At 46.6% G+C, this 144179-nt stretch overlaps 3 protein-coding genes, 1 long non-coding RNA gene and 2 pseudogenes across 5 annotated transcripts in view; 5 read left to right on the top strand and 1 right to left on the bottom strand.

The window, feature by feature from the left end:
- The first annotated feature begins 5867 nt into the window (after nucleotides 1–5867).
- Nucleotides 5868–20990, top strand: LOC138998341 (uncharacterized). The gene is made up of 5 exons (XR_011469140.1): nucleotides 5868–6124; nucleotides 7364–7524; nucleotides 12919–13042; nucleotides 14758–14828; nucleotides 19491–20990. It is a non-coding gene; the product is annotated as an uncharacterized lncRNA (long non-coding RNA).
- On the top strand, nucleotides 10337–11304 carry LOC138998272 (coiled-coil domain-containing protein 25 pseudogene; annotated as a pseudogene).
- Nucleotides 14843–17302, top strand: LOC138998340 (zinc finger protein 211-like). The gene has a single exon (XM_070400412.1). The coding sequence runs from the start codon at nucleotides 15048–15050 to the stop codon at nucleotides 16161–16163; it is 1116 nt and encodes a 371-aa protein (XP_070256513.1). The 5' UTR covers nucleotides 14843–15047; the 3' UTR covers nucleotides 16164–17302.
- A 5171-nt stretch (nucleotides 20991–26161) lies between the features above and the next one.
- Nucleotides 26162–27492, bottom strand: LOC138998339 (pleckstrin homology domain-containing family A member 2 pseudogene; annotated as a pseudogene).
- A 28804-nt stretch (nucleotides 27493–56296) lies between these two features.
- Nucleotides 56297–121399, top strand: LOC138998495 (zinc finger protein 665-like). Of its 2 annotated transcripts, XM_070400627.1 has the most exons (4): nucleotides 56297–56550; nucleotides 84003–84071; nucleotides 117704–117827; nucleotides 118783–121399. In XM_070400627.1, the coding sequence occupies exons 1-4, from the start codon at nucleotides 56548–56550 to the stop codon at nucleotides 120852–120854; spliced, it is 2268 nt and encodes a 755-aa protein (XP_070256728.1). In that variant the 5' UTR covers nucleotides 56297–56547; the 3' UTR covers nucleotides 120855–121399. The 2 variants fall into 2 exon arrangements, with proteins under 2 accessions (XP_070256728.1, XP_070256729.1); XM_070400628.1 differs by lacking the exons at nucleotides 56297–56550; nucleotides 84003–84071 and adding an exon at nucleotides 106195–106416.
- Nucleotides 121400–130200: 8801 nt separating this feature from the next.
- LOC138998496 (zinc finger protein 551-like) overlaps nucleotides 130201–144179 on the top strand; it is a 17888-nt gene continuing 3909 nt past the window's right edge. The window contains exons 1-3 of the mRNA XM_070400629.1: nucleotides 130201–130457; nucleotides 142638–142761; nucleotides 143715–144179. The exon at nucleotides 143715–144179 is cut by the window's right edge and continues 3909 nt beyond it. Coding sequence (XP_070256730.1) covers nucleotides 130449–130457; nucleotides 142638–142761; nucleotides 143715–144179 — 598 coding nt within the window. The 5' untranslated portion in view covers nucleotides 130201–130448. The remainder of the gene's footprint in view (nucleotides 130458–142637; nucleotides 142762–143714) is intronic.

Here is a 144179-nt window from a genome sequence, read left to right on the forward strand (position 1 = left end):
TTCACTTTCCACCTTCGTGGGCAGCAGGAGAATCAACGTTTTCTCTAATTTGGAAAAGCACGTCCTGTCACCTGCTGCCCGGCAGGAGTGCGCTAGGCCCCAGGCAAGCGAGGCTCAGTCAGGGCAGCCTTCACTCATGGGTGCTGGCACCCAAAGTGCACATTCCTCCTCTACAGTCGCCCCGACTATTCCACTGTTTCACTGAGAGGACGGAATTCCTCTCCGCCTCTGGGTTCTTGATCTTGAACGCTGACCAAAGGCACCTCAGCGAGGGCTGCCTGCGCCCAGCAGGTGTGTCTCTGTACCTGCTCCTGCCTCAGCACCTGCATTAACCCCCCAGAGGTGATCTCGTAGCTGCACTGGCCTCCGTGGGAAGAGGGCATCACCACTCTGCCCTCTCAATGTCATCTCACAGGTGCCCACCCTCAGCACCCAAAACACCCAGACACTCCCCAAAGGACGTGAGCACATCAGAGGGGATGTGTGCACATCCTGTGGGGGTGTTAGGCATGCTGGGTTGATGGAAGTGTGGTGGAGAGGCGGGGGGAACTTGTGCATGCCTTGGTTTGCAACTGTTGCAGGCATGTGAGGATGACAGTGTGTTGGGGGATGTTCGCACGCCAGTGGGGGATGTGCACACTGGAGGCCTCTGGCTTTGCAGATCCGCAAACACCCATGGTGCGGCCAGGAGGACGTCAGTCTGGCCCGCCACGGTGGCTGTCCCTGAGATCCTGCACCTTCTGGGCCATGAGGTGGATCTTGCGCAGCCACTGCTGGGTGCTGATGGCCTGCAGGCACTACTTCAGCGCTTGGTGCGCTCACAGCTGTCACCACCGCCATGTGGGGAGAACAGGTCGCCCTCTGCCGGCCTGCCTCCCCTGTCCAGAGGCTCTCTGCGCTGCTCACCTGCCCAGAGTTACTGGGGCTGGGCAAAAGCCAGACGTCCTGCCCTGCCCAACCCCGGCTGATCCGCCCCTGTGTGAGCTGCCGCCCCGCTGGGACGGGTCACGGATCTGGGTCCCGGGACCGAGGACAGCCTCATGCGCTGGCCCCGGCCTGGCAGTGTCACAGATTCGGGTCCCGGACAGTGCACAGACTCAAGCGCTGCCCCCCCACCCTGCAGGGTCATAGATCCGGGTCCCAGACTGCCGACAGCCTCAAGCGCTGCTCCCCGCCCACCAGGTTACGAATCCGGGTCCCAGACTGCCGACAGCCTCAAGCACTGCCCCTCCCCCCCCACCCCTGTCTGGCAGGGTCACAGATGCGGGTCCTGGACCGCAGATAGCCTTGCCCGCTGCCTCCTACTGTCAGTATGCAAATTAGCCGCCATCTTGTTGCTTCATGGTGGGGGTCCCCAATGGGGTGCCTGGCCAGCCTGGATGAGGGGATGATGACTGTTTGCAGCTGGTCTCAACCCCTTCAGGGTGGGGGTTCCCACTGGGGTGCCTGGCCAGCCTGGATGAGGGGCAGAGGGCCATTTTCAGGCTGGTGGGTGACTGAAGCTCCCAACCTCTCCTTTTTTCCTTTTCATTCTTTTTTTTAATTCTGGGATTTATTTATCTTCTATGGCTGTCACTGGAGCTGAGAGCGGGCTTTAGCTCTGAGGCTCAGCTCCATCTCTGAAACCTCGGCTTCTGAAAGCAGGGATCTGGGCATGTTTGGGTTCTATAATTGTAACACTGTTGCGATCCTGCTGGCTGAAGCCCGGTTGGCTGAAAGCAGGTTTCTGGAGCTTGTTTAGCTTCTATATTTGCAACATAGTTGCTTAGAGTGCAAGCTCAGCGGCCGGCAGCGGCAGGCGGGGAACCTTGGCTTCCTCCATCACTGGAGCAAGCAAGCCTCCTGTTCGCTTCAGCTGCCTGGCTGCCGGCCGCCATCTTGGTTGGCAGTTAATTTGCATATCTCCCTAATTAGCCCATGGGAAGTGTGTTGGAGGTATGGTTAATTACCATGCTTGTCTATTATTAGATAGGATATCAGAGTTGAAGGGAGAGAGAGAGATAGAAACATCAATGAGAAAGAATCATGAATTCGCTGCCTCCCACAGGCCACCGTTGGGGATGGAGCCCACAACCTAGGCATCAGCACTGGCTGGGCAGGCCCTGTCTGTTTTGAGGGCTTTAAGTGGTGCCCACTCAAGCCGCTGAGCTAAGCAAGTGACTCTTTGTCATCAGCAGGTCACTGTGTTGGCAGAAGCACCAACCCAGGAGCAGAAAATTAGAGAAGAACACAACATAAACCAAAAACTTCCCCAATCTTGTACACGTGGTGTGACAGTGTCTGATAATATAGTCTCACCTGGTGGGAGGAGTGCACCTTCTGACAGGTATGGGACTTGGATGGAAGGGGGGCGGCTAAGAGTCTGTACTGGGTTTGAGAGCTGAGCCTAGGCCTCTCAGTTCCACAGTTGCTCCACTGATATGGGTCCTGGAAATAAATGGCTATTTGGATGAGCTTTTGTTCAACACACAGTTCTTAGATGATTATAAATGAAAATTAACAACTTAGCCCTGGCCAGTTTTGCTCAGTGGATAAAGCATTGGCCTGCAGACTCAATGGTCCCAGGTTCGATTCCTCTCAAGGGCATGTACCTTGGTTGCGGGCACATCCCCAGTAGGGGATGTGCAGGAGGCAGCTGATTGATGTTTCTGGCTCTGTATCCCTCTTCCTTCCTCTCTGTAAAAAAAACAATAAAATATATTTTTAAAAAATTGCCGAAACCGGTTTGGCTCAGTGGATAGAGCGTCGGCCTGCGGACTGAAAGGTCCCAGGTTTGATTCCAGTCAAGGGCATGTACCTGGGTTGTGGGCACATCCCCAATGGGAGATGTGCAGGAGGCGGCTGATCGATGTTTCTCTCTCACCGATGTTTCTGGCTCTCTATCTCTCTCCCTTCCTTTCTGTAAAAATTCAATAAAATATATTTTAAAAAAAAATTAACCACTTAATTCCACTATTGTCTATCCACATTTCTAATTTTTTTCCCCATCAGCCTAATTACAGAAATTTGATTTATTCCTTCTAGGTAACAACACATTCATTTTATTTTGTGAAGACTCACCTAGAGAGCTCATATCAGGAATTCTTCTCCCCAACATCTGTAAATAGTTCATACATTAGAACACCTGAACTCCACCAGTCAACTGCCTAAAAAAAAAAACAAAAAATTTGATAGAACATTAACTAGTGTGCAATCTATAAGAAAAATGAACAAAGTAAAGCTGTATATTTGGAAAATACTTTATTTTATTTTTTAAAAATATATTTTTATTGACTTCAGAGGGGAAAGGAGAGGAAGAGATAGAAACATTGATGATGAGAGAGAATCACTGATTAACTGCATCTTCCATGTCCCCCTACCCCACTGGGAATTGAATGTGCAAACTAGGCATGTGCCCTGAAAGGGAATTGAACCATGACCTCCTGGTTCATAGGTCAGTGCTCAACCACTGAGCCACGCCAGCTGGGTCACCAAAACTTTTAAGGGTCCCCACCTGACCTGCAACCAGAGCAGCAATGAGCAGCAGCAGCTCATCCCAGGCTGAGCCCATGAACCTGCACTCAAGGCCACCTTTTCTCTGATTGTCCAGTGAGCTAACCGCAGCCCCGCTATGGCTCCCTTATTTCCCACAATGTTCCTAGAGCCATAGGAGCCCTGCTCTGCTGTTGCTTGTTCTATCCTGATACCTACCTGTTTTCACTATCCCCAGCTTCAATAAATGTATTGTATTCTCAAAATCTTCTGAACTCATGCTGTGAAATCTTTTCTGCATGAAGTAAAAAAATCAAACACTACAGGGCAACCTGAGGCCTACCGCCTCCAGGTTGTTTCCTGTTCTCACGGTTATGCCTGGGACACCCTCTATAGAGACAGACCAAGGCATGGTTTTGCTTACATGGTTTGGGAGAAAACGTGATGGCCCACACTCACTTTGGTATTGTTGAGTCAATTCAAACTTGTTTTTCTTTTTCTTTTTTAAAACATCCATGAGCCTTAACTGGGTTGGCTCAGAGGATAGAGCATTGGCCTGCAGACTGAAGGGTCCCGGGTTCAATTCCTGTGGAGGGTACATGCCCTGGTTGTGGGCTCTATTCCCAGTAGGGGGTGTGAGGGAGGGATCCGATTTAATGATTTTCTCTCATCAAGGATGTTTCTATCTCCCTCACCCTTCCTCTCTGAAATCAATAAAAAATATACTTTTAAAAAATCCATGTGAGAGAGACATATTAACTGATTGACTCCCACAGTCACGCTAACGAGGGCCTGGGATCTAGTCTGCAACACACATATGTGCCCTTGACCAGAATCAAACTCAGGACCTTTGGGTCCACAGGCTGGTGCTCTATCCACTGAGCCAAACTAGCTAGGGTGAGTCAATTCAATCTTAACACTATTCCTTTTAAAATGAAATGTTTTTAATGGTTTCTTAGAGAGGGAGAGGGAGAAACATCAAAGATGAGAATCATTGATCAGCTGCCTCCTACATGCCCCCCTACTGGGATCAAGCCCCCAAACTGGGCATGTGCCCTATAAGGAATGGAACCAGTGATCTCTTGCTTCATGGGTCCAAACCCATTCATTGAGCCACACCTGCTGGGTGCACTATTGTTTTTAATTTTTGAATCAATTACAGATGTCCCCCATGTTCCCTCTGCCCATTCCCCCTTTGCCTTCCTCTATCCTGCCCCCATTGCTTGTAGGACCTCACCACATTATTGTCTGTGCCCATGGGCTATGCATATATGTATATACCTTTTTAAAAATATATTTTTATTGATTTCAGAGAGTAAGGGAGAGGGAGAGAGATAGAAACATCAGTGATGACAGAGAATCACGGATTGGCTCCCCCTGCATGCCTCCTACTGGGTATCAAGCCTGCAATCCAGGCATGTGCCCCCAGTCAGAATTGAAAGCAGGACCCTTCAGTCCACAGGCTGATGCTCTATCCACTGATCCAAACCAGCCAGGACTTAAATGTGTGTGTGTGTGTGTGTGTGTGTGTGTGTGTGTGTGTGTAAATTAGAGGCCTGGTGCATGAATTCGTGCATGGTTGGGATCCTTCGGCCTGGCCAACAATCAGGGCCAAAGAGTGCCATCTCACCTAGTCCAGGGGGAGGGACCATGAAAGGTTGGCTGGCCACAGGAGGTTGGGTGTGGGAGCGTAGTGAAACCCAGGGGCAGCTCCTATGTTTAGCTTTTGTCTCCTGTGGTGTGTGTCATAGCAACTGGTTGACCAGTCATTTGGTCCACTGGTAATTATGGTCATTTAGGCATATATGTGTGTGTGTGTGTGTGTGTGTGTGTATTGATTTTAGACAGAGGAATGAAGAGATAGAGATAGAAACATTAATAATGAGAGAGAATCACTGATTAGCTGCCTCCTGCAAGTCCCCGCCCACACTGGGAATTAAACCACAACGCACGTATGTGCCATGACCAGGAATACAACTGTGACCTGCTCGTACATAAGTTGATGCTCAACCACTCAGACACACCATCTGGGCTATCTTCTTTGGAAATATTTTTCAAATATGTATTTTTATTGTTGATGGTATTACAGATGTCTCCCATTTCCCCTGTGTATATGTTTTTGGGGGGATCTTTTCCAGTTCTCCCCACCCCTCCTCTGGGAGATCTGTCAGTCTGTCCCAGTTAACCGGGCCTCTCGTCCCATCTTCTCCTTCCCCGGAACCACTGGCAGGACTACAACACCTTGTTGCTCATGTTCCCAGGCTGGAAAGCTAGCCCTCTCCTGGGCGGTTTAGAAAACTACACTACCCAGAAAGCAATGCGTCCACGCAGGGCATTTTGGTGCCAGCGCATCCGGTTGGGGCGGGACTTCCGGAGTCCTCTTCCTGGCCGACATTTTGACTTCTTCATGCTGTCCAGTGGCTCAAGGGCTTCAGCGCGCCTATGTCGTGAAAGAGGAGAGGTGGGAGGCCGTATCCGGCGGTGCAGGGTGTGTCTGAGCCTGTTGAGCCGCAGCCTGCGGGATTGGGGCATCCGTGCCTCCCCGACTCCTCTCCGCTCACACAGTTTGACTCCGCGTCACCCCATTGGACCCTCCAGCCTCTGTTCCCGCTGCCGCTCGGGTCCCGCAGCCCAGGTCGCAGCGTCCAGCACAGTGAGTCCTTCGTGGGGGACCCGGGGTGAGATGGGGAGGAGGGCGACGGGCTGCGGGGCCGCCGGGTGAGGCCGTTGGGGGACTGAGCCGGGAGGTGGGGACACCCAGGCCTGGTTTGTGTCTAAAGGCGACAAAGAGGGTGAGAGCCGGTTCCCGGGAGGAGTTTTACTTTCATGCTCAGGGCGACGGGGCTGCGGGTGGTTGTGAACAGCAGAGGGATGAGGCTGAGATGCGGGTCTAAACGTTCCCCAAACGCCCAGAGGAGGAGCCGCCTCCAGGAGAGAGGGCGGCAGTGAGGGCGGGAGGAGGGGCTGTGAACACAGCGACCCGGCAGGAGGCGCCCTGAGGACCAGCCCTGAGGGAAGCGGCATCTCCGCGGCGCTGGACCTCGGGCCTGAGCCCCTGGGTCCTGGGGTGGCTGCCAGGCCCTCCGCAGCCCTTTAGATCCCACAGGTTCCTGCAGGTGAGAGCCGCTGAGGGGACTGGGCTGTGGGGCTATGTCAGGGCCTCACACTATGGTGGCCTCTGAGACAGTGGGGTCCTGGGGCTGTCCAGCCCCTCTTCTCGGGGGACCTTGGACCAGGGGACCTTGAAGGGACACCAAGCCCAGAACCCTAAGTCAAGGGTCAGATGAGTGGCACCTGATTTTTGCAGCCAGTGGAATTGTGTGTGACAGGTCCTTCCACGCATGGGTTCCAGAATGTGCAAAGGCTTGGAGTGAAGACTCAGCTGAATCAGGGACCAGCAGGTGTCCATTTTTAAAAAGTAGGAACTGGAAACAGGGACAGGAATCAAGTGCAGAGGAGCTTTGTGACCACTTGGGTTTCTGTTCTGCTGGTGATGGGGTCATTGGGGTAATTGGTCAGTAGAGCAGATGATCTGTCCCAGGTCTCATTAGACTCCCTGTGACTGCAGCATGATGCACAGTATGGGTGAGAGGACGGTGGTAGAAAGGCTAGAACGGAAGCTGCTGTGATAGTGTTGGTGAGTGTGATGCTAACTGGAGCACAGTGGTGGTTGTGGGTGTGGAAGAAGCAGTTACATTATGGATCAGGGTTTTAGGTGTGGCCACCTGGATTTTCTAATTTTGAGAATTGGAGAGAGGGGTAAGAATCACAGAGGATGTAAAGATTTTATTTTAGCACCTGATGGTAAGAAAGCACCATCAACTGATAGATTTCCATAGGGGGAAAAGTAGTGTTCATGAGGAATATAAAATCTTTTATTTTTTCCTATTAGGGTATGAAATATTTCAGAGATCGGTTCGTGACCATCTGGAACTCTGAGGAGTAGTTCAAGATGACGACTACTTAAAAAAATAGTAAAGACTATGGAGCAGAGAGGAGTTGTAGATCACCTTTTCTTTTATTAATTGGAGGTAGAAGAGTAATTCAAAAAAGGTGAGATTGTGGATGGTGCATATTTCTTTCTTTTAAACTAGTAATTCTTTTTTAAAAATAGTTTATTGATTTTTTTACAGAGAGGAAGGGAGAGGGATAGAGAGTTAGAAACATCAATGAGAAACATTGATCAGCTGCCTCCTGCACACCCTCTACTGGGGATATGCCCACAACCAATGTACATGCCCTTGACCAGAATCGAACCTGGGACCCTTCAGTCCATAGGCTGACGCCCGATCCACTGAGCCAAACCGGTTAGGGCCATATTTCTTTCTTTTCTTTTCCTTTCTTTTTTGAGCAACAGAGAAATTACAGTGAGGAACTGGGCCAAGTGGGATTTGGGCACCGGACTATACAATGCACTCATTGATCCACAATAAAAACCATAACCAGGTGGGTGCTCCGCAAACCAGTTGACTTGACACGGTGGGGCAGCCGCTTTCACAGGCATTCATGCAACCACTAACCATAGGTGACGACCCTGCTACCCCTGGAAATGCTACCCCACCCTTGAAACGGTAAAGGTATGCAGGGAGGCCTACTTGCTACTTCTGTGGAATCAGGGGCAGGGAGAACACTCTATGGACCAAACTAGGTGCGGGAGGGGGGCACCTAGTGGGACACAGGAAAGGAGGCTGTGCATGCCATATGTGCCAACGGCTTCCAACAAAGCATGCCGCCACCATGAGATCATCCATGGGTGACTCCACATAGGCTTCCCCTCCCCTCGGTTCTTCACTTCCAAAAAACATGCGAGGGGTGCGACACAACAAACCAACAATTAAAGAGATGTGGCCCACCCTCACACAGGGTTATGGGTATATGCTTCGGAAATCAAACGCACATTCGACCTAATGCAGCTGAGGCACAGCTTCAATGAGGTGCATGAACTAGGACTGAAAACTGGCTGATGATGACACAACATGGAGTAGCTCAGGGGAGATGGGGTGCACGAGGAAGTGCGCTGTTTACTATTCAAGTGCTCACAAACAGCAACACACAATAGGATCCAACCAACCCAACCCCTCCATTTGGACTCAGGACCCACACTTCGAAAGAAATGCTATCAGCACAAAAATCCATGGGCCCCAAACAATACTCTCCCCGTCTGTGTCTTCTATGTCTCTCTTCTATCCTTGAAATAAAACAATGATATTGAGAGCGCACCCAACCAATACAGTGCGTGTCTGTGTGTGTGTGTCTGCATGTGTGTGTACATGTGTGTGTATGCTCATAGGCACACTAACATGGGAAAGGACACTATTCACTCACAAACAACACTGTGCTCACAGCTCCTATAGGAAACATGTCAGCTCCCCACAAGCACACACTACACAGATACATAGGGGTGAGCACGCATATTCACAGCTTCCCTTCTCTAGAAAGCTGCACCATGAGGGAACCCTGGGGCATGACAAGCACAAGACATGTCATTCCATGCTAGCCAGGTGACTGCAGGAGCACAGGCCCCTCCAAAATAATGCACAGGTCCCTCCATCACAACAGCAACCTCGGTCGTTCGGACATGGCCACCAGGAAAGGCACACAGACCTTTCACTCTTTCAGATGCTCACTTGGTAAAATCCTGCCCCACATACTGTGCTGGGTGGGCTGCATATCTGGCGTTTCGGCCAGACGGGTCATGCTGTGCTGGATGTTCCTCTTCACAGCAAAAACACATCCGCCCAAGGACGCGCTGGGGCACCGCACAGGGAACCTCCAAACAACAACGACCTCCCATGGATAGACAAACGGGAACTTCCACCTTCCATCCATGACTTGCCTACCACTTCCACTGGTCTGCCACGGCCCCTCCAAGAGCTGCCCACACGAGTCCTCAGTGGACAGCGGGTGGGTAGCTTCCCCACGAAGAACACACCACGACACACTGCTCAGGCATTAAACATTGATCCCATCAGCTGCACAACCGGTGGCTCAGCCGGAATACCTACCCATATTTATTTCTTAAACACTCACCAGGATTTCTTGTGACCCTTTGTGTGGTGTGGTGTGTTGCAACCAGTTTGGTTGATTTGCTTATGGGCATGAGTTGGCATCTGTGGGCACGGGGTAGAGGACCATAGGCAGTGGTACTTGAGTACTGAAGGGTGGGAGTGGAGAAGAGACGTCAATGCAGCAGCAGTAGTGGTGGGCTCTGGATAACTGAGGTCTGATGTGGTTTTCAATAGGCGAGGTTGAAGAAAAAAACAAGTTGGGAGGGAGGCCTTCATAGCAGAACTGAAGGCTGTGTTTGGACAATCAGAGTCCGGTTAGTACGTGATACTGTTTGAACTTGGTGTGCATTCTCTGGAAAACACACGCTGAGTAATGACTAAGACCAAGGACATGTCTATGGGAGCTGGGGCTATGGGAGTGCAGGTGTGAGAGGTGTGGGAGTAGGAGTGATGTGGTCTTGGAGAGGGAGTGTGAATTCATGGCCACAGATCCATGATATTGACATAGAGGGAATTAAGGTTGAGTCCATTTCTGGTGATAACTGGATGACACAATATGGGGACTTTTAGGGTAATTCCTGAATAGACGGGTGTTTTGGCACTAGATGCCAGGTCCAGAATTTAGGTGTCATATAGGTGCACACCTGCCTATTGTTGTTGGGCTGATACAGTGATCAATAGGAATGGGATAGCACACATCAGTGTCACCTGGGCTGGAAAATCTCTGCTGGCTTGGGGAAGGGAGAAGGGTAAGAGAGAAATACATACAGAGGAGGTGAGTTAGAATGTTGAAAAGATGGTGATTAGAAAACATCCTCTCCTGATCCGGAGCTTCGAGAACTGGGTGGTGCTGCTCCACGCTGGAGTCACCGCGCCGCCGCGACCATGGTATTCTACTTCACCAGCAGCGTTAACTCATCAGCTTACACTATTTACATGGGAAAGGATAAATATGAAAATGAGGATCTAATAAAGTATGGCTGGCCTGAAGATATTTGGGGGAGAACATAGAAGACATTCCAAAGGACGTATTGATGGACTGTGCCCAACTTGTGAAGGCCAATAGCATTCAAGGCTGCAAGATGAACAACGTTAATGTGGTATATACACCGTGGTCTAACCTGAAGAAAACAGCTGACATGGACGTGGGACAGATAGGCTTTCACAGGCAGAAGGATGTGAAAATTGTGACAGTGGGGAAGAAAGTAAATGAGATCTTGAACTGATTAGAAAAGACCAAAACGGAGCGGTTCCCAGACCTTGCAGCAGAGAAGGAATGCAGAGACCGGGAGGAAAGGAATGAGAAAAAAGCCCAAATTCAGGAAATGAAAAGGAGAGAAAAGGAAGAGATGAAGAAGAAGAGGGAAATGGACGAACTTAGGAGCTATTCATCACTAATGAAAGCTGAGAATATGTCTTCAAATCAGGACGGCAATGATTCAGATGAATTCATGTGAATGGAGAGCTGGACCTTTTAAAGATGTGAATTTAGGGACAGTTGCAGGCATTTTGATGTCATCCATGTTCTGAGTTATGAAAAACAAACCACCTCAGTCTATACAAATATCAACTTGGGAATTTTTTTTAAAAGGTGTTCCTTTTTTTGCTGACAGAAAAGGATCAGATATGTACATATATATATCAGATATAGTTGGACTTGAAAATTAGGAAAGTGAAAATATTTGTGCCTGAACATGTCTTGGTAGCTCACGAAAGTTGGCTGCTCTTTTTCTTGGGATAGACTTTAGAACGAACCAACTCTGAAAAGTATTTCTGGTACTGTGGTTAATCCCTGAAAACAGATGTCTTGAAAAGCTTTTTATATTCTTAAAATAGCTTCATTTCTATTAAGGAGAGTGTATTGGTGAGCAATATATAGGAATGTTCCTCTCACCGTCAAATTCCTGATTAGAAAAAGATGACAGTGAGTTTTAAAGATGATAGTGATATTTTCATTCATGTTCCATTGTGTTGTCTGAGTCAAGTAGCAGAGTTGTCCTCAGCAATCAGCTTGCCCTAGCTTCCACTTTCTGCATCCTCATTGTCTGAGTGAGGGCCTCCTTCTAGGTACCTTCAGACTTAAAGAAATATTTGGTGTTAATCCAGGTTGGCCTTGTGTGGCAGTTTTTACCTGAGCACCAAGTAACCCAGGCCTCAGAGGGTTACAACTTCCAGGCCCTGGAGTCATGTCTCAGCACTGAGGGGAGAAATCGAAGGGTGGCTCTAGGAATCGATGTAGGTTACCTGATTTTTGTCTTGGAATACAGCATAAAGCAAAAGTCCATGTTGTAATTATTTTTTTAAAAAAGAATTAAGCATTTCACTAGCCAGCCAAGTAATTTGTTTATTTAACCTGAAATAATATTTATTTTGAGTTGTAACCCCAGAGTTCAGATTTCTCCATTGTAGACTCAGTAAATTATTATGTAACAGGACTGCTCATTCAAACCACCTGCTTTCCAGTGTGATTCTGAATAGAAGATATATTTTTATTGAAGTGTGTAAGAGAACCCCAGCAGAAAGAAACAAAAGAACAAAGCCTGCAGGCCAGGAGGCATACAGATTCACATTTTAACCACACCCAGAACTGTATGTGTAGCATTCTTATTCTTGTTCTAACCCAGCAGCAGTGACCTCCAACAGATCTATCTGTAATAGCACCTTGGGACTGTGGCTAAAACCAGAAGACTCCAGTGTTTCTATTTATCTCAAGTGGGGTATGGCGATGAACTGGAAAACTCCCGGAGGCATAGTTGGCCAATTTGAGACAGAGTATGGGAGACAATTCCAGAAATTAATTATGTGTGTGTTTGTCTAATGATATTCAGCTTGGAGTTCTGTGATTTAAATATATAATAATAAAGAATATTTTTTTAATTTGGAAAAAAAAAAAAAGAAAACATCCTCTCCTTTTCATGGCACATATGTGTTATCTTTGAAGATGTGACTCTCGGAATGAAGCTGCATGAGAGAAGTGGGATACAAAAAATTATGTGGAAAATGTGGTGGAAGTGTTGGCCTCAGCACCCTAGTATTGGAATCAAAAGGGTGACGAGTGATGCCATGTTTTTCGGGGTCTTGAAGGGAGAAGATGTTGGACAACAAGGATATTGCCCCACAAGACCAGTGTCAAATCACTCACATCTGTGTTTTTGATAAACATTTCTATGTACCCTATGTTGGTGACACCCATTGCATTGACCCTAAATGTGAGGCCCTGAGGTCAGGTATAATTAATCTGGGCATCGGCTCTATTGTTGTGGGAAGACACTGTATCAGTAGGAATATAAGGAGAGAGTGACTCTGATGGGTTCAAGGCCAGCTCTTTTCTGTGATGTGGGAGTGGAGGGAGCAGATGGATATGGAGAGTGGAAAGTATGATGAAATTAAAGCCTAGGAGACAAGCTGATCATGGATTGAACTGTCTCCATTACGACAGGATATGAACTTTGAGGACGTGGCCATTGCCTTCTCTCAGGAGGAGTGGGGGCTCCTTGATGAGGCTAAGAGACTTCTGTGCTACGATGTGATGCTGGAAGTGTTTGCAGTGGTATCATCTGTAGGTAAGACCTTCACATCTCTCCTAGTGTCCTGAAATGATGTCCTCTCTCAATTTGTTTTCCAAATGTAGCTTTCTCTCTCCCACAGCCAGACAATAGGCTAGTTTTCCCAACTTTCCTGAAAATGTTCTGTGCCTTCCAGTGCTGACTTGTGGTGTGTAGCGATCCCTGAGCAAAGGACCCCATAAATAACCCTCAAAGGCATTGCATCAAATAGTGCAGGAAGTGTCCGGGAATCAGGATTGTTGCAGAAAGCTTAATGGGTCCCACCTCAAACTTCCTTTTCCTGTGAAGAGGACTATGTCCACATGCATGGCTTTCACTTCTGACCCCTTTCTCAGCTAAAGACTGTTTGTGACTATGCCAGGTTATGGTCTTTACTTACATGAACTATGGGCAGTTCTTTTTTTTTAAAAAAAGATATTATTAATTTTTTATAGAGAAGAAGGGAGAGGGACAGAGAATTAGAAACATCGATGAGAGAGATCAGTCAGCTGCCTCCTGCACGCCCCCTACTGGTACATGCCCTTGATTGGAATTGAACCCGGGACCCTTCAGTCCGCAGGCCGACACTTTATCCACTGTGCCAAACCGGTTCGGCACCGGCAGTTCTTGTAAGACATTCCTTCCATTGTTTGTGATGTTGTGTTACTTGGATACTATTACATGTTGTGTTGATCAGGGCCAATGCTGGCTGCTCACCTTTGTTGCCTTTCAGTAAAACTCAGAAGATTTGTGTTTTATGTACTTGTGCAGCAGAAGGTGCAGAGAGAATCCTAGTTTTTTTTTCACAGGGTGAACTTACAGGAAGATCTAAGACTCTGGTTCTCAACCTTATGGCTGTTTAAAAACAGTTCCTCATGTTGTGACCCAACCATAAAATTATTTTCATTATATATTCTTAAGTATACTATTGCTGCTGTTATGAATCATAATGTAAATATCTGATATGCATGATGGTCTTAGGTTACCCCTGGGAAAGTGTCATTCGACCGCCAAAGGGATCCAGACCCACAGATTGAGAACTGATGATCTAAGTGGTAGTTGAGCCCGATTGAGGTGCACCTGGAAGAGCTTTGTCCTAAGGGCTCTGTTTAGAGAATAGTAGGAACCTGCTCATGTCCAACAGAGTTTAGGTTGAAATGCCACAGGCAGCAGCTCATTTCTACCTTTTCATTCCCATACTTGACACTTTGCTGACTTCTCTTTTGATCTGTAACGTCCTGGATTTTAGCTACCTTTACCTCTGTGGCCTTTTTGCATCCCCTGTGTACTTGTAAGGCTCTCTGCAGTATTCTGAATTGTTAACCTGCACACGTGTTATGAGATGCACACACGTGCTTACGTAGTCAACACAACCTCCTCATTACTTGAATTTTACTTGGAATAAGATGTAATCAACCTTCTGCACAGCTTGCCCATGTCACCAGCAGACAAGACCAGCTGAACACTTTTAGCAGAAGAATGAGCAGACGATCCAGCTTCTAATCCATGCGGTACTTGCCATGTTTGTTTATATTTTGTTTGGGATATTCCCCGTTTCATGATCTTCAGTAGCACAGAACTTCACAGGAGCATCTTATATATTCTTCCTACAGATATGTTACTCTCAGACAATTGCATGGAATCAACATCTTAAGTACAACACACTTTTGTAAAGGCACTTCTCCCTGTCCACACAGTCGACATTCATTTTGGCACTATTTTTTTGTTTTCAGGTTGTTGGCATAAAACAGATGATGTGGAGGCCTGTTCTGAGCAGAATGCATCCATAGAAGGAGAGTCACAGGTCAGTGCTTCTAAGACAGCACCAACAACCCAGGAGAGCCATCTTTGTGGGAGGTGTTTCTCTGTGTTAAAAGATATTCTGTACCTGACTGAGTCACAAGCAGCAGACTTTGAGCAGAAAGCCTTCTTCAGTGATGCATGTGTGAGAGACTTGTGTTTCAGTGCAAACTCTCACCAGCAACAGAGGGAAGTCAGTGGAGAGAAGCCCTGGAAAGAAGCTATGGACAGGGCCTCATTTGTGAACTGGTGCAGCTTCTACTTACCAGGTCTGCCTTCAACCAGTAGGGAGGTTGGGGAAGACTTCACAGCCATCTCAGAGCTTCTCCAGAATCAGGCCACTCTCAGAACTGAGGAGCCATACAGAGGCAGTGAGATTTCACAGGAATTACTCAATAGAAACAGGCATCAGCAATGGAATAAATATGAAAAAGCTGCCAGCCACACCCAGAACCTTGTTCAAGATCAGGGTGTCTGCTCTGGAGAAGTGAAATATGAGTGCAATATATGTGGGAAAGTTTTCAGATGTATCTTTAAGCTCAATCGACATAGGAGAGTTCACACTGGAGAAAAGTCTTATCAGTGTACTGACCATGGAATGTCCTTCCATCAGTCTTCCCTCACTGAACATTACAGAGTTCATACTGGAGAAAAACCCTACAAATGTATTGAATGTGGACAGTCATTTATACGCAGTTACCACCTTTGTATACATGAGAGAGTTCACACTGGAGAAAAGCCCCATCAATGTAGTGATTGTGGGAAATGCTTCAGTTATAGCTCTTACCTTATTAAACACCACAGAGTTCACACTGGAGAAAAACCTTATGAGTGTATTGAATGTGGGAAGTCATTCAGGCAAATCTCTACTCTCAATAACCATCAGAGAGTTCACACTGGAGAAAAACCATATGAGTGTAGTGAATGTGGGAAGTCATTCAGGCAAATCTCTACTCTCAATAATCATCAGCGAGTTCACACTGGAGAAAAGCCATATGAGTGTAGTGAATGTGGGAAGTCATTCAGGGGTGTCGCTAGTCTCAATAAACATCAGAGAGTTCACACTACAGAAAAGCCCCATCAATGTAGTGATTGTGGAAAATGCTTTATTTATAGCTCTTACCTTATTAAACACCACAGAATTCACACTGGAGAAAAACCTTATGAGTGTATTGAATGTGGGAAGTCATTCAGGCAAATCTCCACTCTCAATAACCATCAGAGAGTTCACACTGGAGAAAAACCATATGAGTGTAGTGAATGTGGGAAGTCATTCAGGCAAATCTCCACTCTCAATAAACATCAGCGAGTTCACACTGGAGAAAAGCCATATGAGTAGTGAATGTGAGAAGTCATTCAAGGATGTCTCTAATCTCAATAAACATCAGGGAGTTCACACTGGAGAAAAGCCATATGAGTGTAGTGAATGTGGGAAGTCATTCAGTCAAACCTCGGCTCTCAAACATCAGAGAGTTCACACTGGAGAAAAACCGTATGAGTGTAGTGAATGTGGGAAGTCATTCAGGCAAATCTCTACTCTTAATGAACATCAGAGAGTTCACAGTGGAGAAAAGCCATAAGAGTATAGTGATTGTAGAAAGTCCTTCAGGCAAAACTGTACTCTCAATAAACATCAGAGAGTTCACACTGAAGAAAAAGCGTATGAGTGAGGTGAATGTGGGAAGTCATTCAGGGAAACCTCTGCTCTCAATAAACATCAGACAGTTCACACTGGAGAAAAGCCATATGAGTGTAGTGATTGTGGAAAGTCCTTTAGCAGAAGCTCTGCTCTCATTAGACACAACCGAATACACACCAGAAAGGCACCTCATGAGTTTATTGAATGTGGGAAATCTTTTTTCTACAAATCTTTCCTCGTTCAACACTTGAAAGTACACACTGTAGAAAAGCTTTAAATGTGCAGGGAATATTTTATCTTTCTCACTCCGAATACCAATACCAATGGAGAAACTTTTACACTCATTTACCTGAACAGGAATCCCTTTTTTCAGAACATACACTCTGCTAGATAAATTCCTTATAAGTTTAACATACAATAGAGGTTTTCAGAAACTGCATTGCACCTGCTAACCCACTCAGTCCTACTACCTGATTGATGTCACTGCAAGTATTTGTGGGGAAACCATTTCACTCCTACCACCTAGCTCACCTTTAGAGTGTGCATCACTCACAACCTCTGCAGACTCTGGGGTTGTGCTTGAGAATATCATGAATATTCCAAGCTTCTGGTGGATCTTCACTTCTTTCTGTCTGACTAGAGAATTTATCTGACCCAGGTTTTGTCAAAAGCCCCCTACCTCAGCTAAGAAGTGCTACCTCTTCAGGGACATTGTGGTTCTCACTTTATGCTGTGGGGAATTGTTTCAGGTTCCAATTCACCATCCTGCAAACCTCTTGCTGTCCTTTGCTCTGGTTTATGATCTTTATGTAAAGGTGTTTTTTCTTTGGTACCTTTAATTTTTTTGGTTGTATTCTTTCCCTGGGATGATTGACAGGAAAGTAGTGATCTGTCAGCATGGAGAGTTGAAGAGAGATGGTGGGTCCCAAATTTTCTGTGCTTTTGAAGGCACTGCTTGATGGCAGAAAATCACTCTTTGTTCAGTTTTGGCTGATTTTGTATTGCCGACCAAGGCCTTGAGAGAAAGTGTGCTTGACTTTGTGGTTCTAATTAGCTGTCTGGTGTCTCTTTTATCGTAGAGGCCATTGGTCACCCTGAATAGGCAGTGTATATCGTGCTCTGTGAACAATCTAATAAAAGAGAAACATGGTAATTAGCATACGACCGCTACCCTTCCCATTGGTTAATTAGCAAGATATGCAAATTAATCACCAGCCAAGATGGCGGTTAACTGCCAATAAAGATGGCGGTTAATTTGCATATGTAGGCACAATGCAGGGAGGCAAAAGGGAAAGCACGGAAGAAGCCCCCTGTCACTGACAGTGATCGGAAACCCAAGGGGGAGCTAAGAGCCAGGGGGCAGGGCAAAGGCGGCCCCAGGGCCGCCTTTGCCCTGCCCCCCAGCCATGATCGGAGAATCCTGCGCCTTTGCCACACTGGCCAGTGATAGCGGGAAGTAGGGGTGGAGTCAGCGATGGGAGCTGGGCAGGGGCGGAGCCCGCGATCCCAGGGTGGCTGTAGCTCCGGGTCCTGCTGCCCGGAGCCCACGATCGGGGGGGGGGGGGGGGGGGGGGGCGGCTGCAGCTGGGGGGGGTCCCCTGCCCGGGCCTAACGCCTCGGCCAGAGGCGTAAGGCCCGGTTAGGGGCGGAGCCCACAATCGGGGGGCGGCTGCGGCTGCGGGTCCCCTGCCCAGGCCTAACGCCTCGGCCAGAGGCATTAGGCCTGGGCAGGAGGGGTGCCAGCGATCACGGGGAGCAGGGGCTGAGTCTCTGATGGTGGGAGCTTGGGGTCCCCTGCCCAGGCCTAATGCCTTGGCCACAAACGTTAGGTCTGGGAAGGGGTGGAGCAGGAGGTCCCTCGGAGAGCTGTGGGTCCCCTGCCCAGGCCTAATGCCTGGGTGAGAGGCATTAGGGCGGAGCCGTCAATCACAGGGAGCAGGGGCCGAGTTGGCGATGGTGGGGTCCTGGGGGTCCCTTGCCCAGGCCTAATGCCTTGGCCAGAGGTGTTAGGACTGAGCATGGGCAGAGCCAGCGATCGTGAGCAGGGGCGGCGTGGGCGATTGTAGGGAGCTGGGGGTCCCCTGCCCACCCTGATCCGGGACACCCTTCAGGGCAAACCAGCTGGCTCCCACCCGTGCACCAGGCTTCTATCCTATATAATAAAAGGGTAATGTGCACATGCAATTATTTTTTCCAAATGTATTTTATTGATTTTTTACAGAGAGGAAGGGAGAGGGATAGAGAGTTAGAAACATCGATGAGAGCGAAACTTCGATCAGCTGCCTCCTGCACACCCCCTACTGGGGATGTGTACGCAACCAGAGTACGTGCCCTTGACGAGAATTGAACTTGGGACCCTTCAGTCCGCAGGCCGACGTTCTATCCACTGAGCCAAACCTGTTAGGGCGGTAATGTGCAAATTGACCCTAACAGCAGAACGACTGGGAATGACTGGTCACTATGACACACACTGACCACCGGGGGCAGGTGCTCAATACATCACAGCAGCGATGGTGGGAGCCTCTCCTGCCTCCTCAGCAGCTCTGTGGATGTTCAACTGCAGCTTTGCCCCGCTGGCAAGTGGACATCCCCCAAGGGATGTATCACTGCCAGCTTAGGCACAATCCCCCGGGGAGCAGGCCTAAGCCAGCAGGTGGACATCCCCCGAGGGGTCCCAGACTGCGAGAGGGCACAGGCTGGGCTGAGGGACCCCCGAGTGCACAAATTTTTGTGCACCTGGCCTCTAGTATGAATTATATTCTCTGTTCACAGTATCTATTACTTAAGTGTCAGCAATGTTTAGGGGAACTGCTGTCCACGTGCTGTAAAGAGGCCATGTTTCATGTTGTATGAGATTTCATAGGCCGGTGTCATTTGTTGTAAGACTCTGAGGTGGAATTAGTATCTACACTAATAAAAGACAAACATGCAAATTGCCATACCTGTGCTAGCCTTAAGCCAAACCCACCAGCCAATCAGAGCGGCTATATGCAAATTACTCCAACAAAGATGGCGGTTAATTTGCAGATACCAGCTGGGAGCAAAGAATGAAGACAACATGGAAGCGAAGCGCTACAGAAGTGAGCAAAGTAGAGGCGGCGGAGACAGGAATGAAGCCAAGACTGTGGAGGCAGGAGTTGGGAGGGGAAACCCAGCCACAGCAGGTGGGAGTGGAAGGGGTAACCCAGCCTGATAGGCTGGGAGCGGGAGGGCAAACCCAGCAACAGCGGCTGGGAGCTGGAGAGGAAACACAGCTTGAGCGGTGGGAGCAGGAGGGGAAGCCCATCTCAGTGGGTTTTCCTCCCTTCTCTGCTTCATACCAGCTGCAGAAAGCCCTATAGCTCGCAGGAATTTTCCTGCAACAGGCCTCTAGTTGGGACATAAACACTGTTTCCATAGTCATGGGAGACACTGCAGTTAAACTAGATGAAAAGTGCCTCTTCTGGACATAAATCCAAAATTACCCTGGGGCCTGTGGCTTGTATGATATTTGTGACATTCTGAGGACCCCCATAGCTATTTCCTTTAGCTGAAGTCACTGGCAGAGAAAATAATCTAATGGTTTTGTGGATTCCCCTGGTCCCTCTATGGTGTTCACCTCAAGGTTGCTGCTCAACAGGCAAGACCTCAAATCTAGAGGAAGCATAATGGTGTATTCAGTCCCAGGATGTGTCTTTTATAACCAGTCAGTATTCCTGTTGATTCCAAAGGCAATAGTCTTCACTACTTGCCAACATTTGCTGCCACTGAGGCAAGGGTGTTCCCCCCAGAAAATGAGAACTGACATGCAACAAAGTACACCTTTCTCATGTGTGCGATTTGGTGAGCCCTGACATAGAGATAAAGCTCTGAAACCAACATATGGGAAATAAACCCACCTGTAACTCATACCCAGGGTGGGGCACTAATGGGCTCACAGATTTAAGTTCAAAAAACACAGAGATTATTCTTTTAAAAATATCTTAGAAAATACTTTTATTCTTTTTTGGGGGGGAGGGAGAGTGAAGCAAGGGGAATAGAGATATAAACATAGATCTGCTGAACTCCTTCACATCCCCTACTGGGGATCCATTTGGGGATGTGCGCTGACCTGGAATCAAACCAGAGACCTTTCAGTGAATGGGATAATACCTAACCAGCTGAGGACACTGGATGAGGCAAAGTTTATTCCTGTATTATTGTTATTAATTAATGTATTATTTTCCATAGCAACAACTCTAAACCTACTTTTTGCCTCATCCTATATTTTCCTAATACCCTGTTATCTCTCTTTCTGCACTTCTTGGCCCTCCATGCAGTCATGGATTTTTCTTTTTTCTTTTTTTTCTTTTTTACAATAGAATCATTCATATTGTTCATAATTTTATAGGCACTATTTGATGTGTTCTTTTTTTTACAAATTCTGGTTTCCTCCATGCTATGCTGTTATTTTGAGATTCAACACAAATGCTTATGTGAAAAATTTATTTAATTCTGAATAGTACTGTGTTCTGTTAATAATCACTTTATCTATTGATCTGTCTATGTTTTTTCTTATTTCCTGGTTTTGGGTATTATAAATAAATATCCTGGGACTATTTGCATTCAGTTCTCTATATAGACATATGTTTTACTTATCAAAATGTTGTGTAGATAGATTAATGTTTTACATTTAAGATATGCGGAACTGTGAGCCAATATGGTCATTCCCTTTGCCTTCCCTCTAACGCACAGTATATAAAAATTCCAATTTTTCTGCTACCCTGCCAGGACATACAATGGTTAACCTTTTCAAACAGTAACCCTGGGAAATGCATATATTGGTAACTCACTTTTGTTGTAATTCCATCTACCTAAGAATTTTTTTTTTTCAGTATCCTGATGTTTTTATTACAAAACAAGCCACAAAACAGTTTTAGAAAATTAACTTTTTGCTACATACCAATTCAGAGAGCACATAACATGAGAAGCACAACCGTTTCCATGCACTCAGCTCAGTAGTTACAGCGAGTGCATTTCACAGCTGCAACATACTGGTTCAAAACACAGAATCATGCCACACCTTCCTAAGCAGTGGGGAAAGGAATCAAACAGTTCAAACTCTGCCTAGATGAGTGATGGTAATTGACTGCTGCAGGCAACACGCAGAGAGAAAGGGAATGGGTAGAAATGATTTAATAAATGTAACCATTTCTGACATGTTCAAAGTTTATCAATGAAGCTGATTTGGGAAACTCCATTACCAAAATACTGTTACCTCCATATGCTTGTTTATTTAGTTGTCAGTGCAAATAGACATCAAATCCCACTGCTCCAGTACTGAGCCTGCTATTTATTTACTGGGTCCTTTTAGCCTATGTCAGAGCAGTTATACTCAAAAAAAGTGGGGGAAAAAAAGCAACTTGTAAGTGAACTACAAAACTGGACCTTAAATCTACTTTCTCTTGGGAATCTTCCAGCGTCCTACCCAGAAACAGATGTGTAATTCCAACATTTTGACCAGAGGTCACTCTACTTAATGTATGTTTATGTTGTCTCACAGTATGCAAAAAGCCCAATTCTGTTTACCATCAACTGACTTAAGAGAGCAAATCCATAAGCTTTCAAAAGCAGTGGTGAATAGTTCAGCTCTAGGGAAGACCACCTGAAGTAGTTACATATAGAGTGAGTCAAGACGCCGCCAAATGTCTTATAAAAACAGCACAACTCAGAAGTTTTTATTCCACGAAGAAAATGCAGTACCTTTTTTAGTTCCTTTTATTTTATTTTTTAAAACTCAGTTTTATTCCAGAGCCTATGCATTTAACTACTAACCTATAGTGCATCCCTACCCTATTTTTTGCTTTGCTTCCATTTTATACATTTAAAACTAATTGCTTTTGTCGTACATATACCACCTTTGGCTCACATGTGTAGTGACATTAAAAGGCTGTACTGTGAAATTGGCCAGAAGGTAAGAAATATGGACACAAATGGAATTCTGAAATAAGGTTTGAGAATGAGAATGCTTTCAGGCTTCACTGAAGATAATTATGTTTACCTAGTGTTGGAGCTACATTAATATGTTCGAACATGGAATTTCTAAGAAATTGCCAACTGGAGTCCCTGTTTTCCCCCATCATGATAATATAATTTGGATTTATAAGCATGTGCAATTTAACACATTCTCAAAAAAGACTAATGAATAAGAAACATATCAGCTTATTATAATGGCCAATTAATGTAGCAGTAGTATTCTAGCAGAGAGTTTAATTTAAAAGAGAGAGAGAAATGGATAGATTTTTACAATTTACACACCAAAAGGTGACACCTTTCCATGAGCTAGGGAATGTTTAAAGAGACCTCAAAAGTCTCTAAATTATTTCCATTCATTCAGTATGACTTATTGTGCACTTATTAGCCAAATAATTTTCTTGAGGAAAACTGAAAAATGAAACCAGAGACAAAGAGCTTTAAGAATTTGGAATGACTTTTAGAAGTAGACTACTTGAAGTATGTTGTAACCTCCACCACTCACAAATAAATAATTCCCAAACCAAGGGTTTCTAAGGACAAAAGTGTATAAGAGTCTGGAGAGAGAGAGAGAGAGAGAGTGAGAGAGAGAGAGAGAGAGACTGACCCAGTAGTAGATTTTCTTTTTATACCAGGACCACTATGCCAAGCAATTTAAGTGAAGTATAGCTCCAACACAGTGCAGTCAAGAATAGTTCTCAACATGACATGGACTTCAAGGAAAGAATGGCTCCTGAAAGAAACATAACATTTTGAAGCAGGGGGTCCCGCGGGGGTGAGGCCGAACGGAGTCCTAACGAAGCATGCCCGACTCCGGGGACGGTTCAGTGATGCAGATCCAAGTTTATTGTGTGAGTGCAGCAGTATATATAACATTCCAGACCAATCAGAAGTTTACAACATCCATAGGGCAACCAATAGTAGGAAAGATCAGGGTACTATGTAGGGGCTCTAGGAGGTCAGCTCAGGTGGGCAATGCCACTTCCTGGTGTGCCGAGGAAGCTTGTGCAGGTGGAGTGTGCTCACGCCATTGCATCTGCCGCAGCACTGAGATAAATCTCCTGAGCTCTTCCCACAACATTTCCCTCAAGTTCCTAAGGATTTTCTGATCACATCTTTTCACCTCTGCATTAGATGTGGACATAAGCAGGGAAAGGGATTTACTTAGGTAAAAATACTTCTCTTAGTCTCTTCCACAAGTCATTAATTTTATAATTTAAAGATATAATTAACTGACCTAGCTGATAACAGTTATAGACAGAAATGAGTTACCTTGTCTTTTCCTTTAGGGAACCCTGAGCAGTTCACCATATAAGTTGGATAGACAAATCCTTCCAGGGACCCCAGAAATAGTTTTTTGTTTTGTTTTTTGTTTTTTTGCCAAATGGAAGAAGGCACACCCTGAAATTTGGGTGGGAAATGCAATCTATGCTTTTCTACCTGGGACATCTCTAGTCAGCAATGCATAGCCTCTAAATCAGTGTTTCTATGCAGTTTCTATTTTATTAAAAATATAAATATCTATCAAGATTATCTTTCTATCTCTCTGCTCTTAAGTACACAGAACACCTCATCAGATTACAAGGTCAGATCATGCAAGAACATAAGGCTTCTTTCAAAGGACAACACAAACAATAAAAAGAAAGCAAATATGCCAGGGCACACAATATTACAGCGCTTACACTTAGACTACTGTTGGGCCATGAAAAACGAGCTGTGAGGCAGGATTCAAGATAATGTCTGTGCGAAAACAGACCTTTCCTTCTGTTTGGAAAATATGGATTAAGAAAACTTAGCTGGATGAACTCTAATCCATCTCTTCCCAGCATCTGCTTCACAGCAAATCTAAGACTCTAAAATAGAGATCTGATCTATCACACAGTGAATTATCATACAAGTGTCAACTCCCCACACATTCCACCTAACACCGTATCAAGGGAAATGTCTGTTCTGTTCTCAACAGTCATAACATTTAACACTTGGCAGATGGATATTACTCATGTCCCATCTTTTGACAAACTTCGCTATGTGCATGTTTGTATTGATACCTTTTCTCATGTTATCCTTGCTTCTGCACGTACAGGAGAAGCCTTTAAAGATGTAAGTCAACATTTATTCCAATGTTTTTCCTACCTAGGAATACCAAGGGCACTTAAAACAGACAATGGGCCTGCCTATACCTCTAGAGCTTTTAAAAACTTATGCTCTACATTTGGCATCGCACATACTACAGGAATACCCTACAATCCTCAAGGCCAAGCAATAGTAGAAAGGGCTCACCAAACTTTAAAAACACAAATTAAAAAATTACAAGAAAATGAGTTTAAATATTCCTCTCCTCATCATGTTCTACAACATACTCTATTTGTAATTAATATACTAAATGTAGATTCTGAGGGAAATTCCCCGATGTACAGGCATTGGAACCCTGATCTAACTAAACCTAAAGTCCTCTTCAAATGGAGAGACTTGCTTACAGGAGCCTGGAAGGGACCTGATGTACTTTTAATCCGGGGGAGAGGATATGCTTGTATATTTCCACAGGACGCAGACTCACCTGTGTGGATTCCAGATCGTCTAGTCCGACCTTATGTCTCACCACGCTAGCACGCCTGACCAGTGCCCGTCTGCAGCTTATGTGCAGCCCTGAGCTGGAACAATCTGTCATTGGGAGGATCACATGTGCCTCCTTTTTGTCTTTCCACATGTCCCAGCTTTGCCCCACGTTGGACCCCAGCAAACACTGATAAACCCATCCTTGGGGCTGGACCCAGAAACCAAGTGGGCAGGTCTGTCACTCACACCGACAGTATTTGGGGTCAAAGAACATCTACATGAGAACAGAGTCGTTCCCAAAATTGACTGATGTATTGGATGAATCATTCCCCATTCCTTACAAGAGGTCCCTATTTCGTTCTCTATGGGGATCTGCCCTGATGGATTAGCCCCCAGATTTTAACACCTCCCCTTAGAATGGGTCCCAGTGAAGCCGAGCCTGGGTCTCCACCTCTCCTCTCTCTGTTTAGGTGGGTTAGTTTCCACCCTTCTACTTCACAGTCACACTTCAGCCAATACAGAGGAATAGGATAAAGCCAGATGACTGGCCTAAGATTCTGTGTCTGTCCTGAAAACAAAGGGAAGGAACTAAAACTAGGACAAGGAAGTAAAACTTGGTTAGGGACGAAATTGGACTTCCAACCTTCTCTCATCAGGACGACCTTTCAATAGTCGAACAAGAGGCAACCTGATCTCCATTGAGCGTAACCTAGTGATTTTCCCAAATTAAACACCACATGGATATTTCTTTTTTTTTTTTTTTTTTTTTAAATATATTTTATTGATTTTTTACAGAGAGGAAGAGAGAGAGACAGAGAGTTAGAAACATCGATGAGAGAGAATCATCGACCAGCCGCCTCCTGCACATCTCCCACTGGAGATGTGCCCGCAACCCAGGCACATGCCCTTGACCGGAATCGAACCTGGGACCCTCCAGTCCGCAGGCCGACGCTCTATCCACTGAGCCAAACCGGTTTCGGCAGGATATTTCTTTTTAAAAAGCCAGCTGGATGGGCCCCTCCCATAGAGCATCCAAAGGAATATGAGCGGCATAAAGGCCTCTGACTATCCTCCAACAGATAGAAAAACAGAGTCATGGCCTCCTTTGCTTGAGTCCTCCCCGTCCCTCCCTCCCTGGGCGCTATGCCTCATCACACATCAGAAGTCTGTATGTTCTCATCATCAAGGTTGAACATAAATGGCTTCTCCTTGGGTTGCTGGGGCTCCGATTGGTGCCTTATCCGGGAGCTGGGCAATGCCCCGGAAGTATTGCTCTCCCCAAGTCAAGACGTGAACAGAGTCCTCAAGAGTCTCTTCAGATGGATGTAGCTTTTCCCCAGCCTGGGGGACAGGTGTCCAGGGCTGCCAGGAGGAGGCCACCGAGGGGGCTTCGCAGAGGGCTTTCTTCTCTTCCACAGGTGGCCGTCCTCTGCAGAAGACAGAGTTGGGCCCACCCGACAGGTTGGAGCTTCCAGAGCGAGTCAAAGAAATGGACCGAGAAAAGGACATTTCTCTGGGGTGGCACTTGAGGGCCTGGACAGCTGCCCTGATCTCTTTAATCCAGCTGTGCATGTCTTCTGGACTGTCCGCCTCTACACAGAAGGTCCTGGAGCTTGTGATGATTTCAAACAGGTTGTCCCGCATTAAGAGATCCCCAGATTTGACCAGACACTCACGGGTCTTGAGGACATCCTTGAGAAATATCGTGCGCAGTGCTTCTCGGTTCTGCTCACACATGAAGTAGCAGATGCTGAAGTCATCAAGCGCAAAGAAGTGACGTTTCCAGCTCTTCCGCACATTCCCTTGCTTCACGCAGTAGCCGCTCTTGATGAAGGGGTGGCCAGTGGGTACCCGGCAGCCCGTCGTGGGAATGTAACTCTGAGACCTTCGAAGGATGGTGTGGGACCCTGGCTCACCCCCTTCCTGCCCGTCCCCACCATTCTGGTTGATGGGCGTGTGGACCACCACCCCTCCGATGATCCCTGTCTTGTAGGCCACCTGCGGCTTCTTCTCCAGGGCCGGAGGAGCTGCTGGGCTTTTGAGCACTTCTGTCGTCAGAGGCAGGTTCCCAGCTTTGGGTACAGTGATTTTGCTGGCTCGGTTCAGAGCTTCAACCCAGTCCTTCAGATCTTTCTGGTCATTGGCTTGAAGGAAATACCTCTGAGAGAGGGCATTGATGACAAAGCAAAATGGAATCTTTGGTTTCTGCTTTGGGGTGGCTATGCTCACCTTCGAGATGTAGGTCAGCTGCAAAGATCCAACAGCTCCTGCCCCAATTGCCAGGTTCTGGGGGTTGTCCATGTACCAGAGAAGGTAGTGGGCCTGGGTGTCCAGAATGAAGTACCTCCGCAGAAACTTGCCACTGTTCTCATTCTCCTCGATGGCCAGAAACCCACAGATTCGGTTCTGCCGATCCACAGAAGGCATTCCTGGGCTCTGCTCACATCACCCCCGCCGCGCAGGGGCCGGGCTCGGGCAGGGTGCGGGGTTACATCGGGGTGCGACGCGCCCCTCCGGCCCGCAGGGCCAGCCCTCTTCTGAGGTTTCTTTATCTCGCCACCAAACTCTCGGTGCCTCTGGCTCCTCTCGCTCTGGTCCCCCCACCCCGCCCCCTCCTTCTCTCTTGTCTCTCAGCTCTTTTTTCCGGGTTAATTACGTTTCTAATTAAAGCAAAACGCAGCCCCGGATGTGAGTACAATGCTCCGCCGAGCCCGCAGGGGGAGGAGAGGCTACCTAAGAATTTTTTAAGGTGAACATTTTTTCATACATTTCTTTGCACTGTCTTTATCTGCTTTGTTAAAATGTCTGCTGGTAATCCTTTTCAAATTGTTTCAATAAATTTATTATTTTAACTGAAAGAGGACTGTGAGGATGTAAGACATGTGCTTAAATTTCCCTCATTCCTCAGTGACTCAAGTGCCTCTTTGCCATATGGAACCATCGGTTTTGAATCCGGGAAGGAAAATTGTTTTGTTTTGTTTTTTTTAAATATATTTTATTGATTTTTTACAGAGAGGAAGGGTGAGGGATAGAGAGTTAGAAACATCGATGAGAGAGAAACATCGATCAGCTGCCTCCTGCACATCTACTGGGGATGTGCCCGCAACCCAGGTACATGCTCTTGACCGGAATCGAACCTGGGACCTTTCAGTCCGCAGGCCGACGCTCTACCCACTGAGCCAAACCGGTTTCGGCAAGGAAAATTGTTTTACTCAGTTTTAATGCTATGTACAACTGAAGTCAACTCATACCATATGCTTATACATTTAATCTGCATTGTTAACGTTCAGAGCCGCTCTTATTTAAGTCTAAGCATTCAGTAATACATTAAGTGATATGGAGGTTTATATTATTTGTCTATTTCCTGGTTAAATACTCTCATCGTGGTCAGTTTTAAAATGCCAAAATGATAGCACTGATAATGGACATGATATGATATTTCAGTAGCACATCATTGTATTTTATTCCCAACACATTGATACAATAGCAAAAAATATGCTTCTGAACTTTCCTAGTAACACAGTAAAATTATTGGGATCCCCAGGTTTTAAACCGTTCTTAAAATTCGATTTAAGTACAACTGATTTAAATCATACATTCAAAAAAATATTTTAATTGATTTCAGGGAAGAACGGGGAGGAAGAGAGAGAAACATCAATGATGAGAGAGAATCACTGGTAGGCTGCATCCTGTACCTTCATTCTCCCTGGGAAATGAGCCTGCAATCCATTTATGTGCCCTTAAACCATGGCCTTCTGGTTCATAGGTCAGTGATCAACCAATGAGACACACCAGTTGGGCTAGAGTATTTTAAAAAATTTTCAATATATATAACTTTTATTATTTTTTTAAAATATATTTTATTGATTTTTTAGAGAGAGGAAGTCAAGGGATAAAGAGTTCGAAACGTCGATTGATCAGTTGCCTCCTGCACAACCCTCCTGGGGATGTGCTCCCAACCAACATACATGCCCTTGACCTGAAACGAACCTGGGACCTTTCAGTCTGCAAGCCTTTCTCTATCCACTGAGCCGAACCGGTTAGGGCTGTAATTTTTATTATTGATAGTATTACAGATGTCTCTCATTTCCCCCTGTATACATATTCTTTGGTGGATCTATTCCATACCTGCCCTTCCCCTCCCCTCAGAGATCTATCAGTATGAACCCGTTAAGCAGACCTCCAGTCCTGTCCTCCAGCACCACTTGTGGGGCCTCCACACCAATACTCACCAAGGTCATTGGCTGTGATGAGACATCCCCTGGGTCATAGCAAAAACTACATTACCCAGAAAGGACTGCGCTAGAGTCAGCCAGGTAAGGAGCATTTTGGAGCTCTCACATCCGGTTAGGGCGGGACTTCCTCCTCGTGGCGGTCATTTTGAACTCTTCTGTGGGTGCAGAGACTCAGGAGCTTCAGTGGTCGGTGGCGAGTAGCAGGAGGTGTTGGAGGCGGCGGTCCCGCTGGGCAGGGTGTGTCTGAGGCTTGTTGACCCCAAACCGGCGGGATTGGGGTCCCCGTGCCACCCCGACTCCTCTCCGCTCACACAGTTTGACTCAGCGTCACCCCATTGAACCCTCCAGCCTCTGTTCCCGGCGCCGCTCGGGTCCGCAGCCCAGGTCGCAGCGTCCAGCACAGTGAGTCCTCGTGGGGGACCCGGGGTGTGAGGGGGGAGGAGGGCGACGGGTTGCGGTGCCGCCGGGGGAGGCCGTGGGGGGACTGAGCCGGGAGGTGGGGACACCCAGGCCTGGTTTGTGTCTAAAGGCGACAAAGAGGACGAGAGGCGGTTCCCGGGAGGAGTTTTACTTTCATGCTCAGGGCGACGGGGCTGTGGGTGGCTGTGAACAGCAGAGGATGAGGCTGAGATGCGGGTCTAAACGTTCCCCAAACGCCCAGAGGAGGAGCCGCCTCCAGGAGAGAGGGCGGCAGTGAGGGCGGGAGGAGGGGCTGTGAACACAGCGACCCAGCAGGAGGCGCCCTGAGGACCAGCCCTGAGGGAGGGGCATCTCCGAGTCGCTGGACCTCGGGCCTGAGCCCCTGGGACCTGGGGTGGGTGCCGGGCCCTCAGCAGCCCTTTAGTTCCCACAGGTTCCTGCAGGTGAGAGCCGCTGAGGGGACTGGGCTGTGGGGCTATGTCAGGGCCTCACACTATGGTGGCCTCTGAGACAGTGGGGTCCTGGGACTATCCAGCCCCTCTTCTCGGGGGACCTTGGACCTGGGGACCTTGAAGGGACACCGAGCCCAGAACCCTAAGTCCAGGCCAAGGGTCAGATGAGGGGCACCTGATTTTGGCAGCCAGTGGAATTGTGTGTGACAGGTGTTTCCATGCATCGGTTCCAGAATGTGCAAAGGCTTGGAGTGAAGACTCAGCTGATTCAGGGACGAGCAGGGGTCCATTTTTAAAAAATAGGAACTGGAAACAGGGACAGGAATCAAGTGCAGAGGAGCTTTGTGGACACTTGGGTTTCTGTTCAGCTGGTGATGGGATCATTGGGGTAATTGGTCAGTAGAGCAGGTGATCTGTCCCAGGTCTCATTAGACTGCCTGTGACTGCAGCATGATGCACAGTATGGGTGTGAGGACGGTGGTAGAAAGCCGAGGATGGAAGCTGCTGTGATAGTGTTGGTGAGTGTGATGCTAACTGGAGCACAGTGGTGGTTGTGGATGTGGAAGAAGCGGTGTCATTATGGATCAGGGTTTTATGTGGACACCTGGATTTTCTAATTTTGAGGATTGGAGAGAGGGGTAAAGGTTTGGATTTAGTACCTGATGGTATGAAAGCACCATCAACTGACATGGAGAAATTCATGGGAAAAGTAATGTTCATGAAGAATATAAAATCCTTTATTTTTTGCTTTTTAGGATATGATATATTTCAGAGGCCAGTTCATGACCACCTGGAACTCTGAGGAGTACTTCCAGATGAAGACTACTTAGAAAAAATATTAAAGTGTATGGATCAGGAAGGAGTTGTAGATCACATTTTTTTTTTTATTGGAGGTGGAAGAGTAATTCAAAAATGGTGAGACTGGCTGGTGCATATTTACTTCTATTTTTAATTGATTTCAGAGAGGAAAGGAGAGAGAGAGATAGAAACATCAATAATGAGAGAATCACCGAACAGCTGCCTCCTGCACGCCCCTCCCCACTGGGGTAATCAAGCCCATAACCTGGGCATGTACCCCCCCACCCCCCGTCGGAACCAAACCTGCAACCCTTTACTCCGCAGGCCAGTGGTCTATCCACAGAGCCAAACCAGCCAGGGCCATATTTAATTCTTAAACGCTCACCAGCATTTCTTGTGATCTTTGTGTGGCCTGGTGTGTTGCATCCAGTTTGGTAGATTTGCTTATGGGCAGGAGTGGGCATCTGTGAGACTCACAGGGCATGGAGTAGTGGACCATAGGCAGTGGGACTTGAGTACTGAAGGCTGTGAGTGGAGAAGGGGCATCAAGTGCAGCAGCAGTAGAATTGGGCTCTGAATAACTGAGATCTGATGTGGTTCTCAATAGGTTCGGAGGTTGAAGGCTGTGTCTTTGGGAGGGAGGCCTTATAGCAGAACTGAAGGCTGTGTCTTGGGTGTGGGCATTCAGAGTCAGAATAGTACTTGATAATGTTTGAACTTGCCACGCAGTCTCTGGAACACACATGCTGATTAATGACTAAGACCAAGGAGATGTCTATGGGAGCTCGGGTACGGGAGTGCAGGTGTGAGAGAGATGTGGGAGAAGGAGTGATGTGCTCTTGGAGAGGGAGTGTAAATTCATGGACACAAATCCCTGATATTGACACAGAGGGAATGAAGGTTGAGTCCATTTCTGCTGTTAACTGGATGATACAACATGGGGAATTGTACCGTAATTCCTGAAAAGACGGGTATTGTGGCACTATATGCCAGGTCCACAATTCAGGTGTCATATAGGTGCACAGCTGCTTGTTGTTTTGGGGCTGTTATAGTGATCAATAGGAATGCGATAGCAGACATCAGTGTCACCTGGGCTTGAAAATTTCTACTGGATTTTGGAAGAGAGAAGGGTAAGAGAGAAATACATTACAGAGGAGGTGAGTTAGAATGTTGAAAAAAAGGTGATTAGAAAACAACCCCTCCACTACATAGCTTATATGTGTTGTCTTTTAAGTTGTGACTCTGGGAATGAAGCTGTATGAGAGAAGTGTGATACAAAGAATTATGTGGGAGAAACCAAGATGGCGGCATAGGTAAACACGGGAGTTTGCTGCCTCGAACAACCACTTCAAAAATACAACTAAAAGACGGAACGGACATCATCCAGAACCACAAGAAAGCTGGCTGAGTGGAAGTTCTACAACTAGGAGGAAAGAGAAAAGCATACCGAGGCTCAGAGGAGGCGCAGTGCTGAAGTAAAATACTAAGGTTCGGAGTGCATGCAGAGCAGGCTGGAGGCTGAGGGCGCGGTTGTCGTTTTCAATCAGGAGGGAGTCTCAGGATCTGAGCTCCAGTTCCGGGCGAGTCTCTAAGGACCCACACTCATATGGGAGAAGCGGGACTGTCTGGCATCGCTCAGAACCCTAGGGCAGCTTTCTCTCCGTGGGGCTTGCAGCGGCTACTGGGACACTGAGAAGCAGAGCCTCTGAGGGCAAGACTGAGAGCAGCCATAATTGCTAATCCCGCCCTGTTGATCCCATGGGACCCGCCCCGCCCAAGCCCTGCAGGGAGGCTTTTGCTGGATAGACTCAGGCAAAGGCTAGATTAGCACCTCCCTAGAGATCCAGGAGCCAGGAAGCCCAGAGGTCAGAGTGGGACCATCCAGTTTGCAGCTCCGTGGAACCATAAAAGACACACTCAGGGGGCAGACTCAGTGAGCACAAAAGCCCCATCGAAGCAAGTCTAGCCCCAGACGGGTGTCTCCAGCACAGAAGTTCTCCCACCGCAGACACAGCTGATTCCCACAGCCAATTGGCCTGGAGGTCAATTCCTCACAGTGATAACTACAACAATCAAGGCTTAACCACAACAAGACTGTGCACAAAGCCCACAAGGGGGTGCACCAAGAGTGTCTACCTCAGGTAATTGGGACACTTAGCACAGAAAGGCACTCTATCGACACAGCGAAGCATAAAAAATGCCGAGACAAAGAAATAGAACACAAATGACAGAATTGGAGGAAAGCAAACGGCTGGATATAGAGTTCAAAACCACACTTTTAAGGTCTTTAAAGAACTGTCTAGAAGCCGCCGATAAATGTAGTGAGATCTTCAAGAAGACTGGTGAAACCCTCGATGTTGTGATAAAGAACCAACTAGAAATTAAGCATACACTGACTGAAATAAAGAATATTATACAGACTCCCAACAGCAGACCAGAGGATCACAAGAATCAAGTCAAAGATTTGAAATACGAAAAAGCAAAAAACACCCAACTGGAAAAGCAAAATGAAAAAAGAATCCAAAAATACGAAGATAGTGTCAGGAGCCTCTGGGACAGCTTCAAGCGTAGCAACATCCGAATTATAGGGGTGCCAGAAGAAGAGAGAGAGCAAGATATTGAAAACCTATTTGAAGAAATAATGACAGAAAACTTCCCCTACCTGGTGAAAGAAATAGACTTCCAAGTCCAAGAAGCGCATAGGACCCCAAACAAAAGGAACCCAAAGAGGACCACACCAAGACACATCATAATTAAAATGCCAAGAGCAAAAGACAAAGAGAAAATCTTAAAAGCAGCAAGAGAAAGAAAATCAGTTACCTACAAGGGAGTACCCATACGACTGTCAGCTGATTTCTCAACAGAAACTTTGCAGGCCAGAAGGGAGTGGCAAGAAATATTCAAAGTGATGAATACCAAGAACCTACAACCAAGATTACTTTATCCAGCAAAGCTATCATTCAGAAGTGAAGGCCAGATAAAGAGCTTCACAGATAAGAAAAAGCTAAAGGAGTTCATCACCACCAAACCAGTATTATATGAAATGCTGAAAGGTATCCTTTAAGAAGAGGAAGAAGAAGAAAAAGGTAAAGATACAAATTATGAACAACAAATACACATCTATCAACAAGTGAATCTAAAAATCAAATGAATAAATAATCTGATGAACAGTATGAACTGGTGATTGTAATAGAATCAGGGACATAGAATGGGAATGGACTGACTATTCTTAGGGGGGGGGGATGTGGGAGGTGAGGGAAGAGATTGGACAATAATCGTGCACCTATGGATTAGGACACTGGGTGGGGAGTGAGGGCGGTGGGTGGGGTGGGAACTGGGTGGAGGGGAGTTATGGTGGGAAAAAAGAGTAACTAATGTAATAATCTGAACAATAAAGATTTAATTTAAAAAAAAACAAACAAAAAACAAAGAATTATGTGGAACAGGTAGCAAAAAGTGTTGGCCTCAGCACCCTAGGACTGGAATCGAAAGGGTGACGAGTGATGCTTGTTTTTCGGGGTCTTGGAGGCAGAATCTTCGGGACAACAAGGATATTGCTACACAAGACCAGTGTCAAATCACTCACATGTCTCTTTACGGCCAACATTTATCTGTCCCTGTATGGTGACACCCATTGCATTGACCCTAAATGCGAGCCCCTGAGGTCAGGTATAATCAATCTGGGCATCTGCTTTATGGCTGTGGGAAGACACAGTATCAGTAGGAATATAAGAAGAGAGTGACTCTGAGGGATGCAGGCCTGCTATTTTCTGTGATATGGGAGTAGAGGGAGCAGATGGATATGGAGAGTGGGAAGTATGATGAAAGAAAAAGGCTAGGAGAGAAGCTGATCATGGACTGAACTGTCCCCATTACGACAGGATATGAACTTTGAGGACATGGCCATTGGCTTCTCTCAGGAGGTGTGGGGGCTCCTTGATGAGGCTCAGAGACATATGTACTGCGATGTGATGCTGCAGCCTGCTGTCATGTCGGCCGCCATCTTGGATCTCTCACATTCAGTTCTTTATATACATGTATGTTTTACTTATCTGTTACAGTGTAAGTGCGTGTTTTACTTTTGAAGATATGCAGAACTGTGATCTAAAATGGTCATTCCCTTTGACTTCCCAGACACACAATAATGAAAATTCTAGTTGTTTTTTCTTTATTCATGTGAGCTCATGAGATGTTTTATACTTTTAAATTGTAGGCCCAAAAATCAGTATAGTGTTAACTTGTTTTGTTTTAAAACCATTTCCACAAGAAATTTTTATGATGAGCATTTCTTTATGCATTTATACACCTTGTCTTTATCTCTTTGTTGTAAGAAACCACTGCACTCGGACCAGCTGTCTTTATCTATTTGTTAAAAAATTTGGTCAGAAACTTTTGCAGTTTTTAAAATGAAGTTAGGATTTACCCGATAGGAGGACTATTCAGCATCTAAGACAGCTGTGGGCAAACTACGGCCCGTGGACTGGATCTGGCCCATTTGAAATGAATAAAACTAAAAAAAAAAAAAAAAAAAAAGACCGTACCCTTTTATGTAATGATGTTTACTTTGAATTTATATTAGTTCACACAAACACTCCATCCACGCTTTTGTTCCGGCCCTCCGGTCCAGTTTAAGAACCCATTGTGGCCCTCGAGTCAAAAAGTTTGCCCGCCCCTGATCTAAGACATCTGTATTCACTTCACTCATTCCTTAAAGACACAACTGATTTCTTTGCCATTTGGAACTATGAAATTTTTAAAATATATTTTATTGTTTTTTTACAGAGAGGAAGGGTGAGGGATAGAGAGTTAGAAACATCGATGAGAGGGAAACATCGATCAGCTGCTTCCTGCACACCCCCTACTGGGGATATGCCCACAACCAAGGTACATGCCCTTGACTGGAATTGAACCTGGGACCCTTGAGTCCGCAGGCCGACACTCTATCCACTGAACCAAACTGGTTAGGGCTGGAACTATAAATTTTTAATACTGGAAGCCAAATTGTTTTTTTTCCCCAAATTTTATCTTATGCACAATTTAATGCCCACTTGCATGATACACTTTTAAATTTAATCTCTGTTGCTAGCATTCTCCACCATTCACTTTAAGTCAAAGCATTCAATAGTACATTACGTGAAGTTAAGTATTGTATTATTTGTCAATTTTCCTGGTGTTAAATACTCTCATCATGATCAGTTTTAAACTGACAAAATGATGGCACTGAGCATGGGCCTGCTAAGATATTTCAGTAGCAAATCATTATATATTATTTCCAACACGCTGATATAGTAGGTACAAATATACTCAAGAACATTCGTGATAAAGTACTAAAATAATGTGAAGTGGCAACTTTTAAACATACTAAACTTTGATGTAAGTATAATTGATTTAAAACATACAGTGGGGCCTTGACTTATGAGTGTCCCGACTAACGAGTTTTTTTGAGATATGAGCTGTCTCTCGGCCGATTTTTTGCTTTGAGTTGCAAGCTCAAAAAAATTCGGGTTACAAGCCAGCTTCAGATACCCCACCGCTAGTTGGCGCAGCTAACGTCACAGTGATTTGACATTCGAGTGATTTGAGTTATGAGCTCCGTCACGGAACGAATTAAACTCGTAAGTCAAGGCTCCACTGTATATTCAAAAAATATATTTTTATTGATTTCAGAGAAGAAGGGAGGGGGGTAGAGAGAGAGAGAGAGAGAAACATCAAAGATGTTTCAATGATAGACTGCCTCCTGCAAGCACCACAGTATGTATCCACCCACCACCTGAGCATGTGTCCTAACCAGAAATCCATCAGAGACCTGCAGGGTCATAGGTTAACACTCAACCACTGAACCACACCACCTGGGCTCTCCTAAGATTTTCAGGGATCCCACTCACCTGTAACCAGGGTAGCAGTGAGCAGTGGCAGCTCATCCTGGGCTAACACCCAGGATCTGCACTCAAGGCCTCCTTTTCTCTGAATGCCCAGTGAGCTAACAGCAGCCTCACTTTGGCTCATTTATTTCGCACTATGTTTCTAAAGTGGCAAAGGAGCCACACCCAGTCCCTGTGCTGTTGCTTGTTCTATCATAGGGCCTTCCTTTTTTATTACCCCCAGCTTTAATTAATGTACTCTCAAAATATTCGGGACTCATCTTGTGAAATCTTTTCTAACATGAAATAATGAACTCAAACCCTACAGACCAAGCTGAGGCAGACCCACTGCAGGGTGTTTCCTGTTTCCGAACACAGTTATGCCTGGACATCTTCTATAAAGAGAGACCCAGGCATTATTTTGTTTAGAGCACTTAGGGGAAAACATGATGGCCCTCATTCACCTCGGTGTTGTTGACTCAAATCAATGTATTTTTAAAAAATATATATGTTATTGGTTTTTTTTACAGAGAGGAAGGGAGAGGGATAGAGAGTTAGAAACATCAATGAGAGAGAAACATCTATCTACTGCCTCCTGCACACCCCCACTGGGAATGTGCTGGCAACTGAGGTACATGCCCCTGACTGGAATTGAACCCAGTTCCCTTCAGTTCGCAGGCCGACGCTCTATCCACTGAGCCAAACTGGTTACAGTGACTCAAATCAATCTTAACACTATTCGATTTTTTAGGGAGAGGGAGATGGAGAAACATCAATGATGAGAGAGAATCATTGATCCGTTGCCTCATGCGTGCCCCTTCCGGGAAAGAGCCCCCAACCTGGTCATGTGCCCTGTCCTGGAATCCGAACTAGAGATACCTTGGTTCTTGGGTCCACGCCCAACCACTGAGCCATGCCATGTGGGCAAACCATTGTTGTTATTGTTGACTCCATGACAAATTGTCCCAATTTACTCCATCCTCATCCCCCTTTGCTTCCTATTATCCTGCCCCCACCATTTCTAGCCCTCACCACATTATTGTCTATGTCCATGGACTATGCATATATGTATATACTTTTAAAAAATATATTTTTATTGATTTTAGAAAGAGGAAGGGAGAGGGAGAGATAAATACATCAATGAAGAGAGAGAATCACTGATTTGCTGCCTCCTGCAGCCCCACTCCCATCCCCACCCCCACCCAACTGAGAATTGAACCTACAACCCATGTATCTTTCCTGACCAAGAATAGAACCGTGACCTCATGGATCATAGGTCAGCTCTCAACCATTGAGCCCCAGAAGCTGGGCTATATTATTTAAAATAAATGTATTTTTTATCATTGATAGCATTACAGATGTCTGCCATTTTCGCCTGCGCATATATTCCTTGGGGGATCTCTCCCAGTCCTCCCCACAACCCTCTCCTGGGAGATCTGCCCCTCTGTTCCAGCTAACCAGGCCTCTAGTCCCATCTTGTCTTTCCCCAGGGCCACTTGCTGAGCCACATCACCTTTATTCACCAATGTCATTGGCTGGGATGCTAGTCCTCCCCTTGGCATTTGGGAAAACTACATTACCCAGAAAGGAATGCGCCGACATGGGCGGAGCTACAGAGCACTTTTGGTGTCACTGAATCTGGTTAGGGCGGAACTTCCACCTTTCTCCTCCTGGTGGGCATTTTGGCCTCTTCAGTTTCTTCAAGGACTCACAGGCTTCAGCCCACTGGTCGTGAGGAGGAGGAGGCCTAGGAGGCAGCGTCCTTGCTGTGCGGGGTGTGTCTGGGGCTTGTTGACCGCCAACAGGCCAGGATTGGGAACTCCGTGCCTCCCAAACTCCTCTCTGCTTAAGCTTTATCTCAGCCGGACCCCATTTAACCCTCCAGCCTTGGGGACTGGCTCCTCTCAGTTACTGCAGCCCAGGAAGCCGCATCCAGAACAGTGAGTCGCTCCTGGGTGACACAGGGTGTGATGGGGGATGAGGGCCACAGGCTGCAATGCCACCTTCTAAGGATACGGTGGTGCGGCTAAGCCTGGAGGATTTGGAAACCCGGGCCTGTTGTGCGTATAAAGGCAACAAAGAGACGAGGTGTGGTTTTGCAGGAGGAGTTTTCCTTTCACTCTCAGAACTCTGGGGCCATAGATGGTTGTGAAAAGAAGAGGGACATTGTCCGAGGCAGGATTCTAACTTTTCCTAACATTGCTCAGAGGAAGGACAGACTAGAAGACAGAGGACAGCAGCTGTGGACAGGAAGGGAAAGTCCTGTAAATGATAAGGGAACTGGCAAGAGTGAGCCCTGAGGACTGAGACCTGAGGTAATACAGGCATCTGGAGGGCACCTGGCCTCTGGGCTGGGCAAGGGCACTGAGCAGGTGAGCCCATAGAGCCTGGTGGGTGCCAGGCTCTCAACAGACCATTTTCTTTCCACAAATTCCTGCAAATACAGAATGAATTAGGTGTACCGGTTCATGAATATTATTTCAGGCCTCACACTCTTGTGGCCTCTGCGAGAGTGTTGCCCTGGCACTGTCCAGCCCCTCTTGTAGCCCCTGGACCTGGGTACTTCGAACAGACACCAAGCCCTGAATCCTAAGGCCAGGAGTAGGGCTTCGTGAAGTGAACCTTCTTCCTGGCAACCAGTGTGATGACTGGGAGGTCATCCAGGGCAGTGGTTGCCAACCAGTTGTCCGTGGACAAGTGGTGCTACGTGAGGTCTGAAAGGTTGGTGACCGCTGGTTTAAGGAACTTTAGGAGCAGCGGTCATCAACTGGTGGACCACGGACCACTGGTGCTCCGTGAGGTCCGAAAGGTTGACAACCTCTTCTTCAGGGCATAATTTCCAGAATGTGCAAAGGCTTTGAGTGAAGAGTGAGCTGATTCAAGAACCAGCAGGTATGTTTTTTAAAAGTATACAAACCAGGATGTGACCTCACCAGTGCATGGGTCTCTACTCAACCAACTGACACACATGAGCCAGGGCTGTAGATCACTTTAATACAATGAATCATGGTGAGGTTGGTAATGGTAGTAGTAGCTCAGAAGGACAGTGTGAGACAGAACTGGCTTTCCTGCTGGGGCCACTGTAGGAGGTGGGTGTCACAACACAGCAGAGGGAGAGAAGTTGTCATGTAGAGTTTGGGGAGAGGTAATCATTTTGCAGTGGTCAAGGCCTTTAAATGATGATTGGACTTAAGATTAACTGGAGGCTAAAGAATTACTCAAAACAAGATGAGACTAGGGCTGGTACATATGAACTTCTCTAAACACTCACCAGGATTTTTTATGACCCTTGGTGTGGCCTGGCTGTGGGAAGTTGCAGTCAATGTTGTGGATTAGTTTAGAGGCTTGAGTGGTCCTCTGTGAGACTCTCTGGGCATGATGCAGAGGGCCATCGGGGCTGGGACTTGAGTGGCGGTTAAGTGAGAGATGTTGGCAAGCATTCTCTGGACAACACATGCTGAGTAATCACTCAGAGGCCAAGGAGAGGACTATGGGGACTGGGGCTGAGGGAGTGCAGATGTGAGCCAGGTGTGGAAAAGAGTGCTATGCACTTGAAGAGGGAATGTGAATTGATGGCCACAGCACCCTGATACTGACAGAAGAGTGAATGATAGAGAGTCTATTTCTGATGGTGTCTAGATGATCCAATAAGGTGAATTTTAGGGTAATTGCCTGTAAGGAGGGGTGTTTTGGTGTTACATTCAAGGTACAGAGCTTAGGTGCCATTTAACTGACCACCTCCTTTTTGGTGTTGGGGATGACAACCTGGATAATAGGAGTGAGATAGCATGCATCAGTGTTACCCAGGCTTCAAAATCTCCACTGGAATGGGTAAGGGAGAAGTGTAAGGGGTAAGACATTATGGACATGGTGGACTATAATTTTGGAGGGGAAAAGTGATTAGGAAACAATTTGTCCTCACCACAGCAAATTTGCCTTACCTTTGCAGTTGTGCTTCTGGGAATGAAGCTGTGTGAGAGAAGTGTTGTTCAAAGAACTCTGTGCAACAGTCAGTGCAGAGCTATGGTCTCAGCACCCTGCGATTGGGGTCAAGAGGGCGAAGTGTGATGCCATGTATTTGGTGTCTTTGAGAAACAATCTGAGGGTGTTGCCTGACAAGACCAGTATCCAATCACTCACACTATTGTTATGCCAGCATCTCTCTTTAACTTGTGGTTTGACACACTCTGTTGATAAAATTCAGTGTAGCCTGCATGGAAGGTCCAGAGCTCAGGTATCTTTTATCTGCTCACATGCCTTTAATATGGTGGGAAGACAAAATGTCAGTAGGAATATAAGAAGACAGTGGCTTTCATGGGATGAAGGCCTGGTATTTTCTCTGATGTGAGGAGTAGACAGAGCAGATGGATGTGGAGGGTCGGGAGCATGACAGACTTACAGTCATAGGAGTGAATCTGATCTTGGGCTGTACTGTCCCCATTATGACAGGATATGAACTATGAGGACGTGGCCATTGTCTTCTCTCAGGAGGAATGGGGGCTCCTTGATGAGGCTCAGAGACTTCTGTACTGCGATGTGATGCTGGAAGTGTTTGCACCTGTGTCATCTGTAGGTAAGACCTTGATGTTCTCCCAAGTGTCTTGAGGTGATGCCCTCTCTTCCTTTATTCCTCAGGCATAGCTTTCTCTCTCCCACAGCGAGAATAGGGTTCCTGCTAAATTTCCCCACTGTCTTGTCAAATGTGCTGTGGCTGCCAGGGATGAGCTGGATGGAGAGTCCTGAGCAAAGGACTCCACGAACATCTCGCTAACCCCTGTTACCTCAAAAAGCATAGGAAACAGAAGGTCAGGAATCTTCCAGTGAGCTTCATGGGGCCCAGCTTGCACTTTCTCTTCATGGGAGGCTGACAGTATCCACCTGCATGGCTTCAACTTCTACCTTCTTTCTCTAGGTGACCTGTGCCATGTTATGGTCTTTACTTAAAAGGACCATAGGCTGTTCTTGTGAGACCTGCAATCAATTGTTTGTTATATTCTCTTCCCCGAATACTAGAGCAAGCTGTGTTGCTCTGGCCAGAGCTGACTGCTCACCTCTTCATCACCTGTTCCTCTGCATTGGTGCCTCTGCAGTATTCTGCAACATTGACTTGGATGTGTGTTATGAGGTGCACATATGTGCTAATTAGTCCTCGAAACCAGCTATGCCTTTATTGAATTTTAGTTGGAGTAAGAACTGACCAATTCTTGTACAGCTTGTCCTTGTCCCCAGCAGACAAGCCATGCTGAATGCTGTTAGTAGAAGTATTAGTTGGAAATCCATATCCTCATCCATGTGGTGCTTGCCATGTTTGTGTCTTATTTCTGGTGAGGCCTCCCTATTTTGTGATCTTCATTAGCCCAGGAAGTCTTAAGAGCCTCTTATCAATCCTTCCGAGACATCTCTAATTTTCAGACAATTGAATGAAAACAGCATGTGATGTGTAATACACTTTGGTAATGGGACTTCCCCATGTCACCACATTCAACATTCATTTCTTTACCCTGTCTCACTTTTCAGGTTGTTGGCATAAAGTCGATGGTGATGAGGCCTGTTCTGTTCAGAGTGTATCTATAAAAGGAGAGTCACAGGTCAGGGCTTCTAAGACAGCTCCAGCCACCCAGAAGATCCCTCTGTGTAAGCGGTGTTTCTCTGTGTTAAAAGGTATTTTGCACCTGAGTGGGTCACATGCAGCAGACTTTGAGCAGAAAGCCTTCTTCTGTAGTGACCCATGTGTTGGAGACTTCTGTTTCAATGCAAACCCTCACAAGCAACAGAGGAATGGATGTGGAGAGGAGCCCTGGAAACAAGGTATGGACAGGGCCTCCTCAGTGAGTAGGTCCAATTTCTTATCGTTGGTGCCTTCCATCAGCGGGAAGGTTGGGAAAGACTTGCTGTACAACTCAGAGCTACTCCGGCACCAGGCCACTCTCAACACTGAGGACTTATACTGTGGCAGTGAGATTTCACAGCAATTTCTTCATGGAAATAGTCACCACCAGTGGGGAGAATGTGAAAATGCTGCTAAACACAACCTGAAAGTTGTTCAACATCAGGGTGTATTTTCTGGAGAACTGATTTATGAGTGTAACAAATGTAGGAAAGTGTTTAGACAACACTTGAATGTCATTCGACATAGGAGAGTTCACACTGGAGAAAAGCAGGATGAATGTAATGAAGGTGGGAAGTTCTTCAGAGAAAGACGTGCACTCATTGGACACCAGAGAGTTCACACTGCAGAGAAGCCATATGAGTGTATGGAACGTGGGAAGTCTTTTAGCCAAAAATCCAACTTTACAAAGCCCCTGAGAGTTCACAGTGGCGACAAGCGATATGAATGCTCTGATTGTGGAAAGTCCTTCAATGTTAACTATACCCTCAAAGTACACCAGAGAGTTCACACTGGAGAAAAGCCCTATAAGTGTACAGAATGTGGAGTGTCATTTCGTGTAAGGTCTAACCTCACTAGACATCTCAGAGTTCACACTGGAGAGAAGCCATATGAATGTACGGAATGTGGGAAGTTTTTTAGCCAAAAATCCAACTTTACAAAGCACCTGAGAGTTCACAGTAATGACAAGCCATATGAGTGCTCTGATTGTGGGAAGTCCTTCAATGATAAGTCTTATCTCAAAGTACACCAGAGAGTTCACACTGGAGAAAAGCCCTGTAAGTGTACAGAATGTGGAGTGTCATTTCGTGTAAGGTCTAAACTCACTAGACATCTCAGAGTTCACACTGGATAGAAGCCATATGAATGTATTGAATGTGGGAAGTCTTTTAGCCAAAAATCTTGCCTTATTAGGCACCTGAGAGTTCACAGTGATGACAAGGCATAGGAGTGCTGTGATTGTGGAAAGTCCTTCAATGATAAGTCTCATCTCAAACAACACAGGAGAGTTCACAGTGACGACAAGCCATATGAGTGCTGTGATTGTGGGAAGTCCTTCAATGGTAAGTCTTATCTCAAAGTACACCAGAGAGTTCACACTGGAGAAAAGCCCTATAAGTGTACAGAATGTGGAGTGTCATTTCGTGTAAGGTCTAACCTCACTAGACATCTCAGAGTTCACACTGGAAAGAAGCCATATGAATGTACGGAATGTGGGAAGTCGTTTATCCAAAAAGTTCACCTTACTAGACACCTGAGAGTTCACAGTGACGACAAGCCATATTAGTGCTGTGATTGTGGAAAGTCCTTGTGATAAGTCTATCCTCAAAGAACACCAGAGAAGTTCACACTGGAGAAAAGCCCTAAAGATATAGAGCAGAGGTTCTCAAACTACGGCCCGTGGGCCACATGCAGCCCGCCGAAAACATTTATCTGGCCCACCAGGTGTTTTTGCCACCGCTGCCTGTCCTGCTTAGCAGCTGACTCGTCCCACGCCCGCAGTGCACATGTGTGGAATGTCTGAGGGACAGTGAACCGGCCCCCTGTTTAAAAAGTTTGAGGACCCCTGATATAGAGAATGTGGGATGTCCTTTCCTTGAAGGGCTCAGCACACTAGCCACCAGAGAGTTCACACAGGAGAGAAGTGTTAAATGTGCAGGGAATGTTTTCTTTTTCTCACTTAGTATAACAACACTGAAGGCGACTCTTTGGGACCTATTTTTCTGAATTTAAACCCCTTTTAATGGAACATGCACTCTGATGTATTCCTCATCAGTTTCAGGCACAAGTGAGTCTTGAAGGAGCTGCATTGTACTTGCTAACATGCCCAGACCTGCGAACCGATTGATGTCACAGCGAGCATGTGTGGCTGAAGATATTTCACCTCTACCACCTGGCTCACCTGAAGAGTGTGCATCAGTCACAACCCCTGTGTGCTCAGGGGAAATGTATTCTGTGTTCTCACTTGTGCTTGAGAACATTATGATTACTTCAAGCTCTTGACAGGATCTTCCTTCCTTTCTGACTAGGGAATGCTTCTGACCCAGGGTGTGTCCAGAGCACCCATCCTCAGATAAGGAGTGCTGCCACTTTCAGGGACATTGTGGGTCTCACATTATGCTTTTACGAATTGTTTTACTTTCTAATTCACCAACCTGCAAATTGCTTACTGCCCTCTGTTCTGGTTTATGATCTTTAGTAAACATGTTTTTTCTTTTGTAGCTTTTCTTTTTTTAAAAAATTTCACTCTCTGGATGATTTGATACAAAAGTTGTGATCTATCATCATGGCGAGATGAACAGATATGGTAGGGTCCCAAACTTTCTGTGCTTTGGAAAGCTATAATAATGTCAGAAAAATCACCCTTTGTCCAATAATGGCTTATTTTGTACCACTGAAAGAAAGTTTGCATAACTTTGTGGTTCCAATTTGCAGCCTGGTGCCTCTAATGTTGGTGAGGTCAGTGGTCCCCCAGAAGAGGAGTCCTTTTTGTTCTATCATTGTTCTCACATTATCCTCTGATGAGTCGTTTTAGGTTCTAATTCACCAACTTACAAACTGCTTTGCCATCCTCTGTTCTGGTTTATGATCTTTTTAGTAAAGGTGTTTTTTGCTTTTGTACCTTTAATTTTGTGGGTTATAGTCACTGCCTGGGATGATTTGAAAGGATAGTTGTGATCTGTCAAACGCAGGGGGGAACAGATATGGTGGGGTCCCAAACTTTCTGCACTTTGGAAGGCTCATAATAATGGCAAAAAATCACTCTTTATCCAATATTGGTTTATTTTGTATTGCTAACCAAGTCCTGTAACAAAAATCTGCATGGCTTTTTGGTTCTAATTTTTTAGCCTGGTGCCAGTATTATTTGTGAGGTCAGTGATCACCTGGAAGAAGAGTCCTTTGTTGTGCTCCTGTGAACAATATGGATTATATTCTCTGTTCATAGTATGTCTTACATACTGCAAAGGAGCCCTGAGCCATGCTGTGTGAAATATCATAGGCTGGTTTTATTTGTTGTAACACTGTGAAGTGCAACTAATATTGGGACAGACACTGTTTTCATAGTGAGTGGAAGAGACATCAGTATATTGGATGAAAATTGCCTCTTCTGAACATTATTCACAAATGACCCAGTCCTGAAGCTTGTTTGTTCTTTTAGTAGCTGAAGTGATTGGTTGTGAAAAGAATCTCATGGTTTTGGTGATTCTCTCGGCCCCACTATGGTGTTCATCTCAAGGTTATCACAAGAGGAAAAATTCAAAGCTAAAGGAGGGATAATCGTATAATTAGTCCCGGGTTGTGTGTTTTGTGACAGTTCAGAATTCCTGATCAATCTGATGGCAGTAGCCTTTACTTCCGGACAGTATTTGCTGCCACAGAGGCAACAATGATTCTCTCAGGAAATGAGGAGAGAGATGGTGATGTGTATATAGAGTTGCCATCTTAATTTTCTAAGAATAGAGGGATAGCTATGTTTTTATTTGGAACCACAATTAAGGCTTTACCTACTAGGTGTACTGGGTAATAATGGTGGATTTTGTAATCAAAGAAAACATGAAAATTTCAAGAGAAATATCAAAAGTGTGTGAATTTCATCAGCCTTTAGTTTTATATATTTTAAAATGTGTTTTTATTGATTTTTAGAGAGAAGGGCAGAGGGAGAGAAACATCAGTCTCCTGCCTCCTGCATGCCCGTTACTGCAGATCCAGGCGGGCGTGTGCCCTGATCTGGAATCAAACCAATGACCTTTCAGTGAATGTGATCATGCCCAACAATGTAAGACACAGTAGCCATGAGAGTTTATACTTTTATTACTTATTTACCATTGTATTATTTTCAATACTAACAACTCTAACCTAGTTTTACACACCCTGTATTTACCTCTTGCCCTTTTATACTCTTCTGGATTCTCTACCCTCCATACAGCCATTGATATACCTCCTCTTATAATACATTAGTTCATATTTTTCATAATTTTATAGGCACTATAAGGTGTATAATTTTTAATAAACTATGACTTATTTCTTGCTACCCAGGTATTTGTAGATTCAACAGTAATGTTTATGTGAATAGTTAATTTTTTATTGCTAATAATATTGTATTCTATGGATAACCACTTTATCCATTGATCTGTCACTGGTTTCGTTTATTTCCAAATTTGTGCTTTTATAAATAAAACTGCTGGGAATACTGCATTCAGTTCTTCCTACAGGTGTATGTTTTATTTATCTAACTGTTGCATTGTTGGTGAATGTGTTACATTTTAAGATATGCAGATCTGTGATCTAAAATGGTCATTCCCTTTGCCTTCCCAGCCACCCACAGTAATGAAATTTCCAGGTTTTACATTACCTGCCAGCACATGTGATGGTTATTTTTTTAAATAGTAGGCCAGGCAATGACTATACTGTTAACTTGTTTTTGTTTAATAACATTTCCCTAAAAATTCTTTTTTTTACAAATATTTTTTATTGATTTTTTTGCAGAGAGGAAGGGAGAGGGATAGAGAGTTAGAAACATCAATGAGAGAGAAACATCTATCTACTGCCTCCTGCACACCCCTTACTGGGGTTGTGCCCGCAACCAAGGTACATGCCCTTGACCAGAATCGAACCTGATGCCTTTCAGTCCTCAGGCCGATGCTCTAGCCACTGAGCCAAACCGGTTACGGCTCCCTAAGAATTCTTGATGGTGAGCATTTTTTTTCTTGCATAATTTACACTGTGTTTATCTCCTTTGTTAAAATGTCTGCTCAGGGAGAGAGACAGAGAGCCAGAAACATCGATGAGAGAGAAACATCGATCAGCCACCTCCTGCACATCGCCCACTGGGGATGTGACCACAGCCAAGACACATGCCCCTGACCGCAATCGAACCTGGGACCCTTCAGTCCGCAGGCCGACGCTCTATCCACTGAGCCAAACCGGTTTTGGCAGTTCTTATTTTTTATATTATTATAGGCACTATGATGTGTGTGCTCTTTAACAAATACTGGTTTCCTCCATGCCGCACAGTTATTTTGAGATTCAACACAAACACTTATGTGAATAGTTATTTTGTTTATTGCTGAGTAGTATTGTGATCTGTGAGTTACCACTTTAACTAATGATCTGTCTGTGATTTTGTTCATTTCCAGGGCGGGATAGTATAAATAAATCTTCTGGGAATATTTGCATTCACTTCTTTATATAGATATATGTTTTACTGATCTCAATGTTGTAGTGTAGGTGAATGTGTTACATTGTAAGATATGTGGGACTGTGATCTAAAATGGTCATGCCCTTTGCCTTCCCATCCACCCACATTAATAAAAATTCCACTTTTTCTGCAACCCTGCCAGCACATCCAATGGTTAATCTTTTTAAATACTAACCCCATAAATGAGTATAGTATCAACTCCCTTTCTTTTTACTTCTATTTACTGAAGATTTTTTATGGTGAGCATTTTTTTCATACATTTGTTTACACTATCTCTATCACATTTGTTAACATGTCTGCTCAGAATCTTTTACCAATTGTTTAAGTGAATTTATTACCTTGAGAGCATAATGCTAGGAAAAATAATCCAGTCAGAGAAAGCTAAGTATCACATGATTTCACTCATGAATGGAATGTAATGAACAACATAAACTGATGAATAAAAACAGATCAGGAGACAGACAAGATGCAAACAGACCTTCAAACCTCAGAGTGAAGGTAGGAGAGGGTGGCTGGGGGTGGGAGGGGTTAGAGATCAACTGAATAACTTGTATGCATATGAGCAGAACCATTGAACACAGACAGTAGGGGAGTGAAGGCCTGGGCTGGAGGGTGGGGGCCGTTTGGAGAGGGAAAAAAGGGTAGATATGTGATGCTTTCAACAATAAAGAATTAAAAAAGTAAACTGAATTTATTAATTTAAGCAATAGGACAGTGTACAATGTAAGACATGTTTGAAGTTCACTCATTTCTCATGGACTGTAATTACTTCTTTGCTATATGGAACCAGAGATATTAATTATTGCAGTGGAACACATTTTCTCAATTTTTAACCCATGTAGAATTTAAACGCACTTGGACCATACACTTACAGATTTAATCTGCATTGTTAACATTCCCCACCAAATGTAGTATGTCTAAGCATTTAATAATGCATTAAGTGAAGTCTGCTTTGTAATCTTTGTTAATATCCCTGGTGTAAATATTCTCATTGTCATGAGGTTCAAACTGCCAAAATGATGGCTCTGAACATGGACATGGTAAGATATTTCAGTGGCCCATCATTACATTGTATTTCTAACATGCTGATACAGCAGTACCAAATACGTTTAAGAACTTTTGCCGGGAGCCGGTCCATCCTTGCTCCTTGACACAGTCGCTGCAGGGAAGAAACATCTGCGCAACATATGTTTCAAAGGGATCTGGCGTATATGGCATACTGTTCTTAATATGTTTGCTCCCCTTCTTGGCGCTATGTGTTTTAACCAAGGTCACCTCTCCGAGAAAGGTTATTTCCCCAGGTAGGGATATTTCCCTGAAGTTAGGGAGGGAATAAAACCCCTTAACTAAGTGCCAGGTGGGTAGTTAATCACTTTAACTAAGAACAATCACGCTTAAGCCACATAATCTTTACTCCCTGGAATGGAGATAAGAAACGCCCTAACCTTTGCAGTAGAAATTGATACGATTAAAATCAACTGGTATAAATACAGATGTAACAAGACGATAAGAGACAGAACCTAGAGACGGAACCTAGAAACAGAACCTAACGAAAGAACCTGGCTGAAGAACCTAGAGACAGAACCTAGACACAGAACCTAGAGATGGGACTTGGCTGGAGATCCTATACAGAACCTAGAGAGAGAACCTAGCGAGAGAACATGGCAAAAGATCCTGGACAGAACCTAGACAGAACATGGCAGGAGAACCTGCAGAACCTGGCTGGAGAACCTAGTGAGAGAACATGGCAACAGAACCAGGCTGGAGATCCTAACCAGAACTTGGCCAGAGATCGTGGCTAGAGATCCTGGCTAGGCTGCTGATCAACTGAATGCTGCCTCCGTGTCATTCCTTCTTCGCCGACTCCGTCCACACCTTGGGGAACCCCTGGACCTGCTGGGGATGGACCCCAGCAAACTTTCATAATAAAACTAAAATTATTGGCATGCATCAAGTATAAACCTTTCTTAAATTTGGATTCAAGTAGAATTGATATAAAATGGACATTTGAAAAACACAACATACCTTTTTGATGTTTCCATACGTGTCTGAACCCAAATTCCACCAGCCCTTATCAGAGCCCACAGACAGTGACACCATAAGGTGAAGCCAGTGGTGGTCAGTGGGGGCCTCCCTGAGACAATCTGGGAAGGGGTGGCAGAGTCCAGTTGGAAGGCCTGCTGGGAGCATTCCCGCCCCCCATTTGGGAGGTGAAGCCAGGTCACTGTGGCTGCTGTGGACACTGGAATTAGAAAGGGGGTTCCTGGCTGGCATGGGGGCACTGTGGCAGGACTTGACCTTCTCCTCAGGAGGCCTCACAGTTTGCCTCCATCCCCAGGCTGCCTTCAGAAGGGCTGATGGGCAGCCCCTTCAGAAAAGTCATTGCCAGAGGGAAATTCACAATAATGGGGCAGGATCTGCAATAGAAGAAATACTATTTGAGATCATGAGGCGCCTTGGACATTTACAATACATCTGTCTCAGGAAATCATCTTTCAGATCCCAACACCAGCCTCCACGTGGTCTCCAGAGGATTCTCTGCTTTAAGAAAGACTGCAAGTTGGCTGGCTCGTGCCTCCTGTGTCACTGGCCATATTTATAGACATTAAACATGGGTTTCACCAGGGAAAGCACAGTTTCTAGTTCACTATGGGCTCCGCTCGCTCTTGTGTCTAAAGTTATGTTGTAATCCCTCAGAAACAGCTTCTCCCAGGGGAAAGTTAATTTTTATCACCCAAACACTAACCGAAGTTAAAAGCAAAAACAGATGACTTTAATCAGAAACCATCAGATTTTAGGGATTAAATAAAAACGGGGTGGGGATCATGGTTATGACACTAATAGTGTGGGGTTTTTCTGAAATCCCTGATATTGATTCTTTATACTCTTACATGAAAGGAGACAGACTTCCGCTGAGCTCAGATGGTTGTGATAACTGTTCTAGAGAGATAGCGTTAGATTTAACCATATGCACTTGAAATATCAACACCTTAATGTTTTGATTCTGTCCCAGGGAATTGTTTATTAATTTTAGAGAGAGTGGGAGGAAGTGAGAGAGAGCGCGCAAAAAGAAGAAACATCGATTTAAAAAAAAAAAAAAGGAACATGGATTAATTGCCTCCTCTTTGCTTTCTGAACAAGGATCAAATTTGCAAGCTAGTTAAGTGCCCTTATCATGAATCAAACAGGCCCCTAATTTGTGGTGCTGTGCTTTATGGGAGGAGGCTCCAACCCACTGAGCCCCCTGAGCAGGGCAGCACCTTATTCTTAATGTTTCCTTTAGGAGAGTAAGTTAGTATGACTCAGCATTTGTGGGGTCCCAAACCTTCTGTGCTTTGGGAGGCACTTAATAATAGCAGAAAATCACTCTCTGTCCAGTATTGGGTTATTTTGCATGGCTGCCCAAGGCCTTGAAAGAAATTCTACATGAATTTGTGGTTCTAATTTTCAGCCTGGTGCCTCTCTTATTATTGAGTTCAATGGTCACCCAGGAGAGGAGTCCTTTGTTGTGCCCGTGGGAACAGTATAAATTATATTGTCTGTTCACAGTAAGTATTCCAGAATTCTCACCAATGTTTAGGAGGGTTCTTCCCCACATACTGTAGAGGAGCCATGTGCCATGATGTAAGAAATTTTATAGGCTGGTGTCACTTGTTGTAAGACTCGGAGGTTTAAATGGAACTAACGTTAGGACAGAAACACTATTCATAGTGAGTGGGAAAGACCGGTAAATTAGATGAAAAGTGCCTGTTCTTTACGTTTTCCACAAATGATCCAAGGTCTGTGGCTTGTGTGATGTCTGCTTACAGACATTCTCAGGGCCTCCATAGCTGTTTTCTGTGGCTAAAGTCATTGGCAGAGAAAATAAGCACAGATTTTTGGATTCCCCTGGCCCATCTAGGGTGTTCACTTCAAGGTTTCCTCATCTGGCAAGACCTCGAAGCTAGAGGAAGAATATTCCTATAATCAGTCCCAGGACGTATTTTTGTAACCGGTCAGCATTCCTGTGGATTCAGAGGGCCATAGTCTTCACTGCTTGCCGATATTTGCTGCTCCTGTGGCAAGGCTGTTCCTCCCAGGAAATTAGGGGAGAGATGGTAGAGCCCATATAGGGTTACCATTTTAATTTCCTAACAAGCCAGGGATATCCAGGTCTTTACTTGGAAGTGCTTGTTAAAGCTCCATTGAGTATATTTATAACTAAAATGCACTCTTCTAATGTGTACTATGTGGTGAGCTTGAACATGTGGATAAAGCTGTAAAAATGTCACATGTGAGATAAACGTATCTCTCACCCACATACAGGTTAGGACTCGTAGGTTCTCAACCTTCCTAATGCCGCGACCTTTTAATACAGTTCCTCATGTTGTGGTGTTCCCCGATTTCATGTTACAAATTGAACATAATGAAAGCATAGTGATTAATCACCAAAACAATATGTAATGATATATGTGTTTTCCGATGGTCTTAGGCGACCCCTGGGAAAGGGTCGTTCAACCCCCAAAGGGGTCACGACCCACAGGTTGAGAACCGCTGGGTTAGGTCAAAAGTAGGCTTACAGATGTTAGTATGCAAAACACAGAGTTTATTCTCCCTTTTAAAATATGTCTTTTATATAGTTAAAATATTTTTATTGACCTTTTAGAAAGAGTGGAAGAGAGAGAGACAAACAGCAATATGAGAAAGAAACATTGAACTGCTGCCTCCTGCACGTCAACTACAGGGCATCCAGGCAGGCATGAGGGCTGACCTGGAATGGAACCCATGGCAACTCAGGGAAAGGGATGGTGCCCAACCAACTGAAGTACAATGGCCAGGGAAGAGGTTATTCTGGTGTTATTGATTATAAATCCTTATATTATTTTCCATACTAACAACCCTAAACCTACTTTACCACACCCTGTATTTACCTCCTGCCCTTTTATAGTCTCTCTTTCTGCCTTCCCCAGCTCTAAATGCAGTCATTGATTTTCCTTCCTTTACAAGATTAGTTCATATTTTTCATAGTGTTATAAACACTATAATGAGCATATTCTTTAATAAATATGGGACTCTTTCATGCTACACAGTTGTTTTGAGTTTCAACACTAATGCTTATGTGAAAAGTTAATTATTTTTTATTGTTGAGTATTAGTGTGCTCTTTGAACAACCACTTTATCTGTTGATCAGTTTATGGTTTTGGTTATTTTTAGGTTTGAGGTGTTATGAATAAATTTTCTGGGAATATTGGGTTCAGTTCTTTACATAAATGTGCGTTTTCCTTACCTAAGTGTTGCAGTATAAGTGAGTGTTTTGCTTTGAATATATGCAGAACTGTGATCTAAAATGATCCATCCTTTGCCTTCCAAGCCACCCACAGTAATGACAATTCTAGTTTTTCCTTATCTCTGTGAGCTCATGTGATGTTTAATATTTTTAAATTGTCAATCCCAAATTCAATAGTGTTAAGTTGTTTTTTTAATCCATTTTTCTAAAAACATTTTATAGTGAGCATTTCTTTATGCATCTATACACCCTGTCTTTATCTCCTTTGTTGAAAAGTCTTGTCAGAACTTTTGCCCATTTTTAAAATGAATTTATGATTTAATCAATAGGAAGTCATTTCACCATCTAAGACATCTGTTTTCACTTCACTCAATCCTCAAGGACTCAACTGCCTTCTTTGCTATTTGGAACTATATGTTTTGAATACTGGAAGCAAAATTGTTTTTCTCAAATTTTATCCTATGTACAATTTAAAGCCCACTTGCATGATACGCTTATAAGATTAACAATGTAGCTAACATTCCTCACCATTCAGTTTAAGTTGAAGCATTCAATAGTATATTAAGTGAAGTCAAGGTTTGTAGTATTTGTCAATTTTCCTGGTGTAAATACTCTCATCATCATCATCACTTTCAAACTTCCAAAGTGATAGCGCTGAACATTGGCCTGCGAAGATATTTCAGTAGCAAATCATTATATTTATTTCCAACTTATTGATACAGTAGGTACAAGCATGCTTAAGAACATTCGTAATAAAATAGTAAAATAATTGGGAAGTATAAAGTTTTAATCATTTTTTAAAAATTTGATTTAAGTATAATTGATTTAGAATTTACATTAAAAATATTTTTATTGATTTCAGAGAGGAAGGGAGGAATGAGATAGAAACATCAATGATGAGAGTCACTGATAGGCTGCCTCCTGCATGCCTCACAATGGGGATCCAGCTCACCTGAGCATGTGTCCTGACTAGAAATGCAACCGTGACCTCCAGTTTCATAGATCAATGCTCAACCATTGAGCCACCACTGTCCAGGCTCTCCTAAGCTTTTAAGGGATCCTGTTTGACCTGCAAACAGGGCTGCAATGAGCAGTGACAGCTCATCCCAGGCTAACCCCCTAAACTCGCACTCAAGGCCGCCTTTTCTCTGATTCACCAGTGAGCTCACAGCAGCCCCCCTTTTCCCTCATTTACTGGTATTTCCCACAAGTTTCTAGGAGCCAAAGGAGCCAGGCCTCATCTCTCTGCTGTTCCTTGTTCTATTCTAAGCCCTAGTTTTTTTCATTATCCCCATCTTTAATAAATGTTCCCTCAAAATCTCTGAACTCCTGTTGTGAAATCTTTTCTGCGTGAATTCAAGAACCCAAACAGTACAGGTCAAGCTGAGGCAGATCTGCTCCAGGCTGGTTTCTGTTTCCTCAAAGTTATGCCTGGGTCATCTTCTATAAAGACAGAACAAGGCATGATTTTGCTTCAAGAACTTGGGAGAAAATATGATGGTCCTCATTCACATTGATGTTGTTGAGTGAAATCAATCTTAACACTATTCTTTTTTTTATTGATTTTTTAGAGAGAGAGGGAGACAGAGAAACATCAATGATGAGAGAGAATCATTGACCAGATGCCTCCAGAATTCCCCCTACTTGGATGGAGACCCAACCTGGGCATGTGTGTTGACCTGGAATTGAACCAGCGATATCTTGGTTCATGGGTCTACACCCAACCACTGAGCCACACTGACTGTGCACACTATTCTTTTTTATTGTTCACTCTATTACACGTGTGCCCAATTTCTGCCACACTCCTCCCTCTTTTTCTCCGTCTACCCTGCCCCCCCTGCTTTTAGGCCCTCACCTCATTATTGTATATGTTCATGGCCTCTGTGTATATGTATATACTCCTTAAAAATATTTTCTTATTGATTCTTGAGAGTGGAAGGGAAAGGGAGAGATAAAAACATCAATAATGAGAGAAAATCACTGATTAACTGGCTCCTGCACCTCCCCATTCCCACAGTGTGAATTAGGCCTGCAAAACATGTATGTGCCCTGACCAGGAAAAGAACCAGTATGACATGACCTCATCATTTGTGAAATAGAATGAACAGCATAGATTGATGAACAAAAATAGATTCAGAGACATAGAAGCATCGAACAGACCGACAAACTTCAGAGGCAAGGCAGGGGAGGGGGTTAGGGGTTGGGTACAAGATCAACCAAAGGACTTGTGTGCATGCATATAAGCAGCACCAATGTATACACACACTAGGGAGGTGAGGGCATGTGCTGGGGAGTGGGGGTGGCCAGGGAGAAGCCAATGGAGGAAAAAGGAGACATATGTAGTAATATATGTAATACTTTAAACCAGCGGTTCTCAACCTGTGGGTTGCGACCCTTTTGGGGGTCGAACGACCCTTTCCCAGGGGTTCGCTAAGACCATCGGAAAACACATATATAATTACATATTGTTTTTGTGATTAATTACTATGCTTTCATTATGTTCAATTTGTAACAATGAAAGTACATCCTGCATATCAGATATTTACATTATGATTCATAACAGTAGCAAAATTTCAGTTATGAAGTAGCAACGAAAACAATTTTATGGTTGGGGGTCACCACAACATGAGGAACTGTATTAAAGGGTCATGGCATTAGGAAGGTTGAGAACCACTGCTTTAAACAATAAAGAATTAAAAAATAAATAAATAAAAACCAAAAAAACAAACAAACCATGGCCTCCTTGTTCATAGCTTGAGGCTCAACCATTGAGCAAACCAGCTGAGCTATATTATTTTAAAATTTCAAAAAAAGTACATGTATTTTTTATTGTTGATAGTATTACAAATGTCTCCCATTTCGCCCCTGTATATATATTCTTTGGTGGATCTCTTGCATTCCTCCCCCTCTTCACCTCGGAGATGCCTCAGTCTGTTCCATTTAGCCAGGCTTCTGGTCTCATCTTGTCCCTCCCCAGGCATCACTCCCTGCACCACATCTTCATGCCCCAAGTCATTGGCTGGGATGCTACTATTCCCCTTGGCGGTGGAGAAAACTACATTACCCAGAAGGACATGCGCCGACGTGGGCGGAGATAAAGCACATTTTGCTGTCTGTGCATCCGGTTAAGGCGGGACTTCCGCCTTCCTCCTCGCGGTGGTCATATTCTCCTCTCAGGTCTTTGTTCAAACTCACAGGCTTCAGGGCGCTGGTCGGGAGGAGGAGGAGGCCTGGGAGGCAGCGCGCCTGCCGTGCGGGGTGTGTCTGAGGCTCCTTGAGCCCAACAGCCCGAGATTGGGGTCCCCGTGCCTCCCGGACTCCTCTCTGCGCACAGCGTCCCCGCAGCCGGACGCCATTTCACCCTCCAGCCTTGGGGACCGGCCTCTCAGGTCCCGCCGCCCAGGTCCCCGCGCTCAGAATGGTGAGTCCCTCGTGGGTGACACATGGCTGAGGGGGGAAGAGGGGGAAAGGCCGCAGGGCCGCCTTGTGAGGACGTGATGGTGCGACTGCGCAGGGAGGACTCGGGACCCGGGCCTGTTGTGGGTGTAAACTTGCAGCCGTGGGCAAACTACGGCCCGCGGGCCAGATCCGGCCGGTTTGAAATGAATAAAACTAAAAAAAAAGACCGTACCCTTTTATGTAATGATGTTTACTTTGAATTTATATTAGTTCACGCACACACTCCATCCATGCTTTTGTCCCGGCCTCCGGTCCAGTTTAAGAACCCACTGTGGCCTTGAGTCAAAAAGTTTGCCCGCCCCTTAAAGGCATCAAAGAGACGAGGTGTGGTTTACAGGAGGAGTTTTCCTTTCACTCTCAGGACGCTGGGGCCATAGATGGTTGTGAAAAGAAGAGACACATTTTCTGAGGCCGGATTCTAACTTTTCCTAACATTGCTCAGAGGAAGGACAGCCTGGAGGACAGAGGACAGCAGTGTGGACAGGGAGGGGAAGTCCTGTCAATGATAAGGGAACTGGCAGAGTGAGCCCTGAGGACTGAGCCCGGAGATAACACAGGCATCTGGAGGGCACCTGGCCTCGGGGCTGGGCAAGGGCACTGAGCAGCCTGAGCCCATAGAGCCTGGTGGGTGCCAGGCTGACAACAGACCGTTTTCTTTCCACAAATTTTTCCAAATGCAGAATGAATTAGGTGCACGGGTTTGTGGAGCGTATTTCAGGGCCTCACCCCCTTGTGGCCTCTGAGATAGTGGAGTCCTGGGACTGTCAGCCGCTCTTGGAGCCCTTGGACCTGGGGACTTGGAACGGACACTCAACCCAGACTCCTAAAGCCAGGACTAGGGCTTCATGACGTGGACCTGGTTTGTGGCAACCAGTGTAATGAGTGCGAGGTCCTCCAGACACAGGGTCCAGAATGTGCAAAGGCTTGGAGTGAGGAGCTGAATCAGGAACCTGCAGTCATACTTTTTAAAGTACAACTATATTTTTATTGATATTAGATGTAGAAAGGAAGGGAGAGGGAGAGAGAGAAACAGGGATGAGCAAGAAGCAAGGATTGGTTGCTACCTGCACAACCCCTACTGTGGATCCAGCCCACGACCGAGGCATGTGACCTCACCAGTGCGTGGGTCTATGCTCAACCCACTGAGACACATCAGCCAGGACTGTAGATCACTTTAATACAGGGAATCATGGTCAATTGGTCATGGTAGTAATAGCTCAGAAGTGACAGCGTGAACCTGAGGACTGGCTTTCTTTTACTTTTTTAAAAAATTTCTTTATTGAAGAAGTTATTACATATGTGTCCTTATCCCCCCATTTACCCCCCACCCTCCCACTTATGCTTTCACCCCCCTATTGTCTGAGTCCATTGGTTAAGCTTCTATGCATGCATACAAGTCCTTTGGTTGATCTCTCCCCCTTAACCCCACCCTCCCCTACTTTCCCCCTGAGGTTTGATGGTCTGATCGATGCTTCTCTGTCTCTGGATCTAAACTTTTTATTTTGATGTCGTCCCATTTGTATATTTTCTTTTTAGTTTCCATTGCCCTAGGAGCTGTATCGGTGAAGTTATTGCGTCGGCATATGTCTGTTTTTGTTCCTCAGTTTATGTTGGTCATTATATTACATGAATGAGTGAGATCATGTGCTATTTATCTTTCTCTGACTGGCTTATTTCACTTTAGCACAATGCTCTCCAGTTCCATCCATGCTGTTGCAAATGGTAAGAATTCCTTCTCTTTTACCACAGCGTAGTATTCCATTGTGTAGATGTACCGCAGTTTTCTAATCCACTCATCTGCTGAGGGGCACTTAGGCTGTTTCCAAATTTTAGCTATGGTGAATTGTGCTGCTATGAACAGAGGGGTGCATATATCCTTTCTGATTGGTGTTTCTAGCTTCTTGGGATATATTCCTAGAAGTGGGATCACTGGGTCAAATGGGAGTTCCATTATAGTTTTTTGGGGAGACTCCATACCGTTCTCCACAGTGGCTGCACCAGTCTGCATTCCCACCAGCAGTGCACGAGGGTTCCTTTTTCTCCGAATCCTCGCCAACACTTGTTGTTTGTTGATTTATTGATGATAGCCATTCTGACAGGTGTGAGATGGTACCGCATTGTCGTTATGATTTGCATCTCTTGTATGATTAGTGACTTTGAGCATGTTTTCATATGTCTCTTGGCCTTCCTTCTGTCTTCTTTTGAAAAGTATCTATTTAGGTCCATTGCCCATTTTTTGGTTGGGTTGTTTATCTTCCTTTTGTTAAGTTGTATGAGTTCCCTGTAAGTGTTGGTGATTAAACCCTTATCAGAGATAACATTGGCAATATGTTCTCCCATGCAGTGGGCTTTCTTGTTGTTTTGTTGATGGTTTCTTTTGCTGTGCAGACACGCTTTTTTTAAAAATATATTTTATTGATTTTTCACAGAGAGGAATGGGGAGAGAGAACTAGAAACGTTGATGAGAAAGAAACATCGATCAGCTGCCTCCTGCACATCTCCCACTGGGGATGTGCCCGCAACCCAGGTACATGCCCTTGACCGGAATCAAACCTGGGACCTTTCAGTCCACAGGCCGACACTCTATCCACTGAGCCAAACCGGCTTCGGCTGTGCAGAAGCTTTTTATTTTGATGTAGTCCCATTTGTTTATTTTCTCTTTCGTTTCCAATGCCCTAAGCGCTGTATCAGTGAAGACATTGCTTCAGCATATGTCTGAGATTTTGTTGCCTGTGGATTCCTCTAGTAAAGTGATGGCGAACCTTTTGAGCTCGGCGTGTCAGCATTTCGAAAAACCCTAACTTAACTCTGGTGCCGTGTCACATATAGAAATTTTTTGATATTTGCAACCATAGTAAAACAAAGACTTATATTTTTGATATTTATTTTATATATTTAAATGCCATTTAACAAAGAAAAATCAACTGAAAAAATGAGTTCGCGGGACACCTCTGACACGCGTGTTATAGGTTCGCCATCACTGCTCTAGTATTTTTATGTTTTCCTGTTTTATGTTTAAGTTCTTTATCCATTTTGAGTTTATTTTTGTGCATGGTGTAAGTTGGTGGTCTAGTTTCATTTTTTTTTGCATGTATCTGTCCAATTTTCCCAACACCATTTATTGAAGAGACTGTCTTGACTCCATTGTATGTTCTTGCCTCTTTTGTCAAACATTAATTGAGCATAGTGGTTTGGGTCGATTTCTGGGTTCTCTATTCTATTCCATTGATCTATATGTCTGTTCTTGAGCCAGTACCAAGCTGTTTTGAATACAGTGGCTTTGTAATACAGCTTGATATCTGGTATTGAGATCCCACCTACTTTGATCTTCTTTCTCAGGATTGCTGCAGCTATTCGGGGTCTTTTTTTATTCCAGATGAATTTTTTTGAATGTTTGTTCTAGATCTGTGAAGTATGCCGTTGGTATTTCAATGGGAAGTGCATTGAATCTATAGATTGCTTTGGGTAGTATGGACATTTTAATGATGTTGATTCTAACAATCCATGAGCAGAGTCTGTTCTTCCGTCTGGTTATGTCTTCTTCTATCTCTTTTTTCAGTTCCCTATAGATTTCCATGTATAGGTCTTTTACCTCCTTAGTTAAGTTTATTCCTAGGTATCTTAATTATTTTTGGTGCGATGGTCAACGGGATTGCTTTTTTAGTCTCTTTTTCTGTAAGTTCACTATTGGTGTATAGAAATTCCATACATTTCTTGGTGTTAATTTTGTATCCTGCTACCTTGCCAAATTCATTTATTAAGTCTAATAATTTTTTGATGGAGTCTTTAGGATTTTCTCTATACAGTATCATGTCATTTACAAATATGGACAGTTTTACGTCTTCTTTTCCAATTTGTATGCCTTTTATTCCTTCTTCTTGTGTGATTGCAATGGCTAGTACTTCCAGTCGAGTAGGAGTGGTGAGAGTTGGCATCCTTGTGTGGTTCCTGTTCTTAGGGAAAATAGTTTTAGTTTTTGCCCATTGAGTATGATGTTGGCTGTGGGTTTGTTATATGTGGCTTTTATTATGTTGAGATATGATCTTTTATTCCCACCTTGCTGAGTGTTTTTATCAAGAAAGGGTGTTAGATTTTGTCAAATGCTTTTCCTGCATTAATTGATATGACTATGTGATTTTTATGTGTCGGTTTTTTAATGTGATGTATCACGTTTATTGATTTGCGGTTGTTGTACCATCTTTGCATCCCCAGGATAAATCCTACTTGGTCATGGTGTATGATCTTTCTGATGTACTGCTGGATCCAATTTGCTAGAATTTTATTGAGGATGTTGGCATCTGTTCATGAAGGATATTGGCCTGTAATTCTTTTTATTGTGTTGTCTTTATCTGGTTTTGGTATTAGGGTGATGCTGGCTTCATAGAATGAACTTGAAAGTGTTCCTTCCTCTTGACTTTTTTGGAATAGTATGAGGAACATAGGTTTTAGTTCTTCATTGAATGTTTGGTAAATCTCCCCTGTGAAGCCGTCTGGCCCCGAGCTTTTGTTTGCTGGAAGCTTTTTGATGACTGCTTCAATTTCTTGTATAGTTATTGGCCTATTGTGATTTTTAGATTCTTCCTGATTGAGTATTGGAATGTTGTATTTTTCTAGGAATATGTCCATTTCCTCTAGGTTGTCTAGTTTGTTGGAATAGAGTTGTTCATAGTATTTTTTAGCAATCCTTTGTATTTCTGTGGGGTCTGATGTAATTTTGCCTCTTTTCATTTCTGATTTTGTTTATTTGGGTCCTCTCTCTTTGCTTCTTGTTGAGCCTCTCTAGAGGTTCCTCAATCTTGTTTATCCTTTTTAAAGAACCAGCTCTCGGTTTCAATGATCTTTTGAATTGTTTTTTTGGTTTCCATGTCATTGATTTCTGCTCTGATCTTTATTATGTCCTTCCGTCTGCTCACTCTGGGCTTTTCTTGTCGCTCTTCTTCTAATTCTTTAAGTGGTAGAGTAGATGATTTACTACCATTTTTCTTGTTTTGTGAGGTAGCCTGTAGAGCTATAAACTTCCCTCTCAGGACTACTTTCATTGTTTCTCATAGATTTTGGATTGTTGTGTTTTTATTATCATTAGTTTCCGTGATGCTTTTAATTTCTTCTTTGATCTCTTTGGTAACCCAATCATTGTTTAATAGCATGCTATTCAGCTTCCAAGTGTTTGAATTGTTTGGATTGTTTTTATTGTAGTTTATTTCTAACTAGAGGCCCCGTGCACAAAAATTTGTGCACTGGGGAGGGGGGTGTCCCTCAGCCCCACTTGTGCCCTCTCTCAGTCTAGGACCCCTCAGGAGATAACGACCTGCTGGCTTAGGCCCATTCCTGGGTGGCAGAGGGCAGGCACATTCCCTAGGTGCCTGCCCCGCAGCTCCTGGTCGGGCTCAGAGCAGGGCCGATTGGGGAGTTGGGGCACCGCCCCCTGTCATGCACAGAGCAGGGCCAATCAGGAGGTTGCGATGCCACCCTCAGTCACGCTCAGGGTAGGGCCGATTGGGGGGTTGGGGTGCCGCCCCCTGTCACACTCAAGGCAGGGTCGATAGGGAGGTTGCGGCACCACCCCCGTCACGCACAGAGCAGGGCGGATCAGGGGGTTGGGTCGCTGCCCCCGTCACGGACAGAGCAGGGCCTATTAGGGGGTTGGGAGCTCCCCCCTGTCACGCACAGAGCAGGGCCGATCAGGAGTTTGCGATGCCACCCTCAGTCACGCTCAGGGTAAGGCCGATTGGGGGGTTGGGGCGCCGCCCCCTCTCACCCACAGAGCAGGGCCCATGGGGGGGTTGGGGCACTCCCCCCTGTCACACTCAGGGCCGGGCTGATGGGGAGGTTGTGGCTCCACCGCGTCACACACAGATCAGGGCCCATGGGGGGGTTGGGGCGCCACACCCTGTCACACACAGTGCAGGGCCCATCAAGGGGTTGGGGAGCTTCCCCTTATCAGGCACAGAGCAGGGCCGATCAGGGGGTTGGGGCGCCTTCCCCTGTCACAAACAGAGCAGGGCGGATAGGGAGGTTGTGGCGCCGCCCCCTGTCACACACAGAGCCACAGAGCCACAGAGCGATCAGGTGGTTTGGGCGCTGCCCCCTGTCACGCTGCTCCATGGGCCGGGAGGCCTTGTGGCTCCAGTGATCCCAGTGCTAAGAGGCCTCGCTGCTCCGCTGATCCCGGTGCTAGGAGGACTCGCGGCTCCACTGATCCCAGTGCTGGGAGGCATATTACCCTTTTACTATATAGGATAGAGGCCTGGTGCTCGGGTGGGGGCCTGCTGGTTTGCCCTGAAGGGTGTCCTGGATCAGGGTGGGGGTTCCGCTTGGGTGCCTGGCCAGCCTGGATGAGGGGATGATGGCTGTTTGCAGCTGGTCACACCCCCTTCAGGGTGGGGGTCCCCACTGGGGTGCCTGGCCAGCCTGGGTGAGGGGATGATGGCTGTTTGCAGCTGGTCACACCCCCTTTAGTGTGGGGGTCCCCACTGGGGTGCCTGGCCAGTCTGGGTGAGGGGCTGAGGGCCGTTTTCAGGCTGGCGGGTGACTGAAGTTCCCAACCTCTCCTTTTTTTTTTATTTTTTATTCGGGGATTTATTTACCTTCTATGGCTGTCACTGGAGCTGAGAGCCGGCTTTAGCTGTGAGACCTCGGCTGCTGAAAGCAGGTTTCTGGGCTTTGTTTACCTTCTGTATTTGAAACTTTGTTGCGACTCCAGCTCTGAGATCCCGGCTGGCTGAAAGCAGGTATCTCGGGTTTTGTTTAGCTTCTATATTTGTAGCAATGTTTCTTAGAGAGCAGCTCAGAGTCCAGCAGCAGCAGGCGGGGAAGCTTGGCTTCCGCCATCACTGGAGCAAGCAAGCCTCCTGTTCGCGTCAGGTGCCTGGCTGCCGGCTGCCATCTTGGTTGGCAGTTAATTTGCATATCGCCCTGATTAGCCAATGGGAAAGGCAGCGAAGTTATGGCTAATTACCATGTTTCTCTTTTATTAGATAGGATGTTATGCCATTGTGGTCTGAGAAGATGCTTGATATGATTTCAATCTTCAATTTGAGGAAACTTTGCTTGTGACCCAATATGTGGTCTATTGTTTAAAATGTCCCGTGTGTACTTAGAAGAACATAAATTCCATGGCATTGGGGTGAAATGTTCTGAAAATGTCAATTAAGTCCATCTGATCTAGTGAGTCATTTAGGATTGCTGTTTCTTTGCTGATTTTTTTGTCTAGAGCATTGATCCAGTGATGTCAGTGGTGTATTAAAGTCCCCTACTATGATTGTATTGTTGTCGATCTCTCCTTTGATATCTTCCAGGAGTTTTTTTTAATGTATTTGTTGCTCCTGCATTGGGTGCATATATTTTTATCAGGGTTGTCTCCTCTTGTTATATCATTCCCATTAATATTATGAAGTGGCCATCTTTATCTCTTGTTATGTCCCTTATTTTGAGGTCTATTTTGTCATATGTAAATATTGCTACCCTGGCTTTTTTTTTTCATTTCTATTTTCCTGAAAGATATTTTTCCATCCCTTCACTTTCAGTCTGTGTGAATCCCTTGTTCTGAGGTGTGTCTCATGTAGACAGCATATATATAGGTCATGTTCTTTTTATCCATTCAGCTGCTCGATGTCTTTTGATTGGAGCATTTAGTTCGTTTATGTTTAAAGTTACTGGTAGTTATTTGTAGCCATTTTTATTTTTTGTACCTGTGTTCTTTCTTCCCTTGTTATTTCTTCTTTTTACACCATTCCCTTTAGCATTTCTTGCATTGCTGGCTTGGTAGTGATAAATTCCCTTAGCTTGTTTTGTATGTGAAGATCCTTATTTCCCCTTCAATTTTCAATGATAGCCTTGTTGGAGAGAGTATTCTTGGACTTAGTCCCTTTCTTTGTATCACTTTGTAAATTTCCTTCCATTCTTTTCTGGCCTGATGTGTTTCTGTTGGGAAGTCATTTGATAATCTAATGGTTTAGAGCCCTTGTACGTAACTTTCTGTTTCTCTCTTGCATCCTTTATGATTCTCTCTTTGTCCTGAACATTTGCCATGAAAATTATGATGTGTCTTGGTGTGGGTCTTTTCGGGTTCATCTTGTTTGGGACTCTGTGCTTGCATGACTATTTTCTTTTCAACATCAGGGAAGTTTTCTTTTTTTTTCTAAATATATTTCATTGATTTTTTACAGACAGGAAGGGAGAGGGATAGAGAGTTAGAAAAATCGACCAGATGCCTCCTGTGCACCCCCTACTGGAGATATACCTGCAAACAAGGTACATGCCCTTCACCAGAATAGAATCCGGGACTCTTCAGTCCACAGGCGGAAGCTCTAGCCACTGAGCCAAACTGGTCAGGGCCAGGGAAGTTTTCTGACATTATTTCTTCAAATGGGTTTTCTAACTATTGTTCCTCTTCCTGTTGTTCTGGCACCCCTATTATTTGTATGTTGATCGTTTCATGTTGTCCCATAGCTCCCTTAGGTTCTCCTGCTGTCTTTTAATTTTTTTTTCCAATTTCAGTTCAGTTTGGTTGTATTCTGCTTCCCTGTCTTCTAATTCACTAATTTGGTCTTCCACTTCTCCTACTCTACTGCTGAAACATTACATGGTATTTTTTATTGCAGCTATGTCATTCTTTATTTCTTCTTGATTCTTACATAAGTTATTTCTTTTTTTCATCCATCCTGTTTATGAACTGTATGATGCTTATTCTGAATTCTTTTTCTGACATATTGCATGCCTCTGTTCTACTTAGCTGCTTATCTGGTGATGCCTCCTTTTCTTTCCTTTGGGGGTTTCTTTGTGTACCCATTTTTTATCTCACCGACAGATCTAGATATGGATTCTTGCAGGCCCTGTTCCTTGGGTGGCAGTGGCTCCTCGGGCTGCATTTGCCCACTGGGCCTTCACAGCAGCAACTGCTTCTCAGTTGGCAGTGGCTCCTATAATGGGTGCTGTTCGCAGCAGTGGTGGCTCCTCTGGTGGGTGGGGGAGGGCTGCTCGCACAGCTGCTGCTCCTCAGACTGGGGTGGGCTGCTCAAGAGGCTGCTGCTTCTCGGATGGGGGCAGGCTGCGCATGCTACTGCTCCTCAGAGGGTGGCGGGCTACTTATGTGGCTGTTGCTCCTTGGACAGGGGTGGACTGCTCACGTAGCTGCTACTCCTTTGATGGGGGCTGGCTGCGCGTGGCTGCTGCTCCTCGGATGGGGTGAAGATTTCTTTATATACCCTGTGAAATTTAGAGGTAACTGTAATGATCCAGATATTTAAGGGTTACAGTGACAATATCTTGTTAGGAGTCCTTATCAGATGTGTGGATAGCCACGACTCCTTTAGCATCCAGCTGGCGGGAGGCTCCCTGGCGCCAAAGCACCCGCTGCACACTATGGGCGAGGCCAGAGGGTAGAATGCTTGCTGGCCTAGCAATAGCCTCACATTCTGCACCAGGACTGGCTTTCATGCTGTGGCCACTGTTTGTGGGAGGTGGTTGTCATAAGGACAGAAGTTGTTACGTAGAGTGTGGTAGAGAAATAATCATTTTGCAGTGGCAAATACCTTCAAAAGATGAGTGGACCTGAGATTAATTGGAGGCCGAAGAGTAATTCAAATGACAAGAGTCTAGGGTTGGTACATACACGTTTTCTAAACTCTCACCAGGATGTTGTTGTGACCCTCAGTGTGGCCTGGCTTGGGGAGTTGAAGTTCGTTTTGTGGATTAGCTTAGAGCAGTGATGGCGAACCTTTTGAGCTCGGTGTCAGCAGTTTTAAAAACCCTAACTTAACTCTGGTGCCGTGTCACATATAGAAATTTTTTGATATTTGCAACCATAGTAAAACAAAGATTTGTATTTTTGATATTTATTTTATAGATTTAAATGCCATTTAGCAAAGAAAAATCAACCAAAAAAATGAGTTCATGTGTCACTTCTGACATGTGTGTCATAGGTTCGCCATCAGTGGCTTAGAGGCTTGAGTGAGACTCACTGGGCATGGTGCAGAGGGCCATCGGGGCTGGGACTTGAGTGAAGGTTAAGTGAGGGATGTTGGCTGTGACTAGTGAAGGGACATCAAGTGCAGCATAACAGGAGGTGGGCTATGGATATCTGAGATCTGATTGTTCTTAATAGTTGGGGTTGAAGGGAAAAAAAACAGTCATGGAGAGAGGCTTACATAGCACCACTCAAGGCTGCCACTATGAGTGTGGACTATCAGAAACTGGGCAGTACTTGATCCTGATTCAGTTTGGCAACCGTCCTCTGGACCACACATGCTGAGTAATAAGTAAAGGCCGGGAGACGAGTATGGGGGCAGGAGCTGTGGAAGTGCAGGTTTGAGAGAGGTGTGGTAGATGGAGTGATGTGCACTTGGAGAGGGAATGTGAATTCATGGCCACAGCACCATGACATTGACATAAGGGTGAATGAAGGAAGAGTCCATTTCTGATGGTGCCTGGATGGAACAGTAAGGTGAATTTTAGGGTAATTGCCTGTAAAGAGGAGTGTGTGGGTGCTACATTCTAGGTTAAGAGCTTAGGTGCCATTTAACTAACAACCTGCTTTTTGTTGTTGGGAGTGACACACTGGTTGATGGGAATGAGGTAGCATTCATCAGTGTTACTCAGGCTTGTAAATCTCCACTGGCATGGGTAAGGGTGAAGGGTAAGAGAGAAATAGATTATGGAGGGAGGGACCTATATTTTTGGAAAAGAGGTTATTAGGAAATAATATATCCACGCCACGACAATTTCCACTACCTTTGAAGTTGTGCGTCTGGGAAAGAAGCTGTGTGAGAGAAGTGTTGTTCAATAAGAAGACAGTGGCTTTCGTGGGATGAAGGCCTGGTATTTTCTCGGATGTGAAGCGTGCAAAGAGCACATGGGTGGGGAATATGACAGACTTATAATCTTAGGAGTGAATCTGATCATGGGCTGTACTGTCCCCATTATGACAGGATGTGAACTTTGAGGACGTGGCCATTGCCTTCTCTAAAGTGGAGTGGGTGATCCTGGATGATGCTCAGAGACTTCTGTACTATGATGTGATGCTGGAAGTGTTTGCCCTTGTATCATCTGTAGGTAAGACCTTCACATTCTCCCAGTATCCTGAGGTGATGTCCTCTCTTTCTTTACACCTCAGGCGTAGCTTTCTCTCTCCCACAGCCAGAACATGGCCTCTGCTAATGTCCCCCTCTGTCCTGTCAAATGTGCTGTGGCTGCCAGGGATGAGCTGGATGGGGAGCCCTGAGTAAAGGACTACAGGAACATCCCTAACACCCGTAACCTCAAAAAGTACAGGAAGTGTCAGGGAGTCAAGAGCCTAGCAGTGACTTTAATGGGTCCCAGCTTGCACTTTCTCTTCATGGGAAGCTGACAGTGTCCACATGCATGGCTTCTACTTCTGCCCTCTTTCTCTTGGTACACGTTCTTGTGCCACATTATGGTCTTTACGTACATAAACCATGGGCTGTTTTGGTAAGGCCCCCATTCAAATGTATGTAATATTCTCTTCCCTGAATACTATAGCAAGCTGTTTAGCTCTGGCCCAGTGCAGACTACTGACTTCTTCATCAACTGTTCATCTGCATTGGTGCCTCTGCAGTAATCTGCAACGTTGACTTGTACATGTGATATGTGCATAGATGTGCTAATTAATTAGTCCTTGAAACCAGCTACTCCTTTATTGAATTTTACTTGGAGTAAGACCTAATCAACTTCTTCCACACCTTCCCCCCAACCCCCATCCCCGGTAAACAATACGTGCAGAATGCTGTTAGTTGAAGGATGAGCTGGAGATCCATATTCTCATCCATGTGGTGCTTGCCATGTTTGTGTCATATTTCTGGTGAGGCCTCCCTGTTTTGTGATCTTCATTAGTGCAGAAAGTCACAAGAGTCTCTTATTAATCCTTCCTGCACATCTCTTATTTTCAGACAATTGCATGGAACCAACGTGTGATGTGTAACACACTCTTGCAATGGGACTTCCCCCTGCCACCACATTCAACATTCATTTCCTCACCATTTCTCACTTTTCAGGTTGTTGGCATAAAATGGAAGATGAGGAGGCCTGTTCTGATCAGCGAGTATGTATACAAGGCAAGTCACAGGTCAGGACTTCTAAGACAGCTCCAGTCACCCATAAGAACCATCTCTGTAAGCGGTGCTTCTCTCTGTTACAACATATTTTGCACCCGACTGGGTCACATGCAGCATACTTTGAGCAGAAAGCCTTCTGTAGCGACGCATGTGTTGGAAAATTCTGTTTCAGTGTAAACCGTCACCAGCAACAAAAGAATGAATGTGGAGAGGGGCACTGGAAAGAAGCTATGGACAGGGCCTCTTTTGTGAGCAGGTGCAGCTTCTCCTTCCCTTCGGTGCCTTCAACCAGCAGGGAGGTTGGGGAAGACTTGCAATCCAACTCAGAGCTTCCCCAGCACCAGGCCACTCTCAACACTGAGGAGCTACACTGTGGCAGTGAGATTTCACAGGAATTTCTCCGTGGAAAAAGTCATCACCGGTGGGATGAATGTGGAAACGCTGCCAGCCACAACCTGAAAGTTGCTCAGTGTCAGGGTGTGTGTTCTGGAGAACTGATTTATGAGTGTAACAGGTATAGGAAAGTGTTTAGACGAAACTTTAATATCATTCGACACAAGGGAGTTCACACTGGAGAAAAGCAGTATCAGTGTAATGAATGTGGGAAGTTCTTCAGAAAAAGACCTGCACTCGTTAGACACCAGAGAGTTCACACTGGAGAGAAGACATATGTGTGCAAACATTGTGGGAAGTCTTTCAGTTACAACTGTAACCTCAAAAGACACAACAGAGTTCACACAGGAGAAAAGCCATATAAGTGCAGTGATTGTGGGATATCCTTTCGTCAGAAGCCCCACCTCAAGGAACACCTCAGAGTTCACACTGGACAAAAACCGTATGAGTGCAGACATTGTGGGAAATCCTTTCGTTCCAAGTCTAACCTCAATCAACACAACAGAGTTCACACAGGAGAAAAGCCATATAAGTGCAGTGAATGTGGGATGTCCTTTCCTACAAGGACTCAGATCACTAGTCACCTCAGAGTTCACACCGGAGAGAAACCATATGAGTGCAGACATTGTGGGAAATCCTTTCGTTCCAAGTCTAACCTCAAACAACACAACAGCGTTCACACAGGAGAAAAGCCATATAAGTGCAGAGAATGTGGGATGTCCTTTCGTAGAAGGGCTCACCTCACTCTACACCTCAGAGTTCACAGTTGGGAGAAGCCATATGAGTGCAGAGAATGTGGGATGTCCTTTCGTACAAGGGCTCAGCTCACTAGACACCTCGGAGTTCACACTGGAGAGAAGCCACATGAGTGTAGAGAATGTGGGATGTCCTTCCGTTCCAAGTCTAACCTCAAACAACACAACAGCATTCACACAGGAGAAGAGCCATATAAGTGCAGAGAATGTGGGATATCCTTTCGTACAAGGACTCAGCTCACTAGACACCTCAGAGTTCACACCAAAGAGAAGCCATATGAGTGTAGAGAATGTGGGAAGTCCTTTCGTACAAGGGCTCAGCTCACTGTACACTTCAGAGTTCACACTGGACAGAAACCATATGAGTGCAGACATTGTGGGAAATCCTTCCGTTACAAGTCTAACCTCAGACAACACAACAGCGTTCACACAGGAGAAAAGCCATATAAGTGCAGAGAATGTGGGATGTCCTTTTGCATATGGGATCAACTCACTAAACACCTCAGAGTTCACACTGGAGAGAAGCCATATGAGTGTAGAGAATGTGGGAGGTCCTTTCGTACAAGGGCTCACCTCACTAGACACCTCAGAGTTCACACTGGAGAGAAGGCACATGAGTGTACTGAATGTGGGAAGTCTTTTAGCCAAAAATCCAGCCTTAATAAACATCTGAGAGTTCACACTGGAGAGAAGTCTTAAATGTGCAGGGAATGTTTCCTTTTATTCACTTAGAATAACAACAATGAAGGAGACTCTTTGCGACCTATTTTCCTGAATTTAAACCCCTTTTAAAGGGACATACACTCTTCTAGATTCCTCATCTTTCCAGTACAGGTGAAGCTTAAACGAGGTGCATTGCACTTTGTAACATGCCCAGGTCTTCTACCCGATTGATCTGTGGCTGAAGAGATTTCCCCTCTACCACCTGGCTCGCCTGAAGAGTGTGTATCAGTCCCAACCACTGCGTGCTCAGGGGAAATGTATTCTGTGTTGTCACTTGTGCTTGAGAACATTAGGAACCCTCCGCTCCTGACAGGATCTTCATTTGTCTCCGAGGAGGTAATGCACCTGACCCAGGGTTCATACAGGGCACCTTCCTCAGCTAAGAAGTGCGGCCTCTGTCCGGGACATGTGGTTCTCACATAATGCTGTGATGAATTGTTTCAAATTCTGATTCACCAACCTGCAAACCGCCTTGTCCTGTTTTCTGGTTTGTGATCTTTAGTAAAGGTATTTTTTCTTTAGTACCTTTAATTTTCTTGGTTATATTCACCCCCGGGGATGATTTTCAAGCACTATTGTGGTCTACGTTGTATAATTTACAGATATTGTGTGGATCCCAACGTTTCTGTGCTTTAGGAGGGACTGCATAGTGCCAGGAAGTCACTCTTTGACCAATATTGGCTTTTAGTGCATTGCTGCCCACGGCCTTGAAATAAAGACTGCGTGACTTTGTGGTTCTTGTTTGCAGGTTTGATCCTGGCCCCTATGGAGCTTTGTAGGAGGCATCTAATTTTTCCTCCTCTCTCACATTGATGTCTCTCCCAGTCTTTCCCTTCCTCTCCCCCTTCCCTTGAATTCTGTCTGAAAATCAATGAAAAAATATCCTCAGGTGAGGATTACCATAAAATCCAAACATTCACCCTGGTGCCCTGAGATGGGGCCTCTGCCGGCACAACCCACCTTTGCTCACTCCTGCATTTACCTGGGATGTTCCCACTGCAGGTGGGCTCACTGTGCCCTTCCCAGTGTTTGGCAGAGAGGCAAGGCCCTGGGAGGGATTGGGGTTCTGTGTGTGCCTGAGATGTACTGGCCAGGGCTCTTCTGTCTCCATCCAGAGGTCTCTCCAGCCTGCTCCTCCCCACCCGCCAGGCACCTGGCCTGCTGCAAATGAACCTACTTCTGTATCTGGGAGAAGCCCCCTGATGCTATGGGCCCTGAAATCAGTTCACCTTTAGAAAATCCTGCCTCCCGCCAACCCATTCACACCCCTGAGACCCACTGGTGTTTACGTCTCTTTTTTTTTTTCATTTTAGGGATTATTTTGCACTTAATTAAAAATACGGCACACCTCTCCCTTACCCCTTCACCCAGCCGTCCTGGAGGTAGCGTGTATTCTCCAGGATATGGTTTTGTTTATTTTCAATGGTGGGAACATTCTGTAATACAAGCATTTCCAGAAGGAGAGGATTGGTCTCAATATAATTCCACATTTGGAGGATGATTTGTGGTTGGTGTGCCCCCGCCCCCTAAGTTTTGCCTGTGCATGGAAGACCTGAAATGAGGGCATAGTTCCTGGATTCTGGGGAATAGTGTGCTGCTGGGGGGTGCGGTTGAGGGGGCAGAGAGTTTGGGTGCCTGTGAACATGTTCCTGCCAGCTCATGGTCCAGGTTCGTTGAGCGGGTGGGCTAAGGGAAGGCTGTAGGGATGAGAACTTGAATCAGGCTGGATGGAGGCTCAGCAGCCATGGGTGGGCATAAGGAACACATATAAAGACTGTGGCTTTGCATACTGTTGAGCTCAACTGTTTCAGATTCCCCAAATACAGAGTCCCCTGTCCTTGGGAACTGGCATCTAGTGGAGGACAGTACACAATGGACCAGGATACCTGTGAGAGGTGATAGCAGCGATGGGGGGAGGTGAAACCAGCGTTGGTCAGTGGGGGTCTTCACTGCGGAAGTCTGGGAAGGGTTGGCGGGCTCCAGGTGGGAGCCTGCCCTGTGCATTTGCGAACTGTACGGAGGTCACTCTGGCTGGTTTTAACAGCAAGGATCAGAAAGTGGTAAAAAAAATAAAATAAAATAAATGGTGGCCGAATAGGCTGATCTATTGTGCATCTTGTCCTGAGCCAAACTGGAAATACAACTAAATCAAAGAGCACCCACTTGTTATTAACAAATTACATGCAGTTGAGCAGACAATTTACAATCAGGAAAGATGCCCAGGGAATGGCAAGAACTGGGAATTGGACTTGACAGACACAGAATGAGGTGTGTAAAAACTGACCCCACAGAAATACAAGGGACTGTAAGAAAATACTACGATGGACATTATTCCAACAAACAGGACAACCTGGACAAAATGCCCATATTCTTAGAAAAATACAACCTTCCAAAACTCATTCAGGAAGAATCAGAAAACCTGAAAAGACCAATAAGTACCAACGAAATTGAAGCAGTAATTAAAACAAAACAAAAAACTCCCAGCAAATAAAAGGTCTGGTCCAGATGGCTTACCGAAACAGAGTTTTACCAAACATTAAAAGAACTAACAAGTATACTCCTCACACCATTCCAACAAATCCAAGAGTATACAACAATTCCAAGCTCGTTTTACAAAGCAGGCATTATCCTAATTCCGAAAACAGATAAAGATATGGCAAAGAAAAAGAACTACAGGCCCTAACCAGTTTGCTCAGTGGCTCGAGCGTGGGCCTGCGGACTGAAGGGTCCCAGGATCGATTCCAGTCAAGGGCATGTACCTTGGTTGTGGACACATCCTCAGTAGGAGGTGTACAGGAGGCAGCTGATCAATGTTTCTCTCTCATTGATGTTTCTAACTCTTTATCCCTCTCTGTAAAATATCAATAAAATATATTGAAAAAAGAAAAAGAACTACAGGCCAATATCCCTGATGAACCTGGACACTAAAGTCCTTGACAACATTTTAGCAAAGCAGGTCCAGCGATACAATAAAGACATCAAACATCATGACCAAGTGGGATTTATTCTGGGGATGCAAGGCTGGTACAATATTTGCAAATCAACAAACGTGATACAGCACATACATAGATTGCAAGACCAAAAATAAAAAAGAAACCAGATTGTAAAAGAAATCACATGATCATATCAATCGATGCAGAAAAAGCATTAGACAAAAATCCAGCACCCTGTTGTTGTTTTTAAATAACTCAGTAAAGTGAGAATAGAAGGGATATACCTCAACATAACCAAGGCCATATATGACAGACTTACAGCCTACATCCTACTCAATGGGCAAAAATTAAAACCATATCCCCTAAGAACAGGAACAAGACAGAATATCCGCCTTCACACTCTTGTTCAAATTGTACTGGAATTACTGGCCATGGTGATCAGACAAGAAGAAGAAATAAAAGCCATCCAAATTAGAAAGAAGTAAAACTCTCATTCACAGATGTCATGTTATTGTACCTAAAGACGCAATAAAAAAACTACTAGATATAATAAATTCAGAAACGTAGTAGGTTTCAAAGTTAGCAACCAGAAATATGTCATTTTTATACAACAATTGTGAACTCTGAGAAATAGAAACAAACACACACACACACACACAATCCCATTAACCATTGGAACAAAAAATTAAGATATTTAGGAATAATCCTAACCAAGGAGGTAAAAGACCTATGCTCCAAAAAATAGAGGACATTGATAATAGAGATAGATATCAACCAAGGGACTTGTGTGCATGCATATAAGCATAAGCAATGGATACAGACACCAGAGGGTGAGTGGGGGTATGGGGGGGCAACGGGGAGATAAGGACACATTTTTAATATCTTAATAAAGAGAAAAAACAGAAAATAGAGATAGAGGAAGATATAAACAAGTGGGAAAATATACTGTGTTCAAGGATTTGCAGAATAACATCATTAAAATGTCCCTATTACCCCAAGCTGTCTACAGATTCAATGCCATTCCTATTAAACCACCAAAGGCATATTTCACAGAACTAGAATAAACACTCCAAAAATTTACATGGAACCAAAAAAGACCCCAAATAGCTGCAGCAATCTTGAGAAAGAAGAACAAAAATGGAGGGATCACAATAGCAGTTATCAAGTTATACTACAAAGCCACTGTAATGAAAAAAGCCTGGTACTGCCCCAAGAACAGGCATGTCGTTCAATGGAACAGAATAGAGAACCCAGATATTGACCTAAGTCACTGTGCTCAATTTTTGACAAGGGAGGCAAGACCATACAATTTAGACAAGATAGTCTGTTTCATTGTGTTGGTAAAATTGGACAGGTACATGCAAAAAGATTAAACTAGACCACCAACTTACACCATACACAAGAAAAAACTCAAAATGAATAAAAGTCTTAAATGTTAGAGGTGAAACCAAAAAAAAAGTCCTAAAAGAAACCATAGTCCATAAATCTCAGATATCTCTCATAGCAATATGTTTACCGATACATCTCCTAAGACAGTGAACCTGTAACACGCATGTCAGAGGTGACACGGGAACTCATTTTTTTGGTTTATTTGTCTTTGTTAAATGGCATTTAAATATATAAAATAAATATCAAAAATATAAGTCTTTGTTTTACTATGGTTGCAAAGATCAAAAAATTTCTATATGTGACATGGCACCAGAGTTAAGTTAGGGTTTTTCAAAATGCTGACACGCCGAACTCACAAGGTTCGGCATCACTGTCCTAGGACAATGGAAACTAAGGAAAAAATAAACGTGGGACTATATGAAAATAAAAAGCTTTTGCAATCAACAGAAATCATTAGCAAAACAAGAGAGTCTATTACATGGGAGAACATATTTCTCAACGATACATCTGATAAGGGGTTAAGCTGCAAAACATATAGGAAACTCACAAGTTAACAAAATTAACACAAACAATCTAATTAAAAAATGGGCAAATGACCTAAATGGACACTTGTCCAAAGTGGACATACAGAAAGCGAAGAGATCAATGAAAAAATGCTCAGAGTCACTAATCATCTGAGAGATGCCAATAAAAATGAAAATGAGGTATCGTGTCACACCTGTCAGAATGGCTACCATCAACAAATCAAACAAAAAGTGCCGGTGAGGAAGTGCAGAAAAGGGAACCCTCGTACACTGCTGTTGGGAATCCAGACTGGTGTAGCTGCTGTGGAAAAAAGTATGGAGTTTCCTCAAAATACTAAAAATGGAACTTCCATTTGACCCAGTAATCCCACTTCTAGGAAAGTATCCCAAAAAATCAACTCCACCAGTCAGGAAGAATATATGCACCCCTATATTCATAGCAACACAATTTTCAATATCTAAGATTTGGAAACAGCCCAAATGCTGAGCGGATTAGAACACTGTGGTACATCTACACAACAAAATACTACGCTACTATGAAAAAGAATGCTTACCATTGGCAACAGCTTGGATAGATCTGGAGAGCATTATGCTAAGTGAAATAAACCAGCTGGAGAAAGATAAGTTATCACATGATCTCACTCAAGGTGGACTCTATCTAATGAACAGCATAAACTGATGAACAAAAATAGACCCAGAGATATAGAAGCATTGAACAGACTATCAAACCTCAGAGGGAAGGCCGGGGTGGGGGGTTGGGGCAAAGAGATCAATAAATGAACTCATAGGTGTATATTCATAACACATGGACACAGACAAAAGGGTGGTGAGGGCCTGGTTGGCGGGGGTGGGGGCAGGAGCAGGCTGGAAGAGGTTGATGGGGGAAAAGGTAGACCTATGCAATACTTTCAACAATAAAGATTTAAAAATCATAAAATCTAAACTAATAAAAGGGTAATATGCTAATTAGACTGGATGTCTTCTGGACATCCTTCTGGACAAAGCCACAGGGTCAGGGGCTGAGGCAGAAGCGGTTAGGAGCGATCAGGCAGGCAGGGGAGCTAGGGAGCAATCAGGCTGGCAGGGGAGCAGTTAGAGGGCAATCAGGCCAGCAAGGGAGCAGTTAGAGGATGATCAGGTCGGCAGGCAGAGGTGGTTAGGGGCAATCAGGCAGCCAGGGGAGGGCAGTTAGGGTGGTCAGGCAGGCAGGGGAGGGCAGTTAGGGTGGTCAGGCAGGCAGGGGAGGGCAGTTAGGGGCGATCAGGGAGCAGGGTCCAAGGGGGATGTGTTTGAACTTAAAGGGTTACAGGGTGTTAATGTGCTAGCTTTTCTCCAATGTCGTATAGGTGATCTTCGAATTTAATTAAAAAAATTTTTTTGAGATAACAGCCCTCAGGTTACGTTGGACTCGACATACATTGCTTCGTGGTTACATCGCTATCTCCCATTTATTTATAAATATAAAAAAGTTCCATCATTTAGACGTATGTACATATGTGCTTTATGTTTTTTTTTTTTTATTTATTTACCACAAGTAAAGGTCAGGAATTGTTATCTTTTTAAAAAATATATATTTTATTGATTTTTTACAGAGAGGAAGGGAGAGGGATAGAGAGTTAGAAACATCGATGAGATGGAACCATTGACCAGCTGCCTCCTGCACACCTACTGGGGATGTGCCCACAACCAAGGTACATGCCCTTGACTGGAATCGAACCTGGGACTTTTCAGTCCACAGGCCGATGCTCCATCCACTGAGCCAAACCGGCTTGGCAGGAATTGTTATCTTCTAATTTTTTTCCTTACTGTTTCACTTCATTACTGCTGTGTATGCACTCCATGTGAGTGACATAGGTGCTTATGTCGGAGGGTTCCGACTTACTGCGAAAGTCGCATTATGTCGGCCATAGGAATGAATCTCAGACATAACCCGAGGAGCTAATGTCGTACCACTAGTCTAGAATTTAATATACAATGAATAGAAGAAATCAAACCACCAAGAAAATATTTTTAAAGAATGGTCCCTGTGGTTGAGCATTGACCTATGTGCCAGAAGGTCACGGTTCAATTCCCGGTCAGGGCACATGCCCGGGTTGTGGGCTCAATCCCCAGTGGGAATAATGCAAGAGGCTACCCACCCGTGATTCTCTCTCATCATTGATGTTTCTATCTTTCTCTCCATCTCCCTTCCTCTCTGAAATAAAAATCAATAAAAATATATTTAAACTAGAGGCCTGGTGCATGACATTCATGCACTGGGGCAGGGGGCAGGGGTCCCTCAGCCCGGCTTGTGCCCTCTCGCAGTCCGGGACCCCTTGGGGGATGTCCGCCTGCTGGCTTAGGCCCTCTCTCTGTGGGGAGTGGGCCTAAGCCTCGGAGTCTGGGCCTAAGCCAGCAGTCAGACATCCACCAAGGGGTCCATAGCACTGATGTGGAGGCAGGAGAGGCTCCTCCACTGCCGCTGCTCTTGCCAGCTGTGAGCACAGCCTATGGCAAAGAACTGACCACCAGGGGGCAGCTCCTACATTAAGCGTCTACCCCCTGGTGGTCAGTGCAGGTCATAGCGATCGGTCATTCCGCTGTGTGGTCGATTTGCATATTAGGGTTTTATTATATAGGATAATAATAAAAGTAAAATCCTATATAATCAAAGCCTAATATGTTAATTTTGCCTGGTCGTCCAATCGGCCATTCAACCAATCAAATATGCTAATGATAGGCTAAGGCCACTCTACCGCTTGCTATGACGTGCACTGAACACCAGGGGCAGATGCTCCGACCGGTAGGTTAGCTTGCTGCTGGGGTCCGGCTGATCAGGACTGATAGAGATGGGCCAGACACACTCTGGTGCCCTCCTGCGGTCCCTCCCCAGCTGGCCAACCTCCCGCAGTCCTCCCCAGCCACGATCATACACCAGTGGGGTCCCTCGGCCTGACCTGTGCCCTCTCACAGTTTGTGCTGAGGGATCCCCCTCCCCCGAGTACATAAATGTCATGCACTGGGCCTCTAGTCTTAAATAAATAAATATATAAGTAATCACCCCTGCCCAAAGGGTAGAGAGTCAGCTTGGTTTAGGGCAGTGGTCGGCAAACCGTGGCTTGCGAGCCACATGCGGCTCTTTGGCCCCTTGAGTGTGGCTCTTCCACAAAATACCACGTGCGGGCGTGCATGTACAGTGCGAAGTTGACTTAAAACTTTAAAGTTTATTAAGTTAGTTTTAGGGAACGTTGTGGAGTGAAAGAGGATGGAGTGTCAAGGATTGAGAAAGGTATGTTGAGATGGTTTGGACATAGAGAGAGGATGAAGGAAAGGAGATAGAGAAACAAGTGTACAAGACGAGTGTGGGTGGGAGAGTTGGAGGGGTCAACACAGCGAACATACCTCCATGAGATTGAGGACGTTTTTAGCAAAGGCCAGCTTAGGAGTTACTCTAAGTCAATAACAGTGTACCTACCTATATAGTTTAAGTTTAAAAAATGTGGCTCTCAAAAGAAATTTCAGTCTTCGTCCTGTTGATATTTGGCTCTGTTGACTAATGAGTTTGCCGGCCACTGGTTTAGGGGGAAGTTTCTTCAAACCTGGGCTATTTAAACAACTCTCGGACATGGAGAAAAAAGACAGACGGGCTGCATCCCAGCTGCCCTGCCCAGGACAAGCGGGGCTGTGCCCCAGTCCTGACCCAGCTGCCCTTGAGGGGAGAGGGTGGCTACTCACCCAGTCAGGCCCACAGCACTCAGCCAAGCCGTATTGACTCACCCTCGGGGTAGCTGCCTTCATCCCCTCAGCTCCATTGATCCATTTTCTCCCATCTCAGAGGAAGAAAGCTCCTGTCCACCCCTCTAAGGGAACATGGGGACACTGAGGAATGGGGAGGGGGCGTTCCCAGCCCAATCCTCACTGGGATGACGTTAGGGATAAAGGAGCTGGGAGCTAATGGCAAAGGAGGGGCTGGGTGACTTCTGTCCTGGAGAAAACAGGACGCCAGGGGTGGGCGCTCTATCCACTGAGCCACACCAACCAGGCCTGGGGATAGATGCTCTCAATGCAGGTGACAGTGGGCTCAGCGCTCCAGGGAGGCGAGCGCGACATGGATCAGACAATGACGCAGTAACCGGGGAGTGGGGAGACCAGGGGGGCCCTTGGCCATCCCAATGGATATGCTGAGGACCCAGAAAGAGGAGTTTTGTTTGAGGTGGAGGCTGGAGGGGGAGTGTTTCTTTGTGGAGTGGGTGGTAGGTCTTGGGAGCCCTCAGGGCCTTTGGAGGTCAGATGCCTCGAAGATGCTGACCTGCTGGGCTCGGCTTGGACACGGGGCTCAGCCAGGTTGCTCTAGGCCCCTCCGCGGTTCCGGTCCCTGTGCGAAATGACACTGTCAGCGACACAGCGAGGGAGCTGGGCCTCCCGTCTGGTGCCTTATCCGGGGGACTGAGTGGGCTGTGAATGGCTCCTTGGAGATGGTTGTTCTTCTTTTTTTGTTTGTTAATCCTCAACTGAGGATGTTTTTCCATTGGTTTTTAGAGAGAGTGGAAGGGAGGGGAGGAAACAGAGAGAAACATGGGTGTCAGAGAATCATATTGGTTGGTTGTCTCCGGCGCACACCCAGATTAGGGCCGGGGGAACCTGCAACCAGGTGCATCCCCTTCACCGGAATCGAACCCGGGACCCTTTAGTCCGCGAGCCATCGCTCCATCCACTGAGCCACACCAGCGAGGAGATGGTTGCTCTCAATGCAGGTGACAGTGGGCTCAGCCTCCAGGGATGCGAGCGCGATATTGACCAGAAAATGACGCATAACCCGGACTCCAGGCAGATGGCGCCCAGAGCACCGCCTGGGGACAGAAGGAACCACCCCGCAGCCCATGGGCCTCTTCCTCCCAAGGCGGGTCCCTGGGTCTGTTCGCTTCCCCATAGGCGCCCCTCACAGCGTCCCTTACCCAAATGCGCCAGAGGGGGCGCTGCTGCCTGTGAGGGAAACCAGGTGAAGTCCCAGGAGCGCGGGTGAGTGGGGCCCGGCTCCCCACCCACGGGCATCACAAAGCGGGCGCATCTCAGCTGCGCGCAACCAAAAGCGCAGTGTGTCCCAGCTCCGCGCTCCTCCCGGTGCAGCTTCCTAGGGGGGGTCCTCCCCGCCGCAGAGCGTCCTTCGTGTCTCCAGGCAACGATGGAGCGGGGGCGGCGCCAACGGCCTCATTTGCATACGCCGCGGCTCGGCCAATGGGCGGCCCGGGGGCTTTGGAACGCGGTCTTGCCAACCAACCGCGCGCGGGTGCGGGAGTGACCGCGGCGCTGGAGGCGGGCCCGGCGGAGGGGGGTGGGGGGTGGGGGGGGACCAGCCTGGGGCCGGTGCCCCCGGCGCCGCCTGTCCGCGGGGCCCGGCCCAGGATAGAGACCACGCTGTTTTGGGGCGCTGGCCGCGATGTCGCTGGGGAGGCTGAAGAAGCCGTTACTCAGAGCCAGCCAGGTGGGGGCGCGGGAAAGTGGGGGGCCGGCTCCCCGACGCTCCGGGGCCTCTGGTGCTCCAGATCTGCCCGCCCACAAGTGCGCGGGGGTGGAGTGAGGGTCTGGGGGCTGAGGACATGGCGGATCGCAGGGTCTCCGAGCGGAGAGGGGGTCGACCCGGGACCCCGCTCGTGCCTCCCCCCCCCTTCCCATGCTCTGGGAAGAGGACGCAGGGAGTGCGGGGTCCCCGCAGGCATATGCGGGCCGGGACCCTGTGTCCTGCCCCCCTCGGGACTGGGGTTCCCCGTGGGTGCTCCCAGCGATGGACCCGCTGGAACGCGCCTCCCTCCGGCCCAGGGGACCCCACCGCTGTCCTTCCTCCCCCTTCGGCTCTCCAGCTCGCTCCGGCCTGGCCCCCAGGTGGGGGGACACCTAGATGGGCGAGTCAATGGTGTTAGACACTCCCCTCCCCCATGCACGCCGAGAGGACCACACCGCGGGGGCGTCCTGGAGAGCTTCCCGGAGGAGGAGGCGATGTCTTGGGAGAATGAAGTAGGAGGAGCATTGGGGGTTGGAGGCTGGGAGAAAAGGAGGAAGGGCGTTCTGTGCTGAGGAAACAGGAAAACTGGCCTGGAGGTGTGAGATCCCTGTGTGGTCCTTGGTGTGCGTGGGCGTTGGTGTGTGTGGATATTGGTTTGTGACTCAGGGGTCCTCAAACTCCGGCCCGTGGGCCACATGCAGCCCGCCGAAAACATTTATCCGGCCCACCGGGTGTTTGTGCAGCAGCTGCCTGTCCTGCTTAGCAGCCAACTCGTCCCGGGCTGCAGTGCGCATGTGTGGAATGTTTGAGGGACAGTGAACTGGCCCCTGTTTAAAAAGTTTGAGGACCTCTGGATGGTGTGTGTGGACATTGGTGTGTGTGGATGGTGTGTGTGGATGGTGTGTGTAGACGTTGGTGTGTGTGTGGATGGTGTGTGTAGATGGTGTGTGGATGGTGTGTGGGCGTTGGTGTGTGTGGATGGTGTGTGTGGATGGTGTGTGTGGGTGTTGGTGTGTGTGGATGGTGTGTGTGGATGGTGTGTGGGCGTTGGTGTGTGTGGATGGTGTGTGTGGATGGTGTGTGTGGGTGTTGGTGTGTGTGGATGGTGTGTGTGGATGGTGTGTGTGGACGAAAGGGGCCACATGCTGACCTGACAAGCTCAGGAGAGGCCTGCATGGCAATTTTGCAGACTCAGAGACCTAAAGTAACCACAGAGGATGGTCTGAAATTAAACGTTAATTAAAAGCCGTTACGGTGGGCAGTTACGTTCTAAACCAATATCTTCACTGATAAGGTCCACCTTTAACGTAACTGAGCCTGTCTGTCTTTTTGCATCTATGATAACACACCCTTGACATGTCTGGGTAACTTGTGACTTCCCTGTATCTGGAGCCCCTGGGGCACAGCCAGGTGTGCTGGGCCCAGGACAGATGCAGCAGATTCTTTCATTTATCATGTTAATTGTTCCTGCACCCACCTAAGTATGTGTCCATCATTTTACTTTTTATCCTATCCTAGAGGTTTCCCCGCTTCGCTTAATCCCACCTCCTTAAATCTGTCACCAATGAATTTCATGTATAAATACGAATGTAACCCCCATTCTCCGGAGCACTATCTCAATTCGTTGAGGTTCTGCTTCCCGGCATATGTCGACAGTTTGGCTCAAATAAACTCACAAAAATTCTTTACAGGTTTCAATGGTTTTTTTTACATTGACATGTGTGTGTGGATGGTGTGTGTGTGGACGTTGGTGTGTGTGGATGGTGTGTGTGTGTGGATGGTGTGTGTGGATGGTGTGTGTGTGTGGATGGTGTGTGTGGGCGTTGGTGTGTGTGTGGGTTGGTGTGTGTGGACGTTGGTGTGTGTGGATGGTGTGTGTGTGGATGGTGTGTGTGGATGGTGTGTGTGGGCGTTGGTGTGTGTGGAGAAGCCAGTTTGTATTCCAATCCTGCAGCCTCTTCCGGCCACGGCAGGGCTCTCCCTGTAAAACCTGTGGGATCCCTGCTCCCCTGGACCTGCACTCCGGCTCCCCCTCCCCACCGCCCCCCAATGTTACTAGAAGCGGGTGAGGGCCAGCCTTTGGAATACACATTCCTGAGGTCTCACCCTGCACCCCCCACACATTGGCTCCTGAAAAGCTGCTGGGATGAGCGGGTTCTCTTCTTGTTGCCTCAGTCCCAGGCCTAGGCTCTCTCTGCCCTCCATCTCTCCGCTTCCCTGGATGCTGCCTGCGCAATGTCGGGTTCCGGCTGGGAGCCCTGGGGGACGGGACTGCCCTGGGAGAGAGTCCTCCGGGAGGGTCAGGTGGCGCGGGATGGATGGTGGACGCCCCGCTGACCCTGGGCGCTCTGAGGGGTCCCTGGGGGCAGGTGCATCTCCTGTTTCTACTGGAGCCCCTCCCATGTGCTGTCACGCACAGTAGGAGCACAGTAAACATCTGTTGAGCGAGTGGCATTGTGCACCCTGCTATGTCCTCAGGTATGGTTACTCCTGCCGGCAATTTTCTTAAAGGACGGAGTCCAAAAGCAATGCAACAGGCCTGGCCGGTGTGGCTCAGTGATTGAGCGTCGACCATTGAGCCAGGACGTCAGGGTTCGATTCCCGGTCAGGACACATGCCCGGTTGGGGGCTCCATCCCCAGAGTGGGGCGTGCAGGAGGCAGCCGATCCATGGTTCTCTCTCATCGTTGATGTTTCTCTCTCTCTCCCTCTCCCTTCCTCTCTGAAGCCAGCAAAAAGACATTTAAAAAACAGCAAACAGCCCTAACCGGTGTGGCTCAGTGGATAGAGCGTCGGCCTGCAGACTGAAGGGTCCCGGGTTCGATTCCGGTCAAGGGCATGGACCTTGGTTTCGGGCACATCCCCAGTAGGGAGTGTGCAGGAGGCAGCTGATCGATGTTTCTCTCCCATCGATGTTTCTAACTCTCTATCCCTCTCCCTTCCTCTCTGTAAAAAATCAATAAAATATATTTTAAAAAACAAAACAAAACAACGAACGAACTAAAACAGGCTGAACCTGAGAGTGTTTTGTGTGTGTGTGTGTGTGTGTGTGTGAGAGAGAGAGAGAGAGAGAGAGAGAGAGAGGGAATTTGCATCAGATACTGTGATCACACATCATTGTATATTATAATTGTCTCTATTTCTGCAGCTAATTTGTGAAAAAATATGTGGCATTGAAAGCAGGAAACCAGATGACCGCTTTGGTGACATGGAAAAGGTAAGAGCACGTTCATGTCAATTGTGTGTAGGAGGTGAGTCTCATCGCATGATCTCACTCGGATGTGGAGTCGAGGTAACAAAATAAACTGGTGATCGGAGTGGAGACAGGCGAGCATGGAACAGAGGGCGGGGCTCGGAGGGAGGGCCCGGGAGGCGGGTGGTGGGGAGAGGTAACCAACCAAGGACCTTGCACGCGTCTGTGCATGGCCCAGGGACGCAGACAATGGGGTGGTGAGGCCGGGGTCGGGGGTCAGGGCGGGCTGGAGGGGTGCAATGGGGGAAAAGGGGGCGTGTGTAATACTTTCAACAATAACGAATTTATTCAAAAAGACAGGAAGAAATCTGGGGGTAAAAATTTTTAGAAAAGGAAAGAAATTTTGACTGTAGTTGTGAGATGAGACACACCGATCCTGGGAAGAGGGTGGAGTCTGATGCTCACACACAGGAGTGGATCCTGGGACCCAAAAGGCAGTTCTTTCCCAGGGCTCAGCCCACCTGAGGGCCCTCGATTAGGAAGGAGCCTGGATACGGCTCGCTGGTTCCCTCTAGTGGACAAAGCTCAGAATGCTCGAAAGAAGGGCAGTCTTTTTTATACATGTACTAGACGCCCGGTGCACGAAATTTGTGCACTGGGGGGCGGGGGTCCCTCAGCCCGGCCTGCACCCTCTCAAACTCTGGGACCCCTCGGGGGATGTCTGACTGCCAGTTTAGGCCTGATGCGGGATCGAGCCTAAACCGGCAGTGAGACATCCCTCTCGCAATCCAGGACCACTGGCTGCCTGCCTGATCGCCCCTAACTACTGTGCCTGCCTGCCTGATTGCCCCTAGCTGCCTCTGCCTGCCTACCTCATCACCTCTAGCCACTCTGCCTGCCTGCCTGATGCCCTAACTGCTCCCCTGCCTGCCTGATCACCCCTAACTACTCTCCCTTGCCAGCCTGATTGCTCCTAACTGCTCTCCCCTGCTGGCCTGATCGCCCCTAACCGCCTCTGCCTCAGCCCCCACCACTGTGGCTTTGTCCTGAAGGTCGACCAGAAGACATCCGGTCTATTTAGCATATTACCCTTTTATTAGTATAGACTAGAGCAGTGGTTCTCAACTTTCCTAATGCTGCAACCCTTTAATACAGTTCCTCATGTTGTGGTGACCCCCAAAGATAAAATTATTTTTGTTGTTACTTCATAACTGTAATTTTGCTACTGTTATGAATCGTCATGTAAATATCTGATATGCAGGATGTATTTTCATTGTTACAAATGGAACATAATGAAAGCATAGTGATTAATCACAAAAAAAATATGTAATTACATATGTGTTTTCCGGTTGTCTTACGTGACCCCTGTGAAAGGGTCGTACAACCCCCCAAAGGGGTAGTGACCCACAGGTTGAGAACCACTGGACTAGAGGCCCAGTGCATGAAATTTGTGCATGGGTAGGGTCCCTTGGCCTGGCCGGTGATCAGGGCCGAACTGCGGGGTGACCGATGGGGCGATCGGTGGGGAGGCCTCAAGTGGCACCTACCTTGGCTAGCCTGGGGCCTGCATTGAGTGTCTGCCCCCTAGTGGTCAGTGCGTGTCATAGCGACCATTTGTTCCACTGTTTGGTCAATTTGCATATTAGGCTTTCATTATATAGGAAATGCATTTTTATTGACTTCAGAGTGGAAGGGAGAGAGAGATAGAGAGAGAGAGAGAGAGAGAGAGAGAGAGATAGAAACATCCATGATGAGAGAGAATCACTGAACAGCTGCCTCCTGCAAGCCCCCTACTGGGGACTGAGCCCACAACCCAGGCATGTGCCCTGACCGGAAATTGAACCCTGACCTTCTGGGTCATGGGTCACCCAATGCTCAACCACTGGGTCACACCGGCCGGGCTAAGGCACAGTTTCAAAAGAGCACGCCTTTTTATAGCCTCTGTTAATGGGAAACTACTTCCCATTAGGCTCCTCAATGGTTTGCTCATCCTATATAATAAAGAGGTAATATGCAAATTGACCCTCACGCCCTCGTGTCACAAGATAGCTGCCCCCACGTCATCATAAGATGCCGGCAGGGGAGGGCAGTTCAGGGCAACCAGGCCTGCAGGGGAGAGCAGTTGTGGGTGATTGGTCTGGCAGAGGAGCAGTTTTTTTTTTTTTTTTTTTTTTTTTTTTCCGATGCAAAAGCATAAGAGTCTTTATTCGAGCTAGCTCGGCTCCCCCACCTTGCCGACGCAGCAACAGGAAGCAGAGAGAGAGATAACTCTGTGTGGAGACCGGTTATATAGGGGGAGTTGGAGGAAGGGGAGGAGAAAGGACTGTGCTCTGCCGATTGGCCAGGCACAAGTCTGTGTCTTGTTCCTGGGTGTGGCTAGCAGAGGCTTAGACTTCCGGGAAGAAGCTCCTTGCCAAGCATGTGGCCAAGGTAAGATGGAGCACTTACCCTGGGGCAAGGTGGAGGGCGTAGCCCTTACCCTGGGGCAAGGTGGAGGGCCTAGCCCTCGCCCTTTCATTCCCCCCTTTGTCTTGGAACTTCCGGCTCAATCATGAGACGGACTGCTTTTCTATTCCACTGTTGCTAGAGGCCCGTACTGGGCATATCTTAACAAATGGTCCGGTGGAAGGGAAAGAAACCATTTTAGGTTTAACAACTTCTATTGAAATAGGATTTTTCTTCTTAAAATTCCTCCATGGCTATCAAAAAGCCAAATCAAGATTAATTTATCTACTGTCCTGATGTTTGCATAAACACAACAAGAATGGTAACTGACTACCTTCGCTGGAATCTCATGGTTGAATCTTAATGTGCCCCATAAGGCCAGGAAGCCGCGCCACCCAGCTGCCATCAGGCCCGCCTGCAGTATCTGCTGAGTTAGGTGAATCCCTCACCTGTAGCAACTCCACCTGAGCCCACACTCTAGGCTTTAAGCCCATCTCAGTAGCCCTCCTACTTGTTGCGGCCCAGAGTGTGTGGGGGTTCCGCAGGAACTCAGAGGCATCCCTACTGCTCCCCTTCTACTCTTACCAACCGCCAATAATGGTAGGGCATGGGCCTGACGCTCCAGCGCCAGCCATCTTCAGGGCTCCCAAGCAGGATATCAGGCTTTCTTCGTGGCATTTTTACTGGCTTCAAGTCTTTAGAGCTCAGACAGGGCTCTTTAAAACATGATACTCCAGTCAAAGTTTTCCATTAATAAAACCACTATTAGGTACCAGTCTTATTGAATCTATGCAAAGAAATGTCCTGATGTTAGCATTGCCAAATTTCGGAGGAATTACATAAGAAGAAAGACATACTGATCTACTCTAAGATTTTCTGACTTTCCTTGCCAATTCCTTTTCATGGAGTTATAACAAAACAGTAACTGTTGGCATTAAACTTTCTTTCTATGCATAACCATGCCTTAGACCTTCTATTCCAAACAGGCCTTTCCCAGCTTTCTACAGTTGAGGTTTGTACTACCCCTGACATGGGCATGGTTACACAGGCCTGCAAGACAATATACAGGCTGCCAACCATCAACTGTCTCTCAACAGAGACCAAAACCTGATGGGCACCCTTCCCTGCCCAGTTGGGCACCTGCCCTCTTGGCAGCCAGACACCCTCTACTCTTGGGGTTCACCCCACACAGTCCCCTTCCAGGACAGCCAACATACATTCAAACCTGCAAGAGTATCAAAGGTCAATATAACATATCAATACAATGAAACATAATATTGGCATCGTGGCCGCTTCAGGCAGCCAAATCCTACTAAAGTCTATTCTTGACCTTCCTATGAATTATCCTTGTCTCTATGGAGCCATGTCCATGAAGATGCAGGCATCATCTCAGTCTATTACACAGTATTTTGGGGGCTCCCGGTAGCAGGAGTGATCGCGAGCAATGTTACCAGCATCAGGCAGGTCGAGCATGCCGTAGCTTGAGCTTGAGCGGGTTGCGTTGATCTCGATCGACGCTCCATTTGGTGACGAAGTCTTCCCGGATCACAGATGGACCCAGGTCGAGACGCCGTCTACCTTGAGAGCGGTGGGGGTCGTCAGCACCACAGTGTAGGGACCCTTCCAACGTGGCTCGAGGGTCTCCTGGCGGTGCCTTCTGCTGTAGACCCAATCTCCTGGTCTGTGCTGATGAGGAGGAGTTGGGGTTGGGGCTGGTCTCGTACAGATTCTAGGGCCCGTTGCCTTCCTTTCACAGGCAGGGGGAAGGGCCCATGAAATCTCTGCCTTGAGGAACTGTGAGCCCCATCCTTAAATGTCCCAATCAGACTAGAAAAGCCACAAATACCTTTTAAATTTACCCCAGAATTCCAAAATCCCAACCCAGCACAGAATATCACATAGCAAATCAAAGTTCACAGCAAACAAACAGAGATGCTTACAAACATCAAATAAACATTTACACTTACACCTTTTCAGTGAACAAGTATTTTTACAGTCTTGGGCTCTTGAGCTGATAACAGGAACATCGCCCAAGTCCCCTGATGGGGGCCTGACAGGAACAGATGTGGGGGTCTTCCCTTTCCCACATCCCAGGACAGGATTCTTGACCTATGTCTCATTCAGATAGAAACGGTTTTCATCACAAACAAACAAACAAACAAATCCAAAACCAGAAACCAAGAAAACCAAGGCCAGAAGTACCCTCTGATGTTTCAGGGGTACCAAGGAAGGAGAAGTTAGGCAATGTCCAGCCCTTCTCACAATCCACCACCAGTGACCAGTTCCAGCTTACTGGCCTACCATCCATTCAAAATTTCTTTCCTCCCATCACACCAAAGCCATGCTTTTCAGTTAGTTAAAACTTTTAGCCTTAATTTTTAGGTGACACGTAAATAATTAACATTCCTCAGATTAACAATACATTCAAATTTAACAAGGATACATATTTAAGCAATAAGGACAGATCAATTTACAGAAGCAGAGACAGCATGCAATCCAAACCACAGCTGTGGGTAAACACATTAACTAGAGTCCTTGGGTAACCTAGGTTAAACTTAGGCATATCCTGGGTCTCCCAAACACTGAGTTGCAAGTTATCTGGAGCCCTCCCGACCCTGGGACAGCTGCACTGTCCCTCCCAGGCAAAGGAAAAATATGCCCTTGAATATCAGCATGAAACCACAGTCTTTATCTGACTTTAGAAATTGGATTACTGCTATCAGTCCCTTTTAAAGACTTTGACATAACCTTTGATTGTCCTTAGTTTAAGGAAAGCAGGGTTTTCTAGATTTAAAAGATCAGCTTAAAAATAAATCCTCGAGGCAAGCTTACTTCTGCCCCATAAAACTCCGCCTTAAAGCTTCACCCCTGACTAAATCAGAGGGAGGGGCCTTTGCTGTTTCAAGATGGGAGCCCCCAGCGGAGCAGCAAACCATGCGGCCAACATGGCAGCTGCCAAGTCATGCAGCCCAAAATGGTGGCTGTACCAATAAGCAAAGGCATTTAGTTACCACAATAACACAATTTTTCCCAATTCAATCCGAAATGATCAGTCTTGGGCTCCATCCTGCACATCTGCAAAGAGACTCTAGCTCAAAACTCTATCCAAAATCGGACAGTGCGCGCATTAGTTTTAAGCCAGCTTTTTTCTCTACATGTGCACAGAAATCCCAGACACATTTACTTGGGGAGGGGGTGACCTGTTTTCACAGATCCTCACTCAGATGCCCACCTGACCGAAGTCGTGGAGCCACACAAAGGAGGGGAGAGGGCAGGCCCCCTCCCTCCACACTCACACACTTTCACCAGACATTCACTCAGAGTTTAAACAATAACAACTTCCCAACTCCTGAGGGAGCTCTACAGCCTCCCCCAATCTCCTTGAAATGATCAATCACAATACCCAAAGGAGCAGTCTGAGTCTGTCCCATAACATCCATCCAGTAAGTCCACAGAAAACAGAAAAACACAGACACAGACAAACAGAGGGCCCCAAAGAACAGCCTTCCAACTCCATGGAAGCAACTAGACGATGGCCTTACGCCAAACCGGCGGGAGCGACCCGCCTCGTCTCAGATTCTCAGATTGAGGGGGTTCCTACAGACCTTCCAACTCCGCAGAAGCAAAACTACACCCCTCCAGATGGAGGGTCGAGGCGTCCCCCGACTCCTCCCGCCCTTGATCCCCCTGTGAGTCCACTTAGATCATTGAGGGCGATTACAGATTTCAGAAGTGAGCTCACACAGAACAGATACAGAACAAGTCCCTGAAAACTGCCTAGGAATGCTTCTCTTCTACCTTTTTTAAAAGATAGGCCAGATTCGAACCCTTAGCCAGTCCGAGTTTTGAAGGTGAGTACCATCTAGAAGCCATTCCTTCACATACAGGAAAAGTCCCTTAGAGATAACATATATCACACAGAACAGAACACACAACACACAGACACTTACCGCGGCCAGTCAGACTCTACAGATTGGGGGGGTCCCTCAATGGTTTTGGGGATCCCGGACAAGCCCCCAAATGTTATGCCCAGATTTCAGGATCCCCAAGAAACCACATCAGGGAGCCACCAGTCCGATGCAAAAGCATAAGAGTCTTTATTCGAGCTAGCTCGGCTCCCCCACCTTGCCGACGCAGCGACAGGAAGCAGAGAGAGCAGAGGAGCAGTTTTGTGTCAATCAGACTGACAGGGGATTAGTTAGGGGGTGATAAGGCCGACAGGGGCGTGGCTAGGGGTGATCAGGCAGGCAGGCAGGTGATTGGTTAGGAGCCAGCAGTCCCGGATTGTGAGAGGGATGTCCGACTCACTGCCAGTGGGTCCCAGATTGGAGAGGGTGCAGGCTGGGCTGAGGGACACCACCCCCCAGTGCATGAATTTCGTGCACTGGGCCACTAGTAATGTTTATAAAGCAGAAGAACAATGTCAAGCATCTCACTGACCATTTAAAGCAAAGCTCGCCGGCCCGTGCCAGCATCGTGATCCAAGAACATTCTCTCCATCGTTTCTTCTCTCTGCAGGAAAAAAATTTAAAAGGGGGGGGGGATGAAAGACCCAGTCCATTAGGCAGAACCCACCTCGGGCCCAGATGGGACCTGTGATAACACCACTTCTAGGTGCGTAACGAGGGTGAATCGAGGGAGCCTGAGATGCAGGGGCGGGGAGTGGGCATCCCCTCGCCGTCATGGATCCCAGACCACGGCCACGCTCAGGCCTGGCTGCGAGAAGCACCGCCCGCCACGCCCGTGAGGGTGGGTCGTGGCGCTTCATCAGCCTGGGCTGTCCCCGCACAGAAGAGGGGAACGAGACGAGCCCTCCAGCCCGGCCGGCGGGGCTCAGGGGTTGAGCGCCGACCTATGACCCAGGAGGTCACAGCTCAGTTCCCGGTTGGGGCACATGCCCGGGTTGCGGGCTCCATCCCCAGTGTGGGGCGTGCAGGAGGCAGCTGATCAGTGATTCTCTCTCATCATTGATGTCTCTCTGTCTCTGTCTCTCTCCAACTGTGAAATCAATAAAAATATATTTAAAAATATATATGTTTTTACTGCTTTTAGAGAGAGAAAGGGAGAGAGAGAGAGAGAGAGAGAGAGAGAAACATCAATCGGCTGCTTTCTGCTCGTCCCCTACTGGGGATCGAGCCCACAACCCGGGCATGTCCCCTGACCGGGACTCAAACCAGCAACTTCTCAGTGCTCGGATGATGCTCAGTCCACTGAGCCACACTGGCCAGGTCACCCAGGTAATTTTTATCAAGCCCCAGATTGCCACATCGTGAATTATAAATTTTTTAAAATATATATATTTTTGTAGATCTCAGAAAGGAATTTAGAGGGAGAGAGAGATAGAAACATCAATAATGAGAGAGAATCACTGATTGGCTGCCTCCTGCATGCCCTCTACTGGGGATCCAGCCCGCAGCCCGGGCATGTGCCCTTGGCCGGAACCGAACCCAGGACCCCTTAGCCTGCAGGCCAGCACTCTATCCACTGGGCCCCACCGGCCAGGGCAAAAATTTAAAGAAGAGAGAACAAAGCATATATGATATTTTTTATCAGCTCATTTATTTGATGGGTGTGTGATTTTTTTAACTGAAATTCTTTTTTTTTAAGAATTGAATTCTTTATTTGTGATATCCATAAACGTTGCTATTCTATATTTCTATTCAGGAAGGTAATTTTCTCCTATATCGTTGTTTTGTTTTTTTATAAACAACAACTTGAAATCCATTGCATGAAAGGGCTGCAAGTACACATTTGCTAACCAAGCAGAATACAGGTATGTTGCTTTACAACTTGCACTTATGATTCCAGGACACGCAGCTGGTTCGTTAGTTGTCATAGCAATTTGGGGCCATTGCCCAAGCTGTGCAGAGAAGTTTGCATGAGATTTGGACTCGTAGCTACATTCCTGTAAAGCCCACCTTAGTTGCAAGTAAATGTGTCACCAAGTCTGCACAGATTTTTGATGGCAAAACTTCTCAATCTGATGCAATTGTCCTTAACTCAAGTTTTAAAACAAATTGTTTTACCCATGTAATGCCATCCTGCCAGTAGATGGCGCTACAAAACACTGGGGAAGGATTTCCATGAGGCCAGCAGCTATAGGAAAAAAAAACACCGTTTAACCCTGCTCTGAAAATTCAAATAATGCATTTAGAAGGTAAAATATAAACCCTTATTGTAACCATTCATTACAGACAAACCAATAAGAGGGGTGAAACTAGACCATCTGAAAATTTTTAAACAGTTTCAGTGGTTCTCAACCTTCCTAATTGAACATAATGAGAGCATAGTGATTAATCACAGAAACAATATGTAATTATAGATGTGTTTTCCGATGGTCTTAGGCGACCCCTGTGAAAGGGTCGCGACCCACAGGTGAGAACCGCTGGTTTATATGGATGAAAACACATGCTTAACACAAAATATTTTAGAACTGCACAGTGCATACTTTGAAATAAATTCTCACAGAAAGAACTAACCAATCATGTCAAGATGATAAGCAAATCCTTCAAGTACAAGAGATGGACGCACAGAAATTTTAAAAGATTTTAAAAAGCCACATCCACCATTTCAAAAGTTTTGCCTGTAAAGCACTTGTTCTCAACCTTCCTAATGCCGCGACCCTTTCATACAGCTCCTCATGTTGCGGTGACCCCCAACCATACAATTATTTTCGTGGCTACTTCATCACTGTAATTTTGCTGCTGTTATGAATCGTCATGTAAATATCTGATATGCAGGATGTATTTTCATTGTTACAAATTGAACATCATTAAAGCATCGTGATTAATCACAAAAACAATATGTAATTATAGATGTATTGTCTTAGGCGACCCCTGCGAAAGGGTCATTCAACCCCCAGAGGGGTCGCGACCCACAGGTTGAGAACCGCTGCTGTAAAGGGATAAAATTCAGCACGTCACCAGCAGGGCAACAGAAAAAAATAAAAACCACAGGACCTTCTAAAAGTTTGTCTAAGTGCACATCCAAAGTAAGAATTAACACGAAAAATTTTCAACGAATATCCCTTAAAACCGTACGGAATGGATCCTAGAAAAAAAATGTTAGACACGTGCGGTCAAACACAATGATTTATTAAAACTAAAACGTAAAAAGGATTTTTGTACATATGCTTCCAGATTTCAGGCATGGCATCCAAGTAGACTTCATAGAAAACGCTGGAGCCAGGTACCAAGTCGTTACAACAAAGTAAACTAGCCCCCCACCCCAACCCCCACCCAGGTATTTTTAAAAATTTTTATTATTTTTATTTTTATTTTTTTAAAAATATATTTTATTGATTTTTTTTTACAGAGAGGAAGGGAGAGAGATAGAGTTAGAAACATCGATGAGAGAGAAACATCCATCAGCTGCCTCCTGTACACTCCCTACTGGGGATGTGCCCGCAACCAAGGTACATGCCCTTGACCGGAATCGAACCTGGGACCCTTCAGTCCTCGGGGCCGACGCTCTATCCACTGAGCCAAACCGGTCAGGGCCCCCACCCAGGTTTTGCTACAGAATTAGCAAGTTCACTCCCTCCCCCCACAAAAAAACACAAATTAAAACAAGACATTTTGCTAGCATAAAAACGACCAAGGTCCAAGTAATAATAAAAAAAATGAGAGTCCGCCCTGACCAGTTTGGCTCAGTGGATAGAGCGTCGGCCTGTGGACTGAAGGTTCCCGGGTTAGATTCCGGCCAAGGGCATGGACCTTGGTTGCGGGCACATCCCCAGTGGGGAGTGTGCAGGAGGCAGCTGATGGATGCTTCTCTCTCATCGATGTTTCTAACTCTCTATCCCTCTCCCTTCCTCTCTGTAAAAAATCAATAAAATATATATATTTTTAAAAAATAGAGTCCATCAATAACTAACACAAAAATGTGTACGTGGGCAGAGTACATCTTCGGAGGGAGAGAGGAGAGGTGGCAGGCAAATAGGGCAACACCCCTGAGGGCCAGCAGCCTTAGAAGCAGCCCCCCCACCCCCCCCACAATGGGGAAGGCGGTGGGAGGGAAAGGGACTCGGGGGTTGACCTGAGGGGGGTGAAAACAGCTACCCCTAAGGCAGCGGTTCTCAACCTGTGGGTCGCCTAAGACCGTCCTGTGTATCAGGTATTTACATGACGATTCATCACAGTAGCAACATGACAGTGATGAAGTAGCCACGAGAATAATGTTATGGCTGGGGGTCGCCACAGCATGAGGAGCTGTATGAAAGGGTCGCGGCATTAGGAAGGTTGAGAACCACTGCCATATAGGAACAAGGGCTTAGCAGTGGTCGGCAAACTGCGGCTCGCGAGCCACAGGCGGCTCTTTGGCCCCTTGAGTGTGGCTCTTCCAGAAAATACGGGCGCGCACGGACAGTGCAATTGAAACTTCGTGGCCCGTGCGCAGAAGTCGGTATTTTGCAGAAAAGCCGCACTCAAGGGGCCAAAGAGCCGCATGTGGCTCTCGAGCCGCAGTTTGCCGACCACTGGCTTAGGGTGTTTGGCAGGTGTGGATGGGTGGTCCAATGTATAGTCCACCTAAGGTGCCTGGTCAGGCCCTCGGGTATATGGGGCTGCAGGTGACTTCATACTCCGCCCACCAACTGGGGCAAGGACTCTTAGAGTTAGAAACACCGATGAGAGAGAAACATCCATCAGCTGCCTCCTGCACGCCCCCCACTGGGGATGTGCCCGCAAGCAAGGTACATGCCCTTGACCGGAACCGAACTTGGGACCTTTCAGTCTGCAGGCCGACGCTCTATCCACTAAGCCAACCGGTCAGGGCCTGAAATCAATTTCTTAAAGAAAAAATGCAGAGACCTGGTAACCCCGAGGCAGGTCCGTCAGGGTCCCACCACACGGTCCGTCAGGGTCCCAAATCCCTCCAAGGGGCCGCGCAGGCCCGACTCACGCGTCTGCACATTGAGGCCGCCGAGGAACAGCTCACACAACCGGGAACTCTCCATCTCCAAGGACCCCCTGCGAGCTCCAAGGTTTCTCCATCTCCGTTATCATGGCTGAGGCCTCTTCACAGATCGGGCCCAGCCTCTGCTGGAGCCCTTATCGCTGATCACCAACTGGGAAGGGAAGGAGGGAAGGGGAAGGGAGGGGAGAGATGGCTGCTAGAGGGCGAGCCGAGGAGACTGCAAGACAACCAAGGCCGCAGCTACCGCCCTGATGTTCTTTAGGAGGGTATCTATAATAATAAAAGCGTAATATGCTAATTAGACCAGATGTCCTTCCGGACATCCTTCTAGACGACCTTCTGGGCGAAGCCTGGGTTGCCGGGGAAGCCCGGGTCCCCGGTGCCAGAGGGAAGCCAGTGCCGGCAGCCGGGCCAAGGAAGGCCTCCTCTTGCACGAATTTCGTGCACCAGGCCTCTAGTCACTCATGGTATTGCCCATGTCTATACTGTGGGTCTATGTGAACCTGGTCATAAGCCCAGCACCTGAGCGCCCAGCAGAGGCTGGGAGTGTTCTGCACCATAGTGTTTCTGTGCTTGGGTTATCTGTATGTTTCTCTCTGAGTCTGGGCACCCCCACAATGGACAAGTGCATAGGCAATCTCTGGAGAGGCATTGTAGAGGCACCCTCCTCTACATCAATACGTTCCTCTTCCCCACCCCCAGGTGAGCCCCTTCTTCCCTTCCAGGTGTCTGGTGTCCTTCTGGAGGTCCCATCTCAGGTCTCAAGGATGGATTAAGCATGGGGTCAGTTCAGAGAATTCCAGACTGTGGGAAGGTGGGGAATTGAGGAAGACTCTGATGACAGACAGGAGATATAGAGTGTGGATTGGTAACATTTGTGAAGGACACTGGTCTTTGTGAAGAAGTTGGAGGATCCAGGATACTTGGAAAGGAATATGAGGATGAGTTCATGTGGGGGGAAGCTCAGGGGGAAGACTTCTGGGCTCCTAAGTCCCCACTGATAATGAGGAACTGGGCATCCCAGGAGAGGGGTGTCCCTTGCCATGTCAAAGCTAGGCTGACAACTAATAGAGGAAGGTGCCTGGGGCTTCATGGAGCGTCACTGTTGGGATTCTTGGCTCTGGTCATCTACTGGGTGTGCATGGCCCACCCAACTCTGGGGCCAGGAGGACGAATTAGGACCAGTGTAGAGAACCATCCAGGGACCCTTTAGCACAGGTTCATACACAGAACAAATGGAAAGCACAGGATCACCATTGATGTCAACGTCAGCATTTTTCACCATCATCCTCACTGGGAGCACTCACCAGGGCAATGCACAAGAAAGGAGACTTGGAAGCAGGTATTGACTGATGTTAGTTGAAAAGAACAGGGATGCTGGGATGCTTTCAGTCCTATACCCTTCCCAGTAAACACTCTTAACATGTGGGTCTTGACCTTGACCAGAGTAGGGGAATCCAGGCAGCCAGGGATGTTCCCAAAGTCACACTCAGAATTGGTGTTGAGGTTGCTGCCCATGGCATCTTACCAAACTCCATATTTGGATGTTCACTCCTTTGAATCTTGAAAGTGATGGTTTTGGGGCAGCTTGGGGACAAAATCCTGACTGACTACCAATCCCCACTCCTCTCCTTTGCCCTTGCACAGCCCAAAAGAGGTTGGCACCATATGGTCGCCTTAATGAGGCCCATCAAGTATACCAGGTTCTGCTGCGACTCCCTGAGGTTGGCTGCAGCGCTGTGATGTGCTTTGACCTAAGAAATGTGGTGGGAGTGAAGCCTGTCACCACTAACAGAAGACTGGAAGCACTGAGACTGGCCACCCCCTCTGTCCATCTCTGATAATGTCAACAGGTACCTGCATGGTGGCTCCTCCTTTATTCCAGTCCCAGGAGAACCAGAATGGACATGTGGTATGAACAAGAAAGATAACTTCTATATGCAAAGCCACTAAAGCTTTATGGGTGTAACATCTAGCCAATCCTAATGGTTATGAAGTAGCAACTCTACTCTCTAGGAGACCTTGGTATTAATCTCAGCCTAACATTAGAGGCCAGACCTTCGTGGTTGTAGACACATGGTTTTGACTTCTAGTCCTGCCTTTTATTGACTCTATCATCGGGTAATCCACATTCAGTCTCTGAGCCTGGATTTACTCTCTATGAGGCAGAGGTTTAAACCATTCAGGTTGACACATCACCTGGTTGCCTCCTGTACACATCCTAACCGGTGCCTGTGATGAACTCTGTAATGGAGGTACATACACTTGACCGGAGTCAACCTGCAACCCTTCAGTTGAATGGACAACACTCTATCCACTGAGCCAAACCAGGGAGGGCTAACATGTACACTTTTAAACATGCCCTTTTGATGTTTCCATTCATGCCTGCATTCCTGAAACCAAGTTCCTCCTGCCCTTCTCAGTGCTTCTTTCTTGGCAAATAATATAACTGATGCGAGGACCCATTCTGCCTTTGAAATAGCTTATTTGAAATCTATCCATATGAGGAAAACACTTATGAAAGCCCATGAATCCTATTCTAGCCTTCCATCATCTACCATGGTAGTTGTTCTTGTATCTATTTATCCGTAGGTACATGAGTGGGTTACTTAACGTAAAACACCCGATATGTCAGGATGTGCGCAGATAGCTCAGTGGGTCAGAGCATAATCTCAATAATGCCAAGACTGCAGGTTCCACCTCCAGTCAGGGCACATGCAAGAAAATGTATGACCCTGGCAGGCCCACCATAATCCACTGTAGGAAGTTACAGGAACAACAAATTAATGCTTCTATCTCTCCCTATGTCTCTCTCAAATCAATCAATATACATGTTTTATTCTCCCAGTCAGTCCACACACATGTGAACACCAGCACAGCTCAGGGACCCCATGGTGACATGCAGCCAGGGTACTCATGAGGGTTAACCATGCAATCACCCAGGGAACAGTGTGGGAGGTGCCCCTGATGTCAGTGTGGAGGGTGGCGAACCCACCCAGGGTGATGACATCTGTGCTCCCTGAGACTAAAACCTAAGGGGCCAGGTGTAGATCTGGGTCTTGACATTCCCCTTGAGGTCTCTGCACCCTCCAGCCAGGGCTTGAGACTGGGCTGTTTCAGAATTCATGTGGTTGAGGAGCTCAGATTCCTCTCAGCTGTCAAGGCTGGGAGCAGCAGTGGCAGCAGGGCAGGTTTGTATGGGCAGGAATAACCCTGGACAGTTGCCATGGAGAGTTGGTGTGGGACCGTGTGTGTGGACCTGAGGCCGCTGTATTCCCAGTTCAGGCTGGTGTCCGCTCTGTTCTTTGGGGCCATGGTTAGTGGGAAATGGAACGTAAGTTACCAGGGCATTCATGACCTGGGAGTTGGCATGTCCTTCAAGAAAATTTGAGACTCAGTCATACCCAAACTAGGCTGCTGTAATGAGGTGCTCCAGCCATTGACCTGCCCAGGGAGGGAGAGGAGCAGTCTCTGCAGAGGCTGATGCCCTGTCTGCCCAGCGTGATGTGCTGCAGGCTGCTGAGACTCAGGGTCCCCTTGTGGGATGCAAGTGTTTTGAAGTTTAGCCACTAAAATAATAGATATTTATCAATCTAAGGAAACAAAATGCTCCTCTCTTTTCCTTATTGGGTCAACATCCACCATGGCCTGTCCAGTGTCGCTTAATGGTAAGAGTGTCAGCCTACACACATGAAGAGGGGTGAATCAAATCCTTGGTCAAGGGCAAGTACCTCGGTTTCAGGTTTAATACCTGGGAACTATTGGGGGCTCATGCAGGTGGAATTCACACAGTTGATGTGTGTCTCTTACATCCAAGATATTCTCTCTCTCCCTTCCTCCCTTCTCCCATCCCTCCCTCCCTCTCTGTCTCCCCACCCCATCCCCACTCTTCCACTCTGAATAATAATCAATGGAAAAATATCCTCCTGTGAGGATTATGAAAAACAAAATAGAACCATCCACCACCGCTACCCTGACAAGGGGCCTCTGCCTGCACAGCCCACCCCTCCTTGTGCTCTCTTGCCTTTTCCTGGGATGTTCCCACTGTAGCTTGGACACGCTCTGTTTTCCCCAGGAGTTGGCAGAGAGGAGCCCCAGGCAAGGTCCTGGGAGGAACTTGGGTTCTGTGTCTCCCTGAGAGAAGCTGGCCAGGGCTCTTCTATCTCCACCCAGAGGTCTCTCCAGCCTGCTCCCCCACCCCCCCACCCCCCAGGCACCTGGCTCACTGCATCTGCAGCTACTTCTGTATTCAGGAGAAACCCATGATGCTTTGGGCCCACAACCCAGTTCACCTTTGGAAAGCCCTGCCTCTGGCCAGTACACTCACACTCCTGAAGTTTTGGTATTGTTTGAGTCTCTGTTTTTGCATCTTTGGGGTAATTTTCCATTTTGATTTTATTAAAAATAAAGCTGCCCCCTCCACACACACACACACACACACACACATATACAAACACACACACACACACACACACACACACACACAGCCAGTCCCAGAGGTAGCATGGATTCTCCAGGAAATGGTGCTGTGTTTTTAGTTACGAGAACATTTGGCTATACATTGGCAGAGAATGTAACCTAATGGTTTTGTGAACTGTGCTGGCCCCTCTGGGGTGTTCCCCTTAAGGTTGATGCTCAACAGGCAAGAACTCAAAACTAGAGGAAGGATAACCCTCTAACCCAGTGGTCGAAGAACTGTGGCTCTGTGGCTCTGTGGCCCCTTGAGTGTGGCTCTTCCATAAAATACCACGTATGGGCGCGCATGTACAGTGCGATTGAAACTTCGTGGCCCACAAGCAAAGTCTCCACAAATTCAAGAAGATTGAAATCATAAAAAGCATCTTCTCAGACCACGATGGCATAATGTTAGAAATAAACTACAATAAAAACAACCCAAAATACTCAAACACTTGGAAGCTGAATAGCATGTTATTAAATATTGATTGGGTTACCAATGACATCAAAGAAGAAATTAAAAACATCCTGGACACTAATGACAATGAAAACACAACAATCCAAAACCTCTGGGACACAATGAAAACAGTCCTGAGAGGGAAGTTTATAGCTCTACAGGCCTATCTCAAAAAACAAGAAAAAATGGTAGTTAATCATCTAACTCTACAACTCAAAGAATTAGAAAGAGAGCAACAAGAAAACCCCAGAGTGAGCAGAAGGAAGGAGATAATAAAGATTAGAGCAGAAATCAATGAAATAGAGACCAAAAAAACAATACAGAAAATCAATGAAACCAAGAGCTGGTTCTTTGAAAGGATAAACAAGATTGACAAACCCCTAGCCAGGCTCACCAAGAAGCAAAGAGAGAGGTCCCAAATAAACCAAATCAGAAATGATAGAGGTGAAATAACAACAGACCCCACAGAAATACAAATGATTGTTAAACAATACTACGGGCAACTCTACTCCAACAAACTAGACAACCTGGAGGAAATGGCAAATTCCTAGAAAAATACAACATTCCAAAACTCAATCAGGAAGAATCTAAAAATCTCAATAGGCCAATAACTATGGAAGAAATTGAAGCAGTTATCAAAAAGCTTCCAGCAAACAAAAGCCCAGGACCAGACGGCTTCTCAGGGGAGTTTTACCAAACTTTCAAGGAAGAACTAAAACCTATCCTCCTCAGATTACTACAAAAAGTTCAAGAGGGCCAAAACCGGTTTGGCTCAGTGGACAGAGCGTCGGCCTGCGGACTGAGGGGTCCCGGGTTCGATTCCGGTCAAGGGCATGTGCCTGGGTTGCGGGCACATCCCCAGTGGGAGGTGTGCAGGAGGCAGCTGGTCGATGTTTCTCTCTCATCGATGTTTCTGACTCTCTATCTCTCTCCTTTCCTCTCTGTAAAAAATCAATAAAAAATAAAAAAAAAAAGTTCAAGAGGAAGGAACACTTCCAAACACATTCTATGAAGCTAGCATCACCCTAATTCCAAAACCAGGTAAAGACAACACAATGAAAGAGAATTACAGGCCAATATCCCTCATGAACATAGATGCCAAAATCCTCAACAAAATCTTAGCAAATCGGATCCAGCAGTACATCAGAAGGATCATACACCATGACCAAGTAGGATTTATCCCAGGGATGCAAGGATGGTACAACATCCGTAAATCAATAAATGTGATACATCACATAAACAAATTGAAAGAAAGAAACCACATGGTCATATGAATTGATGCAGAAAAAGCATTCGACAAAATCCAACACCCATTTTTGATAAAAACTCTCAGAAAGGTGCGAATAGAAGGATCATACCTCAACATAATAAAAGCCATATATGACAGGCCCACAGCCAACATCATACTCAATGGACAAAAACTAACACCATTTCCCCTAAGAACAGGAACAAGACAGGGATGCCTACTCTCACCACTCCTGTTCAACATAGTACTGGAAGTATTAGCCATTGCAATTAGGCAAGAAGAAGAAATAAAAGGCACCCAAATTGGAAAAGAGGAAGTAAAACTGTCCTTATTTGCAGATGACATGATATTATACATACAAAACCCTAGAGACTCCATCAAAAAGCTACTAGACTTAATACATGAATTTGGCAATGTAGCAGGATACAAAATTAACCCCAAGAAATCTGAGGCATTTCTTTACACCAATAGTGAACTTTCAGAAAGAGAGATTAGAAAAACAATCCCATTTACCATCGCACCAAAAAAAATTAAGATACCTAGGAATAAACTTAACTAAAGAGGTTAAAGACCTCTCCTCAGAAAACTACAGGACGTTGAAAAAAGAGATAGAGGAAGACATAAACAGATGGAAGAACATACCATGTTCTTGGATTGGTAGAATCAACATCATTAAAATGTCCATACTACCCAAAGCAATCTATAAATTCAATGCACTTCCCATTAAAATACCAATGGCCTTCTTCAAAGATCTAGAACGAACTCTCCAAAAATTCATCTGGAATAAAAAAAGACCCCGAATAGCTGCAGCGATCCTGAGAAAGAACAAAGTAGGTGGGATCTCAATGCCAGATATCAAGCTGTATTACAAAGCCACTGTTCTCAAAACTGCGTGGTACTGGCACAAGAACAGACATATAGATCAGTGGAATAGAATAGAGAGTCCAGAAATTAGCCCGAACCAATATGCTCAATTAATTTTTGACAAAGGAGGCATGAACATACAATGAAGCCAAGATAGTCTCTTCAATAAATGGTGTTGGGAAAATTGGACAAAAAATGGAACTCCCATTTGACCCTGTGATCCCACTTCTAGGAATATATCCCAAGAAACCAGAAACACCAATCAGAAAGGATATATGCACCCCGATGTTCATAGCAGCACAATTCACCATAGCTAAGATCTGGAAACAGCCTAAGTGCCCATCAGTAGATGAATGGATTAGAAAACTTTGGTATATCTACACGATGGAATACTATGCTGCTGTTAAAAAGAAGGAACTCTTACCATTTGCAACAGCATGGATGGAACTGGAGAGCATTATGCTAAGTGAAACAAGCCAGTCAATGAAGGAAAAATACCACATGATCTCACTCTTTCATGGATAATTAAGACCATTACAAACTTTTGAACAATAACAGATACAGAGGCAGAGCTGCCTCAAACTGATTGTCAAACTGCAGTGGGAAGGCCAGGGAGGGTTGGGGGACTGGAGGGAGGGGAGTAAGAGATCAACCGAAGGACTTGTATGCATCCATATAACCATAACTAATGGACATAAGACACTGGGGGGTAAGGGAGGGCAGGGGCTTCTTAAGGGAGGGGGGGAAAAAGGACACATATGTAATACCCTTTGTAATACTTTTAGCGAAAAAAAAAAAAAAAAAAAAAAGAAAGAAACTTCGTGGCCCATGCGCAGAAGTCGGCATTTTGAGTCTAACCAATCCCAGGCTGTGACTTTAGTAACCAGTCAGCACTCCTGTTGGTTCTGATGGCATAGACTACACTGCTTGCCAATATTTCCTGCCCCTGAGGCAAGGCTGTTGCCCCAACATATGAGAACCGACATGCGACAAACGGCTCTTTTCTAATGTGTTCTCTTTGGTGAGCTCTGATGTACATATAAATCTGTGAAATCATGCCAAACCGGTTTGGCTCAGTGGATAGAGCATCGGCCTGCGGACTCAAGGGTCCCAGGTTCGATTCCGGTCAAGGGCATGTACCTTCGTTGCGGGCACATCCCCAGTGGGGGGCGTGCAGGAGGCAGCTGATCGATCTCTCTCATCGATGTTTCTAACTCTCTATCCCTCTCCCTTCTTCTCTGTAAAAAATCAATAAAATATATTTTAAAAAAAAATCTGTGAAATCATCACACATGAGAGAAACTTATCTCTGATATACACAGTGGAGCAAAAATAGATTTAAAATTTTGAGCACCCAAAACACAGAGTTTATTCTTTTCAAAAGTATTTTAAACATCACTTTCATCGTTTCTTTTAGGGAAATGGAAGGGAGGGTGAATGAGAGAGAAACATCTAAATGAAGAGATACATTAATCAGCTGCCTCCTGCTGTCCCCTCCTGGAGTTTGAGGAGGGCATGTGCCCTGACCTGTTCCAGTCACCTTTTAGTGTGGGGGATGGTGCCCAACCAATTGAGCAACACTGGCCAGGGCAGAGTAAATTTTTGTATTATTATTTGTTAATTATGGTATTAATTTATATACCAACAACTGTATATCTTCTTTTGGCTCACCCTATATTTACCTCCTGCCCTTTTATAACACCTCTCTCTCTCTCTCTCTCTCTCTCTCTCTCTCTCACTCTCTCTCCTTCCCCCCTCCCCCAGTCCTCCATCCAGGCATTGATTTTTCTTCCATTACAACACATCAGTTCTTATTTTTTATAGTATTATAGGCACTATGATGTGTGTGCTCTTTAACAAATATTGGTTTCCTCCATGCCGCACAGTTATTTTGAGATTCAACACAAACACTTATGTGAATAGTTATTTTGTTTATTGCTGAGTAGTATTGTGATCTGTGAGTCACCACTTTAACTAATGATCTGTCTGTGATTTTGTTCATTTCCAGGGCTGGGATAATATAAATAAATCTTCTGGGAATATTTGCATTCACTTCTTTATATAGATATATGTTTTACTGATCACAATGTGGTAGTGTAGGTGAATGTATTACATTGTAAGATATGTGGGACTGTGATCTAAAATGGTCATGCCCTTTGCCTTCCCATCCACCCACATTAATAAAAATTCCACTTTTTCTGCAACCCTGCCAGCACATCCAATGGTTAATCTTTTTAAATACTAACCCCATAAATGAGTATAGTATCAACTCCCTTTCTTTTTACTTCTATTTACTGAAGATTTTTTATGGTGAGCATTTTTTTCATACATTTGTTTACACTATCTCTATCACATTTGTTAACATGTCTGCTCAGAATCTTTTACCAATTGTTTAAGTGAATTTATTACCTTTAGAGCATAATGCCAGGAAAAATAATCCAGTCAGAGAAAGCTAAGTATCACATGATCTCACTCATGAGTGGAATGTAATGAACAACATAAATTGATGAATAAAAACAGATCAGGAGACAGACAAGATGCAAGCAGACCTTCAAACCTCAGAGTGAAGGTAGGAGAGGGTGGCTGGGGGGTGGGAGAGTTAAGAGATCAACCAAAGAAGTTGTATGCATCCCAAACTCCTAAGATGGAGCCGCAAACTTGGGCATGTGCCTCGACCTGAAATCAAACCCGTGATGTATTGCTTCATGGGTACACACCCCACCACTGAGCAACACTGGCTGTGCACACTATCCTTTTGTTATTGTTGTTGACTGTGTTACAGATGTCCCCAAATTTCCCCTACACCCCTTACCTTTTTCCTCCCTCTCCCCTGCCCCCACCTCTTCTAGGCCCTCACCACATTATTGTCTATGTCCATGGGTTATGCATATATGTATATACATTATTGAATTTATTTTCATTGATTTTAGGGAGTCAAAGGGAGAGGGAGAGATAAAAACATCAATGATGAGAGAGAATCACTGATTAACTGCTTCCTGCAAAAATCCACCCTCACACTGGGAATTGAGCCTGCAACCCATGAATGTGCCCTGACTAGGAAAAGAACCATGAGTTCCGGTTTCATAGGTCAATGCTCAAACATTGCGACACACCAGCTGGGCTTCATTATTTAAAATTTTTAAAAATACGTGTATTTTTTTTCCTGTTGATACTATTACGAATGTCTCCAATTTCCCCCCTGTGTATATATTCTTGGTGGATCTCTTCCAGTCCTCCCCACCCCGCTTTTCCTGGGAGATCTGTCAGTCTGCTGCAGTTAGCCAGGCCTCTGGGCCCCTCTACTCCCTCCCCAGGCATCTCTTACTGGGCCACATCACCTTTTTAAAAAAACATATTTTATTGATTTTATACAGAGAGGAAGGGAGAGAGTTAGAAAAATCGATGAGAGAGAAACAAAGATCAGCCGAGTCCTGCACATCTCCCACAGGGAATGTGACCGCAACCAAGACACATGCCCTGGACCGGAATCGAACCCTCGACCCTTCAATCCGCAGGCCGACGCTCTATCCACTGAGCCAAACCGGTTTCGGCCTTGTCACCCTTATTCACCTGAGCCATTGGCTGGGATGCTAGCCCTGCCCTGAGAGGTCGAGAAAACTACATTACCCAGAAGGAACTGCACCCTTGTGGGCGGTGCTCAAGGGCATTTCCGTGTCTGCGCATCCGGTTAGGGCGGGACTTCCGCCTTCCTCCTCGCGGTGGCCATTTTAAATTTTTAGGTCTTTTTTCACAGACTCCCATGCTTCAGGGCGCTGGTCGTGAGGAGGAGGAGGCCTGGGAGGCAGCGTGTCTGCCGTGCGGGGTGTGTCTGAGGCTCCTTGAGCCCAACAGCCCGAGATTGGGGTCCCCGTGCCTCCCGGACTCCTCTCTGCGCACAGAGTCCCCGCAGCCGGACCCCATTTCACCCTCCAGCCTTGGGGACCGGCCTCTCAGGTCCCGCCGCCCAGGTCCCCGCGCTCAGAATGGTGAGTCCCTCGTGGGTGACACATGGCTGATGGGGGAAGAGGGGGAAAGGCCGCAGGGCCGCCTTGTGAGGACGTGATGGTGCGACTGCGCAGGGAGGACTCGGAACCCGGGCCTGTTGTGGGTGTAAACTTGCAGCCGTGGGCAAACTACGGCCCGCGGGCCGGATCCGGCCGGTTTGAAATGAATAAAACTAAAAAAAAAAAAAAACAAAAAAAACAAAAAACCATACCCTTTTATGTAATGATGTTTACTTTGAATTTATATTAGTTCACCCACACACTCCATCCATGCTTTTGTCCCGGCCTCCGGTCCAGTTTAAGAACCCACTGTGGCCCTCAAGTCAAAGGTTTGCCCGCCCCGGCCGAAGCCCTGACTCCAAAGGCCAGGACTAGGGCTTCATGACGTGGACCTGGTTTGTGGCAACCAGTGTAATGAGTGCGAGGTCCTCCAGACACAGGTGTGCTAGGGTGAGGGACTGCGCCATGGAAGGGTTACAGAATGTTCTGGGAGGGGGGACTGACGTATGGAGAAGGATTGTGTTACCAGGATATGAGGATTGTGTATGTGCTGGGAGGAGGGACTGATGAATGGAGGGGAGTTGCAGAGTTAGGAACCATGGAAGAAAAATTGCTAGATTGTCTTAGGCCAGCCAGGTGTGACTCTGTTTACCCCCCCTTTGTGCTTATGAACTTTCTGTGAGCTTCTAAGGTAACACTGTTTTGTTATAAAAATCATAATGCACACTTGCTCTTTGCCACATGCCGCGAGGCTTCCCAGAGGGGGAAGGTACGGGCTGTGGTCAGCTGGCCAGCTTAATAAACGGCTTTCAAATTTAAATTCTGAGTCGGTGGTCTATCTCGTTGAGCCAACCCATAACACAGGGTCCAGAATGTGCGGAGGCTGGGAGTGAGGAGTGAGCTGAATCAGGAACCTGCAGTCCTATTTTTTAAAGTACAGCTATATTTTTATTGATATTAGATGTAGAAAGGAAGGGAGAGGGAGAGAGAGAAACAGGGATGAGCAAGAAGCAAGGATTGGTTGCCACCTGCACAACCCCTACTGTGGATCCAGCCCACGACCGAGGCATGTGACCTCACCAGTGCGTGGGTCTATGCTCAACCAACTGAGACACATCAGCCAGGACTGTAGATCACTTTCATACAGGGAATCATGGTCAATTGGTCATGGTAGTAATAGCTCAGAAGTGACAGCGTGAACCTGAGGACTGGCTTTCTTTTACTTTTAAAAAAAATTTCTTTATTGATGAAGTTATTACATACGTGTCCTTATCTCCCCATTTACCCCCCACCCTCACACTCATGCCTTCACCCCCCTATTGTCTGTGTCCATTGGTTAAGCTTATATGCATGCATACAAGTCCTTTGGTTGATCTCTCCCCCTTAACCCCACCCTCCCTTACTTTCCCCCTGAGGTTTGATGGTCTGATCGATGCTTCCCTGTCTCTGGATCTAAACTTTTTATTTTGATGTCGTCCCATTTGTATATTTTCTTTTTAGTTTCCATTGCCCTAGGAGCTGTATCGGTGAAGTTATTGCGTCGGCATAGGTCTGTTTTTGTTCCTCAGTTTATGTTGGTCATTATATTACATGAATGAGTGAGATCATGTGCTAGTTATCTTTCTCTGACTGGCTTATTTCACTTTAGCACAATGCTCTCCAGTTCCATCCATGCTGTTGCAAATGGTAAGAATTCCTTCTCTTTTACCACAGCGTAGTATTCCATTGTGTAGATGTACCACAGTTTTCTAATCCACTCATCCGCTGAGGGGCACTTAGGCTGTTTCCAAATTTTAGCTATGGTGAATTGTGCTGCTATGAACAGAGGGGTGCATATATCCTTTCTGATTGGTGTTTCTAGCTTCTTGGGATATATTCCTAGAAGTGGGATCACTGGGTCAAATGGGAGTTCCATTATAGTTTTTTGGGGAGACTCCATACCGTTCTCCACAGTGGCTGCACCAGTCTGCATTCCCACCAGCAGTGCATGAGGGTTCCTTTTTCTCCGAATCCTCGCCAGCACTTGTTGTTTGTTGATTTATTGATGATAGCCATTCTGACAGGTGTGAGATGGTACCACATTGTCGTTTTGATTTGCATCTCTTGTATGATTAGTGACTTTGAGCATGTTTTCATATGTCTCTTGGCCTTCCTTCTGTCTTCTTTTGAAAAGTATCTATTTAGGTCCATTGCCCATTTTTTGGTTGGGTTGTTTATCTTCCTTTTGTTAAGTTGTATGAGTTCCTTGTTGATGTTGGAGATTAAACCCTTATCAGAGATAATATTTGCAATATGTTCTCCCATTCAGTGGGCTTTCTTGTTGTTTTGTTGATGGTTTCTTTTGCTGTGCAGACACGCTTTTTTTAAAAATATATTTTATTGATTTTTCACAGAGAGGAATGGGGAGAGAGAACTAGAAACGTTGATGAGAAAGAAACATCGATCAGCTGCCTCCTGCACATCTCCCACTGGGGATGTGCCCGCAACCCAGGTACATGCCCCTGACCGGAATCAAACCTGGGACCTTTCAGTCTGCAGGCCGACGCTCTATCCACTGAGCCAAACCGGCTTCGGCTGTGCAGAAGCTTTTTATTTTGATGTAGTCCCATTTGTTTATTTTCTCTTTAGTTTCCAATGCCCTAGGAGCTGTATCAGTGAAGACATTGCTTCAGCATTTGTCTGAGATTTTGCTGCCTGTGGATTCCTCTAGTAAAGTGATGGCGAACCTTTTGAACTCAGCGTGTCAGCATTTTGAAAAACCCTAACTTATCTCTGGTGCCCTGTCACATATAGAAATTTTTTGATATTTGCAACCATAGTAAAACAAAGACATATTTTTGATATTTATTTTATAGATTTAAATGCCATTTAACAAAGAAAAATCAACTGAAAAAATGAGTTTGCGTGTCACCTCTGACACGCGTGTTATAGGTTCGCCATCACTGCTCTAGTATTTTTATGTTTTCCTGTTTTATGTTTAAGTCCTTTATCCATTTTGAGTTTATTTTTGTGTATGGTGTAAGTTGGTGGTCTAGTTTCATTTTTTTTGCATGTATCTGTCCAATTTTCCCAACACCATTTATTGAAGACACTGTCTTGACTCCATTGTATGTTCTTGCCTCCTTTGTCAAACATTAATTGAGCATAGTGGTTTGGGTTGATTTCTGGGTTCTCTATTCTATTTCATTGATCTATATGTCTGTTCTTGAGCCAGTACCAGGCTGTTTTGAGAACAGTGGCTTTGTAATACAGCTTGATATCTGGTATTGAGATCCCACCTACTTTGATCTTCTTTCTCAGGATCACTGCAGCTATTCGGAGTCTTTTTTTATTCCACATGAATTTTTTGAATGTTTGTTCTAGATCTGTGAAGTATGCCGTTGGTATTTTAATGGGAAAATACCCATTGAATGTATAGATTGCTTTGGGTAGTATGGACATTTTAATGATGTTGATTCTAACAATCCATGAGCAGAGTCTGTTCTTCCATCTGGTTATGTCTTCTTCTCTCTCTTTTTTCAGTTCCCTATAGATTTCCATGTATAGGTCTTTTACCTCCTTAGTTAAGTTTATTCCTAGGTATCTTAATTATTTTTGGTGCGATGGTCAACGGGATTGCTTTTTTAGTCTCTTTTTCTGTAAGTTCACTGTTGGTGTATAGAAATTCCATACATTTCTTGGTGTTACATTGCCAAATTTATTAAGTCTAATAATTTTTTGATGGAGTCTTTAGGATTTTCTATGTACAGTATTCTGTCATTTACAAATATGGACAGTTTTACGTCTTCTTTTCCAATTTGTATGCCTTTTATTCCTTCTTCTTGTGTGATTGCAATGGCTAGTACTTCCAGTCGAGTAGGAGTGGTGAGAGTGGGCAGCCTTGTCTGGTTCCTGTTCTTAGGGAAAATAGTTTTAGTTTTTGCCCATTGAGTATGAAGTTGGCTGTGGGTTTGTTATATGTGGCTTTTATTATGTTGAGATGTGATCTTTTATTCCCACCTTGCTGAGAGTTTTTATCAAGAAGGGGTGTTAGATTTTGTCAAATGCTTTTCCTGCATTAATTGATATGACTATGTGATTTTTATGTCTCGGTTTTTTAATGTGATGTATCACGTTTATTGATTTGCGGTTGTTGTACCATCTTTGCATCCCCAGGTTAAATCCTACTTGGTCATGGTGTATGATCTTTCTGATGTACTGCTGGATCCAATTTGCTAGAATTTTATTGAGGATGTTGGCATCTGTTCATGAAGGATATTGGCCTGTAATTCTTTTCATTGTGTTGTCTTTATCTGGTTTTGGTATTAGGGTGATGCTGGCTTCATAGAATGAGCTTGAAAGTGTTCCTTCCTCTTGACTTTTTTGGAGTAGTATGAGGAACATAGGTTTTAGTTCTTCATTGAATGTTTGGTAAATCTCCCCTGTGAAGCCGTCTGGCCCCGAGCTTATGTTTGCTGGAAGCTTTTTGATGACTGCTTCAATTTCTTCTATAGTTATTGGCCTATTGTGATTTTTAGATTCTTCCTGATTGAGTATTGGAATGTTGTATTTTTCTAGGAATATGTCCATTTCCTCTAGGTTGTCTAGTTTGTTGGAATAGAGTTGTTCATAGTATTTTTTAGCAATCCTTTGTATTTCTGTGGGGTCTGATGTAATTTTGCCTCTTTTCATTTATGATTTTGTTTATTTGGGTCCTCTCTCTTTTCTTCTTGTTGAGTCTCTCTAGAGGTTCCTCAATCTTGTTTATCCTTTTAAAGAACCAGCTCTCGGTTTCAATGATCTTTTGAATTGTTTTTTTGGTTTCCATGTCATTGATTTCTGCTTTGATATTTATTATGTCCTTCCATCTTCTCACTCTGGGCTGTTCTTGTTGCTCTTCTTCTAATTCTTTAAGTGGTAGAGTAGATGATTTACTACCATTTTTCTTGTTTTTTGAGGTAGCCTGTAGAGCTATAAACTTCCCTCTCAGGACTACTTTCATTGTTTCTCATATATTTTGGATTGTTGTGTTTTTATTATCATTAGTTTCCGTGATGCTTTTAATTTCTTCTTTGATTTCTTTGGTAACCCAATCATTGTTTAATAGCATGCTATTCAGCTTCCAAGTGTTTGAATTGTTTGGATTGTTTTTATTGTAGTTTATTTCTAACTAGAGGCCCGGTGCACAAAAATTTGTGCACTGGGGAGGGGGATGTCCCTCAGCCCCACTTGTGCCCTCTCTCAGTCTAGGACCCCTCAGGAGATAACGACCTGCTGGCTTAGGCCCACTCCCGGGTGGCAGAGGGCAGGCCCAATCCCTAGGTGCCTGCCCCGCAGCTCCTGGTCGGGCTCAGAGCAGGGCAGATTGGGGAGTTGGGGCACCGCCCCCTGTCATGCACAGAGCAGGGCAGATCAGGAGATTGTGATGCCACCCTCAGTCACGCTCAGGGTAGGGCCGATTGGGGGGTTGGGGTGCCGCCCCCTGTCACACTCAAGGCAGGGTCGATGGGGAGGTTGCGGCACCACCCCCTGTCACGCACAGAGCAGGGCGGATCTGGGGGTTGGGTCGCTGCCCCCGTCACGGACAGAGCAGGGCCAATTAGGGGGTTGGGAGCTCCCCCCTGTCACGCACAGAGCAGGGCCGATCAGGGGGTTGGGAGCTACCCCTTATCACGCACAGAGCAGGGCCGATCAGGAGGTTGCGATGCCACCCTCAGTCACGCTCAGGGTAAGGCCGATTGGGGGGTTGGGGCGCCGCCCCCTTTCACACTCAAGGCAGGGTCGGTGGGGAGGTTTGGGCGCCGCGCCCTCTCACCCACAGAGCAGGGCCAATCAGGGGGTTGGGGCACTCCCCCCTGTCACACTCAGGGCAGGGCCGATGGGGAGGTTGTGGCTCCACCGCGTCACACACAGATCAGGGCCCATGGGGGGTTGGGGTGCCACAACCTGTCACACACAGTGCAGGGCCCATCAGGGGGTTGGGGAGCTTCCCCTTATCAGGCACAGAGCAGGGCCGATCAGGGGGTTGGGGCGCCTTCCCCTGTCACAAACAGAGCAGGGCAGATAGGGAGGTTGTGGCGCCGCCCCCTGTCACACACAGAGCCGCAGGGCGATCAGGGGGTTTGGGCACTGCCCCCTGTCACGCTGCTCCATGAGCCAAGAGGCCTTGTGGCTCCACTGATCCCACTGCTAGGAGGCCTCGCTGCTCCGCTGATCCCGGTGCTGGGAGGCCTCATGGATCCACTGATCCTGGTGCTGGGAGGCATATTACCCTTTTACTATATAGGATAGAGGCCTGGTGCTCGGGTGGGGGCCTGCTGGTTTGCCCTGAAGGGTGTCCTGGATCAGGGTGGGGGTTCCGCTTGGGTGCCTGGCCAGCCTGGATGAGGGGATGATGGCTGTTTGCAGCTGGTCACACCCCCTTCAGGGTGGGGGTCCTCACTGGGGTGCCTGGCCAGCCGGGGTGAGGGGATGATGGCTGTTTGCAGCTGGTCACACCCCCTTTAGTGTGGGGGTCCCCACTGGGGTGCCTGGCCAGTCTGGGTGAGGGGCTGAGGGCCGTTTTCAGGCTGGCGGGTGACTGAAGCTCCCACCCTCTCTTTTTTGCCTTTTTTTTTTTTTTTTTTTATTCTGGGATTTATTTACCTTCTATGGCTGTCACTGGAGCTGAGAGCCGGCTTTAGCTGTGAGACCTCGGCTGCTGAAAGCAGGTTTCTGGGCTTTGTTTACCTTCTGTATTTGAAACTTTATTGCGACTCCAGCTCTGAGATCCCGGCTGGCTGAAAGCAGGTATCTCAGGTTTTGTTTAGCTTCTATATTTGTAGCAATGTTTCTTAGAGAGCAGCTCAGAGCCCAGCAGCAGCAGGCGGGGAAGCTTGGCTTCCGCCGTCACTGAAGCAAGCAAGCCTCCTGTTTGCGTCATTTGCCTGGCTGCCGGCTGCCATCTTGGTTGGCAGTTAATTTGCATATCGCCCTGATTAGCCAATGGGAAAGGCAGCGAAGTTGTGGCTAATTACCATGTTTCTCTTTTATTAGATAGGATGTTATGCCATTGTGGTCTGAGAAGATGCTTGATATGATTTCAATCTTCAATTTGAGGAAACTTTGCTTGTGACCCAATATGTGGTCTATTGTTTAAAATGTCCCATGTGTACTTAGAAGAACTTAAATTCCATGGCATTGGGGTGAAATGTTCTGAAGATGTCACTTAAGTCCATCTGATCTAGTGAGTCATTTAGGATTGCTGTTTCTTTGCTGATTTTTTTGTCTAGAGCATTGATCCAGTGATGTCAGTGGTGTATTAAAGTCCCCTACTATGATTGTATTGTTGTCGATCTCTCCTTTGATATCTTCCAGGAGTTTTTTTTAATGTATTTGGTGCTCCTGCATTGGGTGCACATATTTTTATCAGGGTTGTCTCCTCTTGTTATATCGTTCCCATTAATATTATGAAGTGGCCATCTTTATCTCTTGTTATGGCCCTTATTTTGAGGTCTATTTTGTCATATGTAAATATTGCTACCCTGGCTTTTTTTTTCATTTCTATTTTCCTGAAAGATATTTTTCCATCCCTTCACTTTCAGTCTGTGTGAATCCCTTGTTCTGAGGTGTGTCTCATGTAGACAGCATATATATAGGTCATGTTCTTTTTATCCATTCAGCTGCTCGATGTCTTTTGATTGGAGCATTTAGTTCGTTTATGTTTAAAGTTACTGATAGTTATTTGTAGCCATTTTTATTTTTTGTGTCTGTGTTCTTTCTTCCCTTGTTATTTCTTCTTTTTACACCATTCCCTTTAGCATTTCTTGGATTGCTGGCTTGGTAGTGATAAATTCCCTTAGCTTTTTTTTGTATGTGAAGATCGTTATTTCCCCTTCAATTTTCAATGATAGCCTTGCTGGAGAGAGTATTCTTGGACTTAGTCCCTTTCTTTGTATCACTTTGTAAATTTCCTTCCATTCTTTTCTGGCCTGATGTGTTTCTGTTGGGAAGTCATTTGATAATCTAATGGTTTAGAGCTCTTGTACGTAACTTTCTGTTTCTCTCTTGCATCCTTTATGATTCTCTCTTTGTCCTGAACATTTGCCATGGTAATTATGATGTGTCTTGGTGTGGGTCTTTTCGGGTTCTTCTTGTTTGGGACTCTCTGTGCTTGCATGACTTTTTTCTTTTCCACATCAGGGAAGTTTTCTTTTTTTCTAAATATATTTCATTGATTTATTACAGACAGGAAGGGAGAGGGATAGAGAGTTAGAAAAATCGATCGGATGCCTCCTGTGCACCCCCCACTGGAGAAATACCTGCAAACAAGGTACATGTCCTTCACCGGAATAGAATATGGGACTCTTCAGTCCACAGGCGGAAGCTCTAGCCACTGAGCCAAACTGGTCAGGGCCAGGGAAGTTTTCTGACATTATTTCTTCAAATGGGTTTTCTAACCATTGTTCCTCTTCCTGTTGTTCTGGCACCCCTGTTATTTGTATGTTGATCGTTTCATGTTGTCCCATAGCTCACTTAGGCTCTCCTCCTGTCTTTTAATTTTTTTTTTCCAATTTCAGTTCACTTTGGTTGTGTTCTGCTTCCCTGTCTTCTAATTCGCTAATTCGGTCCTCCACTTCTCCTACTCTACTGCTGAAACATTACATGATGTTTTTATTGCTGCTATGTCATTCTTTATTTCTTCTTGATTCTTACATAAGTTATTGATTTTTTTCATCCATCCTGTTATGAACTGTATGACGCTTATTCTGAATTCTTTTTCTGACATATTGCATGCCTCTGTTCTACTTAGATGCTTATCTGGTGATGCCTCCTTTTCTTTCCTTTGGGGGTTTCTTTGTGTACCTATTTTTTATCTCACCGACAGATCTAGATATAAATTCTTGCAGGGCCTGTTCCTTGGGTGGCAGTGGCTCCTCGGGCTGCAGTTACCCATTGGGCCGTCACGGCAGCAGCTGCTTCTCAGTTGGCAGTGGCTCCTATAGTGGGTGCTGCAGTGGTGGCTCCTCTGGCGGGTGGGGGAGGGCTGCTAGCACAGCTGCTGCTCCTCAGACTGGGGTGGGCTGCTCAAGAGGCTGCTGCTTCTCTGATGGGGGCAGGCTGCGCATGCTACTGCTCCTCAGACGGTGGCGGGTTACTTACGTGGCTGTTGCTCCTTGGACAGGGGTGGACTGCTCACGTAGCTGCTACTCCTTTGATGGGGGCTGGCTGCGCGTGGCTGCTGCTCCTCGGACGGGGCGAAGATTTCTTTATATATCCTGTGAAATTTAGAGGTAACTGTAATGATCCAGATATTTAAGGGTTACAGTGACAATATCTTGTTAGGAGTCCTCTTATCACATGTCTGGGTAGACACGACTCGTTTAGCACCCAGCTGGTGGGAGGCTTCTGGCGCCCAGCAACCGATGCACACTATGGGCGAGGCCAGAGGGTAGAATGCTTGCTGGCCTAGCAATAGCCTCACATTCTGCACCAGGACTGGCTTTCATGCTGTGGCCAATGTTTGTGGGAGGTGGTTGTCATAAGGACAGAAGTTGTCATGTAGAGTGTGGTGGAGAAATAATCATTTTGCAGTGGCAAATACCTTCAAAAGATGAGTGGACCTGAGATTAATTGGAGGCCGAAGAGTAATTCAAATGACAAGAGTCTAGGGTTGGTACATACACGTTTTCTAAACTCTCACCAGGATGTTGTTGTGACCCTCAGTGTGGCCTGGCTGTGGGGAGTTGAAGTTCGTTTTGTGGATTAGCTTAGAGCAGTGATGGCGAACCTTTTGAGCTCGGCGTGTCAGCATTTGGAAAAACCCTAACTTAACTCTGGTTGCCGTGTCACATATAGAAATTTTTTGATGTTTGCAACCATAGTAAAACAAAGATTTTATTTTTGATATTTATTTTATAGATTTAAATGCCATTTAGCAATGAAAAATCAACCAAAAAAATGAGTTCATGTGTCACCTCAGACATGCGTGTCATAGGTTCCCCATCACTGGCTTAGAGGCTTGAGTGAGACTCACTGGGCATGGTGCAGAGGGCCATCGGGGCTGGGACTTGAGTGAAGGTTAAGTGAGGGATGTTGGCTGTGACTAGTGAAGGGACATCAAGTGCAGCATAACAGGAGGTGGGCTATGGATATCTGAGATCTGATTGTTCTTAACACTTGGAGTTGAAGGAAAAAAAAACCGTCATGGAGAGAGGCCTCCATAGCACCACTCAAGGCTGCCACTATGAGTGTGGACTATCAGAAACTGGGCAGTACTTGATCCTGATTCAGTTTGGCAACCGTCCTCTGGACCACACATGCTGAGTAATAAGTAAAGGCTGGGAGATGAGTATGGGGGCACGAGCTGTGGAAGTGCAGGTTTGAAAGAGGTGTGGTAGATGGAGTGATGTGCACTTGGAGAGGGAATGTGAATTCATGGCCACAGCCCCATGACATTGACATAAGGGTGAATGAAGGAAGAGTCCATTTCTGGTGGTGCCTAGATGGAACAGTAAGGTTATTTTAGGGTAATTGCCTGTAAAGAGGGGTGTGTGGGTGCTACATTCTAGGTTAAGAGCTTAGGTGCCATTTAACTAACCACCTGCTTTTTGTTGTTGGGAGTGACACACTGGTTGATGGGAATGAGATAGCATTCATCAGTGTTACCCAGGCTTATAAATCTCCACTGGCATCGGTAAGGGTGAAGGGTAAGAGAGAAATAGATTATGGAGTTAGGGACCTATATTTTTGGAAAAGACGTGATTAGGAAATAATATATCCACACCACGACAAATTTGCACTACCTTTGCAGTTGTGCGTCTGAGAAAGAAGCTGTGTGAGAGAAGTGTTGTTCAAAGAACTGTGAGCAGCAGATTGTGAAAAGTGATGGCCTCAGCACCTTGGGATTGGGGTCAAGCGGATGAGTGCGATGCCATGTTTTTGGTGTCTTAGAGGAACCATCGGAGGGACTACAATGCTAAATCCTGATAAGAAGAATATCAAATTACACTGTCTTTATGGCCTACATCCCTCACTAACCTATATTTTGACACCCACTCTATGGATAAGAGACAGTGTGGCCTACATGGGAGGTCCAGAGCTCAGGTATCTTCTGTCTGCTGAACTGCCTTCATTGTTGTGGGAAGAAAAATGTCAGCAGGAAAATAAGAAGACAGTGGCTTTCATGGGATGAAGGCCTGGTATTTTTTCGGATATGAAGCGTGCAAAGAGCAGATGGGTGCGGAATATGACAGACTTATAATCTTAGGAGTGAATCTGATCATGGGCTGTACTGTCCCCATTATGACAGGATGTGAACTTTGAGGACGTGGCCATTGCCTTCTCTAAAGTGGAGTGGGTGATCCTGGATGATGCTCAGAGACTTCTGTACTATGATGTGATGCTGGAAGTGTTTGCCCTTGTATCATCTGTAGGTAAGACCTTCACATTCTCCCAGTATCCTGAGGTGATGTCCTCTCTTTCTTTACACCTCAGGCGTAGCTTTCTCTCTCCCACAGCCAGAACATGGCCTCTGCTAATGTCCCCCTCTGTCCTGTCAAATGTGCTGTGGCTGCCAGGGATGAGCTGGATGGGGAGCCCTGAGTAAAGGACTACAGGAACATCCCTAACACCCGTAACCTCAAAAAGTACAGGAAGTGTCAGGGAGTCAAGAGCCTAGCAGTGAGTTTAATGGGTCCCAGCTTGCACTTTCTCTTCATGGAAGGCTGACAGTGTCCACATGCATGACTTCACCTTCTGCCCTCTTTCTCTTGGTACGCGTTCTTGTGCCACGTTATGGTCTTTACGTACATAAACCATGGGCTGTTTTGGTAAGGCCCCCATTCAAATGTATGTAATATTCTCTTCCCTGAATACTATAGCAAGCTGTTTAGCTCTGGCCCAGTGCAGACTACTCACTTCTTCATCAACTGTTCATCTGCATTGGTGCCTCTGCAGTAATCTGCAACGTTGACTTGTACATGTGATATGTGCATAGAAGTGCTAATTAGTCCTTGAAACCAGCTACTCCTTTATTGAATTTTCCTTGGAGTAAGACCTCAACAACTTCTTCCACAGCTCTCCCCCAGCCCCCATCCCCGGTAAACAATACGTGCAGAATGCTGTTAGTTGAAAGATGGGCTGGAGATCCATATTCTCATCCATGTGGTGCTTGCCATGTTTGTGTCATATTTCTGGTGAGGCCTCCATGTTTTGTGATCTTCATTAGCGTAGAAAGTCACAAGAGCCTCTTATTAATCCTTCCTGCACATCTCTTATTTTCAGACAATTGCATGGAACCAACGTGTGATGTGTAACACACTTTTGCAATGCGACTTCCCCCTGCCACCACATTCAACATTCATTTCCTCACCATTTCTCACTTTTCAGGTTGTTGGCATAAAATGGAAGATGAGGAGGCCTCTTTTGATCAGCAAGTATGTATACAAGGCAAGTTACAGGTCAGGACCTCTAAGACAGCTCCAGTCACCCATAAGAACCATCTCTGTAAGCAGTGTTTCTCTCTGTTACAACATATTTTGCACCCGACTGGGTCACATGAAGCATACTTTGAGCAGAAAGCCTTCAGCAGCGACGCATGTGTTGGAAAATTCTGTTTCAGTGTAAACCCTCACCAGCAACAAAAGAATGAATGTGGAGAGGGGCCCTGGAAAGAAGCTTTGGACGGGGCCTCTTTTGTGAGCAGGTGCAGCTTCTCCTTACCTTCGGTGCCTTCAACCAGCAGGGAGGTTGGGGAAGACTTGCAGTCCAACTCAGAGCTTCCCCAGCACCAGGCCACTCTCAACACTGAGGAGCTACACTGTGGCAGTGAGATTTCACAGGAATTTCTCAGTGGAAAAAGTCATCACCGGTGGGATGAATGTGGAAACGCTGCCAGCCACAACCTGAAAGTTGTTCAGTGTGAGGGTGTGTGTTCTGGAGAACTGATTTATGAGTGTAACAAATGTAGGAAAGTGTTTATACAAAACTTGAACGTCATTCGACATAGAGTTCACACTGGAGAAAAGCAGTATCAGTGTAATGAATGTGGGAAGTTCTTCAGAAAAAGACCTGCACTCGTTAGACACCAGAGAGTTCACACTGGAGAGAAGACATATGTGTGCAAACATTGTGGGAAGTCTTTCAGTTACAACTCTAACCTCAAAAAACACAACAGAGTTCACACAGGAGAAAAGCCGTATAAGTGCAGTGAATGTGGGATATCCTTTCGTCAGGAGACCCACCTCATGGAACACCTCAGAGTTCACACTGGACTGAAACCATATGAGTGCAGACATTGTGGGAAATCCTTCAGCTCCAAGTCTAACCTCAAACAACACAACAGAGTTCACACAGGAGAAAAGCCGTATAAGTGCAGTGAATGTGGGATATCCTTTCGTCAGAAGACCCACCTCATGGAACACCTCAGAGTTCACACTGGACTGAAACCATATGAGTGCAGACATTGTGGGAAATCCTTCAGCTCCAAGTCTAACCTCGAACAACACAACAGAGTTCACACAGGAGAAAAGCCGTATAAGTGCAGTGAATGTGGGATATCCTTTTGTCAGAAGACCCACCTCATGGAACACCTCAGAGTTCACACTGGACTGAAACCGTATGAGTGCAGACATTGTGGGAAATCCTTCAGCTCCAAGTCGAACCTCAAACAACACAACAGAGTTCACACAGGAGAAAAGCCATATAAGTGCAGTGAATGTGGGATGTCCTTTCGTACAAGGGCTCAGCTCACTGTACACCTCAGAGTTCACACTGGACAGAAACCATATGAGTGCAGACATTGTGCGAAATCCTTCCGTTCCAAGTCTAACCTCAATCAACACAACAGCATTCACACAGGAGAAACGCCATATAAGTGCAGTGAATGTGGGATGTCCTTTCGTACAAGGACTCAGCTCACTAGACACCTCAGAGTTCACACCGGAGAGAAGCCGTATGAGTGTAGAGAATGTGGGATGTCCTTTCGTACAAGGGCTCAGCTCAATGTACACCTCAGAGTTCACAGTGGGGACAAGCCATATGAGTGTAGAGAATGTGGGAAATCTTTCCGTTATAGGTCTAACCTCAGACAACACAACAGCGTTCACACTGGAGAAAAGCCATATAAGTGCAGAGAATGTGGGATGTCCTTTCGTAGAAAGGCTCAGCTCACTGTACACCTCAGAGTTCACACTGGACAGAAACCATATGAGTGCAGACATTGTGGGAAATACTTCCGTTACAGGTCTAACCTCAGACAACACAACAGCGTTCACACAGGAGAAAAGCCATATAAGTGCAGAGAATGTGGGATGTCCTTTCGTACAAAGGCTCACCTCACTGTACACCTCAGAGTTCACACTGGAGAGAAGCCACATGAGTGTACTGAATGTGGGAAGTCTTTTAGCCGAAAAGCCTACCTTAATAAACATCTGAGAGTTCACACTGGAGAGAAGTCTTAAATGTGCAGGGAATGTTTCCTTTTATTCACTTAGAATAACAACAATGAAGGAGACTCTTTGTGACCTATTTTCCTGAATTTAAACCCCTTTTAATGGAACATACACTCTTCTAGATTCCTCATGTTTCCAGTACAGGTGAAGCTTAAACGAGGTGCATTGCACTTTGTAACATGCCCAGGTCTTCTACCCGATTGATCTGTGGCTGAAGAGATTTCCCCTCCACCACCTGGCTCACCTGAAGAGTGTGTATCAGTCCCAACCACTGCGTGCTCAGGGGAAATGTATTCTGTGTTGTCACTTGTGCTTGAGAACATTAGGAACCCTCCGCTCCTGACAGGATCTTCATTTATCTCCGAGGAGGTAATGCACCTGACCCAGGGTTCATACAGGGCACCTTCCTCAGCTAAGAAGTGCGGCCTCTGTCCGGGACATGTGGTTCTCACATAATGCTGTGATGAATTGTTTCAAATTCTGATTCACCAACCTGCAAACCGCCTTGTCCTGTTTTCTGGTTTGTGATCTTTAGTAAAGGTATTTTTTCTTTAGTACCTTTAATTTTCTTGGTTATATTCACCCCCAGGGATGATTTTCAAGCACTATTGTGGTCTACGTTGTATAATTTACAGATATTGTGTGGATCCCAACGTTTCTGTGCTTTAGGAGGGACAGCATAGTGCCAGGAAATCACTCTTTGACCAATATTGGCTTTTAGTGCATTGCTGCCCACGGCCTTGAAATAAAGACTGCGTGACTTTGTGGTTCTTGTTTGCAGGTTTGATCCTGGCCCCTATGGAGCTTTGTAGGAGGCATCTAATTTTTCCTCCTCTCTCACATTGATGTCTCTCCCAGTCTTTCCCTTCCTCTCCCCCTTCCCTTGCACTCTGTCTGAAAATCATTGGAAAAATATCCTCAGGTGAGGATTACCAAAAAATCCAAACATTCACCCTGGTGCCCTGAGATGGGGCCTCTGCCGGCACCACCCACCTTTGCTCACTCCTGCCTTTTCTTGGGATGTTCCCACTGCAGGTGGGCTCACTGTGCCCTTCCCAGTGTTTGGCAGAGAGGCAAGGCCCTGGGAGGGATTGGGGTTCTGTGTGTGCCTGAGATGCACTGGCCAGGGCTCTTCTGTCTCCATCCAGAGGTCTCTCCAGCCTGCTCCTCCCCACCCGCCAGGCACCTGGCCTGCTGCAAATGAACCTACTTCTGTATCTGGGAGAAGCCCCCTGATGCTATGGGCCCTGAAATCAGTTCACCTTTAGAAAATCCTGCCTCCCGCCAACCCATTCACACCCCTGAGACCCACTGGTGTTTACGTCTCTCTTTTTTTTTTTCAATTTAGGGATTATTTTGCACTTTATTAAAAATATGGCACACCTCTCCCTTACCCCTTCACCCAGCCGTCCTGGAGGTAGCGTGTATTCTCCAGGATATGGTTTTGTTTATTTTCAATGGTGGGAACATTCTGTAATACAAGCATTTCCAGAAGGAGAGGATTGGTCTCAATATAATTCCACATTTGGAGGATGATTTGTGGTTGGTGTGCCCCCGGCCCTAAGTTTTGCCTGTGCATGGAAGACCTGAAATGAGGGCATAGTACCTGGATTCTGGGGAATAGTGTGCTGCTGGGGGGTGCAAAATTAACACAAACAATCCAATTAAAAAATGGGCAAATGACCTAAATGGACACTTGTCCAAAGTGGACATACAGAAAGCGAAGAGATCAATCAAAAAATGCTCAGAGTCACTAATCATCTGAGAGATGCAAATAAAAATGAAAATGAGGTATCGTGTCACACCTGTCAGAATGGCTACCATCAACAAATCAAACAAAAAGTGCCGGTGAGGGAGTGAAGAAAAGGGAACCCTCGTACACTGCTGGTGGGAATCCAGACTGGTGTAGCTGCTGTGGAAAAAACTATGGAGTTTCCTCAAAATACTAAAAATGGAACTTCCATTTGACCCAGTAATCCCACTTCTAGGAAAGTATCCCAAAAAATCAACAACACCAATCAGGAAGAATATATGCACCCCTATATTCATAGCAACATAATTTTCAACATCTAAGATTTGGAAACAGCCCAAATGCTGAGTGGATTAGAAAACTGGTACATCTACACAACAAAATACTATGCTACTATGAAAAAGAATGCTTACCATTGGCAACAGCTTGGATAGATCTGCAGAGCATTATGCTAAGTGATATAAACCAGCTGGAGAAAGATAAGGTATCACTTGATCTCACTGAAGGTGGACTCTATCTAATGAACAGCATAAACTGATGAACAAAAATAGACCCAGAGATATAGAAGCATTGAACAGACTATCAAACCTCAGAGGGAAGGCCGGGGTGGGGGGTGGGGGCAAAGAGATCAATAAATGAACTCATAGGCGTATATTCATAACACATGGACACAGACAAAAGGGTAGTGAGGGCCTGGTTGGCGGTGGGGGCAGGAGCAGGCTGGAAGAGGTTGATGGGGGAAAAGGTGGACCTATGCAATACTTTCAACAATAAAGATTTAAAAATCATAAAATCTAAACTAATAAAAGGGTAATATGCTAATTAGACCGGATGTCTTCTGGACATCCTTCTGGACAAAGCCACAGGGTCAGGGGCTGAGGCAGAAGCAGTTAGGAGCCATCAGGCAGGCAGGGGAGCTAGGGAGCAATCAGGCTGGAGGGGCGCAGCTAGAGGGCAATCAGGCCAGCAGGGGAGCAGTTAGGAGGTGATCAGGTCAGCAGGCAGAGTTGGTTAGGGGCAATCAGGGAGCCAGGGGAGGGCAGTTAGGGGCAATCAGGCAGCCAGGTGAGGGCAGTTAGGGGCGATCAGGGAGCAGGGTCTAAGGGGGATGCATTTGAACTTAAAGGGTTAGAGGGTGTTAATATGCTAGCTTTTCTCCAATGCCGTATAGGTGATCTTCGAATTTAATTTAAAAAAATTGTTTTGATATAACAGATAGTCCTTAGGTTACGTCGGACTCGGCCTACATTGTTTCGTGGTTACATTGCCATCTCCCATTTATTTATAAATATAAAAAAGTTCCATCATTTAGACGTATGTACATATGTGCTTTATGGTTGTTTTTTATTTATTTACCACAAGTAAAGGTCAGGAATTGTTTCCTTTTTTAAAAAATATATTTTATTGATTTTTTACAGAGAGGAAGGGAGCGGGATAGAGAGTTAGAAACATCGATGAGATGGAACCATTGACCAGCTGCCTCCTGCACACCCTACTGGGGATGTGCCCTCAACCAAGGTACATGCCCTTGACCAGAATTGAACCTGGGACCTTTCAGTCCACAGGCCAATGCTCCATCCACTGAGCCATACCGGTTTGGCAGGAATTGTTATCTTCTAATTTTTTTCCTTACTGTTTCACTTCATTACTGCTGTGTATGCACTCCATGTGAGTGACATAGGTGCTTATGTCGGAGGGTTCCGACTTACTGCGAAAGTCGCATTATGTCGGCCATAGGAACGGATCTCAGACATAACCAGAGGAGCTACTGTAGTACCACTAGTCTAGAATTTAATATACAATGAATAGAAGAAATCAAACCACCAAGAAAACATTTTTAAAGAATGGTCCCTGTGGTTGAGCATTGACCTATGTGCCAGAAGGTCACAGTTCAATACCCGGTCAGGGCACTTGCCTGGGTTGCGGGCTCAATCCCCAGTGGGGAGCATGCAGGAGGCTACCCATCCCTGATTCTCTCATCATTGATGTTTCTATCTTTCTCTCCATCTCCCTTCCTCTCTGAAATCAAAATCAATAAAAATATATTGAAACTAGAGGCCTGGTGTATGACATTCATGCACTGGAGCAGGGGGCAAGGGTCCCTCAGCCCAGCTTGTGCCCTCTCGCAGTCCGGGACCCCTTGGCGGATGTCCGCCTGCTGGCTTAGGCCCTCTCTCTGTGGGAAGTGGGCCTAAGCCTCGGAGTCTGGGCCTAAGCCTGCAGTCAGACATCCACCAAGGGGTCCATAGCCCTGATGTGGAGGCAGGAGAGGCTCCTCCACTGCCGCTGCTCTTGCCAGCTGTGAGCACAGCCTATGGCAAAGAACTGACCACCAGGGGGCAGCTCCTACATTAAGCGTCTACCCCCTGGTGGTCAGTGCACGTCATAGCGATCGGTCATTCTGCTGTGTGGTCGATTTGCATATTAGGGTTTTATTATATAGTATAATAATAAAAGTAAAATCCTATATAATCAAAGCCTAATATGTTAATTTTGCCTGGTCGTCCAACTGGCCATTCAACCAATCAAATATGCTAATGATAGGCTAAGGCCACTCTACCGCTTGCTATGACGTGCACTGAACACCAGTGGGCAGTCGCTCCGACCCGTAGGTTAGCTTGCTGCTGGGGTCCGGCTGATCAGGACTGATAGAGATGGGCCAGACACGCTCTGGAGCCCTCCTGCGGTCCCTCCCCAGCTGGCCAACCTCCCGCAGTCCTCCCCAGCCACGATCATACACCAGTGGGGTCCCTCGGCCTGACCTGTGCCCTCTCACAATTTGTGCTGAGGGATCCCCCTCCCCCGAGTACATAAATGTCATGCACTGGGTCTCTAGTCTTAAATAAATAAATATATAAGTAATCACCCCTGCCCAAAGGGTAGAGAGTCAGCTTGGTTTAGGGCAGTGGTCGGCAAACCGTGGCTTGCGAGCCACATGCGGCTCTTTGGCCCCTTGAGTGTGGCTCTTCCACAAAATACCACATGCGGGCACGTACAATGCGAAGTTGACTTAAAACTTTAAAGTTTATTAAGTTAGTTTTAGGGAACGTTGTGGAGTGAAAGAAGACGGAGTATCAAGGATTGAGAAAGGTATGTTGAGATGGTTTGGACATAGAGAGAGGATGAAGGAAAGGAGATAGAGAAACAAGTATACAAGACGAGTGTGGGTGGGAGAGTTGGAGGAGTCGACACAGCGAACGTACCTCAATGAGATTGAGGACGTTTTTAGCAAAGGCCAGCTTAGGAATTACTCTAATTAAGTCAATAACAATGTACCTACCTATATAGTTTAAGTTTAAAAAATCTGGCTCTCAAAAGAAATTTCAGTCGTCGTCCTGTTGATATTTGGCTCTGTTGACTAATGAGTTTGCCGGCCACTGGTTTAGGGGGAATTTCTTCAAACCTGGGTTATTTAAACAACTCTCGGACATGGAGAAAAAAGACAGATGGGCTGGATCCCAGCAGCCCTGCCCAGGACAAGGGGGGCTGTGCCCCAGTCCTGACCCAGCTGCCCTTGAGGGGAGAGGGTGGCTACTCACCCAGTCAGGCCCACAGTACTCAGCCAAGCCGTATTGACTCACCCTCGGGGTAGCTGCCTTCATCCCCTTGGCTCGATTGATCCATTTTCTCCCATCTCAGAGGAAGAATGCTCCTGTCCACCCCTCTAAGGGAATGTGGGGACACTGAGGAATGGGGAGGGGGCGTTCCCAGTCCAATCCTCACTGGGATGAAGTTAGGGATAAAGGAGCTGGGAGCTAATGGCAAAGGAGAGGCTGGGTGACTTCTGTCCTGGAGGAAACAGGACGCCAGGGGTGGGCGCTCTATCCACTAAGCCACACCAGCCAGGCCTGGGGATAGATGCTCTCAATGCAGGTGACAGTGGGCTCAGCGCTCCAGGGAGGCGAGCGCGACATGGATCAGACAATGACGCAGTAACCGGGGAGTGGGGAGAACAGGGGGGCCCTTGGCCATCCCAATGGATATGCTGAGGACCCAGAAAGAGGAGTTTTGTTTGAGGTGGAGGCTGGAGGGGGAGGTGTTTCTTTGTGGAGTGGGTGGTAGGTCTTGGGAGCCCTCAGGCCCTTTGGAGGGCAGATGCCTCGAAGATGCTGACCTGCTGGGCTCGGCTTGGACACGGGCTCAGCCAGGTTGCTCTAGGCTCCTCCGCGGTTCCGGTCCCTGTGCGAAATGACACTGTCAGCGACACAGCGAGGGAGCTGGGCCTCCCGTCTGGTGCCTTATCCCGGGACTGAGTGGGCTGTGGACGGCTCCTTGGAGATAGTTGTTCTTCTTTTTTTGTTTGTTAATCCTCAACTGAGGATGTTTTTCCATTGGTTTTTAGAGAGAGTGGAAGGGAGGGGAGGAAACAGAGAAACATGGGTGTCAGGGAATCATATTGATTGGTTGTCTCCGGCGCACACCCGGACTAGGGCCGGGGGAACCTGCAACCAGGTGCATGCCCTTCACCGGAATCGAACCCGGGACCCTTCAGTCCGCGGGCCAGCGCTCCATCCACTGAGCCACACCAGCGAGGAGATGGTTGCTCTCAATGCAGGTGACACTGGGCTCAGCCTCCAGGGATGCGAGCGCGATATTGACCAGACAATGACGCATAACCCGGACTCCAGGCAGATGGCGCCCAGAGCACCGCCTGGGGACAGAAGGAACCACCCCGCAGCCCATGGGCCTCTTCCTCCCAGGGCGGGTCCCTTGGTCTGTTCTCTCCCACATAGGCGTCCCTTACCCAAATGCGCCAGAGGGGGGCGCTGCTGCCTGTGAGGGAAACCAGGTGAAGTCCCAGGTGCCCGGGTGAGTGGGGCCCGGCTCCCCACCCACGGGCATCACAAAGCGGGCGCATCGCAGCTGCGCGCAACCAAAAGCGCAGTGTGGCCCCGCGCCATGCTCCTCCCGATGCAGCTTCCTAGGGGGGTCTTCCCCGCCGCAGAGCGTCCTTCGCGTCTCCAGGCAACGATGGAGCGGGGGGCGGTGCCAGCGGCCTCATTTGCATACGGCGCGGCTCGGCCAATGGGCGGCGCGGGGGGCTTTGGAACGCGGTCTTGCCAACCAACCGCGCGCGTGTGCGGGAGTGACCGCGGCCCTGGAGGCGGGCCCGGCGGAGCCCAGCGTCGGGGTAGGGGTGGGGGGTGGGGGGACCAGCCTGGGGCCGGTTCCCACGGCGGCGCGTGTCCGAGGGGCCCGGCCCAGCATAGAGACCACGCTGTTTTGGGGCGCTGGCCGCGATGTCGCTGGGGAGGCTGAAGAAGCCGTTCCTCAGAGCCAGCCAGGTGGGGGCGCGGCAAAGTGTGGGGCCGGCTCCCCGATGCTCCGGGGCCTCTGGGGCTCCAGATCTGCCCGCCCACAAGTGCGCGGGGGTGAAGTGAGGGTCTGGGGGCTGAGGACGTGGCGGATCGCAGGGTCTCCGAGCGGAGAGGGGGGCGACCGGGGACCCCGCTCGTGCCTCTCCCCTCTTCCCACGCGCTGGAAGGAGGACGCAGGGAGTGCGGGGTCCCCGCGGGCATATGCGGGCCGGGACCCTGAGTCCTGTCCCCCATGGGCCAGGGGCTCCCCGCGGGTGCACCCAGCGATGGACCCGCTGGACCACGCCTCCCTCCGGCCCAGGGTTCCCCACCGCCGTCCTTCCTCCCCCTTCGTCTCTCCAGGTCGCCCCGGTCTGGCCCCCAGGTGGGGGGACACCTAGATGGGCGAGTCAATGGTGTTAGACACTCCCCCCGCATCCCCCACGCACGCCCAGAGTATCGCAGACAACACTGCGGGGGCCATCCTGGAGGCCTTCCTGGAGGAGGAGGCGATGTCTTGGGAGAATGAAGTAGGAGGAGCAATTGGAGGTTGGAGGCTGAGAGAAAAGGAGGAAGGGCATTCTGTGCTGAGCAAACAGGAAAACTGGCCTGGAGGTGTGAGACCCCTGTGTGGGCCTTGGTGTGTGGAGGCGTTGGGGTGTGTGTGTATGGTGTGTGGGGGGGGGGCGTTGGTGTGTGCATGGGCGTTGGTGTGTGTGGATGGTGTGTGTGTGGAGGCGTTGGGGTGTGTGTGGATGGTGTGTGTGTGGGGGGCGTTGGTGTGCGTGTGGGCATTGGATTGTGTGGATATTGGTGTGTGTGGACATTGGTGTGTGTGGGCGTTACGGTCTGTGTGGATGTGTGTGTGGATGGTGTGTGTGTGTGGATGGTGTGTGTGTGTGGATGGTGTGTGTGTGGATGGTGTGTGTGTGTGGATGGTGTGTGTGGACGTTGGTGTGTGTGGATGGTGTGTGTGTGTGTGTGTGTGTGTGTGGATGGTGTGTGTGTGGACGTTGGTGTGTGTGGATGGTGTGTGTGGATGGTGTGTGTGGGCATTGGTGTGTGTGTGTGTGTGTGTGTGTGGACGTTGGTGTGTGTGGATGGTGTGTGTGGGCATTGGTGTGTGTGTGTGTGGACGTTGGTGTGTGTGGATGGTGTGTGTGGGCGTTGGTGTGTGTGTGTGTGTGGACGTTGGTGTGTGTGTGGATGGTGTGTGTGTGTGTGTGTGTACGTGTAATACATTGGTGTGTGTGGACGTTGGTGTGTGTGGAGAAGCCAGTTCGTCTTCCAATCCTGCAGCCTCTTCCGGCCACGGCAGGGCTCTCCCTGTAAAACCTGTGGGATCCCTGCTCCCCTGGACCTGCACTCCGGCTCCCCCTCCCCACCGCCCCCCAATGTTACTAGAAGCGGGTGAGGGCCAGCCTTTGGAATACACATTCCTGAGGTCTCACCCTGCACCCGCCACACATTGGCTCCTGAAAAGCTGCTGGAATGAGCGGGTTCTCTTCTTGTTGCCTCAGTCCCAGGCCTGGGCTCTCTCTGCCCTCCATCTCTCCGCTTCCCTGGATGCTGCCTGGGCGATGTCGGGGTTCCTGCTGGGAGCCCTGGGGGACGGGGGTGCCCTGGGAGAGAGTCCTCCAGGAGGGTCAGGTGGCGGGGGATGGATGGTGGACGCCCCGCTGACCCTGGGCGCTCTGAGGGGTCCCTGGGGGCAGGTGCATCTCCTGTTTCTACTGGAGCCCCTCCCATGTGCTGTCACGCACAGTAGGAGCACAGTAAACATCTGTTGAGCGAGTGGCATTGTGCACCCTCCTATGTCCTCAGGTACGGTTACTCCTGCCAGTAATTTTCTTAAAGGACGGAGTCAAAAGCAATGCAACAGGCCTGGCCGGTGTGGCTCAGTGATTGAGCGTTGACCGTTGAGCCAGGAGGTCAGGGTTCGATTCCTGGTCAGGGCACATGCCCGGTTGGGGGCTTCATCCCCAGAGTGGGGCGTGCAGGAGGCAGCCGATCCATGGTTCTCTCGTATCGTTGATGTTTCTCTCTCTCTCACTCTCCCTTCCTCTCTGAAGCCAGCAAAAATACATTTATAAAACAGCAAACAGCCCTAACCGGTGTGGCTCAGCGGATAGAGCGTCGGCCTGCGGACTGAAGGGTCCCGGGTTCGATTCCGGTCAAAGGCATGGACCTTGGTTGCGGGCACATCCCCAGTAGGGAGTGTGCAGGAGGCAGCTGATCGATGTTTCTCTCTCATCGATGTTTCTAACTCTCTATCCCTCTCCCTTCCTCTCTGTAAAAAATCAATAAAATATATTTTAAAAAACAAAACAAAGCAACGAACAAACTAAAACAGGCTGAACCTGAGAGTGTTTTGTGTGTGTGTGTGTGTGTGTGTGTGTGTGAGAGAGAGAGAGAGAGAGAGAGAGGGAGAGGGAATCTGCATCAGATACTGTGATCACACATCATTGTATATTATAATTGTCTCTATTTCTGCAGCTAATTTGTGAAAAAATAAGTGGCATTGAAAGCAGGAAACCAGATGACGGCTTTGGTGACATGGAAAAGGTAAGAGCACGTTCATGTCAATTGTGTGAAGGAGGTGAGTCTCATCGCATGATCTCACTCGGATGTGGAGTCAACGTAACAAAATAAACTGGTGATTGGAGTGGAGACAGGGGAGCATGGAACAGAGGGCGGGGCCTCGGAGGGAGGGCCGGGGAGGCGGGGTGGGGGGAGGTAACCAACCAAGGACCTTGCACGCGTCTGTGCATGGCCCAGGGACGCAGACAATGGGGTGGTGAGGCCGGGGTCGGGGGTCAGGGCGGGCTGGAGGGGTGCAATGGGGGCAAAAGGGGGCGTGTGTAATACTTTCAACAATAACGAATTTATTTTAAAAGACAGGAAGAAATCTGGGGGTAAAAATTTTTAGAAAAGGAAAGAAATTTTGACTGTAGTTGTGAGATGAGACACGCCGATCCTGGGGAGACGGTGGAGTCTGATGCTCACACACAGGAGTGGATCCTGGGACCCAAAAGGCAGTTCTTTCCCAGGGCTCAGCCCACCTGAGGGCCCTCGATTAGGAAGGAGCCTGGATACGGCTCGCTGGTTCCCTCTAGTGGACAAAACTCAGAATGCTCGAAAGATGTGCAGTCTTTTTTTATACATGTACTAGATGCCCGGTGCACGAAATTTGTGCACTGAAGGGGGGTGGGGGGTCCCTCAGCCCGGCCTGCACCCTCTCAAACTCTAGGACCCCTCGAGGGATGTCTGACTGCCAGTTTAGGCCTGATGCGGATCGAGCCTAAACCGGCAGTCGGACATCCCTCTCGCAATCCGGGACCACTGGCTCCTAAACGGTCACCTGCCTGCCTACCTGATTGCCCCTAACTACTGTGCCTGTCTGCCTGATTGCCCCTAGCTGCCTCTGCCTGCCTACCTCATCGCCTCTAGCCACTCTGCCTGCCTGCCTGATGCCCCAAACTACTGTGCTGTCTGCCTGATTGCTCCTAGCTGCCTCTGCCTGCCTACCTCATCGCCTCTAGCCACTCTGCCTGCCTGCCTGATGCCCCTAACTGCTCCCCTGCCTGCCTGATCACCCCTAACTACTCTCCCTTGCCAGCCTGATTGCCCCTAACTGCTGTCCCCTGCTGACCTGATCGCCCGTAACCGTCTCTGCCTCGGCCCCCACCACTGTGGCTTTGTCCCGAAGGTCGACCGAAAGACATCCGGTCTAATTAGCATATTACCCTTTTATTAGTATAGACTAGAGCAGTGGTTCTCAACTTTCCTAATGCTGCAACCCTTTAATACAGTTCCTCATGTTGTGGTGACCCCCAAAGATAAAATTATTTTTGTTGTTACTTCATAACTGTAATTTTGCTACTGTTATGAATCGTCATGTAAATATCTGATATGCAGGATGTATTTTCATTGTTACAAATGGAACATAATGAAAGCATAGTGATTAATCACAAAAAAAAATATGTAATTACATATGTGTTTTCCGGTCATCTTACGCGACCCCTGTGAAAGGGTCGTACAACCCCCCAAAGGGGTAGTGACCCACAGTTTGAGAACCGCTGGACTAGAGGCCCGGTGCATGAAATTTGTGCATGGGTAGGGTCCCTTGGCCTGGCCGGTGATCAGGGCCGAACTGCGGGGTGACCGATGGGGCGATCGGTGGGGAGGCCTTAAGTGGCACCTACCTTGGCTAGCCTGGGGCCTGCAGGCTGGGAGCAGCTCCTGCACTGAGTGTCTGCCCCCTAGTGGTCAGTGCGTGTCATAGCGACCAGTTGTTCCACTGTTTGGTCAATTTGCATATTAGGCTTTCATTATATAGGAAATACATTTTTATTGACTTCAGAGAGGAAGGGAGAGAGAGAGATAGAGAGATAGAAACATCCATGATGAGAGAGAATCACTGAACAGCTGCCTCCTGCACGCCCCCTACTGGAGACTGAGCCCACAACCCAGGCATGTGCCCTGACTGGAAATTGAACCCTGACCTTCTGGGTCATGGGTCACCCAATGCTCAACCACGGGGTCACACCGGCCGGGCTAAGGCAACACCCTTTCCCAGGGGTTGCCTAAGACTATCGGAAAACACATATATAATTACATATTGTTTTTGTGATTAATTACTATGCTTTCATTATGTTCAATTTGTAACAATGAAAGTACATCCTGCATATCAGATATTTACATTATGATTCATAACAGTAGCAAAATTTCAGTTATGAAGTAGCAACGAAAACAATTTTATGGTTGGGGGTCACCACAACATGAGGAAATGTATTAAAGGGTCATGGCATTAGGAAGGTTGAGAACCACAGCTTTAAACAATAAAGAATTAAAAAATAAATAAATAAAAACCAAAAAATAAAAAATAAAAACCATGGCCTCCTTGTTCATAGCTTGAGGCTCAACCATTGAGCAAACCAGCTGAGCTATATTATTTTAAAATTTTTTAAAAAGTACATGTATTTTTTATTGTTGATAGTATTACAAATGTCTCCCATTTCGCCTCTGTGTATATATTCTTTGGTGGATCTCTTGCATTCCTCCCCTCCCTCTTCACCTTGGAGATGCCTCAGTCTGTTCCATTTAGCCAGGCTTCTGGTCTCATCTTGTCCCTCCCCAGGCATCACTCCCTGCACCACATCTTTATGCCCCAAGTTATTGGCTGGGATGCTACTATTCCCCTGGGCCGTGGAGAAAACTACATTACCCAGAAGGACATGCGCCGACGTGGGCGGAGCTAAAGCACATTTTGCGGTCTGTGCATCCGGTTAGGGCGGGACTTCCGCCTTCCTCTTCGCGGTGGTCATATTCACCTTTCAGGTCTTTGTTCACAGACTCCCAGGCTTCAGGGCGCGGGTCGGGAGGAGGAGGAGGCCTGGGAGGCAGCGCGCCTGCCGTGCGGGGTGTGTCTGAGGCTCCTTGAGCCCAACAGCCCGAGATTGGGGTCCCCGTGCCTCCCGGACTCCTCTCTGCTCACAGCGTCCCCGCAGCCGGACGCCATTTCACCCTCCAGCCTTGGGGACCGGCCTCTCAGGTCCCGCCGCCCAGGTCCCAGCGCTCAGAATGGTGAGTCCCTCGTGGGTGACACATGGCTGATGGGGGAAGAGGGTGAAAGGCCGCAGGGCCGCCTTGTGAGGACGTGATGGTGCGACTGCGCAGGGAGGACTCGGGACCCCGGGCCTGTTGTGGATGTAAAGGCAACACAGAGAGGAGGGGAGGTTTTGCACGAGGAGCTTTCCTTTCACTCTCAGGACGCTGGGGCCATAGATGGTTGTGAAAACAGAGGGACATTTTCTGAGGCCGGATTCTAACTTTTCCTAACATTGCTCAGAGGAAGGACAGCCTGGAACACAGAGGAGAGCAGCTGTGGACAGAAGGACTTTTACCTTCATTCTCAGGACGCTGGGGCCATAGATACTAGGTTCGCGGAAGGAGGAACACGCGGACCAAAAAGGGAGAAGAATTATGGATTTATTAGGCCACCTGGAAGGCTCGAAAACGGTCCTGTTGGGGGACTTGGGAGGCAGAAGCTGGTCCCGAGGCTGCCACAGCGTCACTTGTCTGCTTTTGCTGCTTTTCTGGGCCTGGAGCTGAAATGCAACTGAGACCTAGATGTGATCCTTAGGGAGGAAAAGGTCAGGGGTCTCAGTAGCCTGACTAGTTATTTGCTAGGGGAGGGGAGGTTACCCAGGGAGCGAGGTTCTTGTTTCCCAGTTTTGCCCCTTGCTGGCATCCAGAGCTCTTGTAGGTCCTGAGACAGGATTTCCAAATGGGAGAGCAGTGGTTAGGCCCCCTGTGCCAGTTCCAGCCTCTGCTGTGATGCCCAGGGTTATGGGGAGAGGGATTATCTGAACTGCCCTTTTGTGTTGGATACGGTGGGTTACGGGGACGGGTAAACACTGATTATTGGGGCTACATCTGCATTGGGTGAGCGATAGATGCGGGTAAGGCGTAGTCTGGTGGGCCCAACCTGGTGGCTGTAATAGGGGACTCCAGCTCACGTGATGGAAGTTTTCTGGGGATGGGTTTTAATCTGGAGAGGTGGAACCACAGGGTTTGCTCTGATGCTTTAGCTGCAGTGGGGTGGTTAGGAGTACCTGCTAAGGGCCTTGCCATTGAGGCTGTAAATTATTTGATGGGTGGGTTTCCTTTAGGTCGGCAAACTCATTAGTCAACAGAGCCAAATATCAGCAGTACAACGATTGAAATTTCTTTTGAGAGCCACATTTTTTAAACTTAAACTATATAGGTAGGTACATTGTTATTAACTTAAATAGGGTACTCCTAAGGCTTAGGAAGAGCCACTAGCCGCAGTTTGCCGACCACGGTGAGGACCCAGTTCCCTGGCTGTAGAGGCTTAGCGGATGTCTCCCATACAAGGTGGAGGGAGGGCTTGATTAGCATGTTCTCTCAGTAATTGTTGGAATAGATTTAAAATGGGGACATAGACTCCGAGAGGATTTCTGTGGAAGCTAAGTTTCCTAATAAGAAGAGTCTTCCATACATGAATTCAGAGGGACTAAGAAAGGAGGGTGCATGGTGGGGGGATTGCTCTGTTGTGCATAAAGCCTAGCAGTAGGAGATCAGTTTAAGGTTCTTTAGTTTTGAGAGTTAATTTAGGTAGGTGGGACTTAACGAAGGAATTTCTCCTTTCTACCTTGTCTGAAGATTGGGGCTGGTGGGGGGTGTAAATGCCACAGGATATTCAGAGTGGAGGAGACCTGTTGAGTTATTTGATATATGAAAGCAGGTCCATTATCTGCTTGTAATGAGGTGGGGAGGCTGGATCTGGGAATGATGTGCTGAATGGGAGCTTGTGTGACCTCAATGGACTTTTCAGACTCAATGGGGAATGCTTCTACCCAGCCTCAGAAAGTATCTACAAGGGTTAACAGATATTTGTTCTTTCCTTTTTTAAAAATAGGAAGCATGTGAGTGAAGTCAATTTGCCAGACTTGTCCAGGGATTTGCCCCCTTGCCTGATGAGTGGGGAAAGAAGGAAGTCTAACCTGTGCTTGGGGAGATACTGAGTAACAAGTAGAACAGGTTTTGGTGACCTCTTGCAGTAGGAAGGTAGGCTAGGACATGTGATGAGGGGTTGTAGGAGTTGTAAATGTATCCTATACATAGGACACTTTTAATAGCCTGTAAGATATCATGGGTCTGTCCCTGGGGCAGGATATATTTTCCCCGACAATTTTAACCATGGCTCTTCCTGCATAGCCCCAAGAGCTACTCGGGACTGAAGTTCCTCTGGAGGGTATTCAGGTGTTACCTGGGGTACAGCTAAGAGTCGGGGAGACAGAGGCTTCTCCTGAGCCACTGCCTTGGCCTCCTGTCTGCTCTGTTATTTCCCTGTATTATGGAATCTTTCTCTACTTGGTGTCCTTTGCAGTGTGGGTGTGGGTGTGGGTGTGTGTGTTTAATAGGAGGCATGTGAGTGAAGTCAATTTGCCAGTCTTGTCCAGGGATTTTACGTTTAAGAAATCTAGAAAAGGGGAGAAATGTTCCCAAATATCAAGCAGGAATACCTGTGAGGCTTTCAATGATAGTGACAGGAACTGTGAATGAGCACTGGAAATAAAGGTAGGCTTCAACTTAAGGATGTAAGCAACAGGAGAGAATCTGGGAGGGGCTCCTTTAGCTTACTAGGAGAGAAGGGGTTCCTCTGGGACATCAGGGGTGATCAGGTCTTGACTCACTGGTCAACACAATCCTTCTACCCATCCACAAATAACCAGCTTTAGCCAAAAAGTAAACAAACAGCATGTACATTTATGAACACACTTTAAACACACTCTTACTTTAATATGCCTTCCTCAAAGTTCAAGAGACCATGGGTAATAAAAACGAAGAGGAGGCAAATTAAAACATGTCTAGCAATCAAGATTTCAATATTTTATTCTGTTTTAAAGTATTTAGATGTTTATCATTTAAACCAGCAATGCTCCAAAGCCTTTAAGCTACCAAAGACTCTGGAAAAGTATGTGTAGGCACATGATGCTGGAGAAAAGGCAAGGGGAGGAGAGAGCAGGCCCTGCAGCCTGTCCCCAGGCATCCAGGCGCTTGGATTTAAAACTGCCACATTTTTCCTTAGTGATACATGCTCAGGTTTGGGTGGTAATGAGTTCAGCTTCTGATAGTAGCCAGACTTTTAAGTAAGCATTTCTAGTTTTGCAGCAAAGAAAGTTGTTCTTTGGGAAGGGGCTGAGGGGATGTGAGAAGGCGCGGAGGTGAGAGCAGTTTTCAGAGCATTAAAGGATCTAAAGGCTCAGTGAGGCAGGGGTCCTATCATAGAGTAGCTTTGTGAGAAGACTGAAGCTGGAAACTCAGAGGCAAGAGTACCCAGCGAGCCTGAGAAAGGAGAGTATTTCTTGTTCAGAAGAAAGGACAGTCATGGAGGAGATAAGGCATTTACCGTCTAAGGAATGGCACAGATGTGTGGGGTGAGAGTGACACTGAGGTAGGTGACTGTTGTTTGGGACACCCAGGTTTTATGAGGGGATGCACTGTAGTCCTGGTTGGGCACTGAGCTAGAAAGAGGAAAGAGTTGATGGGGGTATTTAATAAGATAGAGTGTAGAGGTGAGGTGGCTAATGACTGTGAAACTAATCCGTCAACTGCCATTATAGAGACTGAGGAGGGGACAAGGGTCCCAGTGAATTCTGGGAGGGCAGAATAAGTGGCTCCAGTGCCAATTAAAAAGGAGATGGGCTTACCTGCCACCTCATTGTTACCCGAGGCTCTGTCCTGCTGACGTAAGTCTGTGGAGCCCTCTCCGGGCCTGGGCAGCTTCAGTCTTCGGTGGCCATTTCCAGAAGGTCTGGGAGCTTCAGAGCGCATCCAGAGGGTGGTCTTGCTGGGCTGGCCGATGTCTGACCTGGAGGGGCCAGATTGCAGTCTGATTTCCATTGGCCTTCCCTTCTTCACTGTGGGTAGGGCACAGCCAAGGATCTCGGGTTTGAGCAGGAATTAGTCCTTCCTTGTTGCATTTGAAGCATGGGCCCGGAAGAGGCTTAGCCCCTGACTCACCCTTGTTTGGAGGACCAGCACTTCATTTGGGGTTCTTGAGAGCAGTGGCTAGGAGCTGATGGGCCTTCGCCTGGGCCTCAGCCTTGGCCTGATCTCACCTTTGTTTTTGAATTGGGGTCTCCTCCTCTCTGTTATTAAAAACCTCCACGATCAGGTTAAGTAGGTGTTTTTGAGGCGTTTGTGGACCTGTGTCTACTTTTCAAAGTTTATAGTGTATGTCTGGGGCTGATTGGAATATAGAATGGCTGTTCAGAAGGAGGGCTCCCTCTGGGGAGGTGGGTTCTCAGGTGGTAAATTTGTGTAAGGCTACTGTGAGGCCAGAGAGGAGGAGAACTTGGTTTTGGTCAGGGCCTTGAGTGATTTCATTCAGTTTGTCATAATTGACTGCCTTATGGGCAGCCTTTCGACAATGAGACAGGCTACAGAGCCAGTGCCCTGGAGAACTGACCTGATAGCCCCATCTGTGTTGGCCACCGAGTCCTGTCTATGGAGGGCACAGCATGGTCCTGAGCTGCTAGTCAGATGTGCTCCTTCTCCTCTGGGGTGAGCGAGGACGACAGGATGACTCCAATGTCATGCCAGGTCAGGCCCTAGGACTGGGCCAGGAACTTAACTTCCTTAATAATGGTGGTTGGGTTGGTGAAAAAATACATGAGATGCCTCTCAATCTGTGCGAGGTCAGACATGGAAAATGGAATGTCTACCCAGCCAATACCCTCAGTTCCTGCTCCCACCCTCAGGGGTAGAATGGGTGTAGGAATAGAAGCAGCTGTTGAGGAAGGCAGTCTTAGGGTGGCCCGAGAGCAAGTGTTAGGTGGGAAAAGGCTGTATTGGAGCTCAATTTCTTGGGATTTCGGCTTTCAGGGGCTGGGGAGAAGGTGGTTGCTGGTTAGGAGGGTCTGGATTTGGGAACCTACTGCAAGTGAGGGAAGGGTTGTGTAAGAAGATGGACGTTCATGGTCTGCTGGGTCAAAAGTACATTCAGCATCGGAAATGTTAGGGGTATGATGTTTTGTGTGAAGGAGAAAGGTCTAATGGATAGAGCAGAACTGAGAGAAAGGATTGAGACTGAAGAGTGAAAAAGGCCCATACTTAGGGAATCTCTGACCATTTTTTATTGCTGTGACAGAAATTATCTAAATTTTGCAATGTGTTAAAATTAAAAGTGCCATTTTTAGGCCATTGGGAGTTATCATCTAGTATATTGTGGCCAAACAGTGTTACGAAAAAAAAAATGTAGTGGTTGGGGACGATCTCCCCCGTGAGTGTGCCGAGGGAGTGTGGCGGGGTCCATGAGAGAGGAAGGGTGAGTGACAGACCGCAAACCCAGAGGTGACTAGGGCACGCATCCCCGCAGCTAAACAAATCACCATGGGAAATGGGAGATGACCTTCTGAACTTGGCGCCCCCACTCCAGAAAGATCCAAAGCCAAATAGGTGTGGAGTCTTCCTTCTGGCCTAGCGCTACGACTTTTACGATGAGAGACTTTTGAGAAGTCATTTTGAGAGAGTGGGTAGAAGACTCGAGATGAGTGAATTTGTGGATAGTCACTCACCTAGAGAAAATGGGCCGGTGTGGGATGGAGGGTCAGCAGTGGAGAAGGAGAGGTTCCCGATCTGGCATAGTCATCGGCTGGCTCAGGTTGGTTGATAAGGGAGGGAGGTCTAATTGAGGCCTGTAATTGAGTCACCCGAATAGAATTTAGAGGTAAGCCCAAGTTGAGCTGCCACTGCCTACTGCTCTCGGAGTAGCAAACTTTGGGTGACCAAAGCAGAGCGATGGTTCCCCATCCCCATAGAACCCTCCCATGTTTTGCTATCAAATGTTAGGGTCACCGAAGGCGGATCGCACAAGGCAAGAAAGGGTAAAGAATTATGAATATATTAGGTCATCAGGATACCAGATGGGCTGAGCCCCAAAATGGCACCAGCACCCAAAGATGGGGAGCCAGATTTTTAAAGGAGTCTAGACTGGGCTTTTTCTGGTCAGAGAATTCTTAGGTCTGCATTCTGGGAAATGCTGGAGGGAAGAGATAACAGTCTTAGCAAGTGGAATGTGGTCCAAGCAAGTAGAATGTCCATTGTGAAATGTCATAAAGGTAAGTTCCCAGGGGAGGGGGCACCTATTCAATTATTTGATCAGACTTAACAATAGATGGTTGTGAAAAAAGGGGGGGAACATTTTCTGATTTAGGGTTCTAGCTTTAACTATCACTGCTCAGAGGAGGAAAAGACTAGAATACAGAGGACAGCAGCTGTGGACAGGAAGGGGAAGTCCTGTAAATGATAAGGTAAGTGGCAAGAGTGAGCACTGAGGACTGAGCCCTGAGATAATACAGGCATCTGAAGGTCACCTGGCGTTTGGGCTGGGCAAGAGTATAGAGCAGCCTTACCCCCTAGATCAGGGGTGGGCAAACTTTTTGACTCGAGGGCCACAATGGGTTCTTAAACTGGACCGGAGGGCCGGAACAAAAGCATGGACGGAGTGTTTGTGTGAACTAATATAAATTCAAAGTAAACATCATTACATAAATGGGTACGGTCTTTTTTTTTTTTTAGTTTTATTCATTTCAAACGGGCCGGATTCGGCCCGCAGGCCATAGTTTGCCCACGGCTGCCCTAGATCCTGGCTGTGTTTGCCAGGCTCTCAACAGACCATTTCCTTTCCACAAATTCCTCCAAATGCTGAATCGATTAGGTGTACAAGGTTTGTGGAACTTATTTCAGGGCCTCACACACTTACGTCCTCTTAGATAGTGAAGTCCTGGGACTGTCAGCCACTCTTGTAGCCCTTGGACCTGGGGACTTTGAACAGACACTAAGCCCAGAATCCCAAGGCCAGGAGTAGGGCTTCATGATGTGGACCTTGTTTTTAGCAACCAGTGTAATGAGTGGGGGGACTGCCAGGGCCTAGGTTCCAGAATGTGCAGAGGCTTGGAGTGAAGAGTGAGCTGATTTAGGAACCCGCAGGTATGTTTTTTAAATATATATATATACTGAGTGGTCAGATTATTATGTGTTCAGAGATCATAATAATCTGGCCACTCAGTGTATATACTATACACACACACAGACACACACACACACACTCTGAGTAGCCAGATTATTATTGTGCATTCAGAGATCATTTGAGAGGATCTCTGATTAAGATCTGCAGTAATTTAATGTACCGTTGCCCTTCTGTTGTCTCGTACCAGTCTTGCCACTCTCTGTTCTGCCCTAACATTGCCTATTCACTGATGGCCACAATTCGCACATTCAGACCCAGATTTTCAGCTGACAGTCCAGTGTTTAAACACTTTATCAACAGCTGCTGTGGAACATTTAATGAATTCAGCTGTTTTGCTGATACTCGCTCCATGGCTCCAAGTGCCAACAATCATCCCACGTTCAAAGGCTGTTAAATCGCGTTGTTTACCCATATCTTTAGAAAAAAATCACTTCTACTGTCATGGCAAACAAACTTCTTCCCTATTTATAATGGTCTGGCCCTCTAGCAACTTCAGTGTGAAAGTATAGCTTATTTGCCTACAAATGTCAGGTGATCATAATAATCTGGCCACCCCGTGTATATATACTGATTTTAGATATAGAAAAGAAGGGAGATGGAGAGAGACAGAGAAACAGTGATGAACAAGAAACAATGATCAGTTTCTACCTGTATAACTCCTATTTTGGATCTAGCCCACAACCCAGGCATATGACCTTGCCAGTGCATGGGTCTATGCTCAACCAGCTGAGACACATCAGCCAGGACTGTAGATCACTTTCATACAGGGAATCATGGTCAGGTTGGTAATGGTAGTATTAGCTCAGAAGGGACAATGTGAGCCTGAGGACTGGCTTTCCTGCTGTGGCCAGTATTTGTGGGTCACAACACAGCATAGGGACAGAAGTTGTCATCTACAGTGTCAGGGAGAGATCATAGTTTTGCAGTGGCCAAGACCTTTAACAGATGAGTAGACCTGAGATTAGTTTGGAGGCGGAAGAGTTATTGAAACAAGATTAGACTAGGGCTGGTACATATTAACTTCTCTAAACACTCACCAGGATTTTGTTGTGGTCTTTGGTGTGGCCTGTATGTGAGGAGTTACAGTCAGTCTTGTGGATTACTTAGAGGTTTGAGTGGTCATCTGTGAGACTCACTAGGCATGGAACAGAGAGCCATCGGGGCTGGGACTTGAGTGGTGTTTAAGTGAGAGATGTTAGCAAGCATCCTCTGGACAACACTTGATAAGTAATGTCGTTAAGGAGAGGACTATGGGGGCTGGGGCTAAGGGAGTGCAGGTGTGAGAGTGGTGTGGTAAAGAGTGATTTGCACTTGAAGAGGGAATGTGAATTCATGGCCACAGCACCCTGACATTGACATAAGAGTGAATGACCAGAAAGCCCATTTCTGGTGGTGTCTGGATGATGCAGTGAGGTGAATTTTAGGGCAATTGCCTGTAAAGAGGATTGATTTGGCACTATATTCAAGGTACAGAGCTTAGGTGCCATTTAGCTAACCACCTGCCTTTTGTTGTTGGGGATGATACCCTGGATAATAGGAGTGAGTAGCATACATCAGTGTTCCCCAGGCTTCAAAATCTCCACTGGAATGGGTAAGGAGAAAGGTAAAGGGTAAGAGATTATGGAGATGGTGAACTATAACTTTGGAAAAAAAAGGTGATTAGGAAACAAATTTGCATTACCTTTGATGTTGTGCTTCTGGGAGTGAAGCTGTGTGAGAGAAGGGTTGTTCAAAGAACTCTGTGCAACAGGCAGTGCAAAGCTATGGCCATGGCACCTTGCAATTGGGGTCAAGAGGGTCCAGTATGATGCCATGTATTTGGCGTCTTTGAGAAACAATCTGAGGGTATTGACTGACAAGACCAGTATCAAATCACTCACAATATCTTTATGGCCAACATCTCTCTTTCACCTATGGTTTTAACAACCACTCTGTTGATAAAAGTCAGTGTGGCGTACAGGAGAGGTCCAGAGCTCAGGGGTCTTATCTGCTCAAATGCCTTTATTAGAGTAGGAAGACAAAATGTCAGTATAAATATAAGAAAACAGTGGCTTTCATAGGATGAAGGCCCGGTATTTTCTCTGAGTGGACAGAGCAGATGGATGTGGAGGGTGGGAAGTATGACAGACTTAGAATCTTAGGAGTGAAGCTGATCATGGGCTTAACTGTCCCTATTATAACAGGATATGAACTTTGAGGACGTGGCCATTGTATTCTCTCAGGAGGAATGGGTGCTCCTTGAAGAGGCTCAGAGACTTCTGTACTGCGATGTGATGCTGGAAGTGTTTGCACTTGTGTCATCTGTAGGTAAGACCTTCACTTTCTCCCAGTGTCCTGAGGTGATGCCTTCTCCCTTTATTCCTCAGGCATAGTTTTCTCTCTCCCACAGTGAGAACATGGCCTCTGCTAATTTTCCCCACTGTCTTGTCAAATGAGCTGGATGGTGAGTCCTGAGCAAAGGACTCCACGAACATCCCGCTAACACCTGTTACCTCAAAATGTACAGGAAACAGAAAGTCAGGAGTCTTGCAGTGAGCTTAATGGGTCCCAGCTTGCACTTTCTCTTTATGGGAGTATCCACATGCATGGCTGACAGTATCCACATGCATGGCTTCAACTTCTGCCATCTTTCTCTAGATAAAGGTTCTTTGTGGTGACCTGTTACATGTTATGGTATTTACTTACATGAACAATAGGCTGTTCCTGGGAGACCCTCAATCAATTGTTTGTTATATTCTCTTCCCTGAATACTATAGCAAGCTATGTTGCTCTGGACCAGTGCTGACTGCTCACCTCTTTGTCACCTGTTCCTCTACACTGGTGCCTCTGCAGTATTCTGCAACATTGACTTGCACCTGTGTTATGAGGTGCATGTACGTGCTAATTAGTCCTCGAAATTGGCTACTCCTTTATTGAATTTTACTTGGAGTAAGACCTAACCAATCTCTTGCACAGCTTGTCCCCGTCCCAGCAGACAAGCCATGCTAAATGCTGGTAGTTGAAATATTAGCTGGAAATCCATATTCTAATCCATGTGGTGTTTGCCATGTTTTTTGTCATATTTCTGGTGAGGCCTCTCTGTGTTGTGATCTTCATTAGCCCAGAAAGAGACAAGAGCCTCTTATTAATCCTTCCTGCCCATCTCTTATTTTCACACAATTGCATGGAACCAACGTGTGATGTGTGACACACTTTTGTAATGGGGCTTCCCCCTGTCACCACATTCAACATTCATTTCCTTACCCTTTCTCACTTTTCAGGTTGTTGGCATAAAATCGATGGTGATGAGGCCTGTTCTGTATTTATACAAGGAGAGTTGCTGGTCAGGGCTTCTAAGACAGCTCCAAGCACCCAGAAGATTCCTCTGTGTAAGCAGTGTTTCTCTGTGTTAAAAGGTATTTTGCACCTGACTGGTTCACATGCAGCATATTTTGAGCAGAAAGCCTTCTGTAGTGACACACGTGTTGGAGACTTCTGTTTCAGTGCAAACCCTCACCAGCAACAGAGGAATGAATGTGGAGACGAGCCCTGGAAAGAAGCTATGCACAGGGCTTCCTTTGTGAGTAGGTCCAACTTCTACTTATCTTCGGTGCCTTCCACCAGCAGGGAGGTTGGGGAAGACTTGCAGTACAACTCAGAGCTTCCCAAGCACCAGGCCACTCTCAATACTGAAGAGCTACATTGTGGCAGTGAAATTTCCCAGGAATTTCACAGTGGAAAAAGTC

The sequence above is a fragment of the Myotis yumanensis genome, unplaced genomic scaffold (assembly GCF_028538775.1).
Source record: "Myotis yumanensis isolate MYYU_CA2020_CCGP unplaced genomic scaffold, mMyoYum1.0.hap1 SCAF_20, whole genome shotgun sequence".
NCBI classification, from domain to species: domain Eukaryota; kingdom Metazoa; phylum Chordata; class Mammalia; order Chiroptera; family Vespertilionidae; genus Myotis; species Myotis yumanensis.

Coding starts and splice junctions, on each gene's coding strand:
- LOC138998495 (XM_070400627.1), top strand. Junction 84,072..117,703: donor GCTTTGGTGACATGGAAAAG/GTAAGAGCACGT, acceptor CCATTATGACAG/GATGTGAACTTTGAGGACGT. Junction 117,828..118,782: donor TGCCCTTGTATCATCTGTAG/GTAAGACCTTCA, acceptor CTCACTTTTCAG/GTTGTTGGCATAAAATGGAA.
- LOC138998340 (XM_070400412.1), top strand. CDS start 15,048: ATGGACAGGGCCTCATTTGTGAACTGGTGCAGCTTCTACTTACCAGGT.